At 32.7% G+C, this 144,179-nt stretch overlaps 1 long non-coding RNA gene across 1 annotated transcript; it reads left to right on the top strand.

The window, feature by feature from the left end:
- Nucleotides 1-17,329: 17,329 nt before the first annotated feature.
- On the top strand, nucleotides 17,330-19,459 carry LOC115891257. The gene is made up of 2 exons (XR_004051785.1): nucleotides 17,330-17,543; nucleotides 19,403-19,459. It is a non-coding gene; the product is annotated as an uncharacterized LOC115891257 (long non-coding RNA).
- The last annotated feature ends 124,720 nt before the right edge of the window (nucleotides 19,460-144,179 follow it).

The raw sequence follows: 144,179 nt of genomic DNA, 5'->3' as shown, positions 1-144,179 counted from the left end.
GAACATAGAAGTGGAAGTAATTGCAACATGTTGATTCTTTAAGTAGATGCTATCAAAATTTTTTAGTACTAGAAGAGGCACCTTTTGAAACAAATCTTAGCATTAGACAATATCAAGATTCAAAAATTAACAAAATTAGAGAGGCATTAGAGAAAACTGAAAGTAAAGATTTTGAAATCAATAACAGTCTTGTTTATAAAAAAAAAATAAACGTTTACTATTTTATGTACCTAACACTATGGAATTAAATGTAATTAGAAGTTGCCACGATGATTTAGGACATGTAGGTATTGATAAATGTGTTAATGCTATAAAAGAGAACTCTATTGGTTTCCAAACATGAGAATTAAAGTTGATGAATATATAAAAAACTGTTTAAAATGTATTAATTATTCTCCTGTAAGTGGAAGAAAGAGGGTTTTTTACATAATATGCCTAAGGGCCTAACCATTCCTTACATTACATTTAGATCATTGCGGACCTTTAGCAAAAACCAGCAAAAAGAAAATCGATTTATTTTTGCTGTAATTGATGGGTTTACAAAATTTGTAAAAATATACGCATGTAAAAGTACCAATTCAACTGAGGTAATAAAATACTTAAGGAAATATTTTGCTGATTATAGTAAACCACTTAGAATAATCATAGACAGAGGTTCTGCCTTCACCTCTAAGAATTTTTCAGAATTTCTTCAAAATTATAATGTAAAACATGTATTAATTGCGACTGGTGTTCCACGTGCAAATGGTCAGGTAGAAAGATTAAATAAATGTATTATTCCTATGATTGCCAAATTAACAGAAACTCCAGAGAAATGGGCTGATAATATCTTAAATGACGTTGAATTTGCTGTACATAATAGTGTTTATAGTACCACTGGAGAAACCCCTGCGAAGCTATTATTCGGAGTTCCACAGGAAGGGTTAATGAATGACGATTTAAAACAATTTCTTTTATCACCTAAGGAAAAAGAAACAAACCCTGATGATCTAGAGATAAGGCAAATAGGAATATTGAAAAAATCCAATCATATAATAAAAACTATTACGACAAAAAGCATAAAGAAGGTAAAACTTATAGTAAAGGTGATTATGTGATGATACCTAATGTAGATGTAATCCAGGTATCAATAAAAGTTATTACCAAAGTATAAAGGTCCTTATGTAATAAAAAAATGTCTGCCAAATGACAGATATTTAATAACTGATATTGAAGGATTCCAGGTAACTCAAAGACCTTTTGAAGGTATTTTTGATTCAAATAGTTTGAAATTATGGTTAAAATTATCTGACACTATTGACAAAGCCATTGACCAAAATCTTGACCAATGTTAATATTTTGAATCTGCCCAAATTGATTTTACTTAACTTATTTTTCTGAAAGAGTCATATAATATTGGATTGACTTATTTTATTTTGACTTATGAAAAATAATTTAAAATTTAATCACATGAGATAATTTATGAAACATTATGATTATATAATGCAAAAATTTATGATTTTGGTTATGAAAATTATGTTATGATGTACTGAATTAGTTTTATTAGTAATATGTACTAGTTTCTAGTTTAGTCATAAAGATTATGTTATGCAATTAGTTTATGAATTACTTATGATATGATGTTATGAAATCATAAAATAGCCATAACTCAAGAACCACTTTAGATATTGAAACTTTTTTTATTTTCAAGATCGGATATTTTACAATATGTTTATATAAGAAAAATTCGATAAGGTTGATTTTTCCATTCAAAAATTGTAAGCAATCCATCCATTTACTTTTAGAGCATAGGAATTTTCAGCAATCGTGTAATTTTTTTATTGATTGTAAGAATTATTTAAATATAGCGCCAAAAACTAGGCTGACAACTCCTTCCTGGAAGCATAGAATTATGGGTAGCTTGTTGTTATGGTGTTGTTAGTTGTTATGTATTGAGAAAAAAAAAAGAAAATTGGAGAATAAAGTATAAAAATTACATGAAGTCATTTTTATTGTAAATACAATAAAAATTAAGGCTCCCCCTTTTATATGATAAAGATTTTCACATACTGTCTACAAAGAAAATACAGCAGAAATATTAACAAAATTCTTGAAAAAACTACAATCTATTATTTCTAATAGATTTCAAGATATCGATTTTTGAATTCAGAGTTCTAATAGCGCGACCACTAGTGGGGGGGTGTTCAGTGGGTGTTCGACCCACTGAATTCCACTTATTTTTACCAAAAATGCAAGTGTTTCTAGCTTGCACTTAAAAAAATTCAAGCTAAAGGGAAAATTACAACGACTGGTTAATAAATAAACAAATACGCATGACGTACACCCTACCCTAGAACTTTAAGTACTGACAGAGGTATTGATTGGGTCGACCGGTCAACTGCGACAAATCTGCTTATCCCCTTCCACATCTCTTAGCGATGTGCACAGTTTCTCGGTTTATTTCATACGTTTGGCAACGTGTTTACTGTCCTCTCTTTGTTCAGTACATTATAAAAGCATTGTACTCTTCTTACATACGGAAATCTCGACCCCAGACTAACCTTTGCCAGCCCTTAGTATATCTTCAAATTACAATTAAGGTTGCCTACCTTTTAAACAACGATTTTCCTAGATATTTTCATTTTTATGATTTTGCATCAGTAGATCTTTATTATTTGATAAATCTAGGTGGCTGTGATATATCTTTTGTTAATTTAACAAAAATTAATGTATGTAGGAGAGTAAAATATTCAACGGTAATAAAAAAATACACATTTAAAATATACTTTAATTGTTATTACAGAATTGAAACTAGATATAAACGAATAATTATGAAACAAAAATTAGCTACATAAAATCAAATGCTCAAAATTCTTCCATTCCTGTTCGTTGTATAAAATGATATTCTTTTCAAAAGATATTTTTATGTTAAGAGGCATATGTGAAGTTGTACTTCGAAATGCAGCCACAATTATTTCTTTCATGTTGTCAACAATAGTTGGTCGAGTTTTGAGAAAACTGTCTTTAAAAAAAGTTAAGACTAGATAAATCGAGAGCCATAGAGAGTATTCTATTAATTGGTGAATGCACACTGCAGTCCCCAACTAATAGAATCATATCAATTTCCTCTGATGTAGGATAAGCTTCCATTTTCGGAAAATTTCTGAGAATTCTTTTTGTTTTAACTGACACAATTTGATAACTAGTTGTTAAAGTTAAACTAATTTGACATCTGACGTTACTTTAACATTTGACATATGTTAAAGTAACGTCAGACATATCACAGCCACCTAGATTTTACCAAATAATAAAGATCTACTGTCACTAAATCATAAAAATTAAAATATCCAGGAAAATCTTTGTTTGAGAGGTAGGCAACCTTAATAGTATTTTAGACAGACATGAATTCCCCATTGAATAAGGGAATAATATACTAGGTGTTCCATTTAAAATAAAAGAGTAACTTGCTGTTAAATGTGACCAATATTCAATATCAATTTTGTCTCACCCTGTATAACTTTTTGTGTCTGTTATTTTAACTACATATTAAGGCTAAACCGGGTAAATTCCAATTTAGTTAGCTTTCATAGACATTTTAAATTTGTTCTTCATTTTTATAAAATGTTAAATATTCATGTCAAAAACCTTACATATTAGCACACTTCTCTAACGAAACTAACCTTTATTTTCCTCCTAGAATCCAAAAATCAATTAATATATAGGGTGTTCCATTATAAAAAACACAAATTTGATGTAGTAACTTTTTTTGGGGATACCCTGTAGAACTAATAATAACAATATCTCCCGTATATAGCGTTTGACGCCTTGGGAGTAAGGTACAGCTTGCCATGCTAGAGCCGTTCGGTACACAAGGAAGGTAATGTGGCTAGCACTACGCTTCAACCGCCTATTATTACCTCAGGATTGTGAATCCCAAGTACTCATTTAAGGCTCAGTCGACCTAGGTACCCAAACTATTTTTATTTTAATAAAAATAGTCGGCTGATAAAATGCCGGTTGTGGGATTCGAACCCACACCTTGAGATTGGTAGACGAGAGCCTGTACCTCTACGCCACCGGGCACCTCCTGTAGAACTATATTTTATATGTTAAATATGTCATAAACCGTATATTTTAGCCATATACTTCTCTAATAAAACTCACCTTTATTTTCCTCCTAGAATCCGAAAATCAATTAATATATAGGGTGTTCTATTAAAAAAAAACACAACTTTGATGTGTAACTTTTTTGGGGACACAACTCACTATATTTTAAAAAAATGCTCTAAATCAATCTACATATGCTCATAAAATTTCATTTCAATACAAACTGTCGTTCTCCTTGGAGCCTCCGCGTTGTATGAGAGGCACCACCCTGTATAAGAGAGAATAATTTATAAGCATGAAATTCTTTATTTGCTAAGCTACATATCGAATGTCAAAGTTTACGTGAAGGATGGCCGGAAGGGAAAAATTATTGAGGCGTATATAGATTTGCCAACTGACTTCTAACAGTACACAACTCTGGCAAGATACAATAGAATAAAGGTAAATTATGACGATTCAAAGGCGTTTCCTTTCACCAGCAGGTATAACTTCAGTTTAAACGTCTAGAGAATATTATTGTAGGTCGATTTGCATAATTCTGACTAAAACAGATGGGGATATAGTTTTTGTTGATTTGTAAGTGATTTTAGGCTATTAAAATAATGCTGTATTTTAGTGACTCAGTGCTGACATTTAGTATATAAATCATCATTTTAGTTTTAATATATAAATCATGTTTAAGTGTAAATAACTATAGGTTAAAAATCAAAGCTGTGTGTTAAACAATTTAACTAAAAATGAAATATTAAGGTGCACATAAAGTATGGATTTACAAAAAATATTAATTAAGTTATTGATAAAACTACTCGTCTCAGTAAATGGCGCCAAAATATTAAGTTCATTTCATAAACCTTACTACTGTGCTTTTTGTTATCGATTTAAATATCTAATGTTCAAAGTTTTGGGGATGAATAGTCAGAAAGTTAGTTGAAGCGTATATAACTTCGAGAACTTAAATCTTGCAGTAAAAAACAGAGAATATACAGTGGAATAAAAAAGACAAATAATAATGATGGCCCAAACGCATAATTTAGATTTTATTTACATAATTTCTTTGAGAAAACATTTAACGCGATATATTTTCCATAATGTTGTGACGCAATATATCGCTATTGAAACAAATAATTTCAGACTTCCACTGTCTTTATTTATTTTGATTAACACGACTTTTCGGTCAGAATGATCACTGACCATTACCAAGTGTAAACTAATTCCTAAAACTACTGCCGGCCAGGCATTTATCACAAAACTTCCTCTAGAGATTCGAAACCTTGTCATTAGTGGGAAAGCTCCTAGTCAGGTTCTAGGGGGAATTCTCTCTGGCACTTTTTCTGGCTTGGCCTAAAGAGCATCTCATTAACTTGTCCTTGGCTGAATTGCACGAAGACGTATAACGATGCCAGATGGGATTATCCTATCCATCACACGGGGTGGAGGTCTTGGCATAACCGCCTGGACCAAGAGAAGACCTCACCAAAAACCTAAATCCTACGATGACGGAACCGCAGGTGAAAGAGACGCGTGGCTAGATAGAAGACTAGGCTCTACTAGTCTCCACTACACTCGTATACTCGCTGTTTAAACCCATGTAAGTACGAGTTGTTTACAGTACTCAGCGATTGTGGCAGCACCGGCGGAGAATGTACCAAGCCTATTATAGTGTTGCGGACCCGTGTGGACTCGACCTAACCTAACTATATGTTCCGCCCTCAGATGACCTAAACATCGCATTAAAGAATAGACACCGTAATGATTCATTCGTTCGAGAAGAATCGAGTCCTACTGGAATGGACTAGTACATACGAGAACATTCGAAAACCTTCTCTATGCACCTAACGATCTATGGACTATTCTAGATTTCTTTTGCTGTAGGTATAAAAGCCGGCGGCTGTGGCCTACAGGGGGCAGTTATAAATATACCAGTGCAGTTGACGCGCTAAAATTCAAAATAAATTCTTAGTTATAAATCGTTTGTAAATAGTTCTATAAGTCTTTTATCGTTATTGTTTTTGTTAATTAGTGTTAAATAAATAGTGTTTAAATAAATTGTGACTTTCTATCCACACGGAACCGACGAAAAACGTAACAATTGGTGTCAAGTGTGGCGTGTGTGATAGACTAGGAAAATAAAAAGACAGACAATGGCTCCGAAAAAATTGTTTCTGTCGGGAATCTACCTCTAGACCCAACAAGCTACACAAGGTACCGTTTCGTCTATTCGGCCTGGGCCAACCAATCGCATGCTCCTAATTATTGTGTATCTCGAGAATCGGCGGATTGGTTGGTGGAAACGGCACCTAAGCTTAAAAATTGGCAAGGGCCAGAGCTGGTTGTAGTGAAGGGAAAACATCCCAAAAGGGGCGACCATTACGGAGCAGGGGGAAAGACACCACCTACCTGGTGAGCCTTATCCAGGCTCCAGGCTAACTCCAATGTAAGGACATCGAGTTGACAAGTCATCATGTATCAAAAAACTTCTTTTCTTCATCATTACGATCTAAGTTTGTCTGCGCGATTCTGATGCTGTTTCGAAATCGCTGATTTATCAAAATAAAGGTAACCTGTGGTTTTGTGCTTCCTGCGGCGTCTTCCATGTATATAAACGTTTTTCTGGAAGCTGAAACCAAGTATTCATAAGAACAAAAATTAGTGTCTTGGGAGAATTCAGTTAGTCATTGATTTCTTTCTCCCAAACCGAAACTTCTAGTAATGTTACCCGTGATTTCCCGCTGTTGCGTTAAAATCTCCTATAAGTACCTATTATTTACCACATTTTCATTAATTGTTTTGTTACATCTTCTATTTAATGGTAGAATTCTTAAATTTGATGTTCCTTCTTAACTGCAGCGGTAGCATACACTTGGATGATATTTATGTTTAGCATTTAATCCTACTATTATTATCCTGTCTGACAGTGGAATGAAGTTAGTGGCATATTAATTTAAGAGTATTCTCTTTCATGATTATTAATACTCCATTTATGTGCATATAAAATCAATTTTTCTAGTTTGTGGCCAACTAGACCAACAACCTACCACCACACAACTTTAATATTCTATAATTTAGATAAAAATATTTCTGTTATCTATGTATGCATTCTAGAAATCACATTCATATACACATGATATTGTTTATTAATTATTTATTAAAATATATTTTCTTTCATTTCAAAATGCGCCTTTAATCTAGTAAACCTTAGTGAAATACCAAGCTACAAATCGAATCTTCAAGTTTTCGAGATGGCTAGTCTGCAAGTTACTGGAGCGTATATCAGTTTGAAAACTTAATTCTAGCGGCACTGTAAGACATAATAAAGGAAAATAATGACGTTTGAAATGCGTTTAATAACAAACAATATGTTTAAGGTCAGTTCAAATATTTAGAAATTGCTATTTTGGATAGATTTCCATATTTTCTGTATCAACAATGTTAATTCAAACCTATTTCAAATATACAACATTGCCTTTATTTTGATCTTAAATAAAATAAAGATGAAAATGGTTATTTATATAGCCGAATTTTTAGAATTCCTTGAATTTTATTTATATCTGAATATATTTTTAATATTTATATAGATATTAGGTACAGGACCGTGAGGGGTGGAACAGAGGAGCAGTTGCTCCAGGCGGCCAAATTTGAGGGCGGCCGTTTCGATAAAATTGTACTGAATTGACCAAATACATTTTATTACACAGGTACATTTTGACCAAATTCGGTACGTCAGTACTACATTTTGGAAAAATGGTCATTTTCGTTACGAAATTTCCAACAGTATAAATGCAACTAGTAAACTGCTTCAGAATGAGAAACTCGACATCATTGGGTCCACAAAAGCTCTAAAAGCTATCGACGACTATTTTGTCAAAATAAGGACTGACGACCATTTTTGAGAAATATTAGTGGATGCTGCAGAGCTGGTAGAAGAGTTGGAAATTGAAGCAGTTTTTACTAATGACATTAGAGCTCGTTCCAGAAAAAAAAACTAGACAGTTTTTGTATGAATCAGTGGATGAGCCAATTTTTGATCCATAGGAAAAGTTTAAAATCGAATTTTTCTTTGTTGTCCTGGATACAATCCATGAGGCTCTCCAGGAAAGGTTTGACCTGTTAAAAGCTCACTCGGGCAATTTTTCGTGTTTATACGACTTCACAGTTCTCAGGAATATCAACCGAGAGGAAATAACAAAGCATTGTATGAATCTTCATCTCGGAGGGAGACAAACATGATATTAATGACCTAGAGCTTCGGGACGAGATTTTAGCTCTAATTGCTCTAATACCACCAGATAATGCCGAAAATTTCATTTGCCCAAAACAAACACTAAAATATTTAAAAATTCACGATCTGACTGGAAGCTTTCTAAATATTTACATCTCCATAAGAATCTTATTAACGCTGCCGGTCTCAGTGGCAACCAGAGAGAGAAGTTTTTCTAAACTCAAAATAATTGATGATTACCTGAGATCAAGTATGACACAAGAACGATTAAGCGGATTATCTTTAATATCTATTGAACACGAAATAGCGAACAGTCTAAACGATTTTATTTCAGAGTTTGCTGAAAAAAAAGCAAGAAAAAAGTTTTAGTTTTGTCCATGTTAAGAATTTTGTTTCTCAGAATTATGTCTATGTATTTAATACAAATTTTGTTTTATTATAATAATAATTTATATTACCTAGTTTTAGGTGTTAGTTAGGCTAATGTACCTTATGGTTGTTTTTATTCTTGTTAGGTATCATGTGACGCTCCTTTTAAATACAAAATTTAAATGCTAATTCTGAAAATCTTGCAATATTTATTTTCTTTTTTCGGAAAGCGTTTGATAATATTTCTTACCATCTGTGGCGCAACATTCATAATTTTTTTTTCACACCTGATTCTTCGGATCAAACTACGCACTAATAAAAAAAAAACGATTGTCTGTAGGGGGGGCGCATTTTTTCGGGCTTGCTCCAGGCGCTGTTAGGTATAATTATGAAGCCCCAAAAGTTTAAAATATAAGTTCGGTTCTCATTAAAATAAGCAAATTGCAGCAAATTTCGATTAAACAGAAAGTGCCACAAAATGGAAAATATCTATACTGATATATAAAATCATTAAATGACATACTGATTAATCACGATCCTGCTCAAATCACTCAACGCAAGAAGCTCAATTTTGGCATACAGGTTGATTCTAGGGTGTAGAGGTTCGATAAGAAGGGATTTTTCGAAATTCCAGTTCCAAGAGGGTGAAACCGCCCCTTAAATATTACAATATTTCTTATTTTAAAAACGGTAAAGTTTCCGAAAAAAACGCTTAAACACGTATATTTTATTTTGTTTTTTACATATTTTAAGATTTTTTAAAAATGTATACAGGGTGTTTCGAAAAATCTGGTCATTGATTAGTCACGATCCTGCTTAAAGCGCTTAACGTAAAAAGCTGATTTTTGGAAATCGGATTGACTTTAGGGTGTAGAGGTTCGATAAGTTGTGATTTTTCGAAACTCGAATTCTAAGGGGATGAAACTATCAAAAAAATCTTAAAAACCGGTGAGTTTTTCGGAAAAAGTCTTAAACACGTATATTTTATTTTGTTGTTTTACATATTTTAAGATTTTATATAAATTTATACAGGGTGTTTCATAAAATATGACCATTGAGTAATCACGATTCTGCTTAAACTGCTTGACGTTTAAAGCTGATTTTGGGCAAACGGATTGACTGTGGGGTGTAGAGGTTCGATAAGGAGGGGTTTCTCGAATCTCAAATTCCAAGAGGGTGAAAACGCCCCTCAAATATTACAATATTTGTTATTTAAAAAACGGTTAGTCTTTCGGGAAAACGCTTGGACAAGCATAATTTATTTGTTTTTTTTACATATTTTGACATTTTTTAAAAAATTATACAGGGTGTTCCCAAAAAGTTGGGTAATGTCTTAACCACGATTATGCTTAAACTGCTTGACATAAAAAGCTTATTTTTGGCAAACGGATTTTTCGAAAGTCAAATTCCAACGAGATAAAACTACCCCTCAAATATTACCAAGTTATATAATAATATCGCCATATTGTTTTTCCTCATGCTGACATAAATGTGAGAACATTTTATCCAGTTTGTATTTTAATGGCAATTCTTGCTTTGCTTTATCATCACCATTACAAATGATTAATTCGACGCGAACGAAGTCGCTGCTACACGCCAGTTTTTAAATAAAGTTGACTCAGAAATATCCTTAAAATATTCAGATTTGTATGTAAATTAGATCCTATTTTTTTAACAAACATTTGCTGTGAAAGCCCTTTCTAACAATATCATAATATTTTAGTATAATTTACGACAAAGAAAATTATTTCAAATTAAATCCAAGCTCTTTGAATAGAATACCTGGATATAAACTAATACTAAACGGCGTATCGCAAACGTCTTTATTTACCTTTGTTCCTTTGCTTATTGCAAATGTTCCGTGCCGCTAGAAATCAAGTTTCCGAAACTCATACACGCTCGAATAAGTTTACTGCTATAGTGGATCGTTGTGAGAACTTGAAAGATTCGATATTTAAGTAGATACGACAAAGGGTTTCCGCTAGGCTTGTCAAATTAAATGCGCAATCAGCCGTTTGTAAACATTAAACGGCCGATTTACTGTTCTGTTGATTTGTATTGCCTGGCTTCGTCAAATATATGACGATAACATGCGACAATATAACATTACGAACCAATTTGTGCTAAAAACAATATTTTACAATTGTATTGGTAAGACTCACTGAATTAGTTTTCAAAATTCATTTTAAATTATAATAGATTTTGATCAGTAAATCAGTTCTGAAACTTCTCCATAGTTTGTCCCCGGATTGTCTTTACAAGGGAAAAACTTTTTTATTATTGACATTTATGAAGAAAAATGCATTCTTCATAAAATTTTTTGCTTGTTCTAAAATGGTTTAATCCCGTTTATACTTTTCCAAATTTCCATACCGTTTTAGAGAAAATTGAAAAAACACATAAAATTATGCTTGATTTTCTTTCATTTTCAAAGTCCTAAAAAATGTAGTTTCTATGGTAATATAATTTAGATTTCATTCTTTGATAGATGGTTATTATTAATTTTGATTAACGTCATATTTTTTGCTGTTATTAAAGTATCAAATTTTCGGATATATATTATCACCCTTTCCGTAGCATTGAACTAAATAAATTTCGTACTTCTTTAACACTTTAAAAAAAGCTAAAACTATGACGCTAATTAAACGTCTATCAATAAAAATTTATTAAAGAATGAAAACGAAATTATATTACCACAGAAACGCGTTTTGATTTTTTATTTTTTCTTAACTGGAACAAATATTAAGTATAAAGGGAATTTTATTACACCATTGCCATTTTAGAACAAGCAAACATTTTTATGAAGAATACATTTTTCTCAAAATATCAATAATAAAAAAGTTTTTCCTTTTGTAAAGACAATCCGGGGACATACTGTATATCAGGTTTCTAGTTTACGATTATCACTATTTTTATAAAGAAATGTGCAGGCGATAGCTGCTCACTCAAAACAAATATTTTTGTCAATATACAGGGTGACTTAAATATATTTTGAAACAATAGCGTTAAAATTTTAAATGAAATGCTACATATACAGGGTGTCCCAGGCTGAGCGTCAGTTAGAAGCTTCTAGAGAACTACAACATCTAGGTCGGAGATTTTTTCTACATCACTGTTTCACAACTATTCAACAAGATCGACTAAAAATATTTTCAATATGGCGGCACTTCCGGAAATACAGGAAGTTGGCAGCAACTTTATTGTAATGGTTTATAACTTATTATTTTAAATGGTTATCTTCATTTTTTATTACATACTTAAATCCTCTGTAAAATTTTATGAATTTTGATATCAAACACTCTACCGGGGGCGTCTCAAAAGTGGCTCACCCCTATAACTTTTTATATTTTTAGATAAAAAATCGAGATTTGGTATATTAGTATATGACATAAATTAGGATTGATTGACTGATTGTATTCAATTGTTTTCGGTCACTTCCTGTTTCACCGGAAATGATTACAACTTTTGATTTTTAAATCGCACCCTCGACATTTTGTTACTCTATTCGATAGAAAATTACATTTTGAATACAATGACATATCATATGTCAACAATTGACATTTTCAAATATGGTTTATTTGAAATTGGAACATGCGATTTATAACGACAATTTAACTCGAAATATCAAGTGTTTGGTTTGGTTGTTCGTAAAAAATGCTTTTTCCAAATATGCTAATGAGCCACCCCCGTTCCAGTTAAAAAATGAGATATGATTGAAAATACGATTTGGGCATCTTTTAACCGGCCAGGACAAAACACTAAAAACATTAGACGACCAAATCTATTTTTGCCAGGCTCCTTGATTAAAAATTAGTGTTTTTAACACAACCATGGCACTCTAGATTGAAATTTAAAATACAATTTTGTTTTAAGGGAAAATGTCAAAAGTTGACATATGATATGTCATTCTATTCAGATTGTCATTTTCTGTCAAATAAAGTAAAAAAATACAGAAGGTACTATTTAAAAATCAAGTTAAAAGTTGTAGTTATTTCCGGTGAAACAGGAAGTGGGCTAGGAATAGGAATTTCTATAGGGGTGAGCCACTTTTGAGACACACCCGGTATACCTAACATTCGCCGTTTACGAGAAAAAAAAATAAAATTTTTGGAGGAGAAAAACAGCCTGTCAAAAAAAATGTGTATATAGCCTAAACTATAAATTTAGTGATTACTACAGCTAGTGTGAAGTGTGACATAAAGACTAGACATGATGTTATCTATTTCAGAAATTAAATTGTTCGAATGCCTTATAGTCCAGTCATCTTAGTCGAAATAGGGTAGGAATCTCGGAATTCAAGATAACCGGCTGTAAACTCGTATAAACCTTTATTTTAACATCCTAAAACATAGTTAAATTTATACTAATTACATTTTAAGTAAATAAAAAGACAAGAAATACATTTTTAATTTATATGTCTATTAAAAAATACGATTTCATACATTTCTCATTGTTGAAATTAAAAAAATTGAATAAAAATAAAAAGAACTCCCATGTTCTTATTTTTAGTTTTCTTCTTCTTCTTCGTCATCATCGTCGTCTGGTCGTTGTGGAATTTCAAATTCTTCTTCAATTTCATCTTCAACGACATTTGTTTCCAAGTCTTCTAGGATTTCGGGGTCAAATGTACCATCTTCATTGACATCACTCTGATAGGGTGAAGCACTGAGACAATCTTGCCCATTACACTGGCCACAAGCTAAAGAGCACGGCAACCCTGACTTCCTGCATCCACATCGCGAACCACAACCATTCTTGCAGTTGCAGAATATTGTGTTCAGCAAATTTTCTGGAGCTGGAGGTAGAATAGTAGTGCTAGGTTCCAGGAATCCATTACGCATTATCCAACCGTAGTCCTGGGATTCTAAATCATGTTCTAACCAAGTCTAATTGTACAAAGATTATTAATTGTACCGGGTGGCCAACTAAGAATGGACGCCGGCTGTATCTCAGAAACTACTTATCGTATAACTTTGGGAAAAAAATTCTATCAAGTAAATCGACCAAGAGAAATCGCTGAAAAGTATTTTCAAGTTCGAAAAATGCCCGCTAGGGACGTTTCTCTAATAACCAATCAGAAAACAGGGTTTTTCTCAAAAATATGCAGGTGAACAGGTATTTTAAATATTACTATTGTAATTACAGTTGAGGGTTGGAACCTTTGGTGTTACACAGCAAAATATAATTACACTAAATCACCGCAATACACCAAAACACTTTTACTTTTACACTGGACGCGCGTTTCGCTAACCATGTTAGCATCATCAGCAGATGATTATAAACTAAAGTACAATCTACAAGTTGGGCGTTTATATACTCGCCCAGTAGGTACCGAGTGGGCGTGGCAAAATCTAGCCAACCGAGTCAGAGCCCACTGAGCGTAACAGTTAATTTCCGCCACTAGAGTAGTAGGAACAAAGAACTTGAAGGAATTGGGCCGTTGACTCTGTTCATACTATCTTTACATTTATTAATTCTGATGCTTTCATATGCATCTATTGAGACTTGTTTAATTAATTTTAAATTATTAAGATCTATACAATGTTCTTTATCAACAATATGTTCGGCAACGCAAGATTTATCCGGTCTACCATATCTTATCTGAGCTAAATGTTCTTTAAATCTAGTTAATATTGATCTTCTAGTTTGCCCAACATATTTCTGATTACAATCTTTACAAGAAATTTCATAAATAAAAGAATTAATAAATTTAAAGATAGTATGAACAGAGTCAACGGTCCAATTCCTTTAAGTTCTTTGTTCCTACTACTCTAGTGGCGGAAATTAACTGTTACGCTCAGTGGGCTCTGACTCGGTTGGCTAGATTTTGCCACGCCCACTCGGTACCTACTGGGCGAGTATATAAACGCTCAACTTGTAGATTGTACTTTAGTTTATAATCATCTGCTGATAATGCTAACATGGTTAGCGAAACGCGCGTCCAGTGTAAAAGTGTTTTGGTGTATTGTGGTGATTTAGTGTAATTTTATTTTACTATTGTAATCATCGAGAAATCTGTATTTTTTTTGATACAAAGTATTTTGCTCTATCTCATAAAATAAAGTGGTGGGGGAAGGTTAAACTTGCATTTATTAAAATATGGATAACTCTGGCTTAGGTTATGCGATTTAAACAAACTGGGGCTGGTTTAAAACAGCTTTTCTTCCTTAATGATCTCCAGTATAAATTTTGTTTCCACAATTTTTTTGTGGTAGCTAGAGGGCGCTGTTTGACATCATAACAGATATTGCGCTTTTGCGTAAAAAAATTAAAAAGGAGGCTATACTTCTCTTTGCAGTTAAATAGATCACAAAATTTCCAAAATATCACCGCAAACCGCAACTTTCTATCTTCTCTCTAACCGAAGATATTAAGAGAACAAATCATGTTAGGCTGCCGCTTAGGATTATATTGTCTAAAAATGATAGTTAGTAGGCTAGGAAACAAAAAAAGGTAAATTGGTTACGTCATATCGAAACGTTTAAGTTCAGTTTTCATGCATCCGAATTTCGGGCGTTTTCTTAAAAAAAATGACGTCATAATTATTTAAACGTGTTTATGTAACATTATCATCCATCCATATAATTTTTACGAATTTCTTGATAATTATACTTAAGTAGTTCTCAGATTAAAATGTCCGAAAGTCGGACAATCAATAATTTTGTTAAAATTTCTAGGAATTTTGTGCCGCCATATTGCTTTTAACAGAAAACGGCCGAATTTCGTATGGCCGGAAACTATTTCATGTAACGTTATTAATCCAAGTTCGTCCTTGATTTCACTTGTTTTCGTGTTTTACCTGTTGTTTGCGTTATTTATTATTATATTATAAAGTTTATGTCGTTTGGATCACTTTTCATAGAGCACCGAACGAAGGTGCGAATCTAGAAAGAAGATAGAAAGTTGCGGTTTGCGCTGATATTTTGGAAATTTTATGCTCTCTTTAACTGTGCAAAGGGAAATATAGCCTCTTATTTAAAATTTTTACGCAAAAGCGCAATATCTGTTGTGATGTCAAACAGCGCCCTCTAGCTACCACGAAAAAAATTGTGGAAACAAAATTTATACTGGAGATTATTAAGGAAGAAAAGCTCTTTTAAACGAGCCCTAGTTTGTTTAAATCGCATAACCCAATCCAGAGTTATCTTTATTTTAATAAAAGCAAATTTAACCTTCCCCCACCACTTTATTTTATGAGATAGAGCAAAATACTCTATATAAAAAAAAATACAAATTTCTCGATTATTACAATAGTAATATTTAAAATACCTGTTCACCTGCATATTTTTGAGAAAAACCCTGTTTTCTGATTGGTTATTAGAGAAACGCACCCTAGCGGGCATTTTTCAAACTTGAAAATAATTTCCAGCGATTTCTCTTGGTCGATTTACTTATTATTATTTTTTTCCTAAAGTTATACGGTAAGTAGTTTCTGAGATACAGCCGGCGTCCATTCTTAGTTGGCCACCCGGTAAGTGTTATTAAATGATATACTTAATTTATGAAAAAAAATATTATATTCAATATGATCTTTTATGAAAAAATGTAAATTATTTACAATTATATATTTTTCAATAATTAACGGACTTTATACGGCGTGTTTTTGACCGAGACTACAGGTTAAACTTGAATGATACCATACATAATGAAAGACTGCGCGCTCACCGCCCTCTATCTCAAAAACGGTTTGAGGTACAAAAATATTTTTCAAACAAAAGTTGTAGAGAATTTTATCCTCTACAATATTTATGATAAATACAAATAGCATAAATGTGAAAGTGAACGAGATATTTGCAAAAAATGCACAAAAAATCGATTTTTTGACCTTTGACCTCAGTTATCTACAAGTCGCGCACACGCTATCATATGTAGGTTTTGAGACATGTTCCTAGGATGTTAAAATAAAGGTTTATACGAGTTTACAGCCGGTTATCTCGAATTCCGAGGTGAAACCCCTAAGATGACTGGACTATTATAATATTGGCCGTAGCTGTCTTTATATAGATTTTTTTCAAATGGTAACCCACTTTTTTTTTATTTCACTAGTGAAAACGTTTTTCAATTTGTTACTTTTTCATTATACATGTTCCTATACCTAAAATAAATCGTTTTTAAGTTATTTAAGATTTAGCGTTAAAACATATATTTTTCTTGATTTTAACCAGTAGACTTTAAACGTCAAACGACGTCAATCAATATGCAATGCGATATGCAAAAAAAATCCTATCTAGATATTGTATTTCTCTAGAAACTGCTAATGCACCACGCTCACCTGGTATATGTATATTTATTTATCTTGCACGATTTGCCATTAAACTCGCATTGAAAAAATACCTTAACGTATAGTATATAGTACAAAAATAGCTAAAACCAAAATTGAGCACATTCTATTCTATGTCTCTATAAACAACAATAATTTTTAAATAATTATTGTTATTTATGTTATTTGCCACAATAATAATTGAATCACTGAACGCAGTAAGGATTTTGAGTGACTTTACGATATTGATTAAAATCTCATAAATTAAACCTGTTATAATATTTTGTTTTGGATCTGATTTTCAAACGTAAATGTTAACAACGAAGTATTTAATATGTAACACCATAGTTGTTAGATACTGTAAGAGTCTTGTTTTCCGTTAAAAAATTGTTTATATTAAATTGTGTTATTTTAAGAAATAATATTTTATTTGAATCTCTAATTGACTTTTCTTGACCGCATGTATACAATGTCGTTTCCTAGACGATGCGGTTTGCATTGTTGATTATTTTGACTGACGTCGCCATTTATCAAAAAATATTAAATTCAGATTATAATTGTGTGGAAAATATTTCTGGGACTGAATAGAAGGAATGAAGTATTATACAGGTGAGTGTATTTTGTTCACTCACGGGCATTACTGGGATTTGTATGAGAGTAGTTTAATATTATTTAGTTAACAGTTGTTGAGCTTTAGTAGTAGATAGAGAAGGGTATTTTAGTATTACTTTTGTGTGTGTGTGTGTTTTATAGTAGACAAGTATTTATCAAAGGGCATTTTAATATAGTTTAGTTAAAAACTAGATGTTTATCAAAGAGTGTTTTAGCGTTATTTATTATAGATACGTAATGGACAGCTATTTATCAAAGAGTATTTTAGTAATATTTATTGGGTGTGATTTATAATACCTGGCAAATTATCAAATGGTATTTAGTATTATTATTTTGGAGTGTTTTATATTTTTACGTATGACTCAAATTGTTTAACAACAATAATAAGCTATGTCGCTTTGTGGCCATCCCTTTTGAGCGTGGGAAAGACGCCTTGTCGCTTAGCTGCGGAACAACAATATTATGCTATGTCGCTTTGTGGCCATCCCTTTTGAGCGTGGGAAAGACGCCTTGTCGCTTAGCTGCGGAACAACAATAATAAGCTATGTCGCTTTGTGGCCATCCCTTTTGAGCGTGGGAAAGACGCCTTGTCGCTTAGCTGCGGAACAACAATAATAAGCTATGTCGCTTTGTGGCCATCCCTTTTGAGCGTGGGAAAGACGCCTTGTCGCTTAGCTGCGGAACAACAATATTATGCTATGTCGCTTTGTGGCCATCCCTTTTGAGCGTGGGAAAGACGCCTTGTCGCTTAGCTGCGGAACAACAATAATAAGCTATGTCGCTTTGTGGCCATCCCTTTTGAGCGTGGGAAAGATGCCTTGTCGCTTAGCTGCGGAACAACAATATTATGCTATGTCGCTTTGTGGCCATCCCTTTTGAGCGTGGGAAAGACGCCTTGTCGCTTAGCTGCGGAGCAACAATAATAAGCTATGTCGCTTTGTGGCCATCCCTTTTGTGCGTGGGAAAGACGCCTTGTCGCTTAGCTGCAGAACAACAATATTATGCTATGTCGCTTTGTGGCCATCCCTTTTGAGCGTGGGAAAGACGCCTTGTCGCTTAGCTGCGGAACAACAATAATAAGCTATGTCGCTTTGTGGCCATCCCTTTTGAGCGTGGGAAAGACGCCTTGTCGCTTAGCTGCGGAACAACAATAATAAGCTATGTCGCTTTGTGGCCATCCCTTTTGAGCGTGGGAAAGATGCCTTGTCGCTTAGCTGCGGAACAACAATATTATGCTATGTCGCTTTGTGGCCATCCCTTTTGAGCGTGGGAAAGACGCCTTGTCGCTTAGCTGCGGAACAACAATAATAAGCTATGTCGCTTTGTGGCCATCCCTTTTGAGCGTGGGAAAGACGCCTTGTCGCTTAGCTGCGGAACAACAATAATAAGCTATGTCGCTTTGTGGCCATCCCTTTTGATTGTGGGAAAGACGCCTTGTCGCTTAGCTGCGGAACAACAATAATAAGCTATGTCGTTTTGTGGCCATCCCTTTTGAGCGTGGGAAAGACGCCTTGTCGCTTAGCTGCGGAACAACAATAATAAGCTATGTCGCTTTGTGGCCATCCCTTTTGTGCGTGGGAAAGACGCCTTGTCGCTTAGCTGCGGAACAACAATATTATGCTATGTCACTTTGTGGCCATCCCTTTTGAGCGTGGGAAAGACGCCTTGTCGCTTAGCTGCGGAACAACAATAATAAGCTATGTCGCTTTGTGGCCATCCCTTTTGTGCGTGGGACAGACGCCTTGACGCTTAGCTACGAAACAATATTAAAATATTTAACTATTTTATATACTCGATTATGGTGATGTGATCATGTGCGTTTTCCAGTGATGCTCAAGTATATTTTATTTTTATAGATTGCAAATTGCGTGATCATAGAGTGAGAGCATTACACAAGTGTCCCGGCATCTAAGGTGAGTTTAGCTTCTTTTGTTTATGTTGTTTGAATATTAAATTGATATTAACACCATTCATATATTATGCATATAAAAAATATTATATTTTTCTTACTCGCTCTTACAATACTAATTAAAATAAATTATAAGAATTAACCAAAAATAGAAAAAATAGGGTTGATTTAGTAATATTTGAGGAACATTACAATAAAACAGAAGTTATAAGAATATACAAGGCAGAGTACACATAAAACAAAATAAACGAGGAAATGTCAGGTAGACAAAAGGTGTAAATAAAGATATCACACTGAAGCTTTCTATATAACAAGAGCCAGTGTGGCGAAAATAGAATATACAGACTAAAATATGATATGTTCAAAGTATGAACAGTACGTTACGAGCGAGAAGTTACTAGAGCATAAACCAGTTTTAGTAATTTGATTTCAGTGCGACACTCTCTGTTACAACTAACATTTGATGTACGTAGTTTATCAAATCATATGCTCAAATTACACCGAAGTTAAACTAAGTTAAAGTGCCGTAAAACTTTAAAATATAAACCTGTTTTAATATATTCAAAAGCACTTGTCTAAATTAAATGTTTGGGAATAATGTCTATATAGCTTGTGGCGGGATCATTATTTCTTCAAAAAGCGCCACTGATATTTGGCTACTGAAAAATATTTCCCCATCATATCCCACATATATTTGCGGGAATAATGTGTGGAATAATACACTCACCAGCGCGAAAAACGAACACCTTTAAATTTTGATGTATTTTAAAGTTTAATATATTTTGTTCATTTAGGCCAATTTTGATGATTTTTTAAGCAATTTGTAGCTAAATGATTTGATTTTTAGTGTCTCTTTCTAAAATAAAAATGAAAGTTCTCATCTGTCAATTATACGAGGGAAAAGAAAACTTTGATATTTTAATGAAAGTTTGAAACACCCTGTGGAATATGTTAACAATGCAAGGAATTTAAAAATTATTTTATCATCTAGGTACATCTTTTCTCGATAGTTTTCTCTAGTGTTTTGATTCGTCCGAATCAGTGGCGGATACAGAGGGGGCCCATGGGGACCGGGCTCCACCTAAAATCTATAAATTTGGTTAAATATTAGGCTGTTGGGTTAAAAATAGCGCCCTAAAAAGCATATTCTACATTATTTTTGATTTGCCCCCCTCCTAAAATAAATTCCTGTATCCGTCTCTGGTTTCAATGTCTTTATTTTTATTGGATATTCGCTTTTAAATAAGACAGTAACGATCTACAGCAATTTTAGCATTGATTTTGGGTCCTCATCAACGCACTTATAAAATAGTGTTTACTGTTTTTGTAATGTCACTGTCATTAAAAAGTCATATTTTTATTGTTTGTTGACGTTTACTCTAGTAGAGATAGTTTTAAGTAGGTACTGAATCGGCTATTGTCGCTTTAATTGACCATGAAAGTGTAAAGTTTTTAGTTCGTTACATGTCTTTTTTATATATGATATATATGATGTCTGGCGTATCGTCATCGGATTCCGTATCGTTCAGGCCTGATAATTTATTTGGCACGCTTGGCGTAGTTTTTACGTTCCCTAGTCGCCAACCCTGTTATCGTTTGACACGACCCTGTTATCGCTCTGAGGAGGCGCTGTCAACATCGCTTCTGTCAACTCTCTCCGTGCTTAACTTCACTTGGCTTTGACCGTCCTACTGTACACCATCAAAAAATCCTTGCTTCCAGAAACTGCAATTATAAAAATCTTGCTGTATAATTTGAATCAGCTGCTATTTCGAAGTTACAGGTAAAAATGAGATATTATCTTTTTTGATTCGTTATTAATACTGCGTATTTTTAGGGTAGAGTTTTGGATGTCCCAACCTAACTTGTATTTGTATTTTGCTGGCACGTTGGCGTCCCTTTCCTTTTGTCCTCCAGAATGTCACATGGAAGAAAGGACATGTTCTTTATTATTTAGTGAGCCCTCGGAAGTAATTCGAGGGTCCAAGGTACGGACTATTTACAAGGTACGGGCATTATCCAAGCTCCTAGTAGTATCCAAGGTACGGGTAGTGTTCCCCTGTACCGTTATCTTATGGACGGACTGTGTCCAAGGGTATGGTTCAAGTTACGGACATTATCCAAGGTCCTAGTAGTGTTCCAAGGTACGGGTAGTGTTCCCATATTGCCACAGTATGGATACAGCATAAGCCCCATGCTGCTTCGCTCCCACATTTCTAAGCCTAGTCAGTAGCTACGGCTGTAGTGATTCATGGTGTCCTCATTCTGGCCCCTTTTGTTGTTTTGGCCAACAGGATCGCCGACAGAGAGTGCAGAGATATGAGCCCACCTCACGCTGCTACTCTTCGAAACAGGATTGCCTCAAGAACAGCTAAGTGTAGATTTAGGTTCTGGTTTTCAGTCGATTTTCAGTCTTAACTTAACGTACATTTTAAATAATATCGTACAGACTATATTTAGTGGTTAGATTATTAAGAACATTTATGTCGATTTAATTGTTACAATATGATTTAGATTTTAGGTTTCATTACATTACGCCTTGTAATAGTATTACTTTCTATAGATATTATTATTACGCTATATTAACAGATGAATAACCAGACATAGATTCTAGAATCTACAGGTTGCAACACATCAGATTTAACACCGCATAAAATTTAACAATTTAAATAAAGTAATACTACCTTTCTTATATTTTCTATAACGTTACACGCATTGTATTTTTTCATAGTCTTTTCATAGAACATATTTAATATTATTTACATATACATAGCTTTACTCGACATATAACCACTATAATAAAATTATTAAAATTGTACAATGCTATTTACCATCAGGATACATGAATATAGTCACTAGTTTTAAGTAATAAACAACTGTGTTTTCTTTCTCTGTTCATGCCTGGCGCCCAATATTTATAATTTCGAGTTATTATTGTTAATTAGTTCTTTCCAGTGAAATACCTTATCCACGACTGCTCTACCAACGAAAAGCTGCCGTTCGCAGTGGTAATGTTTATAAAAAACGCTACAAAAGTTATCAACTTTTGCACTTAAAATAATCTGCTAGAATAACTGCACAATAAACAATAATATGATTTTTCAAAGACAGTGACATTACATAAATCATAAACATTATTTTATAGGTCTGTTGACTAGGACCAAAAACAAAGGCATGGTTTAAATGTAAAAAATATGAAAAAATGTTAGTTCCGTCTTCAAAAGCGAATATCTCCAAAATAAATACAGCTATTGAGATGAATCAAAAAACAAACTATGGAGAAAAGCCATATCTAGATGTTATTGTTTTTACATTCCTTGCTTTGTTAACGTACTCCACAGGGTATTCCAAACTTTCACCAAAATATCAACATTTTGTTTTCCCTCGTATAAATGATAGATGGGAATTTTTAATTAGTTAGATATACTAAAAAGTCAAATAATTTAGCTACAAATTGCTTAAAAATTCATTAAAATTGGTCCACTAAAACATAATACCGGGTGCGTCTCAAAAGTGGTCACCCCTAAAACTTTTTTATTTTTTGAGTTAAAAAAACGAGATTTGGTATGTGAGATATATAACGAGATATGACATAAATTAGGATTGATCGACGTATTCAATTGTTTTTGGTAACTTCCTGTTCCACCGGAAATGACTATAACTTTTGATTTTTAAAGGGCATTCTCGGTATTTTTTTCCTTTATTCGATAGAAAATGACATTCTGAATAGAATGATATATCATATGTCAACTTTTGACATTTTCGCATATGGTTTATTTGAAATTATAACTTGCGGTTCGTAACGAAAATTTAACTCGATATACCAAGTGTGTAGTATCAAATTATTCGTAAAAAATATATTTTTCCGTATATGCTAATGAATCACCATCGTTCCATTTGAAAAAACTGAGATATGATTAAAAATACGGGTATTTTCTAAGTAGCCAGGACAAGACACTAAAAACATTAGACGATCAAATCTATTTTTCCGAGGCTTCTTGATTAACAATTAATGTTTTTAACATAGCCATGGCACTCTAGATTAAATTTTAAAATACAATTTTTTATTAAGCGAGAAAACTTTAAAATATATGAAAATTTTAAGGTGCCCGTTTTCGTGCCGGTGAGTGTATTAAGCATGTGTGCATTTTTTTACTTTGTGAAACATTTGCTTTCATAATTTGATTGACGTTTTCCGGCATACTATAATGATTTTCCGGGATCCGGGACAATTTACCTATCCGAGATTTTCCCAGAAATCCCGGACAGCTGGCAACTCTAAAGCCAACAGATGAACCACACTTAGAAAAAGGGGATCATTGTAGCCACTGTAATCGAAAAATAAACCGTGCAACGAGTACTCCTTTATTAAGTAGATGTAGGATATTATTCATCTGTTTCGTATATTGCTCTTAAATCTGTATAGAATGAGTTTTAAATGAAACTGACTAAATAAAAATCATTCAATAAAATTAGTCTTTTATTTACCACATTCTTTGGCACTTTAATTTTTAATAAAATGTTGTCTTGTTAAAAATTAGAGCGCGTGTAACTGTAACGTAAGTAAGTGTGAGGTTATTATGTGTGTTGTATTGGTATGTATCGAAAAGCTTTTATACAAATATAGCTTATTCTTGACAGCTACCAAGTCCTACCCTGGTCGGTCCTGGCTTTGGTTTTGCAGATCAAAAGCTAGTCTTGGTTTGATTTTTATGCAAGACCAAGACTATATATTATGTATATTTTTTTTAAATTACTTGAAAAAACAACTGACTAACATTTTCTGCCTAACCTATATAGAGTCTGCTGCTGCTCATTTCATAATATTTGAATAAGAAAAATAGGATACTAAATCAAAAATATCTCTATATCTGTACTAATACACCACAAAAAAAATTTCTGTGCAGCAAAGAATTTCTAAAATGCCAACGATAAAATGCGGGCACATAAATACGTCTTCCTTTATAGAGAGCAGCTATAAATATTTTTATTATATTTATAGAGGATATGGAAGGAAGAACGAACATTTTTAAAGGAAATATATTTGAATTATTAGAACTTTTAGATTTTTTATTTTTTTATGTTTATTTTTCACTATTTTATGGTAAAAATATATTTTTAAAATTTTACTTTTATTCAATTGAAAACTGATATAAAAAGGTTTAATTTAATAATCTATATACCGGGTGGTGCGTCGTCGTAGGAAACGTAGAAAATCCCATGCAAATGTGGTGGGATATGATATTTGTTACGATTTATTTTCTTACCGACCTTGCCAATTTGATTTTACTTAAAAATCCATACCTCAGTATTAAGATTAGTAATTTATTCCAAATTATTGCGTTTCCTTATCCAGAGCGTTTAAAAAAGAACATGTTCCATCTCTCCTGGGAAAATTCCTCAAATAAAAATAAGATTATTTCTTATATGAACATAGGTCCGAATCTGCTTTGTGTCATAGCTACAGGGTGTAATTCTTAATTTTCTTACGATTTATTCCAGGATTTATTATAATTTTCTGTCAAGCGATTTTAGTGATTGGAATAAAAATTTGAAGGTAAAAGTTAATATAAGTGCGACATATTTTAATGCTAAAAAATTGGCGCCGGGAGGCACGTATAGCCGCCCATACTGAACCAATGTTAATAAAAAGTTGGTAGGCAGTTCTTTTAGTTTCAAAGTAAAAGAATTTTTCCAATTTCGGTTAGAGGTTATTTCCCCTATCCGCCACATGGGGTCGCGTCCGATGGGAGTTTGGAGTTCTCCACACGGATTTTCTCAAAAACGGACTACGGAAACACGGAATATCTCAAAAACTGCGACTTTGACTGATTTTGATATTATTACAAATTTTGTTGCAAATATTATTCCTAATCTTAAATTGAAAACCGCGTTTCGCTAGCTACTGTAATTTTGGAGTTACGATTTTTTTAAATTTTTAACCCCCTCCCATACCCCCTTACCAACCCCCCACCTCCACCAAAAACTAATGGCCAGATTCGCGGGTGCCACAGTACTTTGTGCCAAATTTGGTTAAAATTGGTTTAGCGGGTTTTGAGTTATCGTGTTACAGACGGACAGACAGACAGACACCATGAAAATATTTTGCATTTAGGTCATTTATAACCCAAATAACTCATTTTGAGTGAAATTAAAAAAACATTTTTTTGCCGATCTTAATAGCCTACCATACCTGTTGGTATGGTCTGCTAAAAAGTGTTGACAGATTCACCATGGACGTGCATATGGGTTATCACTTGAATATTTAAAAGACTATGAACCACTGACTTTTTTCTAGTTAGCGCTGTTGTGTAGTCCGTTTAATGTTTAATTAAAAGTTGTCTCTTAATATCTTGTCGATTTCAGTCTCCTTGATGAGATAGACACAACTTTATTAATCTACCATAATCCAAGACTAATATGAGCAAAACTGCGATTCTCCGATTGCAACTTTTAAATCGCTGCGACTGTAACCTGCGATTGCAATTTTAATATTTAAATATTGGACTAGGTATATAATTGTCTGTGTACAGGGTGGCTCGAAAATCGGAAACTGGGATTTCGAAAACCGTAAGAGATACAGGATCGGTTAAATGGAGGCAAAGTTGCGCAATCTGATGCTCAATAAAATGCCGTATTTTTTTTGCATAACATATTCTGGTGATGGAATTTCTGTACGAAACGTCGGTAAATATCAAAGTGACTATAGTGTTTTAAGAGTGATGAAAGGATTTAATTAAATTGAAAAAAAAATTAGGTCCGTATTTAAAAAAATTAAGTTGATGATGGTCGCCAGAAGCCGAAACGTCAGAGTCAATATTTAATCACACAGAGTTATAGAGCAGAAAAAGAGTCCACAAAAATGTGTTTTTTATTTTAAGTTATCTTAACAAATAAAGCCAGGAAACAATAGAAAACAAAATTGAAAATTCCGTTTTTTTTTAAATATATTCGGAAGTATTCGGAATTTTTCAAAATGCAATACGGCATTTTATTGAGCATCAAATTGAGCAACTTTGCCTCCATTTAACCGATCCTGTATCTCTTACTGTTTCCGAAATCCCAATGATGAGTGTCGAATTCGAGCCATACCATGCATACATACCTATATCAGAATCATCAGTTGTTTAGTTTTTAAGTTTTATTTCTTATAGGTATTAAAACTTTATATATGCTGAAATTGCTGCAACTACACATACCACTCTTTTTCTACGGTTCTCAATAATTATCAAATTCTTTACCCAATTCTTATTTATTCAATCAATTGATCTTGATCTTGGCTCTAGAAAATAATATCTTCTCTATAAACAAATAACATCAGAGAAAGATTCAATCACAGTTACTATAAAATGGTTTTAAAACTTTACCATGGAAGTCCTCAAGTCTTAAAACCCAGATAAATCAAACATTTTTCTTGATTTAAGTAAAAACAATCTTCGGGTTGTGACGGGGTTTCTAACAGGACACTGTTTCCTCAACGAACACCTCAGTAGATTGAAGCTGAGAAACAACACAGAACACCTTATCACTATCGAGACGCCTATCACTATCCTATCACTATCGAGACACAACACAGAACACCAGAACACCTTATCACTGAGTGGACCGAGACGACGACTGTTCGTACCATGAATTTTGGTATGGCTGATGTCGAGGATGGAGAGCTGGCCTCTGCAGAGCCGTCTTAGATAATGGCTTTTGTTAAAGCCCTGATACTGTATGATTTGTTATAGCTCGTTATAACTCAGCAAAGGGGAACACAATAGATCTGTAAGGTCGCAGTGATTAACTCCCCTTCTAAACATTCTAAACTCTACCATAAAATGCTTCAATACAGCACAAAATTACAATCGCAGCAAAATCGCAAATCGCAACGTTTGCGATTTTTGCTCACCTCTAATAGCCTAAAGGTGACTATTAGAAGAATTTAATGTCATTAACTGGCCAAAGTGTTAAATGAGTATTTATTGATTCGTCATCAAAAAACATGAAAAAATGTTCTTATAAACATGGGTGGCTTGGTTTGGAAATGCATATTTACACAGTTACAGGATGTTAAACTTGGTAAAATGGTAAACAGATGGTAAAATAGGTCTTTTGTAATTCTCTTAAATACCATTATTTTTTTCTTGAATTTGCAGTAGGTAGTACTGAATACATATTTTAATAAAATTTATTAATAAAAAAGATCAGACAAATAATTTATTAATTTTATTATATATATATATATATATATATTATTAATTTTATTATATATATATATATATATAATTTTATTATATATATTGTGATTAATAAAATTGCGTTTACCTCAACAAAGAGAAATCGACAAAATATCAAAATACAACTTTTAATCGCCATTAAACGATCTACAGAAAACGGCCAATAATATAAAAAAGTCAATGACGCACATGTTTTTTCTATGAAATTCCAATTAACATGCACGCCCCTGGTAAATCTGTCGACACTTTTGTATCATTAAAATATAAGACTTATAGTAACTTTTACCGACAAAATTTCATTCAAATCACTAAAATCACTTAGAATAGGATTATAATAAATCGAAAAAAAATAAGACTTTAACCCATTGCGCATTGTAGCTACGAAAGTAGAATCGAACCTATGTTCATATAGAAAACAAATCTTACTTTTACGTGAAGAATTTCCCCACAACAGATGGTACATGTTTATTGAAACACCCTGTATAAATCTAATGATTTATATGTATATTAATAATAGAAAGTTTTATATTATTTTCAGCACAATTTTCTCAAAATCGCGTTGCACTACAGTCGTGATTTGCCCTTCTTATTTTGAATTATTTTTGGTTAGTAAGAAGCTTTTTGAAGAGGCAAAAAGTAAGCAGCTTGCTTTCTTAATAGGGTACAGAAGAGCTGCAATGTATTCAACCGGTAAGACCTGCTTTATCAATGGAATAGCATATTGCACGATGCACTTCGTTTGCATCCCTCCACTTCGGTGGGCCAGTACTTTGATGCACTTTAAAACAAGCGATCTTATTTTCTGCTTCGAAGCAGCAAGTTGCATGAGATTCCAACTTTGGCACAAAATACGTCTTGGAATATTTAGAAGTAATTTATTCACATTGCGCGTTGACTTTTACCCCTAATCAATTCTTAATTAGTATAGTATCTTGCTCTTCAAGAGTCAAAATTACTCTAGTATATTATTAATTATGGTTTTCAAAATTGTTACCTTTACACTTTTACAATTCGATACATTAATTATGTTTGTTTATAATTATCTTTGTTTCCCAATAAATAAATAAACATATCTCAAACACTACTTCGCAACTTAAGGTTTTCTTGTAAATAGAAACAATCGAGCCTTTCAATGATAGTTTTGTTTTGTGGTTACCCTCTAGGAGCGAGGTGAGATCCTCTAAGAAGTGAGAGAAGAGTCAAATAGTAGGTACCTCCAGTTTGGGTTCCTCCACTAAGCACTAAGTACTTTGTACTTTGTAAGGCACTGTGTACAATTTCCTCCTTTTGCTAAAAATGTCGGCGTTTTATATCCCTAGTCTTTTTGCAAAAAGCAGAATTATTGGATACGCCTCGCCTGTAACATGCGACATCGATTATGAATACCAGGTGCGTCTCGAAAGTGCGCGAAATATTTTTTCAGATAAAAAACGATATTTGGTATGTTAGTATATGACATAAATTATAATTGATTCACGTATTCAATTGATTTTGGTCACTTCCTGTTTCACCGGAAATGACTACAACTTTTGATTTTTAAATGGCACCTTCGGTATATTTCTACTTTATTCGTTAGAAAATGACACTCTGAATAGAATGACATAACAACTTTTGGTATTTTCGTTTGAATAGTATTTTAAATTTTAATCTAGAGTGCCATGGCTGTGTTAAAACACTAATCTTAATCAAGGAGCCTTGGAAAAATAGTTTTGATCGTCTAACGTTTTTTGTGCCGATTAAAAAATGCCCAACTCGTATTTTTAATCGTATCTCAATTTTTTCAAATGGAACAAGGGTGGCTCATTAACAAATTAGGACATAGTAATTTTTATGAATAATTTGGTACCACACACTTAGTACTTCGAATCAAATTGTCGTTATGAACCGCATGTTACAATTTCAAATAAACCATAGCCGAAAATGTAAAAAGTTGACATATTATACAGGGTTGTTCACCACATACGACACGGAATATTGTAGCGAAACGATTAGATTTTTACAAATTGTAAGTTTTGGGTACATTGAAGGACTATTAGAGCTACAATTTAAAACTATTTTTACAAGGTACAGAGTGTCCCAAATAAATAACAAATATTAAAGTTGTATTTTTTTAAACGGAACACCCTGTATATTATTACATTTTTAGTTTTTACTATTAAAATTAAGGTAAATTTGATTAAGGTTTATTACACTTAAACCTTACCGTTTTTGAAATATTTTCAATTTTGTGAAATTGCAGTATAAATTTTAAGGCTTCATTTCTCCCAGGGTATCAAAGTTTTTAGTACTAAATATTTATTGAAGTTTATTTATTGATCAGTTATTGTGTTGCAATAATAAAAAATTTACTAACTTATACAGAGTGTCTAAATATTTATTTTAAATAATTATTAGCTTTAAACGCCAATAACTTGTTTAATTTAAATGGAACACCCTGTATATTTTATGAGAATCAGATGCACAATTTAATTGTCTATCAAATTGTATTATACCATTTTTTACCTATCTCTCCAAGTTTCCGTAGAAAATGCATTTTCTTGTAATTTAGAATTCATTTATCAATATGATAATAATAGTAATAGCTCCCGTATATAGCGTTTAACGCCTTGGGAGTAGCAAGGTACAGCTTGCTATACTAGAGCCGTTCGGTATATAAGGAAGGTAATGTGGCTAGCACTACGCTTCAACCGCCTATTATTACCTCAGGATTGTGAATCCCAAGTACTCATTTAAGGCTGAGTCGACCTAGGTACCCAAACTATTTTTATTTTAATAAAAATAGTCGGCTGATGAAATGCCGGGTGTGGGAATCGAACCCACACCTTGAGATTGAGACACGAGAGCCTGTACCTCTACGCCACCGGGCACCCGTTTCATCAGGCATCATTTATCAATATACCCATCGAATACTGACATTTTAGATTATTTTTAAAGATGTACCAAATTTTTAAAGAGTACAGATACTAATATTGTCGATATAAAAATATCGACAACAGAGACGTTCATTTTCATAACTTATTATTATATTGATTTCTGATTCAAATCCACATTTATTTAGAATAATTTATTAAGGAACACAATTAAGTATGTAATTAATTAGTATTTGGGCGGAAATACTAGTGGTATATTTAATTAATGGTATACTCTTTTATAAAGATTTCAATAGTTTTTTTGGATACAAATGGGCTAGTAATATTATCATTTTACTAAAAGCGATAATATTACTAGCCTGTACATTTTGTACATTTGTTATTTTAAAAACAATCTAAAATGTCAATATTCCATGGGTATATTGATAAATCAGGTCTAAATTATAAGAAAATGCATTTTCTACGAAAACTTGAAGGGATAGGTAAAAATTGGTACAATACAATTTGATAGACAATTAAATTATTATGCATCTCATTCTAATAAAATATACAGGGTGTTCCATTTAAATTAATCTTTAATTAATTTAAATTAATAAGTTATTGCCGTTTAAAACTAGTAATTGTTTAAAATAATTTTTTAGACACTCTGTATAAGGTAGTATAATTTTTATTATTGCAAGACAATAACTGATCAATAAATAAACTTCAGTAAATAGTATTAAAAACTTTGATACCCTCGGAGAAACGAAGCCTTACAATTTATACTGCAATTTCACAAAATTGAAAATATTTCAAAAACGGTAAGGTTAATTGTAATAAACCTTAATCAAATTTACCTTTATTTTAATCGCAGAAACTAAAAATGCAATAATATACAGGTTGTTACATTTAAAAAAATACAACTTTGATATTTTTTATTTATTTGGGACACTCTGTATCTTGTAAAAATATTTTTAAATTGTAGCTCTAATAAAACTTACAATTTGTAAAAATCTAATCGTTTAGCTACAATACTCCGTGTCGTATGTGGTGAACAACCCTGTATATCATTCTATCCAGAGGGTCATTTTCTATCGAATAAAGTAAACATATACTGAGGGTGCTATTTATTAGTACTATTTAAAAATCAAAAGTTGTAGTCGTTTCCGTTAAAACAGGAAGTGATCTAAAACAATTGAATGCGTCTTCTTTTTCTTCTTCCTTCTCAGCCTAGTTCGATCCAGTGTTCCTCTTCTAGGTTTTTCCATAGGATAGCTTCGCGATCTCTAGTCAATCTTATCCATTGTCTTCCTGCCACTGTTCTGACGTCATCGACCAATCTCGTTTTTGGTCGGCCTACACTTCTTGTTGTTCCCCTATGTCTCCATAGAATGACTTTTTGGGGACATGGGTCTGGATACTGTCTTCCCACATGTCCGATCCATTGCCATTTCAGACTTGCCAGTCTTTTAACAACATCTAAACATCTATTAGTTTTGCTTTTTGACGTATGTGGGCGTTCCGCATTTTTTCCCTCATGGTGGCTCCTAACTTGATTCTTTCCATGGCTCTTTATGCAACTCGCAGTTGTTCTGCTGTTTTCGGGTAACTGCCATAGTCTCTGTAAGCAATACGTAAGCACAGGTAGGATGCAGCTGTCGTAAGCCTTTTTCTTTAGGTTGATCGGCACCTTTTTATCCTGTCGTGTAAAATGTCGCTCTTATTTCCAAATGCTACCCATGCTAAATGGATCCTACGTTTAATCTCCGTTTCTGGTTCTCTTTACTCAGCTTGAGTTTTATGACCTAAATACAGCATGAGTTTCCTACGATGTTCTCTATAGGTATCTCGGAAACTACTGGAGAGAGAGAGTTGGTTAAATGGGAAAAAAATTGCAGTTTTGTGGGGTCATAAAGACGCCTCTTTCAGATTTTTGAAAAAGTTCATGGCTTACTAGATATTTCGAAAAAAACAAATTTCGGTTATTTTAAAAATTGTCCCTAATTCCATTATAATCTGTTCTAGACAAAAAGTTTTCAGATAAAATTTGTAGATAATCACATCCTTAACGAGATTGTGTCCTTCGTTTTTTTCTAAAGCCTGTTAATTTTGAGATATGACACAAATATATTTTTTTTTAAATATAAGCCATAGTTTGCCATGACTTCATAAAAAGCGCGATTTTTTAAGCTTTTTAGAGATATAAGCTATAATGTTTTCTTCGAAAAATTACTGAGTTGTATCCAATTCTTATCATTTTTAAACAATTTCACTTAGTTAGCCATGGAAACAAGTTCAATAGCCGTTGCTCTCAGAAATGTGAAGCTGTCACATCCAAACTTTGTAAATTAAAATAAACAAAAATTGTAAATATTTTCAAGTGAAGAAGGGCATGTAGATACTCGCGCATCAAGAGAGTTGTTACAACATGTCTTTCATTATAACCCCCCCCATAATAAAAGAAATGTTAAAAAAAATTATATCATAATAATGCAAACTCAGGGATAGGAAGAGGTGGATCAATTGCATGGGCCTATCCATTTTAGATTGTTTATGCGGTATGGTTAGCAATACCAATAAGGTTTACAAAAAAAACTTATGAATTAAGAGGGGCACTCTTGGCGCTACGAGAGAATTTTAATTAAGTTGACCGGTCCTTCTGTGACAATAGGTAGTAATTCACTTTTAAAAGATGCTACTCAAAACAATGACGGTTTTTTTGAACATTTTCTAAAATAACTTAAAATGTATGTAGTGATATTATTTTTATATTATTTTAAGTTTTAGTTTGTATAATGTAAATTGTAAAGAACCGTTAAATAATATATTCTGACTTTTTATAAGTTATAAATCATAACAGAAGAAGAATACCATGCAATCTAAGTGAAATTAGTCTAGAAAGATAAGAATTGGCTATAAATAAATTTAGCTTTTCAAACATGTATTAAAACCCGTTCTCTAAAAAACGTAACATTCACCGGTCAACGTATCCTCGAAAATGTATGGCCAAGAAAAGTTGAACCAATAATCCTACACGCTTTTCTTCATTTGAAAAATTCATAGTTACAATTTTTGTTTATTTTAATTTACAAAGTTTGTGTGTGACAGTTAGGCATTTCTGAGAGCAACGACCATTGAACTTGTTTCCATGGCTAACTAAGTGAAATTGTTTAAAAATGATAAGAATTCGCTATAACTCAGTAATTTTTGGAAGAAAACATATTATAGCTTATATCGCTGAAAATCTTAAAAAATGGCGCTTTTTATGAAGTCATGGCCAGCTATGGTTTCCATTTAAAAAAAACATATGTTTGTGTCATATATCAAAAATGACAGGTTTTAGAAAAAAAAAACAGTGGACACGGTCTCATTAAGGATGTGATTATCTACAACTTTTATCTGAAAACTTTTTGTCTAAAATAGCTTATAATGGAATTAGGGACAATTTTTAAAATAGCCAAAACTAGTTTTTTTCGAAATATCTAGTAAGCCATGAACTTTTTCAAAAATCTGAAAGGCGCATATTTATGACCTTACAAAACTGCAATTCTTTCCCCATTTAACCGACTCTCTATATTCAGTAGTTTCCGAGATACCCATAGAGAACATCGTAGGAAGCTAACCCTGTATATATAATGGTCTACGTTTTCTACGTTATCTACGGTAATCATATCTACGGTCAACGTTGTCTACGGTAATGTTATGGCTATTTTTGCCCATTATCTTGATCTTCTTGAAGTTCATATTAATTAATGCCAATAATGCAAAATAATGCCAATTTTCTCGGATAGGTCATTTAACTCCTTTAGCTTGGTGGTGTTTAGTTCTTGAATGTCGGTGCTCAGCAAGACAATATCGTCTGCGAACCTAAGATGGCTAAGGTGTATCCCATCGATGTTTTGACCTCTATTTTCCCATTCTAATTTCATTTTCCAGTGCCAGTGTAAATAACTTGGGAGAGATGGTACCTCCTTGGCTCACGCCCTGGCTGACTAGTATTGTTTCTGTTTTCATGTCATCATCTAATTTAACTTGGAAGATTGCACTATCATAGATTTTTAATAATGGAATGGAACGAATTTGAATACGCCAATCAATCCTCATTTATGTCATATACTAATATAATAAAAAAGTTGTAGAGGTGAGCCACTTTTGAGACGCATCCGGTATACCTAAGACATAATAATATTTTGTCTATTTTATTAATTAAAATTTTTTACTCTATTTTTCGCCCGTGACGTAAAATAATGTTGTGCTATAAAAGCGCTTTTGTGCTTTTAGTAAAAATTAACAGTAAAAAAATATACCTATCTTCTTTTAAAAATAGATTTTTGTGTTTGACATCAAGATAATAGAAGTGGAAGAAAGCAGCGAACGTAAACATGCCCACCTCCGAGACTCCATTAAATCAAAACAAAGTGAACATCATATTATTTTAAAGCTTTTATTATTTATTATAAAAACAGATTATTTTAAGTTTCATTCTTTTTAAAATATTCCAAGGCACAGAATTTCTAATGTAGTTCTTTCTTGAAAATTCAATCTAGTACCTATGTTGCCATATTATCAAGAAATTATATTTTTTAACTAAAAACTAAAAAAAATTCTCGGCATCTACCTACTTGATCAATTTAAAATTTAACTTATACGTTAAAATACAATTTGATGCTTTATACCTTTAGTTCCATTTTTTCTAACTAGACTGATGTTTTCCATGTGATGAACAATTCATTGTCACTTTAATGCATTTTCAACAAAGTGGGTAAATATCACCAATTTTCAACTGTCCATTTTAGCCATACTACTATACAAATTGAACGAATATAGTACTCATCGACGCAGAATTTAATTATCTTTACTTTGTCTAATGGTGAAATTATTCGCAAGAATGCAACGTGAACTATAGACGAAAATCTGAAAAAAATCCATGAATTTTACCATCTTTTAGGCCTCCGAGCCTCCGAGTCGAGCGGCGGTTGAGCAACCGTGCAAACCAAGGAAACTTCTCTTTTACGTCAAATGAACCAATCAAATCACTAATTAGCTTTTCAACACTTTTTTTCAAGTGGCCTCTCTAATTTGATTGGTATATGAATATTAATTAAACTTAAATAAATTTAAGCAAAAGTATTAAACAAAACAGAATCATGTAAGCATAACATTTAATTAGAATTTATCTAGTGCATTCTGTAGCTTTTGTTAGTTGCCCTTAATTAATTTGAAAACAAAGCTTAGAGAACATAGAACATCAAACATAAAAAAGAAAATAACTGTTTACGCGGTAGTATAAATATCTGTTGTACTGAAATAATGAATATTATGGCATATTAAAATAACATTATAATATGTATTCAAACGTTTGTTGTTTTTTTTTCATTCGTTTATATTACAAAATTGTGTTTTGTTTGAAATAGGTATATAACAATAGTTTAAAAAAATGCAAAATATAGTTTTTTCCTCATTTTATTAATGAAGATTCTTTATGCTTTTGTTAAAATTTATGATAGAAAGATATCAGATTTTACAAAATAGAATTTTGCTTTTCAGGTTTAGAATATATAAAAGAAATTGAGTAAACCAAAAATACGACCACGAACGAAATTGCGAATATAATCCCAATGAATTAATTATCGCATTTTGAAGTCTTTATTATTTTAAAGAATCTGTTTCAATATTATTTTTCATTAGAATCTTTTTGAGAGAGATTTTTTTCAATATACCTTTTTGGTCATTTAATATAATGTGAAGAAAGTAAATATCTTAGGATTCCATATTTTCAAAAGAAATTCTAAAAGAAATAATTTTTAAGAAATTAAATTTATATGTTAATTAATACCATTTTAGTAGGATGAAGCTATACTCAGCTAATTCGCCCATGTAACTTTTAGTGTTTATTTATTGCAATATTTTTGTAAAAAAATAAAACAACATATAATATAATAACACAACAATAATTTTATGCCCAAATTTTAAAGCAGTAGTTTTTAGGTTTTTATCACCCGAACCCGCTATTTTCCAGAAACGCCTGAACTGACGATCCTGAGCAAACTTGGACAGTCATGAAAGGCTGGATAAAGAAAGCCGTTGAACAACTAAAAACCCCGTAAATATTGGATGACCGTCACCACGATTCAATAAAGGATGATATTGAAAGGTTATATCATAGATAAAAGAGCAACAGCTACGCCAAATAAATCGAAAAATAAATACTCATATCGGCACGACAAGAACATACAAATAAACGACCTATGCGGTGATATAGAACAGCATGCAAACTATAGCAAATCTCGAGAGTTTTTTTAACAAAATCAAATATTTATCAAGGAGTTTCAGCTTCGAACGCAAATTATTTAAGATGAATTTGGAAACCCTAGAACGGACCTTCTGAAAATTATTGTCTGGAAGAAATACTGCTTAGAGTTGTTTGGCGAAAACGCCAGCCCTTCCGGCAATAGTGCTGACCTCGAGATGGATCAGAAAACCTGCCATACTTAGAACAGAAATACAAACAGCTATAACTAGACTTTAGAACAAGGCTCCGAGAGTTGACGATATTACCTCTTCGGTACTTAAGGCAATGGGACCAATAGCAATAGACCCAATACATAGACCTAAAACAAATTTGAAATACCGGCAAATGGCCCGATAAGCGGTGTAATTCCGTGTTTGTACCTATCTTTAAGAAAGGATCTACTAAACTGTAGTAATTACAGAACGATTGCCCTAATTCCCCACGCCAGTAAAATATTCTTAACCATCATCAACGAGCGTCTCAAACCTTTTCTCCTTCAGCAGATATCAGATGAGCAAACAGGTTTTATCCCCGGAAAAGCCACTAGAGAACAGGTCTTAAATCTTCGACAGAGCATAGAAAAAGCGAGAGAAACAACATCGAAATGTACCATTGCGATAAAAAAAAGTTGTACAACAAAATATGATTTAATCTGCTGGTCTATATTCTTGTGTCAGTGTCACGTAATTTTTAAAAAATTCCTTTAACTTCAGAGCAAAAATCGATTATATTTACGCGATTAATAGTCTAAGAGCTAGCAACGTTTTCAAGAAAGTATTTTAAGAGGTCTGGCTCTTTGATATATCTTTTACTATGCTCTCTGGAACAACATGCGGCACGTCTGGCTGCCGATACCCGTTGCGTTCACTACTGCGGATCGGAAGAAGATCCTATATTTTTGTTAATTTAATCCTATAAATTCTAGTATTGAATATAAATTGGACATGTCTCCATAGCGCAGTGCGTAGAGTGTCCTACTACAAACCGATGATTCAGAGTTCGAATCCGGGTCAGGGCAAAGACTTTTTTAATTTATTTTCGTTTATATTCTGCTAGTAAAGTATTAAATAATTCTGGTGACTCAAAAAAAAACAAATGTTTAATATAATTCAAAACATTCTGGTGACTAAAAAAACAAATATTTAATACTTTACTATCAGAATATAAACGAAAATAAAATAAAAAAGTCTTTGTCCTGACCAGGATTCGAACTCTGAATCCTCGGTTCGTGGTCGGAAACTCTACGCACTGTGCTATGGAGACATGTTCGATTTATATTCAATACTAGAATTTAAAAAACTAATAAAAATATAGGATCTTCTTTCAATGCGCAGTAGGGAACGCAAAGTTTACCGGCGCCAGACGGGCCGCATGCTGTTCAAGAGAGCATAGTAAATGTTTTTTCGCAATGGTACCTTTGCTTCGTGGACTAGTCCAAGACATTTGTAAAACGGAATGAACTCTGATTGACTATTCTACTAGAAATGGGCATTCAACCTCACCTCATTCATTTTGTACAATAGCAATATGAGCACAATGCTAAAATCTGAGCTAATAACACGTTATCGAGTAGTTTCAAAAGTAACGATGTGAGACAGGGATGTGTAATCTCACCAATCGTGTTTAATACCTACACTGAATATCCGAGTGGTCAGGAGGATAAATAACCTAAGATAACGCAGATGATACTGTGATTATATTCGCAAGCAAAGAAGAGTTGCAGGAAGTCATGGCTGCACTATGCTTTATTAGTGAAGAATATGGCTTGGAACTAACAAAACCAAAACGATGATTATGGACCGCCTCCGCAACAATCAGCCTGATGTCCGAACCGTCGCTGGATACGAGGTTGTGAGCCAGTTCAATTAGTTATGTTTCATGATAGCAAACTCTGGAGGATGCGAGACTAAAATCAGGTGCAGAGTGACAATAGCGAGGAATGCAACAACAGAGCTGACTAAAATATGGAAGGCTATAGTAATCAGACGAAACACGAAACTGCGCATTGCGAACTCCCTTATTTTCCCCATAGCTTTGTATGGCTCAGAAACCTGGAGACTACAGAAAAGCGATAACAAAAAAATAAACGTCTTAGGGTGGCTACAATTACGACCCGTAATCCTGCTGTTGAAACTTGAAACATAACAATTGTTTCTTTATATATAAAAACCAGCTATTATATTCCTCCCACCCAACCCAACCCAACCCTTAGAGATGTGGGCCCACGAATACCATGGACGGATCATCGAACAAACATTTTCATTATTGAAGAACTAAAAATAGAGAAACAGCTGGTCACAACATTTAATCGGTCAATCAATCAACATACTTCGCCCATATTGCTAGGGTCCATCTCAATGGAGAAACTGATGGTGGCGGGAAAAATAGAGGGGAGGGTAGAGAAAAGACGATCACGTGGAAGGTCACCTAATAAATGGGCAGAGTAAGTCAAAACCCTAGTGAGCCCCAACCTGTCGAACATACGGCGCCAGAACAACCAGAACATATGGCGCAGTGTCGAACAACTTGGTCCGAGGAAGTACCTAAAGGGAATCAACACATGATGTCACCATACCCTCACTTAGGGTGAAGGACTAAAGAGAGAGAGAGAGTTTTAAAAGGTATTCAAATGTCAAGGATAAACAAGTCTGAAGGATAAACGAAATACGAGAGAGGTCCCAAAATGCAAGATTATCGACCTCACTCTTATCTTATTAACAAAGCGAAATACGACAATTTTTACTATGGGATCGCACTTTGCACACTTTATCTTCAACAAGGACAACGAAAATGGAACATACTCTATACGCAGATAATTAATCTAAACATTTCTAAATTTATTCTATAGTCATCTACAAATTATTAGATAATTATCTTATTAAAAATAATTAAACTCGCAGCATTCTCACTCCATGTAAATACTAAAAATTATGAGTAGTATAATTTCCATACTAATATGTTGGTGGTATTTCATTTCTTAGTTTCAATTGAAGAAAATTGTAGTAGTCCTTTTAATTATACCCTTGTTAAGGCGGTGCAATATACTTAACAGCAGATGTTCTCTTTAATTGGGTGTTTCATTTACACCATTCATTAGCTTCTCCGAATTAACTAAATATTATCAGGTTCAAGGCTAGCATTATCATTTCATAACAATAAAGAGTTGCATAAAAATTACGAAGCTATTAATGAAAACAAAAGAAGAAATAATGATATATTTTATAAAATATAATGCAATAATGATATATTTCATAAAATATAGTATCCGGATTGTCTGTACAAGAGAAAACCTTTTTTATGTCGTGAAAAACGCATTCTTTATAAAAAGTTTTGCTTGTTCTATAATAAATCTCAATTTTTGCTTAGAATTGAAGGAAGAATTGAAATATACAATAATATACAAGGATTCCATTTAAAAAAATGAAACATTGATTGATGAATTACTCGTCATAAGCATTTAAAAATCCTATAACTTTTATGTTGAACTTTCTGCAGTACCTATCGTCTATTTTACCCTCGATTTTACCTAATACTCAATCGTGTGTGTGTTCCCATACAAATCAGCAATCCTGTATAAATCCTTTATAGAAGACATTAAGAATGGATTAAATTAAAGGAGAAATCTATATACATATAAAGAAATACATAATACACAGTTTATAAAAATACATCCTATTTAAAAAAATACAATTAGGTAAAAATAGTAGTTGTTCAATTCAATCCAGTTCCTTTTAACATAACAGGCGGCCGATATTAAAGACCTCCATACTTTAACCTATTTCATAAATAGGAAAACTTAATTGTATGTTTCATCACGCAATATCTCGATTTAGACACAATGTGTAATGTGTATGTGTATGTATATGAGATTTAGCAGACATAAAACGATAAAATATTGTTCTATTCAGAGAATTTACAAAACAACATATCTAAGAACCGTAAACTCTTAATTTCGAATTGTAAATAAATTCTTGGGAATTTATGAGAGATTTTAATTGGACTTAATTAAAATTCTTTAGTAATATTATTTCATTGCGTTAAAACGCCAACAATTTGTGTTTTATCTTATTACAGCTCAGAAAGCATTTAACATAATTAGCTAATAAAAAAAAGTAAAGACAAATATAAATGCGCCTAAAGAATATGGGCCAAGAGAAAATCTTATTAAATAAATTCTCTCCTTATTTTCAAATGATGAAAATAAATTTTGTTTTTAATTAATAACAACCATTTATAAATCTCTTCGATCCTATTTTTATAGAACGCAAAATTCATTTCTTACAGTATGTATACGCCTAAGGAAAAATATGTTATCTATACTCTATTTTACGACTCAGGAATGATTTCGATAGACGATAACAGAAGAAGACAAATGACGTCTATACCAATCGATTTATTTCACTAAAAAAGTTTCTAATATACAGGATAGTTCGAACGGTATCCCGGAAACTTCGGCAGAATATTCTGCACATAAAAATAAGTAAAAAAAGTTCGTATAAACTTATACCCTAAAATGCTTCGTTTCGGAGATACAGGGTATAGAAGTTTCATTTTTATTTAGATTTTTTCCTAATAATTTCTGAACTAAATTCGGTCTTTGGATGAAAATTAGTATCTGGTTTTTTTAACATGAGGAATTTGATTTCCATCTTTTTTAAGTGCTTTGAAAAGTAATAACTTTTCGTCTGTCCCTGTATAACACTACTGAGTGAAAAAATATATATTTGATTAGCCTTTTTCTTCGTCAAAAATGTCTCTTAATAAAAATCGCTGCGAACAACTGTTCTCAAGATATTTGGATTCTTAGTAAGCAATACACATGTCATTAATGACAAAAATTAAAGATTTTCTTTAGAGAGATGTTTGACTGAACTAATAATTTTCTCGAGACATTTTAGTATCATAGATTCAACTGAAACCGTTTTAAAACTTGTAAGTTTTCTAGAAATTCTGCGATTTTAAAACATTAATTAACTTAAAAACAAAAAAAGATATACATACATACATACATACCGCCATTACTCGCTGACGAGTATTTGACACGTATCAGAAGATGGTCACGCAAGGCGTTTTCTTTCATGAGCTTTTCTTTGACTGAAAAGCCCAATACGTGATGTTATCTGTCTACCGCACTCCAGACTTTGTTGCCTCTTTACTGTTTGGTTGTCGCTCTTAACTGACTTTACAATTTTTCTCCATTACGTTCTATTGTGAGCTGCCTCTTCCCACTCATTCTGCTTGTTAATTCCCTTTAAGTTTTCGTGGAAAATATCCTTGAACCTTTTGAGTTGTCCACGTGGCCTCCTCTTACCGTCTACAAGCTCACCGTAAAGCAGAGATTTTGGTATGCTGCATACGTGACCAGCCCATCTTAAGCGGGACTTTGTAATCATGACTTCAATACTCTCGCAGTTAGCTTTTTCAAGGATCGATACGTTTGAGACGTGATGGAACCATTTTATTCTTAAGAGCTGTTTAAGATGTCTCTGTTGCAACTTGTTTAATGCGTTCATGTGTCGGCGGTACGGCACCCAAGTTTCGCTTCCATATAACATGGTGGGAATTATTATCGCTCGGTACACCGCAAGTTTCGTTTTTGTGCTCAAGTCATAATTGTAGAAAACCCTGTCTTTTAATTTCCAGAATGCTCTTGAGGCGCTGCTAATCCTGTGCTGAATTTCAGAGTCGATATTGGCCCTTTCCGAAATCAAACTGCTGAGGTAATTGAATTCCGCTACATATTCCAACAGTTCATCTCCGATTTTTATAGCATTGTGATATTCCGGGGGAGTGCACATGATTTTAGTTTTATCGATATTCAGCTTAAGTCCCAAGGCCTCGTATGCCCATGTATATGTGTTCAATATTTCTTGCAATTGCTGTAACGTATTAGCAACTAGAGCACAGTCATCAGCGTATTGAAGTTCTGTGATGAATTTTGTACGTGTTTTTGCCCTGAGTCTTTTTATGTTGAAAAGACCGCCATCGTATCTGTATCTAATGCCCAAACCTCTCTCCTGCAGTTTGCTGTCCACTATAATGGAGAGCGCTGCCATGAATATAAAAAAAGATATGCAAGGCAAGGCACCAACTATAGTTAATATTAAATTTATTTAAGTACAGAGTGTCCCACTAAGAATAACTCTCGGCTGTATCTCGGAAAATATTAGCCGTAGGGCTTACGGAAAAAAATTATAACTAAAGGGGCCATGAGAAATTGCTGGAAATTATTTTCAAGTTTGTAAGACGGCCCCTAGGGGGCGCAACTGCTATAGAAAATAAGAAAATCGATTTTTTACAGAATTTTGCCTAGATAATGGGTATTATAAATAATAGCTTCATAATCTTCAGTAAATTTTGGATTTTTTTTGTTAGAACCACTTTCCCCTATCTGCTAAAATAAAGTGGTGGGGGAAGGTTAGATCTATCTTTATTTAAATGTTAATAACTTCGGACTAGATGATCAGAATCCAACCAGCGAGGGCTCGTTTAAAAGAACGTTTATTACTCTATATTATACCATAAAAATTATAATAATAAGATTTTGAACGTAGACGCTAGGGGGCGCTTTCATAAAATTTAACAAACATAGCGCGTTTTTTCAAAAAAAATTAATACGATAGTATATGTAATTTTAGCTGATAGTAAAGAGTAGTAAAAGCTTAAAAGTCAGGGAAAACCGCATCTTGATATCTTCTTTCAAATCGAAGATATTAAAAAATTATAGTCCCTTAGTTATCCCTTTAGTTATAAATATTTTTTTCCGTATACCCTACGGCTAATACTCTCCAAGATACAGCCGAAAGCTGTTCTTAGTGGGACACCCTATACAAATATAGTTTTTCTAATCATGTTTAATTTTTGTTATTGATAGCATGTAATGATTATTAAGAATACAAATATTTTGAAAATGTTATTCTTGAGAACGGTTGCTCGCAGCGATTTTTACCAAGAGGCATTAACGTAGAATAAGGCGTAAATGTATATATTTTCACTCAGTATTAATACAAGGACGGACGAAAAGTTATTACTCTTCAAAACAGTAAAGACATGCAGGTGCGCCACCTACAAGTAGGAGTATTGACGTCGAAATCAAATTTCTCATGTTAAAAAACCCCAGATACCAATTTTCATCCAAATATCGACATTTGTTCAAAAATTATTTCGAAAAAATCAAAATAAAAATGAAACTTCTACATCCTGTCTATCAGAAACGAAGCATTTTAGTACATAGGCTTATACGAACTTTTTTACTTATTTTTATGTGCAGAATATGCTCCCGAAGTTTCCGGAATACAGTTCGGACCACCCTGTATTATAAGTTAACGATGAGTTTATAGGTATACCGACCTGGTCATTTTAGCAGTGAGGTCAGGATTTGAACGTGTAAGATAGTGATGTAGATAGCTTAATGACCAGTCAAATACAAACAACCAAACTTATATAGAATCATTCTTTATTTCTGACTCAATTTCTTGCATGAAAAAAAAATGTTATACAACTTTAAGATAAGGCTTTTTGTTGTAAATAAACATGATAATAAAGAAAGACGATTGCTGCAATTTATTTTCTTGTGAATTTTGTATTGAGTAGTAAAATCAAGTTTGTCCGGTAATTTTTATTCGATCCAAAAAAAATGCCTTATATTGAATATTGCTCTCATTGAACAAGGAATGCCCCAAAGAGACGTAGCAGAGATAGTAGGCGTTACCCAGGGTGTTGTATCGAAAACATATGCAAGGTACTTCGAACCAGCAACACACAAGAACAGGCCCAGATAAAGTCGTCAAAGAGTCATAACTGACCAACAAGACTGCCTTGTGCGCCAAACTGCTCCCCATGTTTCTCATCCAGAGCTACAAAGACAACTTCTGGCAGCTACAGGTGTGAACGTTACTTGAAACCATAAGAAAAAGGCTTCGTGCTTGAGGGTTGTACAGCAGGAGAAAATTACGGGTCCCATAGTTATCTCGACAAAATAAAATTGACCGGCTAAATTGGTGCCTTAAACAGCAAAACTGCACAACTGAGAATTGGCAAAATGTTTTTTTTATGAGACCAGGATTGGCCATCATCAGGTGACCATTGAATTCGGGTTCTCAGAACTCCAGGAAGGCGAGCGAGGCTCCAAGCTGCCAAATCTGTACCAAGATATAAAGGAGGAACTGTCATGTTCTGGAGAGGTATTATGCTGGGAGCAAAAACTCCATTGTTACCACTTCAACAAACTTTAACGGGTCGGAGGTATGTTGATTTAATGCTAGAACCAATCGTTACTCTTTGGAGAGCTGCAATTTGGGATAATTTTAACTTCATGTACAATAGTGCACCTTCCCATACATAGCAAAGCGACTAGAGAATGTTTTGAAACGGAAGGTGTCATAGTTTTGGACTGGCCTGCGTGTTCATCAGATCTACACCCTATCGAACACTTGTGGGACCAGCTCAAAAGAAGGGTTAGAGCTGGTCGAAACAATCCAGGAAATCCCGCACACCTTCTTGATGCAGCATTATCAGAATGGGAAAACATACCTCAAGACAACGTTAATAATTTAATAAGATGCTTGCCAGCGCGGATAGAAGCTTGCATAAGGGCTAGAGGTGGCAACAATGATTATTAAAATTATCAATTTTCTTTTTGTTTTTGCTTTTTGACCTTTAAAAATTTAAATCTTATTTCCTTTCAGAAGCAAATAAATACCAATGTGTTTATTTTGGAACCTGATTAATTTTGTTTATTGTTATGAGGATTATTTTTCATTAAAAGTCATTGGTATGGACTGAGTTTTATTCATAAACACAATACATTCATACGTCTCAAAAATTATGAAAAATAATAGGTGAATCCATATAAGTTTGGTAGTGTGTATATAGAGAGATAAAAGTTGGGTTGATACATTCATTCTATGTGGTATTGCCGGATTTTGCATCAAAATTTCAAACCGCACAAGTAAGCGTTTCTGGGAAATGTTGCATCTAATAGTATTGGAACTTTATTTTTCACAATTAGTTCCTCATTTTACTACAGCTGTAATGGATTATATTATTAGCTTAGGAGCTTAGATATATTATCTTCATTTCAGTAGTATACCATGAATGTTTTAAAATAATTTATTTTCTTCTACACATATTTTCCAACAAACGTAAAAACCGGCAACACTGTATGCCGCTTTTTTATTTTGTCTCCCTGTCTATCAACCGGTCATTTATAGTATTCTATATCTTACACGGTACAATCCAGATCACACTTCTAAAATGACCAGCAGTGTATAAATCCATTATACGTTATCTCTTGTTTTAACTAGTCTTATTCGTTCATTTCAAAAATGACAGATCATATTTCAATATGATTGGAGAGACAGAACGATGAACGATGCACGGATGCAGATGCCGTATAAACTCGATTAAATTTGACTCTATATTATGTCTAAATTTTCATTTTATTAAACTGCATTAACAATTTTGACGCGTTTCGCTATAGATATAGGTTTTTCACCAACACTTTTACAAAATGTGCACTATTAAAAGGCATATTATAAGGAACCCTTTGCTTTAAAATTAATTTGAAATGAATTCTCATCAACTACAAGCCACAACAGTCCAGAATTAATTTCGACTGCAGGCTTAAAATAAGGTTTTCCTTTTTAATATTATTAAACTACTTACATGATTTGATAAAAATTGCCCCAAAGTGTACTGACCTGCAAAAAAAACAATCATTATTAGAAAAATAGAATATTGAAAGGATATAATAACACGACAAAATACTGAAAACGAGTAAATAACAAGCGCCCAAATGAGGCATTATTTGTCACTCCGGTATCCAATACCGATTGTCGTATCCTGTTTCTTACATTATCTCTTGCTAAAAACACCGGTTTAAAATGACAATTGATCGATATATCTTTCTAAAAGACAAATGGTGTTGGATTAAATATCAGTGTAGATTACAGTATACATATCAATCAGTATATTCAGATAAAAAAGCTTCCAGTTTCTTAACATTTTGTATTATTATTTCTTTACGATGCCTTACCCAATAAAATTTATAGATTTAAAAACTCAAATTTAAAATGTTATAAAATACCTATTATAAATCACGCATAAATGCAGAATATACAGGGTGTCCCAATATTCCGTGGACATAGAACTGCTATGTATTTTTCAAATCAAAATAAGTTCATTAGACACAATTTACCTCTATACAAAAGTGTTTTGTTCCCAATGACTAAAGAATCCAAGGACATGTAACGGCCATATACGGGCTGCAGCAGAATTTGTGACCTTAGACGCCATTTTTTTGGACATAACGAATGAGTCATCAGCTGGCCATCAGCAACAATTTTAGCGATTTTTAATAGTTGGTTGTGTGTAGTGAACTTTGTATAAACTGTATTACAATGGTACTTTGTTCAGCTTTCAAGTGTAAAAGGCGCAATGATAAGAAAGAGCCAGGAGTTACGTTTTATAGGGAAATAAACAGTTCAATACACCTTTATAGCGTTTTTTTTATTGAATTCGATAATTATTCTTCTGGTATTATATGTACTTGATATGTGATATACGTCGATACTAGTTTTGTACCTTTTGTTAATATTTTAATACGTTTTTTTCGTAATTAATTAGTATGATACCACCAGATACACCATAGGCGTAGTGAAAACATTTATCAAAAATATGAGTATCGCTTCAAGTGGCTATGTTAAGAAAAATATGTGATACGGCACCGTTTGGAAGAATGGTCACAGTTTGGTCTCGTGTGCTATTTGTCCTTGTATTCTTTAGTCATTGGTTGGGCATCCAACTTTAAAAAAATAAACACTTTTTTTTGAATATTTTAAGAACCGTTATTCCGATTGAATGAGATTTTGGGTGTCTATGTTTTCCTAAGTGCTTTAACATTTTACTTTTACAAAAATTAATAAAAAGTACGGGAAGGGAAGTATCTACATAAATTTTAGTATAAATATTGTCCAACTCCAACGACAACAGATTTTCTTTTCGTAAAATGACCCCTCTAGTATTTACTACATTTTTCATCTCATGCATAGTTTTGATGCATAGTTTTTGAGAAAAAAAATGATAGAGAATTTATTTCTTTAAAGCAGACTTACAAAATATACTTTATAAATATACAAACCTATACAGACCTATACAGGGTGAGTTTCCTACGATGTTCTCTATGGGTATCTCGGAAACTACTGGAGATAGAGAGTCGGTTAAATGGGGAAAGAATTGCAGTTTTATGGGGTGATAAATATGCGCCTTTCAAATTTTTTAAAAAGTTCATGGCCTACTAGATATTTCAAAAAAAAACAAATTTTGGCTATTTTAAAAATTGTCCCTAATTCCATTATAATCTATTTTAGACAAAAAGTTTTCAGATAAAAGTTGTAGATAATCACATCCCTAATGATTTTGTGTTCTCTGATTTTTTCTAAAGCCTGTCATTTTTGACATATGACACAAACATATGTTTTTTAAAATGGAAACCATAGTTGGCCATGACTTCATAAAAAGCGCCATTTTTTTAGCTTTTCAGCGATATAAGCTATAATATGTTTTTTTTCACAAAATTACTGAATTATAGTCAATTCTTATCTTTTTTGACTAATTTCACTTAGTTGGCTTGGTGTTCTTATTTTGTTTTAAACGGCTATTTACAATTTACATTTCACAAACTAAAACTTAAAAAAATAATATCATTACATACACTTTAAGTTATTTTAAAAAATGTTCAAAAACTCCGCCATTGTTTCGAGTACATATATATGTAGTATCTTTTTAAAACTGAATTTCTAGCCATTCTCACAGAATGATTGGTCATCTTAATTAAACTTCCCCTGTATCGCCTCTTCGAGTACCTCTCTTAATTCATAAGCTCTTTTGTAAACCTTGGTGTTAACCATACCGCATAAAACATCTTAAATTGGTGTTCGAGGAGGGCCATGCAATTGGTCCTTTTTTGGTTAACTTTTCTAACGTGTCTTGAAAACCATTCTCTAAAAAACGTAAGTAACGTTCACCGGTCAACGTATCCTCGAAACCGTATGGCCAAGAAAAGTTGAACCAATAATCCTACATGCTTTTCTTCATTTGAAAAATTCATATTTACAATTTGTGTTTATTTTAATTTACAAAGTTTGGATGTGACAGTTTCACATTTCTGAAAGCAACGACGATTGAACTTGTTTCCATGGCTAACTAAGTGAAATTAGTCAAGAAACATAAGAATTGGCTATAACTCAGTAATTTTGTGAAAAAAAAACATATAATTCCTTATATCGCTGAAAAGCTTAAAAAATGGCGCTTTTTATAAAGCCATGGCCAACTATGGTTTCCATGTAAAAAAACATATGTTTGTGTCATATGTCAAAAATGACAAGCTTTAGAAAAAATCGCAGAACATAAACTCATTAGGGATGTGATTATCTACAACTTTTATCTGAAAACTTTTTGTCTAAAATAGATTATATTGGAATTAGGGACAATTTTTAAAATAGCTAAAATTTGTTTTTTTTGAAATATCTAGTAAGCCATGACCTTTTCAAAAATCTGAAAGGAGCATATTTATGACTACACAAAACTGCAATTCTTTCCCCATTTAACCGACTCTCTATATCCAGTAGTTTCCGAGATACCCATAGAGAACATCGTAGGAAACTCAACCTGTATAATATTGTTAAAAAATGCCACTCGCATAGTTTTTGAAAAAAAATTATAAAGAATTTATATCTCTCTAAAGCAGACCTACAAAATATATAAAAAGTGCCAATATTCTGCTGACATAGCATTAGTTAACATTTTTTGGAAATCAGCTTCGTAAAAATATTTTTTCCTCAAAAAGTATGCGCGGTGGACTTTTTTTTACAAGAGACAAGAAATGTAGTAAATACTAGAAGGACCATTTTACGAAAATCGGTCGTCGGTTGAGACGAAAAATATTTATACTAAAATTTATGCACGGATGGGGGTAGTTTTCACCTTTCCCGTACTTCTTATTGATTTTTGTAGAAGTCAAAAGTCTATGACATACTTAGCAAAATATAGACACCCAAAATCTCATTTAAATCCAAATAATGATTGTTAAAATATCTGAAAAACTGTGATTGTGTTTTTAAAGTTAACCCTCTAATGGACAAACGAAGCACTTTTGTATAGAAGTAAATTTTGTCCAATAAAGTTATTTTGATTCCAAAAATACGTAGTAGTTCTATGTCTACGGAATATTGGGACACCCTGTATAATCTAATAAAATTATGTACATACTATTACAAAGTCAATCATTATGTATCATTATCATACAAATCAAGATGTTCGACATAACTTACAAACTACATTATTTATTAAATAATTAGGGTTACCCAACTAAGATGGAGAACCCTTCAGAGGACAAAGGAATATTATAGGTGCGTCTTCTAAGTATGGGACATATGGAATGTCACACTGAAATTTTAATAATGTTGATAATAAATAAAGGGATCCTTACTCGTTCAAATAATCTGTTCTAAAATGTCAATCATCTATGACATAATTCAGACAAATTTTCTATAAATATATGTGATATTACATATCTCATAAATATAAACACGTATCTCCCACCATCTCTATAAAATCAGTATAAGTTTAATATTAAAAGTTCTACAGGGAAGATACGAAAAGGCGCATAAATAATTTGGAATCAAAAATAATATAAATTGTATTTTTATCAATCTTATGTGTCTTTAGTAATTAGATAAATTAGATATTGTTTTATTCAATGACTAAAGATTACAAGGACGCGTAACGCCCATATACGGGCTGGAGCAAAATTTGTGCTGTTAAACGCCATCATTTTGGAGACTACGGATGAGTCACCAGCTCGTCAACAGCGACAATTTTAGTGATTTTTAATAGGTCTTTGTCTGTAGTGAACTTTGTAGAAACTTTATTACACTGGTGATGTGTTCAGCTTTCGAGTGTAAAAGATAAGAAAGAGCCAGGAGTTACGTTTTATAGATAAAGAAACAGTCCACTCCACCATTTTAGCGTTTTCTTATTGAATTCGATAATACTTTTTTAATTTGGAAAATTTTTCTACAACTAAATTTTTCTACGACGAATTTTTCTGGCAAATAGTGAAAAACAATACTGCAAAATAATATCAACTTGTTCTATACATATCGATGAAACTAACATTTTAAGATATATGCAATTATTTGAAAACATCTAGGGTGGTGTTATTGAGTGCGTTCCAAAGACCTCAAACGTAGAATTCTTAGCTGTTAAATCGGAAATAAAATTCAGTTCTCTATGGGTATCTCGGAAACTACTGGATATAAACATTTTGAAATAACTAAACTATAAACATTTTGAAATACTTTAAATACAAAAAATGTTAATTTTTTAATTTTCCATCAAATAAAAAAATAATATACAGGGTGTTCCGTTTAAAAAAACGAAGAAAGATTAATTTATATTTTTGAAAGTTTGGCGTAAACATCCTGTATGATTTACGATTACCAATTTACGATTTTTTAATATTTTTTTAAGAAGGGTTGAAAAATATATATTTTTGATTTATTTTTTAATATCTCTGAAACTATAGAAATATATTTACTCATATCTTAGGATTATGTAAAGTGATCTGAAAGGAACCCAAAAATGCAATAATATACAGGGTGTTCCATTTAAAAACAAATCATCCCGATCCACTAACGCTTTTTTGCGCCACTCTATAGAAGTTAAATTTTTTTCCTGAAATACATCCTAGTACATACTTTAGGTTTGCACTTGAACAAACCTCCCAAGTTTTTTATTCTAGGAGCTACAGATGCCCGACGCACTATTGCCGGACCCTGTATATCATTATAAAAAGTACTTGCTTAAAACGAAATATACCCAAATACTGTTCAAATAATCAATTATAAATTTTCTAAATACAGTAACAGAATAAATAGATTATCAAATTAAATTTCAGTCCAACATACATTCATCTAAAAAAGTGTTTTCAAACCCAGACATTACATCGAAATCAATTTAGATCGAGAGGCCGAAATAGACCAGAGAAAGAAGATAAAAAACAGAGTAAAATGTAATAAATTTGTAGATTGACAATTAAATCCTACTTTCGCTCGATAAGAGCGTCGATTGGTATGTATGTCTTATTCGTTTTCGTTTTATTGGAAAACGGGAGAGGCGTTACATTACTGCTAAAATTGATTTTCGATGTGAAGATAAATCCTTTGTATGGCACCATTAAGCCTCCGCTAACGAATGCAGATTAAAATATTGTGTATCCCTAAAGGAATTTATCCATTTACTCATTTCTTCTAGTTAAACTAGGGAAAAATTATCAAAGGGGTGCCAGGATAATAAAAGGCTTAAACAAGGATTTTGTTTCTCATCATTATTGTTTAAAATTTATCTTGAACAAGCATTAAAACCATGGAAGCAAAAATACAAAAACATGCGATAAAATAAACTGACGATTCCACCCTTAAGGTGCGTTTGAGCAGGCACGAGCTGAGCGTACGCGCACGGCATGCGTTCTCGGCTTCCTTTAAATGAAAAACTTAGTTTCCGACGAATGAAGTAAATCTACTTGTACGCGCACAGCAGAGTTGTGTTGGTGAAATCAATGGACGACCAAGAGATAGTTGCGGCTACATTCATTGTTATGCACAGTTTAATTATATAAAAAGAGAAAAAATCGAAAACATCGTCGCTGGTTGCAAACCCAAATTTTAGAAATCGATATATCTTATTAAACAACTTAGTGTCTGAGGAGGACTATGATTAGTTCAAAAACTTTACGAGAATGATCAGACCCGACTTTGAATATTTACTAAATTTAATTACACCAAAAATTACGAAAAAAAGAGTTTAGAAGAGCAATATTGCCAAGAGAACGCTGAGCCTTGACTTTAGGTTTCTTAGCAAGTGGAGACTCTTATAGCAGCCTACAGTATCTTTTTAAAATTTCTAAATCTTCCATCGCCTATATTATTTCCGAAATAGCGACTGTAGGTAAATTTCTGGGGTTTATATCGGATGAAAGTAGAAGCAGATGAGAGATGATGGGGTATTAGTAGATCTATATTCTAAAATATTCATATCAAACTGGGGCTTTTGTAGAGGAGAGACTGTGAAAATATTATTACATGGAGAAAACGACTCTTCATTTTTTGTGTTTCATTAATATCGATATGTTCAATAATAAATTTTATTTGCAAAGACTTGCCATGCGTCATTTTTTTTTTTGGTTTTTGAATACGTAGAATGTTTTACATCTCACAAAAAAAATTAAAAAAGTTTTCATATTCTTGTATTAACAATAACAAAGATTCGTTGGTCTACTCCATAATTTTATAGAAGAAAACGAAAGATAAAAATCACACACGCACGCACGCAGGCAAAACAAATTGCCGGTGCAAACTGAGCGTTAGCGCACACATAAAATCCCTTTGAGCACGGACCAAAAACCGACACCAAACGGCTCGCGTTCGCGGCTGCTCGCGCACAGACAGATTCAAAGTGAGCGTGCGCATATAGCCGTTTACACTTGAGCATTCGCGAAGGACCAGAGAGTGCGTGCTCATAATACGTTATGCTTCGCAGACCAGCAAATAATGTTAGCCCAGAATTATCTACAATATATGTCAAAAAACTCATTAAAGAATACAAACATTGGGGTCTAGAAGTAAACATAACTAAAATGGAATACATTGTATTGGTGGTACACAACACGATCTAGTACTCGAAGAACAACATCAAATATTAAAGCAATGTAACCAATATGAATATCTAGGTATCTATATAATATATATATATATATCACACAGGACGGTACAAGGGAGCAAGCAATCCAGGAAAGAAATACTCAAGGACGAAGAATTATTAGCCTACTTAAGAATTCGATGGGACCAAAACATATCCAAGAACAATACAAAATGTACAGGGTCGCTGATATGTATGGAAACTGTCAATTATTGAGCAAAGTATACGAGGTCCCGCAAAAAGTTAAATACAAAAGTTATAGGATTTTTAACCTAGGGGCCTAACATCTTGTAATATAATATAACGGGTCGATCATAAAGTGACACCTCAAAGATTCATTTTTTTTAAATGGAACCCCCTGTATTGAATCTTATTGGCCAAACGAATTCTGAATTGGACACCCACTAGTAGTGCAAAAGAGGAAGGACAAGAAAAAAACTGGAGAGAGGGAATATATTGAGAAATAGAAGACAACGACTAGCCGAAAACTTCTGGCAAGATACGCAACAATGGAAACTAGAAATCGGAAGACGTCGTAGAATGTTATAACTCCGATATATACCTACATATAGGGCAAGAGCCTAGCTACGTCGAAACACCGGTTCCCATTAGAACACCGAAGTTAAGCGACGTAAGGGGATACTAATGTATGGACGGGTAACCGGTTCGAAACTATGTATCGTGCTGTTGTTCAAACAAAGGCAAAAGTGTAAAATCTATTGACACACACTGCTCATTCACACCGCGCCGCCGCGCCGCAGAGTGGGTAAAATGAATAATCTAGCAATTAAAAATTAACAATCAATAAAAATTCTTGATTTATCATTAGTTTCTAACAATTTATATACGTTATTGCCTAAGGAAGCATATCTTTGATTGAATACTTTAAAATGACGATCGATGACATTTCCCATATAATTTTACATATAAAATGACAGAGATCTTCATTTTATAACCATCGCTGATGCCGTTTTTATTCGATCAACGGTATTACGTTATGTACAGAGTGATTTAAAATATAATGCCAACATGGAGAGACTCGTATAAAATTAGTATGTGTATATTTTTGTGCTGAATTTGTTAGATATGATAAATAAAAATGTCTAATTCATTTAAAAAACATTTTTACAAGTGCAATTTAAAGTATATACCGGGTGCGCCCCAAAAGTGGCTCACCCCCTATATCTTTTTTATTTTTTCAGAAAAAGAAGCGAGATTTTGTATGTTAGTATATGACATAAATTAGGATTATTACGTATTAGGATTATTAGGACGTATTCAATTATTTTTTGTAACTTCCTGTTTCACCGGAAATGACTACAACTTTTGATTTTTAAATGGCACCTTCGGTATATTTCTACTTTATTCGATAGAAAATGACACTCTGAATAGAATGACATATTTGCACCACATTGGCTAGGAAGAATATCTATTTCCTCATCAAGCCACTGATAAGAGCGCGCAACGAACACTTTTAAAGTGTGATGACGTTATTTGTGTTATGCCACTTTTTATTTAATTTGCCTGTAAAATTCTTAATTTTTTTGGATAATTTCAGTATATATGTGTTTATCAGGATCTTTTATATTTAATTTTTTAACAACATACTGAATGACAGCCAAGTTTTTTGTTTTGGCGTCTTTTCGTGGCACCAGGCCTAAAAAGCTTTCTTTTGTAAAGACATGGCACCTCAAAAATCCCGGTATATTAGCTACTGGCAGTTCTTGGCAGTTAAATTTTAATGGAAAACAATGCAGAGGGACTGTTTAATAAGAAAAAAAAAAGTCAATCCGAATCCGGTCGAATCTCAGTTTTTAGCTACTACAGTGTTGAAAAGAAAATTAAAAGTCGCGCACCAGAATGTCAAGATTATATTTGACTGGAAAAAATGTCAAAGCTACAAATAAGTTTATGCTAAAATACATCTTATATCTTGTACTAAGATGTCCACATACTTGAAATATATATATATATATATATATATATATATATATATATATATATATATATATATATATATATATATATATATATATATATATATATATATATATATATATATATATATATATATATATATATATATATATATATATATATATATTACTACTATAGTATATAAATATTACTACGGCACTTTTAATAATAACAGATTGATGGTATGATTCTGTGACTTGTATTGACAAATTTGGGCGCTGACTATGAAACAATTCATACCAATTTTATTGCTATAACCTTCCCAACAAAGATTCAGTTAAATTAAAGTAATCTATAAAGGTTGATTTTTCTAATTATTATTTCGTAGATATGAAAAATACTCCACTGTGCGTCGGTTCGAGGACGGATGAGATCGGATATCTCGTGAGTATAAGGGTCGATTTAGACCTTTGCCAAGTCGGTAGGCCATTGACCTTGATAGGCCGAGGACCGCGGTTCGGATTCCGCGTAAACAAAGTAGGCCCCGTCCAGATTAGGCCTGGCAGCAAAAAGAAGACGTTAAATGAGAAGACGTTAGATAATCTTCGATTTCTGAATAAATCAGGACAAAGTCGAAATCGCATTACAACACCAAATCAAGATAGATTTTCAAGAATGTGAATATGTGCCGAAGAACACGTAAGTTAGTTAGAGGCTGATGGGGATTGTGTGCTATTTACAGACATGTGCGTTTTTCGACCCAGTGTACGTTATACTTAATGCAACTTCTCACAAGTTACATTATTTGGAGGAGGATCCATTATGATGTGGGGAGGGATTTCTATGACGACTCGTACGGATCTAGTGATCATAAACAATGGAAGTTTAACCGTGCGCATACAAAACGTCCTACAACATGCACTTTTGCACCATATATCGGTGAAAATGTCTTGTTAATTCTCTTGTAATAATCTTGTAAAAGCAAATAGGACGGTCCACACTTGCTATATAACACTGCTATACATATAACATGTTACATATTTTTAGTCATATTTAGCAATTTTCGCTGCTATATAATTTGCTAGATGTTATCCATTTGTAGTCGGTAAAGATCAAAAGATGTTGCTCAACACTGTTATTGTAACATGAAACAATGCGTCCAGGCCAGACTTGCTAAATTTCTAGTTTAGCCATTCATATTTTCAGGGACGTGCGCGACGGAATCTTAGTATGGTGGGCTGATATTGGGTTTGTTTATTTACTGGTCATTAATACCGAATGATCGATGTATGATCGAAAAAAAACTGCATCCAGTCGGCTTCCCGTCCAGTTGGCTTGGACACGACGATCCATGACATTCCCAATATAATTTCTCATATAAAATGCCAGCGATCTTCATTTCATAGCCATCGCTGACGCCATTTTTTTTCGATCGTATATATACATCGATACATCTCGCTTATACATAGAGAAAGATAGTAAAAAGCTTGAACTTATAGTAAAGCAAAACTTTTTATTACTTTCTCTATGTTTTATATTGTTAATAGAGTAGAGCCAAGAGCAGACTTGTTAACTAATTAAGTTGTATAGAGATCATACAGTGTTATGGAATATCCGTAGTCCCTCATTTAAAGTGAAATAAATAAAGCATGAGGCATGGTTAAAAATTGCAAAAAGTATGTATTTGGAAAGAGAAAAACTTGAGAAAAAACTGCGTTGTCTAATAGGTCAGTTCCAGAGGGAACAAAAGAAATGCAAATCAGGTACTGGTTTAGATGAAGTGGATAATTCAAAATGGTTTGCTTTTAAGTTATTAATGTTTTTAAAGACAGAAACACACCACGAGAAACAGCCGAGGCAGGTATTGAAAAGGTAAGCTAATTGAGTTCAATTGCATTTAGATCTTGCTTGTAGGCTATGGCGGACTCAAACCCGTTTTTTTCTCGACTTTCTTTCTCTTCACAAATAATTACGCACGCCGCTGCTGCGAGCTGAACCTCTTTCTCGCCAAAACGATTCATGATTACGAAAACTATAATGTGGACGGCTACCGGTAGGTCCAAATCAACATCCTGACATGGCCGGCTCATAGTCCAAACCAAAATCCTATTGAAAACTTGAGGGATATCTTAAATAAGGTTAAGATCAGAATCAAAGGCGGTTAAGATCAGAATCACCGGATCTAAACAATCTGGAAGCGAAGGAAATATGAAATAAGGCAGCTTATTTGAAGTATGACTCAACAATGCCAAGAGGTTATTCGTACCAAAGGTGGAAACACTCGCTTTTTCTAATATCAATATACCTGATTTAATAATTAATAATGTGGTGCGTTAATTTATTGGAGTGTATTTTATAATCTTAAACATTTCTTTTTATCTTATAAGAATCGAATAGATTATTTAGTTTAATTAAATGGGAAAAACTAGAAGACTACTGTATTAGCTCTTCTAGGTTTCCCTAAAGCATTTGATACTATTGATCATACACTGTTGCTAGTAGTAGCTATACTACTAGCAACAGTATACTAGTACAACTATTATATAAGCATTTCGAGATTGTTAATCGGGCCCTATCCTTCTTTCAAATATTTATGGAAGGTCGGCAACAGTTTCTCGGAATTGGTTTTATAAGGTAGGGATAGACGAATGCACACATTTCATATAATAATATTCAATGTAATTTTAGAACCCCTTACATAAGTCAAAAAGTATTAAAACAACCACAACGAAACACACATTATTAAAAAATATACAGTGACAATTTTGAATGTTATAAAACACGATATTGCAAATATAAACCGTGATATATCGTTCTTTATCGCTTTTTTATTATACTTCTGCCATGCAAAATATATTTTTTATGAATAATTAATTTTAATTGTTACATTGTTAAAACAATTCTGCCCATGCATAACAGCAATTGTGGAAATATTACCAAACAAATATCAAAGTGTAAATGAAAGAGTGGATAAACAAAAGCGTAATGTGTTCTAATAATTCAAATTTTAATTTCTTTTTTATACAAATTTTATATAGCTAGAGATTTATCAGTGTACTAATAATAATCTACATTATTAGTACACTGCCGAAATAAATATAATGCTGATTCTTCTCGCTGACATTAATTTTATTATTGTTACGTTAAAAATTATGTACCGGTGTTAATTATTATTATTTAAATATTAATATAGTTATTACACTAAATCATTTGAATTATTTAACGCATTCGCCGTTATATTATAAATTAAACTTAATAATGTGAATTATGCCGTATGTATATTACTAATTAGATGTACTAAAATCTATTACTATGGCACAATAAAAAACATGGTTTAATAATAGCACCAATTATTGTTAACAAATAATAAACCTAAATCACTGACCAGAGAAACAATGGTTCTATGATGATTCTTATAAATGGTTCAACAATTTGTTGGAATATATTTATGTAGTACTCTGAGAAGCACTAATTTTTTATACATACACTTACCAGCCGAAAAACGAGCACCTTAAAATTTTTATGTCTTTTAAAGTTTTATATATTGTGTGCTAGAGGACCGATTTTGATAATTTTTTAAGCAATTTGTAACAAAATTGATTGAAAAACCTCTAACGAGAGATAGGGGACTCAATTGACTCTCAATAGCCTTATTTTTTTGGAGATATTCCCTTTTGAAGAAGACATTAACATTTTTTTACATTAAAAGCACGCCTTTGCTTTTGGTCCTAGGCAACAGACCTACAAAATAGTGTTTATGATTTACGCAACTTTACGTACTGTCTTGGAAAAATATTATTATTATCTGTTGGGCAGTTACTTTAGCTGATAAGTATGGTTTTAAGTCCAAAAGTTGATCTCTATCCATGATCAATTAAAGCAGCAACAGCCGATACTTCAGAACTTAAAATTATCTCTACTTGAGTAAACGTCAATACAGAACAATGACTTTTTAACAACAGTGACATTAAAAAACAATAAACACTATTTTATAAGTGTGTTGATGAGGACCCAAAATAAATGCTAAAATTGTTGTAAAGTGTTACTGTCTTATTCAAAAGCGAATATCTCCAACAAAAATAAAGCTATTGAGATGAATCGAAAAACAAACTATCCAGAAAATAGGTACCTAGATGACAAAATTATTTCTAGATTCCTCACTTTGTTAATATATTCCACAAAGTGATTGAAACTTTCACCAAAATATGAACATTTTGTTTTCCCTCGCATAATTGACAGATGGAACCTTTCATTTTACTTAGAAAGAGATACTAAAAAGTCAAATAATTTAGCTACAAATTGTTAAAAAAATCATCAAAATCGGCCCACTAGAACAAAATATATTATTAAACCTTAAAATACATCAAAATTTTAAGGTGCCCTTTTTTCGTGCCGGTGAGTGTATATCGAGAATAGATTACTTATTATTGACCAACTGAATTGATGTACAATTTAATTTCAAAGTTTCACAAATGCTGGCAACTGTTACTTTTGGGTCGGTATTTACATGTGTGGAATTAAATCGCATAGGGATCTTATTAAGTCGGAGTGAGAGAAATGCGACGGTGTGCTGTTACGGCGTTGCCGGTACGCCTTTCCCTATCAAGTAAAATCACGATCGCAAACCGCTTATTTTTAAAAGACTTTTTTTTCGAAAAAATAACTAGATAAAATCATTAGATATGTTTCTGAGCATCTGAAATGGAATTATAAGGATCTCATTAAGGTGTCCATTTTTTTATAACGGGAAAACGTCAGTAATCGCGATAATTTATCAACTCAATTTTAACACATAACACGCCATTACTTAAGAACCACTTTAGATATTAAAACTTTTTTTTTATTTTAAAGATCGGATTTTTTACAATATGTTTAAATAAGAAAAATTCGATAAGAGGGGTTGTTTTTTTTACATTCAAAAATTTTCAACAACCCGTCCATTTACTTTTAGCGCATAGCAATTTTCAGCAATCGTGTAGCTCTTTATTTATAAAGATTTTCACATACTGTCTGCGAAGAAAATATAGCAGAAATAATAAGAGAGTTTTTGAAAAAACTACAGTCAATTATTTATAATAGATTTTGAGGTATCGATTTTTGTATTCCTTGTTCTAATAGCGCAACCACTGTCGAACACCAACTCAGTTCCACATGTTTTTACCAAAAATGCAAGTGTTTCTAACTTGCACTTAACAATTTTCAAGCTATAGGGAAAATTACAACGATTAGTTAATAAATAAATCCCACTTACACTTTTTCGAGCCACCCTGAAAAAGTTAAAATATTTTCCTGAAATATATCCTATCACATAGGTACTTTAGGTTGGCACTTATACAAAATCCTAAGTTTAGGGTCCGTAGGAAAAACTTTGAACCGCGGCAACCCCTATTTGCGGCAACTTTTTAATAGACACCCATGACAACATCATGCACAGAATAAAAATAGCTTTAATTTGGCATAATATAAATGATCAAAAAATTTTATTAGCGTAATGTCGTCTCCAAAATAAGTTATTATTATTATTAATTAAACATATGTAAAAAGTTTATTCTACTATTCATAAATATACGTAAAAATTAGGCTATGATTAAAAATACGATGAGCGTAATAATCCTGTAGCCGGATCCTGTATTCAATATACAGGGTGGCGCCTCTCATACGACGCGGAGGCTCCAAGAACGGGAGTTGGTCATATCGAAATGAAATTTTGGGAGCATTTGTACATTTGTAGGTTAATTGAATGCATGCTATAAAAATACAGTTCTACAGGGTGTTCCTAAAAAAAGTTACGCATCAAAGTTGTTTTTTTTTTTGTATATTAATTGTATACCCTATATATTAATTAATTTTTGGATTCTAGAAAAAAAATAAAGGTGAGTTTCATCAAAGAAGTGTTTGACTAAAATGTAAGGTTTTTGACATATTTAACATTTTGTAAAAATGTAGAATAAATTTTAAATTCCAATAACAATTACCTAAACTGTAATTTTCACTGTATAGCCTGACATTTAATTACAACAACCATTGTATGTGAAACCAAATTAAAATTTGTCCCGAAAAGTTATACTCGGTGAGACAAAATTAATATTTAACACTGGCCACTTTTAAAAGCAAGTTATTTCTTTATTTTAAATTCAAAGAAAGAATTAAAGATAATTCATATATCTTTAAAATACTATTAAGGTTGCCTACCCCTCAGACAAAGATTTTCCTAGATATTTTAATTTTACCTCGGTAGATCATTATTATTTGATAAAATCAAATAGCTGTGATATACCTCTTGATAATTTAACAAAAATTAAACGACTTAGAGTAAAATACTCAACGGTACTAAAAAGATACACGTTTAAAACATATTTTAATTATTACAGAATTAAAACTAAATATAAGCGTATAATTATGACACAAAAATTAGCTAGATCAAATAAAATGCAAATATATCTCCTTTCCTATTCACTACATAAAATATTTATCTTTTCAAAAGACCTTTCCATGTTAAAAGGCATATGTGAAGTTCTACTTCCAGGGGCGGATACAGGAATTTATTTTAGGGGGGCCCAAAACAAAAAGTAATGTAGAATGTGCTTTTTAGGGCACCATTTTTAACCCAAAAGCTTAAGATTTAACCCAATTTACAGATTTTAGGGGGGGCCCGGACCCCATGCCCCCCCCCCCTCTGTATCCGCCACTGTCTACTTCACATACGAAAAGCTACGAAAAACAGTCACAATCATTTCTCTCATGTTGTCGACAATAGTTGGTCGAGTTTTGAAAACACTGTCTTTAACATACCCCAATAAAAAATCCAAGACTACATAAATTAGGAACATTTAAGTATTCTATTAAATGGCGAATGCACACTGCAGTCACCAACTACTAATAGAATCATTTCAATTCTCTCTGATGTAAGATCAGTTTCCATTTTTGACATTTTTTTTATTTTAACTCACACAAAATGATAGTGGTTAAAGTAGTTGTTAAAGTTAAACTAACAGCTATGTTGAAGTAACGGCAGACGTATCACAGTCATCTAGATTTTATCAAATATAATAATAATCTGCTGACACTAAATTACAAAAATGAAAATATCTGTGTTACTGTATCACTATAATCTGCTGACACTAAATTACAAAAATGAAAATATCTGTGTTACTGTATCACTTTTTAGGCCATGTTTTAATTTGATTTAAAGGACAATCTATATTTTAGCTGCAATATTAATTTTTAGAACAATTATGTTAAATATGTCAGAATCTACAATTCTCAATACATTCAATATACAAATGCTCATAAAATTTCATTTCAATACAAACTGTCGTTCACCTTGAAGCCTCCGCGTCGTATGAGAGGCGCCAACCTGTGTATTTTACTAAATTATTGAGTATTACCATAGTATAAGAAAACTAGTAGGTTTACTCCTTGTCAAATCCTTTGTTCTTTTTCTGCCACTTCATATGACCTTGTTCTCGCCTCCCGTGACCACTGACGTAGCTGTATAGTCGTGGTCTATTAACTAGGCAAAGTATAGTCGTGGCACTCGCCATAGTTTCACAGATATGTATTTAGGAAAATATGAGTTCACAATAAAATAAAATAAAAAAAATTGAACATCGAGTAAAAACTTGCTTGACAACAGAATATTTTCAAATTACGTGTAGGTAACGATTCTTCTGTATCTGAAAATCTTCTGATGGTAAGAAATGCGGAAAAAAATATATAATGACATATTTTTATATTATTATCTATTTCAGAGATTTTCTACAACTTTTTTTTTATTTAAAACAAGTTTAATTTTCTGTAGATAACTGCATTCGGCATAAAATTCTGCATATAGTACACTGTCTTTATTTAAAGCACACTGCGGTGTTGTCATTCTATTTCTTATTTACTAAAATTTTGGTTAAAAATATTATATACGAAAAATGGTAAAAAACTAGAGTGAATATAACTTTATTAATACTGAGCTATGTTATCTTAAACATGAAGGATACCAGAATAAATTCCTGTAGAAAAATTTACTTTATCGTATACAGGGTATTTTTTATGGCGTCACCAAAATCGTAATATTTAAAATGTTGTATCTCATTTTTTTTTAAATGCAACACCTTGTATATTATTTTTCTTTCAGATGTAGAATTAAAAGGTGAACATTTTTTGTATTTAAAGTGTTTTGCAAATATTTTCTGTATTTCATTACATATGGGATTTTCAACGATAAAATATCAGACAAAGACCATATTAGGTGGCTTTGATAAAAATTTATTGTTGAAAGAGCCATATGTAATATAATACTGCGAATATCTGCGAAACCGTTAAAAATTTAGAAACGCTAAATAAAAAAATGTTCTCTTTTTAATTCTGCATCTGACAGAAAAAAATATACAGAATGTTGCTCAAAAAAATTGAGATATACCATTTTAAATATTCCGATTTTGGTGACGCCATAAAAAATACCCTATATAGAATAATATACATTTTTCTACGCGGATTTGCTATCCTTGCTTAGGAAAATATAGCTAATAAAACTAACATTACCATAACTTTTTTGTGACACCCTGTATATAACAAAATATTTTAGGATACGCCCCTTTATAAACCTTGAAACATATGAATAAAACTTTTTTCACATCTTCGACAACGACGACGATATTGGACTTCCTCGCACTAATGGGCCACCCTGTATATTTACGGTGGTTTAAAGCTAGGTGTAGCACTTTTCTTCCCTCAAATATAAACTCAATATTTTGTCTATAATATTTTGAATATTGTTATATTACGACCACTTATAATAAAAATTAAATAAAATAAAAAAAAAACATAAAAATATACAGTCCACTAAATTTATAAGAGATTATGCCATTATAAAATTCTTTCAATTAAAAAATATGAATAATTTGCGGAAACTTTAGATGTACAAAATATTTACTCTAAAATTGTTTCAAAAACCAATCTATATAAATTATCTCGTAAATTATTATTGGAATGAAAATTTTATGGCAAATCCCCTGACCAAAAAATATTTTCATGCGCATATTTGAGACAACCTGTATATCTAAAAAACTCTTTTTAAAATCTGCCCTCATGCTAAAAAAAATAACATTTAATTAATTACATAATATCTCAGCTTCTAAAATAAACAAATATAATTCAATGTTTATTGAAAATTACTATCAGCTTGCCAATTTACATCCGATGGAAATCTAAAAAACTCAAAGAACATTTTTTTGAATTATTACTACAATTAATTAATAGCAGCACACAGTAAGGCACTCATTTTTTGTCAATGCTGGGACGCAACGCTCGAACCTCGCAGCTCGACGGACGGAATTCAACTGAAACGCTTTGCAAAAACTGACAGAAAATATTTGCGAAAGTGCAACTCCTCTTTTCCTTAAACTATGGTATTACGTTTGAGTATTACGTATTACGTTTTAGATAGAAAACTCTCGTTGAAGAAAAATATATTTACTTTGCCTCTTTCAACTTCAAAACCATGTCGATTATCGATATTTATATGAGGTGTCGAAGTGCGCTGGAAAAGATAAAACAACACACACGTTTTCGAAAAGAACAAAGGAAAACCGTAAAAAGTTTTTTGGTATAGATAAAGATACTCGAGGCGGAGAAAATGTAATTTGATGGCATCCGAGCGCTCACAATAGGTTTCCGGTACCGGATAATGTACTATTGAATTGTACAGCGAGTACGCTCGATCGAACATTGATTCATACGGTATTTCGAAAATAAGGTAATGATAAAAGCGAACATGTGCCCAGATTTGTAGGCCGGCAACGAGCTGTTTTTAAATAATAGTTTTTCATTCTGTTTTGCGCTACGTGCCTATATTTATGCAAATGGATTATCCAAATGGCGTAACAATTAGGTTGGTGCAGAAATAATGACCGTTTCAATATGTCAATGTATTCGTGAAGTATCATTTAAATAAAACGATCTCAAATTTATTAACCAACTATTATGTTTCGATGATAATGTCAAAAGTATTATGAAGAGCTTTCCTGCAGTATTCTGAGAAGCACTAATTTGTTATACATACAGGGTCCGGCAATAATGCGTCGGACATCTGTAGCTCGTAGAATAAAAAACTTGGGAATTTTGTTTAAGTGTAAACCTACAACCGTAAGTGTATACCGTACAAGGATGTATTTCAGGAAAATATTTTAACTTCTATAGGATGGCTGAGGAAAATGTGAGTGGATGGAGATGATTTTTTTGAAAGGAACACCCTGTATATTATTACATTTTTGGCCTCCTTTCAGATCACATTACATGATCCTAAGATATGAATAAATATATTTCTAATTTGGGAGATATTAACAAATAAATAAAAAAATATATTTTCAACATTTATTAAAAAAATTATTACAAATACAAGAACTGTTGTCCTGAAATCAAAACTATATTAGGTATTAAATTTAGATGGTCCACCAACTCCCACCACAAACCAAACCAAACTTTCTTTGCTATAAATATCGTAATCTTAAATCATACAGGATGTTCAAAATTCTGCGCCAAACTTTCTAAAATATAAAGTAATATTTCTTTGTTTTTTTTAATGGAACGCGAGGTATATTATTTTTCTATTAGATCGAAAATTAAAAAATGAACATTTTTTGTATTTGAAGTATTTCCAAATTTTTAATGGTTTTGCAGATACACGCAGTATTATCTCCTTGGTCTCTTTCAACGGTAAAATACGAGAGAAAAATCATTGGGTAGCTTTGATAAAAATTTTCTCTGGAAAATGCCATATGAAATGCCATATACGAATATCTGCGAAACCTTTAAACATTTTGAATTACTATAAATACAAAAAATATTAATTTTTTAATTCTCCATCTATTGAAAAAAAAATATATCCATTTAAAAAAAAACGAAGAAAATTTATTTTTTATTTTAGAAAGTTTGGCGTAAATTTTTAAGAAAGGCTGAAAAAAATATATTTTTTATTTGTCTATTAATATCTCTGAACCTATCGAAATATATTTACTCAAAAGCAAAAATGCAATAACATACCGGGTGTTCCATTTAAAAAATCATCCCAATCTACTTTTTTAAGCCACCCTTCTTCCAGTTCCATACTCTTACAGCAATGTATTAAATTTTTTTCTTCTAGGAGCTACAGATGCCCGGCGCACTTTTACCGAACCTTGTATATCGAGAAATTATTGAAATTGATGTAAAATTTTTCTCAAAAAAAAGTTTCTCAAAGTAACCTTAAAGGTGTAATAAAATATATGAGTAAATACAGTTTAAGTGCAAACCTAAAATATGTATTGCCTAGGATGTATGTAGTATATAGGAAAACATTTTACTTCTACAGGGTGGCTCAAAAATATATATTTATGAGCTATATATATTTTGTTTTAGATATTTTGTTTTAGATATATATATTTTTTTTTAATGAAACATCCGATATATGGTTGCATTTTTGGCTTTCTTTCTGACCATTTTACATAATCCTAAGATATTAAATATATTTTGTTAGTTTTAGTGATGTCAATAAAGAAAAAAAAATCAGCCTTTATTAAAGAAATTAATAAAAATACAAAGTGTCCTGGAATCAAATTTGTACTAGGTGGGTACTTACTATAATTCGTCTGTACTTACTGTACTATAAATATCGTAATCTTAAACCATACAGGGTGTTATAATAATGTTAGATAATTATACTACTTCAAAATTTTTAACGGTTTTGTAAATACTCGCGGTTTTATTTTTCATATGGTATTTTCCATAGTAAACTTTTATCAAATCCATCCATTGATTTTTCTCTCTTATTTTACCGTTGAAGGAGAAATAATTCCGCGAGCAAAGTCGTTAAAATTTTTGAAATACTCCCATTCATTCATTAGAGAACAACGGCATACGGTCGAGTCGGCCGCTGCTGGCACGTAGACGTAGACGTGAAGACTCTTTTACGTGTATAAAAAATAAAATATAAGAAATGCGCATGCGTACGTAAACGTTTACGTGTTTGTAGGCCGACTCGACCGTATGCCGTTGTTCTCTATTTTGTCCTTTACTTCTACGTGGAGCATAGGACTTCAATAAACGCTCTCTAGCGGGTTCGGTTGTTGGCAATTGATTTGGCATCTCGCCATGATCGGCTTACTGCTTCGATCCTCTTTTGCCATATATGTCTTGGACGACCAGTTCTTCTACTGCCTTGGATTCCATTCAATAGCTTTGCTAGCGATGTAGTTGCCACTTCGTCTTAGAGTGTGACCAATCCACCTCCATTTCCTAAGTTTGATCTCGTAATACACCTTACTCTGGTTGGTCAAGCTCCATAAATCCTCATTTTTGATAGTATTTGGCCAGAATATTCCTACAATTTTTCGCAGACAGTGGTTGATGAAAACTTGGAGTTTGTTAATTAATGCCAATGTAATTTTCCAGGTCTCCATACACCATATAGCACCATACAGCAATACTGACTTGACATTCGAATTGAAAATTTTAGTAAGTTAACTCAACTTACTAAACTTGAAATACTCTAAATACAAAAAATGTTCATTTTATGCATATTGTAAAAGCATAAAAGTAAGCATATTATAAAATCCCATTAGAATCCTAGTCTTTAATTATCCCCCTCCCCACAAACCTCCTATTCATAAATAATAATTAAACGTTATTTAATGAAAATAAACTAAATGTGCGCTAGAATGTAGAATGTTTGGTTAATCACCGCGACCTTACAGATCTATTGTGTGTTCCCCTTTTTTGAGTTATAACGTGTTATAACTCATCATAGTCTCAGGCATTTAACAAAAGCCAGTATTTGAGACAGCTCCACAGAGGCCAGCGCTCCGTCCTCGACATCAGCCGTACCATAGTTCATGGCACGAATGGTCGTCGTCTCGACGCACTCAATGATAAGTTCTGGTGTTTCCCCATTTTCCCCACAGAATCTACATTCGCCGTTGTTTCTCAGCTTCAGCCTACTGAGATGTTCGTTGAGGAGACAGCGTCCTGGTAGAAACCCTGTGACAATCCGAAGATTCTTTTTACTTAAATTAGGGAAAACCTTTGATTTTTCTCGGTCGTAAGTTCTGAGGAACTTTTCGAGTGTCTTAGACTGTTGGAGGACACCCATTCCAGGTTACGGATGGAGTCTTCCAGATTATTCAGTTCCGCTTTCAGTTGGTTCCCGCTTGGAAAACAGAACGGTTTTGGTCCAGTTAGTAAAGTGATCGCTCCTTTTCTAGCTAGATCATTTGCTTTTTCATTGCCTTCTATCCCTTGGTGAGCAATCCACCTTGAGCTTGTCTAGGCTATCCCTTGAGCTTCTCTAGGCATTCTTTGACCAACTAGGAATTGATGGTTACTGAATTGATCGCATTTAGTGCTGCTTGACTATCGGATAGGATGGCAATTTCCTGTTTTCGATAGTTCCTATCTAGGATAAATTGTACGCATCTTTCGATAGCGTAAATTTCTGCTTGAAGGATGCTGGGGTAGGTGTCTATTGGTTCAGAGTATTTAGTTTTCGACCCAAATACTCCTATCCCTGCTTTGGTTTTGGAAGCATCAGTAACCACGTTATAGTATGGTCTTTTACATGCTGAGCAAGCGTTTCTTACTTCCAATCCTTTTTATTACTCAATACTACAGTGAGGTGTTTCTCAAAGTTGCAAATTCTTAGTATGTCATCCACTGGGATTTGGGGAAGTGGGTTTTTCTTTTTGAGGCTGTTTCAAGCCCCTGACCTGAAAATTCTCCCAGTACTGTTTCCGTCAATACCCATTCTAATCATTGTCGCATTGGCATAACGATTAGAATGGTCATTCTAAATAAGTTCATAAAAAAAATATCCTAAAAAATATGCGCTAATATAGTTATTAAATCCTCTGCTAAAAGATTAGTCATCTAGCGTTTGTTTAATCAACCGGTAGTTTAACATGATCGTTATTTACCGAATTTATCCGCTAGGATTTGAAGAGCCAAATAAATTGGTCCTCTAAATCAAACGGAAAAGATACAAAAGACAGTAATCGCAGAAAAAAGCAATTTCTTGCAAAGGCGGACAGATTCGCAAAATATTTCCGTTTATTTATTGCAGCCGTGATGTCATTTGTCATTGTTTAGAAACGACGAACTTTATGGAGTTTCTTATTGGCCTGGGATTTTAAACAGATGGTCCCTCCGGGCCTCAGGGGCGACAGTCGGAACGGAGTGTAAACAGATTATTGTGTAAATAAATCAATGACCTATTACTTAAGTTAATAAAGTTGGATCTTTTGTTTGAAATTTAGAATTCATTCCATTTTAGCATTTAGAAATAAAATTTTTGAAACCACTCTGCCGATATTTAAGTGCTCTTTTATTTAGTTTTCTAAATAAATCTTTACACCGAGTTGTAAACATTTACCCTTTTGTTCAAATGTTTTATTACTTTAAACTTTAAGCTGCATCTTCAGAGAGTATAGGCGATATGTACTTGTGATGTGTAGATCAATTTTCACAAGTACACAGGACCTGCAATTTGACGCCGAATCCGAATATATGTATTCTTTACAAAGTGAGTCTCAAATAAGTGCAAATATTTTTAGGGCCGGTAGATCTCGATAAAAGAAACATATTTTCTCTTTCCCGTTTTTCTCCAAAGTCCAAAATAACTAAATTAAAAACATGTGAGTTAAAAATTTTGAGAGCCACCGGTTTTTTTCTGTAATTTATACTAACGATGTTGTTACGTTTTTAAGTTATTATATTTTTTAACTAAAAATTTCAAAAAAAAGTTTCACCCTAAATGATATTTATTACACGCCACCCCAAGGATATTGCGCGTTTCTTGTTTAATGGTGTTCGCCAGTAGCACTGTTATCCCACACAATAACTAATCGTTATATCTTCGTTAAAGCGATTTTTTTCTTTAAATTATAAATAAACATGAATTGTATAAACTTAAAAACACTTTGAAACTAGTTAAGACATTCACTCTAAATTTCAAAATATTTTGTGGTTTCAGCTGTTTAACAGGATTTATTTGCTCTATAGTAGGGGCGCTGTAGGCGGTAGAGCCGGCTGGGACGAATTTATTAAATTAAAAAATTCGTGTGGATAACCCTTTATTATTTGAAAATGTGTAAATGAAATAACGTGACTTGATACAGATTGTTTATACATTCATTTTTTCTATTGTTAGATGCTGTTTAAATGTACCTTTTATAATATTGTACGCAATAATCATAAATATTGATCTCTAATAAAAATGTTCTTCTCTAATAACATATTACATATTACATCAAAACGCAAAGTCAAACCTATTCTAATTTTAAAATAAAGTAAAAATAGTTTTTAGTTATGGTAAGCTCAAGGAGATGTACCTATAAGTAAGAAATTTTGAATTCCAACGACATTATTTTAATAGAATGTGTTTTATTCGAAAGTTATTTATTTTGCGAACGCTGAAATAGATAAATTAATAATAATGGCACAACTAGTATTTCTGCACTTTATAATACAGGATATTTTGTTCACACCTTTTCTGAACTGTTCACCCCTTTTCAGATATTTTTACTTGTTAATTGCATTTTCTCAGATGAATAAAGCTTGATTTTCATGGTTTGAAACGGTTAACCAATCGAAACCTTAAAATTCAACCAATACAATTAATATCGTATCATCGTATCGTCGGATAACTGATGCATGAAAATCAAGCTTAATTAGAAATGTAGGTCATTTAGGAAATAGCAATGTTGCATCCCTTTTAGTGCCGTAACCATTGTAATATCAGAGATTAAGAAATTAGATCATAAGAAAATTTGCGGTGACCAGGCAGTTCTAAATAGGTTTCGACAAATATACAGGGAAATTTAAAAGAAAATCAAGATTTTCAACATCTTTTTTTGCGAAAAACACCTCATAGACGTGTTCCTGGGGTCGAAATATACCACCCCTGAAAATATTTGCACTTATTTAAGACTCACCCTGTATAGGTACAAGATGATGCATATAACAGCATTTATCTCTTACATTAGGAGGACTGTGGGTTTCAAGTACATATATTATTGAATAGTAACGGATGTAGTTTGTAGGATAACCAGCACTGCCGTGTTAAGAAAAAATCCCTATCTGTCTGAAAAAGTTAAATTTATTTGTAAATAATAAAAGCGTCGTGTTAATTTAGCTGGAAAATACTTTTATCTTTTTGATTACGTACTTTAATATCAATTATAGTTAAGGCATTTTTCCTTAACATGGCAACAGCGCCAATCTACTAAGGAAGCAAGCAGAGCCGCTGAACAACTTTGCTATAAGATACTCTCTATTTGTATCTTGAAATACAAATTGAGCAATGATTGGATGAAACGGCCAGCTAAACAGTAGAATATACAGAGTGTCATAGAAATAAATGCAAGTATTTTAACTGGTAGTACAGTTCGACCCCTAAAACACGCCCATAAGTTTTTTTTGCAAAAAAAATGTTGAAAATTTTACATTCTTGACGGTTTTCGGAAAATGTTGAAAAACTTTTGATTGCCACTGTTCATTCTCGGGAAATTCGTTTACGGTGCATAGAGAGAATCTCGGAAAAAATACAATGTTGCCACCTCATATATTATCCACATTCTGCATATTTATAAATTCACAATAATTTTAAGTTCCTACCCAAAAAAAATACGAAAATTAATTTTATTTATAGTATAGATACTATACTAATCTAAAAAAACGCGCATTGTTTTAAATACTTTCTACAGTTAAGTAAACTGAAAAAATATCATTCTTAAAAAATTATTACAGCTTTTTTTTCTATATTAGCAAATATATAATTTCTATTTAAATATTTAGGTAGTTCATACACTTTGGATAAAAATTTAACAGTATTTCAATTCAGCATAGGTATACGCAAACACAAACACCCAGGTATTTATTACACTGAAAACACAACTATCTAAATAATTTACAGCAAAAAGTGTTAAAATACAACAAAAAGTGTTAAAAAACTTATTTTACAAAAATTGAAGCTCAACATTACTTTTTTAGAATAATCATCAATATCCATTCACTTGTAACAAACTCGGTATATTACAGTCTACAACAGAATTATTTAGATAAATCTAAAATACTCGCTTTCCTTAATGCATAATCCAAATTTTAACTTTACAAACTTTGAAGTTACGATTCAAACCATGTTTTTATCGAGTCTATTATATTATCAAACATCTTAAATTATTAGCAAACAAAGGGACAGTAAATTAAAGCTAAAATATTTGCCTAAATTTGGTCTGAATTTATTGGCGACATTGTGCCACCCGACGGTACAAAACGTCTGAAAGTTTTACAAACACTATTAAAGTTAGTTTGAAAACTGTAGCTTGTTTTGCCTAACTTGCAAGCAACGCTAGATTTAGTTTTCGAGACAATACAAAACATTGTAAGCGTGGACTATCCACCATTCGCGTTAAACGAACTAGTATATTAATTTAGAAGTAACTTGAAAACAATATACAAAGTGTGCAAAAAAAGTCCGTAGGTTTTTTTATTATTGAGTTTGATTAATTATTTATTAAAATTTTGCATGCAAAAGAAAAAATTTATCGGAATTCGATTTCACGTCTATACACTACATTTTCCGAAATATACAAAAATATAAATTTTAGAAGTATACCTGCATATATTTCTTCCCCTAGAATTACAAAATTGTGATAAATAAATAATATAATTTGTCTCTGGTCTTGTAACCTCTCTTGTAACTCTTCGTAAAAAACTATTTTTTTACTATAAAATATATAATACGAGCTCTAACAACTACCTAACTACATATAATAGACAAAACTGGCCCTAAGAACCTAAGTTCGGACAAACAAAAATTTATTGAAACCCTTTTTATTTTCATAATACTGAATATTTTCATAAACTGAATTATTACATTTAAGAACTACATTAAAAATATATTAAAATGTAACATTTCTGATGAGCATTCAAGTAGTTTGGTTTCTAGAGACATTAAAATAAACTAACCTAACCTAAAGCGGCCCATACATTTTCAAACAAATTGCGCAACGCAGGCTGTTGCGCAACGAGTTGCCAATGTATGATAGTGTTTGATGCGTTACGCAATTGTTTGATGAGTTTCAAGAATATTTGAATTCTTTTGTGCAACAAGACTGTTTGCGCAACGCGTTGTGTAGTGTATGTGTGTGTTGCACTTCGTTGTGCAATATTTTAGTTCTTTCATCCAAATTCTTTGTTTTCTTTTTCGTTTTTTGGTATCATCGACATCATCTAGGGTATATACGAAAATAATTGACGCAATGGCAATTGAGGACATGATTGTTTCTCAAACAATGCACAACTTTTAATAAAAAGTTTGATCAAAATTTTACTAAGTGCATGGATGAGGCAGTTGTGCAACGGAACGTTGCGCATCGCTTTGTTGCGCAACTTGTTTGATAGTATATGGACCGCTGAATCAGTTGTGCAACGCAACGTTGCGCATCGCTTCGTTGCGCAATTTGTTTGATAATGTATGGGCCGCTTAAGCGAATAAATAACCAAAAACATTGCATAATATCGTGACAACTAAACGTTCGAACACTTTAAAAAATAACTGTTTTAATATGGCGTTACATCGGCATGCGCTTTTACAACCACTGCAAGCCTGTCTGGCATTTTTTTTATTAATGATTGACATACGTCAGAGTAAAAATTTTGCCATAAATCAGTTAATATCATCGTCAAATGGGCAACGGTTCGTTGGGAATCGCAAATTTTGTTTTATTTTATACCACAATGTCTTGGTAATATTAATGTCCGGACTATTGAGGCCATGAGAGGACCTTGATGTTATTATCTCTAAGCAATTTTTTGCATATGCACATGAGCCAGCATAATATCGATTAATAAATATATTCGAACAGCGCTAGAGTGTCTTATTTGATAGATTGCCTCAAATGGATAGTGAATTTTCTTAAAGGCATTATGATTTGATGATATATGGATACCAGAGCATGAGGGTCGCAAGGGTAACGAAAAGGGCCAAGCAAGACTCATCAATGCCATTCAGAGGGCCAGAACCCTTCTGTGGCGTTGTAAAAGCAGTCACGTGAATGGTCACGGAACGATGGGTGGTCAACAACTCTCTAGAATGGTGGAGAAACTCAATAGGGCAGAAACAGGCGAAAAAGTTCATAGTAGAACATTCGCCAAAATTCACGGTAGACCTGATAAGTAAGGACAGAAAAATACAGTCAAAGCTGTAGTGGGTAAAAAAACAGGGCATTGTAAGCTGAATAGGCACCTAAAGCTAATGGGGTTGATAGTCGAAACCATGTGAAGGTCCTGCCAATCTGAAGAGGAAACGGCAGAACAAATTCTATGTCGCGTCGGTGCGACAGCCTGGCAAATGTGTGGTTCTCGGTAATGGGCAATGCTAGACCATTGTCAGGGAGCTACATAGAGGGTTCAGTCTCCAAGTTGCTAGACTTTGTGAAAAGGATAGGACTGGAGAATGCATTCTAGAGATCAGAAGAGGACCACAATAGATCTGAGAAGGTCGCTGGATGAGTCCGATAACCACCTCTAGGAATATAATCTAATCTAATCTATATTTCAACAGGATGGTGGTGCATGCCATATGGCTAAAACTGCTAAAAAATGGTTTAGGGACAATAACATCAAGGTCCTCTCATGGGCTTCGAAAAGTCCGGATATTAATGTTATCGAGACATTGTGGCATAAAACAAAACAAAAATTGCGTGACGATCCCCACCAAACCATTGTCCACTTGACGATAATATTATGTGAATTATGGCAAAATTTGGCATACTACAAGCAGAATTTTTCCAATCTGATGCCAGGCAGAAAAAATATTCGTTAAGATATATCTTTATTGCATTGGCTTTGATTTATATATGATATATAAATATAAAATAATATATTTGTCCACGACCACTAATAATAAATCAATATTCTACTTCCTAGCAGAACGAATATGATGCCCATATTTGTAATAGAGTGAAATATAACAGCTGCTCACAGTGAATTATGATAAATCACACTTTGCATTTACTTACGGCGTTGCTATGTCAACGTGACTCTCACAACATTCCGATACGCGGCGTGGATGATTTGACATTTTTCTTATCTTTTCTTTTTTTATAATTTCGACGTTTAAAATTATCAAATGTTAAGTAGGTAGTGATTATTAAGTGGCAGATCAAGAACTCATTTAAAATCAAAAAATGAATTATGAGAGTGATAATGCGCCCTGTACACCACCAGAGATAGCAGAGGCGGTCAAATTAACAAGTCTTGGATTGCTGCCACAAAAGTCTAAAAACTGGAGCCTTGCTAAAAACATAAATTCGTTTTCCGAATCCGTGTTATTAGTATATTTAGTTGTCATTGGAACGGGGCAAAAATCAATCTCGTGATTGACTAAAGAATGTTGGTACGATATTCTCATGCAAGGAACTTGAAATAATATCAATGAAATTCAAATACATATATAACTTTAAGTAAAACACAAATTACCAACTTTAGTTACACAAAACAACAAAAAGTCAGATGCTGGTACTCCAATTTATTCTTCTCCAACAACTGTACTCAACTAAAGTTGGTAGAAATATGTTTTATTGCAAAAAATTTGAAGCAGCATCAATAAAATTCAAATACATATATAACGATAAATAAAACACAAATTACCAACTTTAGTTACACAAAACAACAAAAAGTCAGCTGGTGGTGGTACGATCTATCATTCTTCAACAAATTTATGGTGAAAAAAGTACTAATATACAGGTATGTCGTAAAACACATCTAATAATAAACTTTACAAATATTTGAAAATAGAATAGTTCCACATGACTGTAACTCTCGATGTATAGCAACTGATGATGTTGACGTTTTTATTATCTTTTAGTTAATTTTGACGTTTGAAATTGCCAAATTTTAAGTAGGTAGTGACATTTTTGAGTGAGGGGAGTGCGACAGAGCTGTATATTGTCGCCTCTGCTATTCAATGTGTACTCGGAACATCTATTTAGAGAGGTACTGGATGGCACAGAGGAGGGGCTGATAATAAACGGAGAAATAATAAACAATTTGTTGGCCGATACCGCTGAAGGTCTCCAAAGGCTTATAGATCGTGTGGCGAATACATGCAGCAGATACGGAATGAAGATGAACTGCAAGAAAACTCAAACGTTGATCATTAGCAATAACTACATCAACAACTTTCAGTTCGCTGCTAACAACATCGTTCTCCCAGCGGCCGAGACAGTTGCATACCTGGGCTGCACCCTGACTAAAGACTGGGATCACGCGCGCGAAATAAAACACCGAATCGAAATCGCGAGAGGGACATTTAACAAAATGCGAAATATACTATGCAACCTGTCCCTCAACGTCCGCACTAGAATCAGAATCCTGAGATGCTACGTGCTCTCAACCCTTCTGTATGGAGAAGAGGCATAAACCCTTACCGACGCATCATGCAAGCGTGTGGAGGCTTTTGAGATGTGGTGCTATCGGCGCATGCTTAGGATTTCGTGGGTGCATCGCGTGTCAAATGAGACAGTACTACCCGCATCAACAAGGACTTCGAGTTTCTGGTGAATGTCAAACGCAGAAAACTGGAATACTTCGGACACATCAAGCGGAACGAGAAATACCGCCTACTCCAACTCATACTGCAGGGGAAAATAGAAGGCAGAAGATCAGCAGGACGCAGACGAATATCGTGGCTGCAAAATCTACGAATATGGATCGGAATGACGTCAACCGTCAACAGCAGTAAACAAAGTAATATGGACCAATGTGATAGCCAACATCCAAAGAGGATAGGCACTTTAAGAAGAAGAAGTGACATTTTTCCCTAAAACATGAATACAATAATTAATAGTAAGATTAACATTAAAAATACAAATTCAAACACTCTTCATAATTATTATAATGGCCGCGGACAAAGTACAGTATTCAACTCGGTATTCAACTCGCAATTTATAGCCATTATTCACTGGGACGACTTGCGCCCCTCCCTACGGCTCGTGACGCAAACGTCACCCTGCGTGAATAATGGCTAGTATAAATTGCTCGTTCAATAATATACTATTATACAGGGTGATTCCTGTAAGTCGGTCATGCTTTCGAGGAATGATAGGGGACGTCGAAATATTAATTTTGATATAGCACTCTATGGGTCAGAAACGTCTCTTACGCAAGATACAGGGTGTTAAACTTTTTGAAAAATTAAAGATATTCTTTAATAGTTTTTTAACAGTTGAAGGTATCGTTATAAAATTTCATTATACGAATCTACCTAACAGAGACACTTTAAATGTAAAAAGAAGAGTTTTTAGTTTCAACCAGTGGCGTAGCTGTGATACGCATAGGGTAATTTTTTCAAAAAAAATAGTACGTCACTGAAAAAAATAAAAATTTCGGAGTTGTTTTATTTACTCGTTTTATTTCCAAGAAAAAATGTCTCTCGCAACTTTCTCCTATCTAACACCATTTTGTCACAATTTAAAAATAAATAGATTTTTTAATGAGAATCTTAAATACAGCGAATTATTATAACTATAGGGCAGAAACACATGTGCATCGTTAGCTCCCTTCATATTGGGTAACTTTAGTACTTTTTACTATTAGCACTAAATAAATTCTTAAAAAATTTTAAATTTAAACTAGAATTTTTTTTTATTGTTAATAATAAAATTCGTAGTTTTATGGTAGTTGTAATAATTCGGCATATTTAAGGTTCTCGTTAAAAAAATATTTATTTTCAAATTGTGACAAAATGGTGTTAGATAGAAGAAAGTTGCAAGAGACATTTTTTCTTGGAAATAAACCAAGCAAATAAAAAAACTCCCAAAAAAAAGCTGCTAGGAAAAAAGCATAATAAAAAAGCTTTGGGCTACACTCAAATCTTAATTGAAAATAAAATTTTAAAAAAGTAACAGGTAAAAATTATTAATCTTAGGGAATAACCTGGTCTTAAGGATAAACTGGTCTTTTCCCTGGAAAAACGATTGACTACCTCTTCGATATCGATATTTATTTCTCTATGTCCGCTTAATAGAGCAAGTCCTGTCAATCGCTCTTGACCTGTAGAGTTACGTAGGAAGTCCTTCAATCGTCTTATGCCGCAACCGCACATGCGGCATTTAGCGAACTCCTAGCGCTCGTCAACTACCGAACGCTCGTGATCGGACTTCGCCTTTCCATCCACACATGCGGGCTCTGATAGCAACAACATAGAAATAAGCGCTCGTTCTCGTAGCCGATCGAGTCGCCGAACTCCGACTTCCTCATCCATACACATAGGAAATCGGCGAAGCCCCGATTGGAGATCGCCGAATACCGAATGCCGCTTGAAAAAGACCTTTCTGGTGTAGCTGTTGACGCTGGTAGAGTTGCTAGGATCATTAATAAAATGTATATATTTGGAAATATACACTGGTTACAGTCCGATTATCGTTTCGATTACGTTTTTAGGTCGGTCGACTGCAGGTAGCTGCTTCCATTTTTGCCGTCACAAGTCTAGTTGTGCCGCTAAAGCAGTAGTTCCCAAACTTATTTTTCTCGTGGACCACTTTCAAAATTTTACTGGTTTCGGTGGACCCCCTGCTGCTACATTTCTACCACATTCTTAAAGTCGCCAAAAAATAAAAATTGTGTCACTTCTGAGTTCTGTCCCTATATTCCGATATGTAAAATAAAAACGAAAAATGGTACATTTTATATCACTTTATTTATTAAAAGAATAGAATTACAAGAAAAAAATATTAAGGTAATATAGGTTCAGGTCATAATTTTAATTAATGGGAAGGATGTATCTGATGGAGTGTCAGCAAACGATCAATGTTTGGCTTTATTTTGTGAGCAATAACCGCAAATCCCCCGCTCTGTGATGTTTAATTTGCTCCTTTTTTTTGTTGTTAAGAGGTTTGTAACGGCACTAAAACTCCTTTCGACAAGGTATGACGAGGGAAAAGCTATTAAAAATTTCCTTGCGATTTCCCACAGTCCAGGATATTTTTCGGGTATTTCTGCTTGCAGCCAAAATGTTGGGTAGCCTTTTCTAAATTTCACCTTCAGCTCCTCATTAGTGCTTAGCTCGAGCAGCTCCTCTTGTAATACAACATTGGCCACTTCCGTTTCATCAAATGGATTTATGATCCATGGTGGTATATCCATCGTCAGTATATCTTCAAACCTGGTTTTGAAGTCATCATGCAGAGCACTTAAATGTTGACTGTAGGTATGGATATCCTCATCAATACATTCTACCTGCGACAAGTTTGGAAATTGAGAGAATTCGCGCCGACTAATGTTTTGCTTCATAAATTTCAATTTCCCAAGAAAAGCCGAAATTATCCCCTTTGTTTTTATTAAATTCAGGCTGTCCCCTTGTAACTGCAAGTTAATATCATTAAATTTTTTAAACAAATCTGTCAAATACGCAATGTCTGCTTTGAATTTGATCAAGTTTTCTTTTAAATCTGGATCTCTACTTTCTAAGAACTCTAATATGGAATCGAAAACAGAGTAAAATCTCGTTAAGCATGCACCTTTCGACAACCAGCGTACTTCAGTATGTAAGAGCAGTCGTTGGAAGTCTTCATCATTTTCGTCGCACAATTGAGCAAATAAACGCGTATTCAATGCATTGCTTCTGATTTTGTTGACAGCTTTTATTACAAAATGAAGAGATTGGTTCAACCTGTCACTTAAATGTTTTGCCACAAGATGTTGTCGGTGGATTACGCAATGAATAGCTGTAAGTCCTGGTATAATTCTTTTGAGATGACTTATAAACCCACGATATCGCCCGACCATTGCAGGAGCTCCGTCTGTTGCCACTGAAATAATGTTTGTAAATGGGATCGATTTTTCCGTAAAAAAATTACTCAGGACATTAAATATTGATTCGCCTTTAGTGTCAGTCTCCAAAGTTCTGGCAAATAGCAATTCTTCGTGAATTTCTTCCTCAACAATAAATCGGACATATGCCAATAGTAATGCTTCATTACTGGGTAACGTTGACTCGTCCAGTTGTATAGAAAAATGAGTTTTTTGCAGATGATTGCACAAAAAGCTTTCGATATCAGAGCTCATTTCATCAATGCGTCTTTGTACAGTATTGTTACTTAATGGAATTCTTTTTAGTACGTCAAATGGAGATTTGTGCAAAACAGTTTTTAAAACCTCTTCAACAGCGGGTAAAATTAATTGTTCTCCGATAGTGTGCGGTTTTCCAGATTTTGCTATAAGTAATGAGATATTGTAAGATGCCCGCAAGCCATCATCGTTACTTTGAGATGTTGAAGCGAACATACTGTGCATGGTGGGTCTCTTTCCATATTTTTCTTTCAATGTTTGAAAATATTTTAAATCTTTACCTATTTTATCAGTATGACACCTTTTTAGATGATCTTCGAGCTTTGATGGTTTCATAGAGTCATTGCTCAAAACTTTGTTGCATAATAGGCACATGGGCAATTGTTTGTCTGCCTCTGATGGAACAAAACCATATTTCAAATAATCGATACTATATTGTCGACATTTTTTCTTTGCTGTAGCCATGTTTCGTGTCAGTTACCTTACCTGTAAAAAAAATGTTTTAGTAACAAGTTTTTTTCTGAATATAGGTATCACACCGCAGCCTTTGTCAGCACGCGGAAATAGAATTACGGCTTGTAAAGGGACCAACTAATAAACCGCTGAGACAAATACAGACGTTTTCACAAAACGGTATCAATTTTAAAGTACATAATTTACCACTAATTTTTAATAGTATAAATAAAAATTGGTGTACTCAGTATCGAATACTGATCATATTTGTGTAGGAAAAATAAAAGTCGAAATCCCAAAATTGTCCATAAAAACGATAACTAACATTTTATTAAATCAATGAGTTCACGCGCTCCGTGTATTTGCGTATTTTTTGTCTGCGGCTTCATTGTTAAAACGTGACAAACTGGCATCGAAGTCAAGCCCCGCCCTTTTCCCGTCGCCCGCGCACCGCTCGCTCTTTCCGAAAAGGAATAGTTTTGATAAAATAGTTACTTCAAAACCAATTTAAAATGATTATGAAATTACTGTTTTATAAAATTAGTAGTTATTTGCAAGAAAAATTACAAAATTAATTGCTCTGCAATATTGCTTATTCGGCCTTTTAGAGAGGCAGTGTTTCTCTCGTGAAAAAACAATTGAATAAAACGTGCTGTGTTTGTCTTCAAATCGAAAGAGGACAATTAAAATATCTGTAAGTTACTAAGTTACCTATCTATACAGGCCGTTGTGATCAACCGACTAGTACACGTAAACAAAATACTTAAGTACTATAAAAAAAAAGGTAGGTTACTTACTTTTCTCCGGCACTAGCAAACACAGATATAAATTTTCTCACAACTTTTTTTTCCAAATTCCGCCTTTTTCGAAATTCCGGAAACAAATGAATGCGTTTGCCTTTGGCATCAAGTATTTATAGTGGTGATCAAGTTCATGTCTGAACAAGCATTAAGCATTGTCGGGCGGATAGCGCTTTGCAAGTCTGTACACGAAATTGTACGTAATATCGAATACGCAAGTTTGGACAAGTAACAGTCGCTTGCCTTATTAAAATATTATCTGCTTAGATAGGTACTTAAAACAATGTAGGTAGGCCCTTATAAAAACTATGCTTACATTTTTGCTCTTTACTATCAAAAGCAGATAAATTTTCGTGGACCCCCATTAACATCTTATGGACCCCCATTTTTTGTTCACGCCTACGTAGACCCCCAGCAAGTCTCCCGTGGACCCCTGGGGGTCCACCTGGACCACTTTGGGAATCACTGCGCTAAAGTGTCATAGCCCAAGAATTCTTTGTCTAATAGCAGAACAATAACAAACGTTAATCACGTTAATGACCAGCAAAACTCACAACATTCAAAATCTTGTCCTTGTCTTTTGCTGTTTTAAACACTTGAATGTTGAAAGTCGAAAATCGAAAATAACATTTGCTTTCAAAGTGGAAAACTGAGGTTAGGGTGTATAATGTATATTCATCAATGACTAAAGAATACAAGGACAAATAGCACCCGAGACCAAACTGTGACCATTCTTCCAAACAGTGCCGTGGCACATATTTTACTTAACATTGCCGCTTGAAGGGATATTTATATATTTGATATTATATGTTTTCACTACGCCTATGGTGTATCGGGTAGTATCATACTAATTAATTACGAAAAAAACGTATTAAAATGTTGACAAAAGGTACATAACTAGTATCGACGTATAGTACATATCAAGTACATATAATATCAGAAAAATAATTATCGAATTCAATAAAAAAAACGCTAAAAAGGTGTAGGGGACTATTTATTTCCCTATAAAACGTAACTTCTGGCTCTTTCTTATCATTGCGCCTTTTACACTTGAAAGCTGAACAAATTACCATTGTAATAAAGTTTATACAAAGTTCACTACACACAACCAACTATTAAAAATCGCTAAAATTGTCGCTGATGACCAGCTGATATTCATTCGTTATGTCTAAAAAGTTGGCGTCTAAGGTCACAAATTCTGCTGCAGCCCGTATATGGGCGTTCATGTCCTTGTATTCTTTAGTCATTGATATTCATCCATCTTCTTCTTCTTCTTTTTTGTTTCGTTCTTACTTACTTAATGATCATTACTTTTTAAAAATTTTCGGCCATAATTTCGGGGGGGGTTTGAACCCCCAAAACACCCCCCCAGATACGGCCCTGGGCGTACTATTTTTTTTTGAAAATATTAGCCGATGCGTATCACAGCTACGCCACTGGTTGAAACTAAAACCTCTTCTTTTTACATTTAAAGTGTCTCTGTTAGGCAGACTCCTACAATAAAATTTTATAACGATACTTTCAACTGTTAAAAAACTACTAAAGAATATCTTTAATTTTTCAAAAACTTCAATACCCTGTATCTTGCGTAAGGGGCATTTCCGACCCATAGTGTGCTATATCAAAATTAATATTTCGATGTCCCATATCATTCCTCGAAAGCATGACCGACTTACAGGAATCACCCTGTATATACAGATATTAATATATAATATTAATATTAATAATATACATATACAGATTCATAAATAATAAAATATCAGTTAGATAAATGCAAATGACGCGATAATGTCGATACCTTTTAGTATCAGCAGCATAATTCTGTAAACCTGAATAGATGCTATTGATATAAAAGAATGACACATACTTTTATATCAATAATAAAATAAATATTAATACTACATGAATAAAAATATTAATTGAGTAAAATATCGAGAGAAAAGCATCAAATAACATGAATTTGGTTAAATAGCCATATAGCTAAACTATACAAATATGAAATATTTTTTTTATAAAAAAGGAACAAATTTCAAGCATATACATTAATTTATAAAAGAATTTATTAACAAAAGCGTACAACAACTGGATTAAATACTTTGCGTCATTATAAATTCCATATTACTAAAATATTTCATTTTGCATCTAAATAATCCTGCCTGTGGTAGCAACGAATGGCCATTCTATAATATATTTATATATTTTATTACGAAACAAGGTAAAATAATAAACCGTGGTATGTTGTGTTATTAACAAAGTTTTATATAACTAATTGATAAAAGCCAATATATTTTACTGAAACGGCTTTGACAAATGCTAATAATTCGACTAAAATAAAACTGAATTATAAATTTATTTTAAATTTTATTACAAATAGTCAGATAAAGCAAAACCGAAAATTGATAATACAAAAAAAAATAATAACATGCAACTTTATTTATAAGATGATGGCTTAATTACTATGTAATTAAATTAACTGGGAGAAATGAAGTAAACAAGTAATTGAATTTCTACATTTAAAAACATTTTTTTTTCTTGAAATTATTGATACGCTTGGTACACTAAAAAAAATAATTTCTCAATTTAATAACAATATTAGGGGTTATTTCTTGCCACATATTATTGTAGTAAATTTACCATCCGTTCTTTAGTTTTACATCTCATTTGTAAAATCGCTGTATGGCTAATTTGTTTGGCATGTATGTAAATATGTTATAATATAACGGGTGCGTCTCAAAAGTGGCTCACCCCTATAACTTTTTATTTATTCAGATAAAAAAACGAGATTTGGTATGTTAGTATATGACATAAACCGGGACTGATTTGACGTATTTAATTGTTTTTGGTCACTTCTTTTTTCACCAAAAATTACTACAGCTTTTGATTTTTAAATGGCGTCCTCGGTATTTTTTTACTTTATTCGATAGAAAATGTCATTCTGAATATAATAATATATCATATGTCAACTTTTGACATTCTCACTTAATAAAAAATCGTATTTTCAATTTCAATCTAGAGTGCCATGGCTATGTTAAAAAACTAATTCTTAATCCAGGAGCCTTGATTAAGAATTAGTTTTAATAGATTTAGATATATAGTTTTAATAGATTTAGACATATAAATAGATTTGATCGTCTAATATTTTTACTGTCTTGTCTTGGCCAGTTAGAAAATGCTCAAATCGCATTTTTAATCATATCTCAATTTTTTCAAATGGAACGAGGGTGGCCTCATTAGCGTATTTGGAAAAAGCATTTTTTCACGAATAATTTGATACCAGACACTTGGTATTTCGAGTCAAATTTTCGTTACGAACCGCAAGTTATAATTTCAGATAAACCATACGCAAAAATGTCAATAGTTGACATATATGTCACTCTATTCAGAGTGTTATTTTCTATCGAACAAAGTAAAAAAATACCGAGGGTCCCATTTAAAAATCAAAAGTTGTAGTAATTTCCGTTGAAACAGGAAATGACCGAAAACAATTGAATACGTCAATCAATCTTAATTTATGTCATATACTAACATACCAAATCTCGTTTTTTTTAACTGAAAAAATAAAAAAGTTATACGGGTGAGCCACTTTTGAGACGCACAGCCAGGTAACTATATATTCACCAATATTCTTTGTGAATTTATTTCAAAAATGTGTATCTCATAGTAGATTTACTTATTCATTGTAAATTTATCTTGAGCATTTCATTTTGTGGAAACGACCCAAGCTCACCTGATGATGGGGTAGGGCCCCGAAACCGGTAGTGAGAGCAGGTTGATCCACATTATGTCGAACACAGCGTGGAATTAATTTCTATATTAGCAGTTCAAGGCAAGAAACTCTTATATAATTTTATTATATACCTAAAAACTGCAAGAAATTTATTTTCCATTATATAATTTGGGCTAGCCGAGAAAAGCCTTTATTTACTATCGATAGTTGTGCCTCGGTGGTACGAAAGTACTACCATTGCACGCAGGCCGCTATCTCGCGATGCGGGACTTTATATCTTACCGCTACTTTACGATAAGTCGTATTTATATACTCTGTGCTGTGCTCGACATTTTGTGGAAACGACCCAAGCTCACCTGATGATGGGGTAGGGCTCCGAAACCGGTAGTGAGAGCAGGTTGATCCACATTATGTGGAACACAGCGTGGAATTAATTTTTATATCAGCAGTTCAAGGCAAGAAACTCTTATATAATTATAATATTTATTATAAAGGTTAATAAAGTCACAAAACAGAACTTATGTATGTAAGATATTCATTGTCATATTTTCTTTAGAAGAACTTTACTGGAATTCTGCACCTAACCAAAATCGGAACAAAATTACCATTAGATAGGTTAGGTTAAAGTCCTCTACTCCGGTCCTCTATTAAATTTGTCGTTATTTTTTACTAAATATATTATGGTAAATTCACACAAGGGGGGTTTAGTGAGTGTGTCTAGAGAGATGCAATTTAACTACAAGATTGTATTTCTGATTTAATTTTAATTTTGAAACTCACAAAACTCATTGTGAAAATAATACTGTTTAGTAATAATCATATAATATTAATAAACCGGTATTGCAAAGTCACATTTTTTGTGAAACTATGCAAAAATATCTTAATTTTACAAGTTTCTTATCAAAAATACTCTAATGTATGAATATTCTTTTTTTTTTTGTAAAATTAGGTACTTATATTTTTTTCAGTGTAATATTCGTCTCGATATTCGTTAAATTCAAAATACTTGAGATGGCATTGTATTGTTCCTACCTAAAAGATACCGGGGCTGAAACTCTAATGCATTATCGTTCCACCTCTGGCAAGCTCAATCTGTGCCGATAAAGGAAATGGCAAACCTGCACAAAGCTATCCAAACGGCGGAATTCCCATTAATTTAATGAAGTTGCTGACTGCAAACCTGCGAGTCATCAAGCAAATCTTGATGGGCTAAAGTGGTCCGTTTTTGTGGAAATTTGAAAGTAACATTCTTCTCAATTCTATTAGAATTATGAGTGTTTCAAAATAAAAGATTTTTATTAAAAAAATATATTTTTTAGAAATGTTTTTCAGAATTATTTTTTGATACTATAATTTTAAATATGTAAAGTACATTTGTACAGGGTGTGCCATTTTCGAGTATTTTATGGGGTTTCTCGTTTGTAGACAGAGACACAAAGATGTGGCTTTCACGTCACTGGGCTACTTTTTTTTATGAAACTAGCCCTCTTAGTTCCTGAAATACAAGGCGAATTTGAATTTTTGATTTTTTTTTGAATTTTGCATTTTTCGACTCCTCTTGTATCTCGGTTATCCTATATAAAGGTGAAAACTGAGTTCCGTAGAGTTTTCCAAGTAGAATCTAGTGGCGTAACTAGTTTTTGGACAAGAGCTGCCATTTTCGAAATACGACTCAACCATATATGTATTTCTTAAATGGGACACCCTATATATATATATATTTTTTTTTATTTCACTTCCTCTCTAAAAATATACTATACTCTATACTTATTTTCGTAAATAAAGTGTGAAGGCAACAATAAGCACGTTATTTTACTTTTCAACATAAATCAGCGTAGTTTAAAAGAGTAAGGTAAGAAAGTATTATTATTATTACAACCTGGCTCATATCGACGAATAAGCCTTACATCCTTTCTGCTGAAAACCCTGGAGAAGATATTGGATGGGCATATAAGGGGGAGGATTCTTACGTCTAATCCCCTGAATATCCGGCAATATGATTATCAAGAGGGAAAATCAACAAAACTGACCCTCAACAATTTGGAAGGGTCAATTAAGAGTACCTCTGATCGCAAAGAAATTGCGGTAGGGATATTCTTAGACATTGAGAGAGCATTTAACAATATTGCCCCTCAATCGCACCTAGGCGCTGTAAAAGCCCAATGAGTCGAAGCAACCATAACTGAATGGATTGAGCAAATGTTCAAAAATCGAATAGCGGCAGGGAATGCCCGCAAAGAGGCGTTCTCCCTCCTCTTCTGTGGACCCTGTTAGCGGACGACCTGATGGCAATCATCGCCGATGCATACGAGGTTGAAGCACAAGCATATGCGGACGACCTGGTAATTCTAGTAAAAGGACACAAAGAGGAGGAAATCTCAAAAATACAGGAAGTCTTAGATGCAATTCACGGCTGGTGTACACTGGAACAATTAAATGTAAACCCACAGAAAACCGTGATCAAAATTCATCAGAAGAAGGAAAATAGATAAACTGAAACCGCCCACTCTTCTTGGTGAGACAATGCCGTTTGCGGAGGAAGTTAAGTATCTAGGATTAAACCTGGACAAAATACTTAGCTGGACCTCTCATCTGGAAAAAACATCAAAAAAGGATTGTTATGCTCTATGGACATGCCGCCGAATTTATGATAGAAACTGGGGATTAAACCCCAAAAATATGAACTGGCTAGACGTGACAGCCATCAGACCTACTATCACGTATGGTGCAGTTTCCTGGTGGCAGAAAGCAAACCAAACAACGGCAAAGAATAAATTCGGATAAGCCGAGAAACGGTTTATTACATGCGGAAATATGTTGGTACACGGACGGATCCAAAAACGAAAAAGCATCTGGCGCAGGAATTTACTGCAGCAGTCCAAAGACTGAAATCTACCAGTCTTGGAAAACAAACCACAATTTTCTAAGATGAGCAATATGCTATTGAAACATGTGTGCAACTGCTGGTAGAACAGCAATACACCGGCAAAACAATAAGCATATTTTCGGATAGCAGCGTCGAAAGCACTTGAGGCGACGAAAAGCACGTCTATGACGATTCTTCATTGTAAGAAACTACTCAATATATTAGGAGATAGGAACAAAGTGTCGCTAATATGGATACCGGGACATATCGGCCTAGAGGGAAATGAACGTGCTCATTCCCTCGCCAAAATTGGTGCAGGCTCGCCATTCATGGGCCCAGAACCGACACTTAGCGTTCCAAAAAATCTCGCAAGTGACAGGCTCTGTGAATGGGTTAGGGGTGCGACTTTTCAGGACTGGAATGACAATCCCGGAATGGAACATGCCAAGAAAATCCTAGCAGGGCGATCCAAACGTAGAACAAGATAACTCTAGGCTGGAATGGGGCGCGTATGCTCACTGCAGTAGGTATACACGGGCCACTGCCGGCTGATATCACACCTACAAAGGATGGGACTGGTAGAAGACGCCAAATGCCGACTCTGAAAAATGACGAAAAAATGAAGCACGTTATGTGTACCTGCCCCGCTGGCAAACCTATGCTAGACTTATCCGACCTAGGAGACATATCACCCTCGGACATAACGACCTATGTTAAAAGGTTGGGTCTTGAGGGTGAACTTTAACGCTCTTTTTCTATAAAAGAGCTTGTAGAAACTGAGCCACAATAGGCCCTCGTGGCCGCAGTGGAGTGTCCTACCGGTCCCACCTATGACCCACTCTTAGTCAATGCAAGTATTATTATTTTATTTTTGTCAAATTAACCACATAATTTTTACTTTCCGTGGTGTTTTCTTCATAAACTGCACCGAAAATAAACTTATGCAGCTTTTAGCTAACACCCTATCAATCAGAGATATTGATATTTTTGATGAACTTATACAATAATTCTGCACACAGAAACTAGCATGAAATAGTCAATAACCAAAATTTGAAGCCGAATAAAGAATTTGATTGTTTTAACAACCTAATTTAAACAGGTCGCCTATGTTAAAAAGTTAAATAATGCTTTTTTTACATTATGTATGAAAACAATGTATAGAATATACATTTCATAACCGTGCATACAAGGCAAATAAAATAAAAGAATACTATACAGTGTATTCCATTAAAAAAAATAAATTTTTGGTCATATTTCAAGAATCACAGCTCCCAGCAAAAATTTAGTAACGCCACTGTGTTCTACGTGAAAAACACTATGGAACTCAGTTTTCAGACAGCCCTACATTATGCTCGGTACTAAAAAAAATCATAATATAGGAATAAAACACTAATTCACCACATAAATATAGTAAGAACGATAAGGAAAAAAAGAATAAGCTTAAGTAAATTTAAAGTACATTAGTGATGTTATATTATTATGGATCATTAAATGTTTATTAACTCAGATATAATAATAGAGAATCGTACTTTTATAATCACAACTCTTAACCAAATATTGTTTTAATATTTCACATAGGTCTTGAACGGATTCCGAAATCCAATTTAGAAACCTAATATTTCAAAGATAAATGAAAATCTCACATCAAATTTTGATGACCACGAAATACCCAGTTATGATTAATGGAAGGAAAATGGAAATTGAAATAGACTGAGCATCGGAATTTTTAATATGTTGCCTTTCCAGATAAAGGGAAAATCAATTAATGTGTCTATATAGTTTAGTTAATTATTTTCAATTTATAAGTGCCAATTACTTTTAATTATAAAAATTGAGACTTATATTCAATTTTAATTTTATATAACAAATATAAAGCTGGGTTACTGTCGTTGAAACAGATTAAACTGAATTTATTTTTATTCTATTCTTTGCAAGGCCTTAAAAAGTTATAAATAATCTATTACTTTAAGACTTCTAGGTTTTTCGCCACTAGGAGAAAATCTACAAAATAAAAAAGTTATTTTTATAAACATCACTGCGTTGATTCAACAGAGATGTACCAGTAGTATATTATACTAATAAAAAAATTACCTCGCTGACAAAAAATGGTTAATGTTTCAGGAGATATATCTTTCCAAAAAAGTCCCATATGGGTATTTCGCCACTGCAAGAAAATCTACAAAACGAAATAGTTATCTTTTGTAAACACTGCTTTGTTAATCCAACGGAGACTAAATGTCAGCAGTGGTCGCCAATAAACAAATTTGCATAACGGATAAAAAATGCTTAACGTTTCGGAAAGTTTATCTCTTTCCGTCGTCGGAAGCAAAAAAATACAAAGAACAAAAAAAACTATTTAAAATATTTAAATAGCAACTATTCTAGAACACTTTATTTTTTTTTTTAAACAGATGCGTCTACAAAAACCGTTGACGTTCTGTTAAAATGGCATTATGTCCAAGTTAAACTTCAAAATTAACAATTACTACCTGATAACTATTATTTAATAAGTTAAAACCAAAAAGCCTCAAATTTCTGTATGATTATTTTTAATTTTTACGTATGTTATGTTTATTAATGTTATGTTCTTTAAAATCAATGAAGGCGATTGCCATACATTACTAATATCTGGATTACAGAAGCATGGGTATGGGCAATACATTTATTTCAAAAAGCCTCTTTTATTTCTCTTTTAGAGGCTATCGTTCTGTCATTATAATTTTGGCGTTGTTAAAATCTATTCTGTGCCCTGTGTACCATGAATGCTGACAAATCTTAGATTTATGAAGGTCGCCCTTTCTCAAAATAATCTTTATGTTTTTTAATGCGAACATTTAAGAGTCTAGATGTTTAACCAATATTAAAATTTATCGCATTCACATGGTATTTTGTATTTTATATTTTTTGTTTGTTGTTCAGTATTCATTGGTTTAGTGTGTGTTAAAATGGATCTAAGTGTATTTTGTTTTTTGAAATATGTTCGTACTGTTGCGGACCCGTGTGGACTCGGCATAACCTAATTAGATAAAATGTTCCGCCCCCATATAACCTTAATATCGCATTAAAAAATAGACACCGTAATGATTCATTCGAACATTCGAGAACCATCGAGCCCACTGGAATGGAGTAGTACATACGAGAACATTCGAAACCTTCTCTATGCACCTAATGGTCTATGGATTATTCGGGAACTTTTTAGTTGTGGGTATAAAAGCCGACGGCATTGGCCTGAAGAGGACAGAAATAAATAGACGAGTACAATTGTTGCGCTAAATTAAAAAAATATATTCTTTCTAGATGAATAGTTATAAATAGTTTGTATATAGTTCTTTAATACTTTTAATCGTTATTGTTTGTTACTTAGTGTAAATAAATTGGGTTTAAATAAATTGTGACTTTCTATCCACACGAAACCGACGAAAGACGTAACAGTATGTATTGTAAAACAGTACAATATTGTTTTCCTATCCTTCTTATTTTTTTCCGAAACGCCTCGTAGGTGTGGAATTGTAAGTTACATATATTGTGTATTGTTATCATTGTGTGTATTCTATCTATGATTTAGGTTTTGTATTTCGTTGTGTAATGTTTTGTTAATAAAAGATGGTGGATAGTCGTTTTTTATTAATGTATTTTTATGTGGTTTATATCTCTATTTAGTGAATTGTCGTCTGAACATATTATTTTTGCCCTATCATATAACACATAAATACTAAGAAATGTATAGACGTTGTAGTACGAGAGCTAGCAACGTCGGAAAAATAAGTATTTTAAGACGTCTGGCTCTTTGATATATCTTTTACTATGCTCTCTAGAACGGCCCGTCTGGCTGCCGGTAAACGTTGCATTCTCTACTGCGCATTGAAAGAAGATCCTATATTTTTATTAGTCCTTTAAATTCTAGTATTGAATATTAATCGAACATGTCTCCATAGCGCAGTGCGTAGAGTTTCCGATCACGAACCGATGATTCAGAGTTCGAATCCGGGTCAGGGCAAATACGTTTTTATTTTATTTTCGTTTATATTCTGATAGTAAAGTATTTAATATTTGTTTTTTTTAATTACCAGAATTATTTAATACTTTACTATCAGAAAATAAACTAAAATAAAATAAAAAAGTCTTTGACCTGACCCGGATTCGAACTCTGAATCAACGGTTCGTGGTCGGAAACTCTACGCACTGCGCTACGGAGACATGTTCGGTTTATATTCAATACTAGAATTTTTAGCACTAAATTAATAAAAAAATACAGGATCTTCTTTCGATGCGCAGTAGTGAACACAACGGGTATCGGCTGCCAGACGGGCCGCATGCTGTTCCAGAGAGCATAGTAAAATATATATCAAAGAGCCAGACTTCTTAAAATACTTTCTCGAAAACGTTGCTAGCTCTTAAACTATTATTTAAATAACACCATACGATCGAAGAAAAAAGGCGTCAAAGACGGCTGAGCAATGACAATAATTTTGGCGAGTTCAAGTTCTAAACTTGGCTCGTGCATTTTTAATGGCGCTTACGCTAGTTGGCCTTAAGAGAGTTGTAATATATTTTTAAATTGAGTAAAAATGATATTTAAAATGTGTATTTTAAAATTGGAAAAACATAACATTTTGGAAATAGATTTGTGTGTCCGAAAAATTTATATCTTTTTTATCTTTCTATAACTAGTGTTTGGTTATTATTGTTGGCATGTATATATTGGTATTATTGACAAGTTTTATTGCTGGCATTATATTACTACTGGCAATTTCTAATAAATGATCTCTAAAGATTGGCCTCGCCAACATTATCATCGATTGTCATTCCCCAGTCGTCTATGACGCCGTTTTTTTCAATCGTACAGTATATTATTAGGAAATAAATTAATTAGAAACATTCTTAGTTTATCTCGCGTACTGTAAGTAAATAATGTGTTTAGATTCTACGGTTATGAATTTATAGAAATTCTTGAAGTATTAAAACACATTTCCATAAAGTTTTAAAATAAGTAAAATATGAAACTCTTTTTCTAATTTAACTGACTTTGTATCATATCGCATGTCTTCGAATATATTTATACTATCTTCGTAATTAGGCTAAAATTAATATAAAATTAAATTGTCGAAAGAAATTGTGTGTGTAATTTACAATATAACGTTAAACAATAAATTGTTTAACGAACTAAATCAGAAGACGGTCTCGCCATAGCGCTATTGTTCTTTAACATGAAACGGTTACGACGTTAATAAAGACACATTTTCCACCAAATTTCTTCGTGTAGTATATAGTCACATTAATTAGAAATTATAGCGCAGAGATAGAGATAAAGGAGCGGGTGATTTACCGTTCCTCTATATTCTCGAAAATGGCAACTCCTTGGAGATACTTTCATGGCAATTCTTTATTTCTGCTCTGGCAGATAATAGAGTTTTGATAACTATGTTGCACCTCGAAGTAATGGAGAAGTGCGAATCGTGTAAAGTCGAATTATGTTTCGTTTAAGTTTATTTGATATTATCGTGATGTAGTTTTGTAAGAGGCATACATTGTTACATTTAGATGTTGAATGAACAATTGCGTCAAAAAAGTAGCTCACCACTATAACTTTTTTATTTTTTTATATAAAAAACGAGGTTTGGTATGCTAGTATATGACATAAATTAGGATTGATTGACGTATTCAATTCTTTTCGGTCACTTCTTGTTTCACCGGAAATTTCTACAACTTTTGATCTTTAAATGGCACCTTCGGTATTTTTTTACTTTATTCGATAGAAAATAAAATTCTGAATAGAATAAGATATCATATGTCAACTTTTGACATTTTCGCTTAAAATAAAATTGTGTTTTAAATCAATCTAAAGTACCATGGCTGTGGTAAAACACTATTTTTTAATGAAAAAGCCTTGGAAAAATAGATTTGATAGTCTAATCTTTTTAGTGTCTTGTACTGACCAATTAAAAGATGCCCAAATCCTATTTTTAATCATATCTCGAACGAGGGTAGTCATTAGCATATTTGGAAAAACATTTTTTACGAATAATTTGGTGCCACACACTTGGTGTTCCGAGTCGGTGAAACAGGAAGTGACCGAAAACAACTGAATACGTCAATCAATCCGAATTTATGTCATATACATACAAAATATCGTTTTTTTATCTGAAAAAATAAAAATTTATAGACGTAAGCCACTTTTGAGATGCACCCGGTATAACTTAAGTGTGGAACAACCATGACAACATGACTACATGTAACTACTTCAGTGACGAAATACTGAAACTTCGACCTTAACTAAAGGTATGTTTACCATATAAAATATTAATATAATTTGATTTTTTTCTTTAATCTTAAATCCTTGCTGTAACTCGTTTAATAAAATTTATTCACCTGTGATAGCTATGATAAGCACGTATTTAATTTAACTCGTTAAATTTTATAATTATCCTATCCACATACCAGCAGAAAATATATTAGCACACTAAAAACCTGTTACGAATCTCCAATTATAAGTTCGTATCCTCCAGCATAATATCTTCGGTAGGAAGTGAAATTTATCGCTACATTTTTCAGAAGATTAAATACCACCGCCAAAAGCCTAAGGCACGGCGGTCGCCTACTCTTACACCTCATATTAAAATTCATCCGTCGGTGTAAAAATGTTTAAGTTGAATTCCTCTAAAATATTCATTAATATATACTGAAATTTTCAAGCCGTAGTCCATCGTCTCCAGTTTTCTGTATACGTGGCTACATCTCATCTTAAGCAGGGATTTAGTAATCATGACTTCAGCGCTCTCGCAGCTTGCTTTTTCAAGGACTGATACGTTTGAGACACGGTGGTACCATTTGATTCTTAACAGTTGTCTAAGGTGTCTCTGTTGCAACTTGTTTAATGCGTGTCCCGGCGGGGCCGGCGCGACGCCAGCGGTACGGCATCGGCACCCGGGTTTCGCTTCCATATAACATGGTGGGGATTATTACACGGCAAGTTTCGGTTTTTTGCTCAAGTCAGGATTGTAGAAAACCCTCTCTTTTCATTTCCAGAATGCTCTTGAGGCGCTGCTAATTCTGTTCTGAATTTCAGAGTCGATATTGGCCTTTTCCGAAATCAAACTGCCGAGGTAGTTGAATTCCGCTACAGTTCTTCTTTCAGTTCTAGTTCTGCTCCGACTTTTATAGCGCTGTTATAATTTTCCGGGGGAATGCACATGATTTTAGTTTTATCTATGTTTAGTTTAAAGCCCAAAGTCTCGTATGTCCAAGTATATGTGCTCAGCATTTCCTGTAATTGCTGTAACATTTTTGCAACTAGAGCGCAGTCATCAGCGTATTGAAGTTCTGTGATGAATTATACACGGATTTTTACCCTGAGTCTTTTTGTGTTAAACAGACTACAGTCATGCCTTTATCTTACACCGATTCTTCTTTCCTGAAGTTTGCTGCCCACTATAAAAGAGGGCGCTGCCATGAATATGTTGACTAAGAGAGGAGCTAGGACACATCCCTGCCTAACTCTTGCATTTGTCAGGAAGGGATCACCCAGTGATCCATGATGTGACACTCTCGACTTGTTGTTATGGAGGCTTTTACACACTGTGAAAAAATTTGTTGTTTACTCCGAACTTTTGCATAATTGCCCAACGTGTATTTCTGTTTACAGAGTCGCAGGCTTTCGTTAGGTCGATAAATACAACATAAAGTTTACTCTGCTGCTCCTTTACTTTTTCCTGTAGTTGGCGGACGGGGAATATAGAATCAACGGTACCGCGGTTGATGCGAAAGCCCGTTTGCGATTCTGGGATGATTTTAATATTGGAAATGTTTATGTTCGTATATGGGGGCCAAATTTCGAGTTTTCTTTCAAGGTCATCAGCACCGGTGTCGTCCTAGCCGCACAGTCAACCAAATTAAAGCACCAAAACTTTCTCGCGTGATGTCTAATTTAGGTGAGCTGGCTTGACAGCACGAAACTCTCGGCGATATACGAGGTTTAATTTTGTTAGTCGTTAGTCCCGACGATATTACTTGACGACTATGCTACGAGGGGCGATTATAAAATTGAATAGATTGATATTGATATTTACAAAAGTTACAAAACAGTACTATTTTCGTAATTTTGGATTTGAGTTTTGACAATTATTTATGTTGTTTGTAATGAAACGATATTTTTATTTAAGTATTGACATATTTCAGAAAGGGTTTAAGGATTAACAGATATAATATATTTACTTAATTTCAAGGTATCTGTCTCAAAAATCATAACGTTAATTATGTTGTGTATGTGGTGTTATCATTTCCAATGTCTCTGATGGTTGCAGCGATTGCGCAATCTGTGAGTTTTTTTCTATATATGTGGGTAAAGGCGGTTTGACATTTTTTTTTCTCTAATAGCCAGTAGTGAAATTCCCCGGTAGTTTTCGCAATCTGATACACTTCCTTTGTCCTTAAATAAATTTACTATATTCGCGTTGCGAAAGTCCTGAGGTACCTCTCCGCTTTCCCATATGATATCGAAGAGAGCCTTCAGGTGACCAATAAGTTCTTTACTAGCACACTTATAGATTTCCGCTGGAATCACGCCACAGCCAGCCGATTTTTTATGAAAGCCTTTATATCCTGTTACATTGGGATATCTAATACATCGATGCTGTTATACTGAGATATTGTGTTTAGTGCTTGCATATTGGGGGTATCGTCTTGGTTAAGGATATGGCTTAATATAGCCGGCGAAGAACTTTTATAAAATAACTATAATTAATATATAGTATTAATATATTATATTTTTGTAATTTCTTAACAAAAATTGTTTTGTATCCTATCTACTTTAGAACAATCAACTGACTCCAAATAATAAGAATACCTGACATCTTTTTTAACAAAAGATAAATAGAATTAGAACTAAAATTTTTCAACAAGGGTCTATTTTACTTCACGATTGATAAAAAAGTTCATCAAATTAAAAAATTGTTTCTGGTGGGAATATTGGACAATAAATTTAAAACTTTAATATACTATGTTTTCTTATGAACATGAAGTAACTAAATAATTAGTAAAAATTACAAAAAGAAGTCATAGAAAAGACGACTTCTGTTGAATTCTAAACCCAGAACGATTTTAGAAAAACAGCTATTTTATATTTACTTTTCTGTTTTAATGACGAAATACGCAGCGGTATTCGAGTTATAAAAATTTTAGTAATAAAATGCTTATTTTTAAATTAAACAAAGTAGAAATCTCTGTAATCCAACTATTTCAATGATAAAATATTACGGAAATATATTTCAAAGTTTACAAGGCGAAATCTACGAGAAATTTGCCACATAAAAACAATCTAACCATAAAAATACCGTATCGCCCTCTCCGCCATAAAATTTTCACTTTATACTTCCGCAGAAGCTTTTACGGGACTTTGGGCGAACTTTTGATAAATTGGGACCGGAGGCGACTAGGTGTGTAGATGTATAACAAGGACGCCGTTTTTTTAAACTTTAATGAAGGTACTTTAAACTTGGGATCCGTTTGTGTATTTCGTGTAAATTAAAAATGAAATGGCTCGAATGAAGTATCCATCTAAGAGCTTAAATACATTTGTGTTTATAATTAAGATTTAAAGAGATACGTACTTGAACAACGGAGAGAAGATATTTAAAAAATGTAGATTTTATGTTAAACAATCTCTAATGTGTTTATTTTAACAATAGCTGAATATATTTGCTTGAATTTAAAACTACCTTTTGCTCTTATACCGGGTGCGTCTCAAAAGTGGTTCACCCCTATAACTTTTTTATTTTTGTCAGATAAAAAAAGATATTTGGTATGTTAGTATATGGCCGAAAATTAGGATTGATTTAATCAATTATTTTTGGTCACTTCCTGTTTCACTGGAAATGACTATAACTTTTGATTTTTAAATGGCACCCTTGTTTTTTTTACTTGTTACTTACTTTATTAGAAAATGACACTCTGAATAGAATGACATATGATATGTCAACTTTTAACATTTTCTCATACAGTTTGTTTGAAATTATAATTTGCGGTTCGTAAGAAAAATTTGTCTCGAAATACCAAGTGTATAGTATCAAATTATTCGTAAAAAATGCTTTTTCTAAATATACTAATGAGCCACCGTTCTATTTAAAATTGAGATATGATTAAACATACGATTTGAGCATTTTCCAACTGGTCAGGACAAGACACTAAAAACATTAGACGATGATGTTTTTAACATAGCCATGGCACTCTAGATTAAAATTTAACGTACCATTTTTTATTAAGCGAGAATGTCAAAAGCTGACATGATATCAGAATGTCATTTTCTATCAAATAAAATAAAAAAATACCGAGGGTGCCATTTTAAAAAGTTGTAGCCATTTCCGGTGAAACAGGAAGTGACCAAAAATAATTGAATACGTCAATCATCCTAATTTATGTCATATACGTCTTCATATTGGAAGTTGGCTATCATCATTGCTATTTTGACCTTCGAAGCTGCGGCCCTAAATAGGTCAGATGACGTGACATTAAACCATTTTCGCAGGTTCTTTCGCGGGGTATAAGGGGCGAGGCCGAGGAAAAGGTCAGCCCAAATGTCAACCTCACCTGCTCGCGTGATAATCTCGGTTATCCGGTGCACCCTGCTAGATAACCAACGAGGCTCTGCCGACCGAACGGCTGCCGGAATAAACAGCCTCCACTTTCTGGCCAACAGCTTCGGGTGGAAGAGCCAGAAAGTGCAAGGGCACTCTTTTGTCCTTGGGCTGAGAATTCAACTCAAAAGACGGATGAACTGCAGCAAGTAGTGAACGGCATCAGGATGCAGAAGGCAAATTGGAAAACCACTGCATTAAAGATCACATAGCGATATTCCCTGCATTATTATCGTGGCTGAAGTCAGGCCTAAATATAAATCCGGAGTAAGTCCTCCGATCGGATCTCCGGGGAGGATAGTTGTGACTGATATGAGTAATGCAACCGATATGAAAAATACCCTACTACGAAAACCAATAAAGATAGGAACATGGAATGTTCAGAGCATGTTCACTCGAGGGAAAACACACAATGTAATTCTGGAAATGAATAGATTGAACATCAAAATAATGGGAATCAGTGAATCTCGCTGGATAAACTGGCGGGCAGAGTAGACTTCAGGACAAAATTATTTATTACTACGGAGGCATTACTACATTACTATTACTCCGTGACAGGCAACATCGTCACGGAGTTGCGGTCTTGATACATTCTTGATGAGAGCCTTCAGAGATCGGTGAGGAACTTCGTACCTTTTTCTCCTCGCGTTTTGCTTTTACAACTTGAGTCATACTGTGGTACACTCAATCTGATTCAGGTCTACGCTCCAACAGCGGATACAGCGGACAGTGACGACAAGGAGGTGGAATCGTTCTACAAAGAGATTGATGACGTCATGAAATTAACTAAAAACAAAGACGTCACTTTGCTCCTGGGCGACATGAATGCCAGATTGGCAAGGTTCATGTGGAAAATGGATTGGGCGATATGGACTGGGCGAACGTAATAGGCGAGGAGATCGCCTTCTACAATATTGCCAAGAAAACTCCATGATAATAACTAATACGTTCTTCAAACTACCAAAACGTCGCCTATACACATGGAAATCACCACGAGACAGTGAGAACCGCATAATCCGAAACCAAATTGATTATATTATCCTCAATCAGAGATACAGGAATGCAATGAAAAGTGTCAAACCATACCCAGGAGCAGATGTAGGCTCGGACCACAACCTTCTGGTGACGGAAATTATGGTGAAGCTCAAGAAGCTGAAAGTTTTGTCGAACCAAAGATCTATTGATACCAGCCTACTAAGAAGTAATAACGCGAAAGTGAAGGTGTACCAAGGAATAAATGAAAACCTAAGTAAATTGATAAATTGCTGTTCGGCAACACAGAGCCAACATGAAGACATGTGGCAAAGTTTAAATACGGCTATTATAGAACCCTGCAAGAAATGTCTGAAACCTGAGAAAAGAACAATGCGAAACGATGGATGACTGATGAAATTTTGATGCTTATGGGAGAAAGAAGGAACCTGAAAAATACAGACAGACAGGAATATAAAAAAAATACAGAAAGTCATCAAATATAAATGTGGTCACGCTAGGAAGGAGTGGATAAAAGAGGAATGTACTGAAATAGAAAATCTGCAAAGACTTCACGACTCACACAGTATGCATAAAAAAATTAAAGAGTTTACTGGAACTGTTCGGGAGCAAAAATCGTACATTCTTACAAATGAAGATGGAGACATTGTGTTGGATATTAAAGATCAATTGACTCTATGGGAACAATACATCGAAACCCTTTTCAACGACCAAAGAGAAGAAATCACTACCAGCACTAACAATGAAATGGGGCCGTCTATTTTAAAGAAAGAAGTGCAAGCGGCAATAAAAGCAGCTAAAGATGGGAAAGCGCCTGGTCCTGACCATCAACCTGCAGATGCGCTCAAGTTGATTAAAGAAAAACACTTAGATGCTATAACTTGGGATGATACCAAAGGAATGGCTCCAGTCGACGTTTGTCACAATTCCAAAGAAGCATAATGCTAAAAAATGTGAAGAACACCGCACGATCAGCCTTATGAGTCACACACTTAATGTGATGAGTCACACACTTAACAATCTTTCTCAAAGTCATCCACCGCAGGGTTTACAGAAAATTAGAAGAAGATACTTATATGATAAGATATAGCAGATACTCAGTTTGGCTTTAGAAATGGTTTCGGTACTAGTGAGGCTTTGTTTGCCTACAATGTCTTAATGCAACGATGCCTTGATGTCAATCAAAATGTATATGCCTGCTTTATTGACTATAATAAAGCATTTGATAAAGTAAGACACAAGCAACTAATAGAAGCGTTAGAACGAAAAAATCTCGATACAAGATATATACAAATAATAGTAAAACTGTACCTCAATCAAAGTGCGTCTGTTCGCGTCCAATCTGAACTGACGAGAGCAGTGGATATGAAACGAGGAGTTAGACAGGGATGTGTTCTTTCACCACTCCTTTTTAATGTCCACTCAGAGGAAATCTTTAACAAAGCCCTCGAAAATGGTGCTGGTGGAATACTAGTTAACGGCATACCACTGAACAATTTGCGCTACGCGGACGATACAGTCCTTCTCGCTGAGAACATGCAAGACCTTCAGAATATGTTAAATAACGTCATCACAACTAGTCGAGAATATGGTCTGACACTCAAAGTTAAGAAGACCAAATACATGATTGTCACTAAAACTGGAGTGCCCAATGAATATCTGTACGCCGAAGGCGAGGAGCTCGAAAGAGTAGAGAGGTATGACTACCTGGGTACAAGTGTCGACTGCACCGCGGATTATTGTTCAGAAATAAAGATTCGCATTGAAAAGGCCCGTGCATCCTTTGTGAAGATTAAGAAGCTGCTCTGTAGCCGCGATTTGACCCTAGATCTGAGAACTCGTATGCTCAAATGTTATATATTCCCAGTCCTTTTGTATGATATGGAAGCTTGGACCCTCAACAAGCTTTACGAGCGGAAACGCGGAGGCCTTCGAGATGTGGGCATACCGTAGGATGTTGAGAATACCATGGACAGAACAGGTCGCCAACAACGTGGAGGTTCTGAGAAGAATGAGGAAGGGCGTAGAGATCCTCAAGGTCAATCCTCAATGTCATATACTAACATACCAAATCTCGTTTTTTTATCTGAAAAAATTAAAAAAAAAAGTTATAGGGGTGAGCCACTTTTGAGAACCCGGTATATCGCATGTAATTGTTATAAATGATATGTTTTCCCCATTTTATTAAATACAGAAAAATGTATTTGCAACTTTTTAAAGAAATCCTAAGAATAAAGCAAATTGTTCATTTTGAATAATTTATGCGAACTCGTTTTTGAGTTATGAGAGATACAAAACTACAAAATTAGGAAAAAATTAAAATAATCTGGTCCTGGTCAAACAAACATAACAATCACAAGTTATGTCCGAAAATGACAAATCCATTATGATTCTCTTCTACAGAGATCTATCAAAAATATCCTAAGTTATATTTCCTTTGAAAAGTTACAAAAATTATACTATAAAAATAGAATATTTAAAAATCAAATCTATTTTGTAGATAAGTAAAGACACTGCTTCAAATTCATGAATAAATAAAATACAAACTTCATAAAAATTAAATTCGACAAAGATAATATAAAGATATTAATTAACATAAGAATAATCAAGTTTATATTTTAAAGGAATGCTACAAACCATAGAATCGCGGACTTTAAATTATGTTTTTTAGCGTTACCCATCAATAAAGAACAAAACTAAATTTAAAGAGCCGATGTAGACAGTATTTTTATTTTGATAGTACGCAATTTTCATGTGAAGCCGACGATATATAAAGTAATGTTATCATCTAACATGCTAATGTCAGAACTAACTTATGCATAATTATAACACTATTAAAAAACAAAAGAATAACTGGATAAACTAGTTAACTTAGTATTTAAAACAAAAATAAAAGTGCATAAATATAAATATATGCTGCTGAATTATAAGCTGACATATTTTAGATAAGCAACCTTGTATTTATACTTGAATTTTAGCGTGCATGTCTAAATGAAAAAATGGCTATATAGAGTAAAAGTCAAGTTGTATCAAAGCAAAGTAAATTTTGCTTAAACATAGTGCTTATAAAAACAATAAAATTTCTTAATATACCTTATACCTTAATTAAAAATACTTAGAACAAACTAATCCCACACGCAAAATACTTCACATGTGACCATGAACTTACTTACATTTTAATATCATAAATTCCACAAACTATTCTGAATAAAATTATAATATCCACAAACATCTTATCACAAATGTCACGTAAACTAAAAACTTCAAAACCATTAGTGAAAATTTATTCTTCCAAACTGTTGAATCAAATAATCGTAATATTGCGAGATAGTGCTTTCGTGCAAAACTGTTTTTAAATTGCAGTTTAACTGTAATATATGAAAGCGGTAAGGTTGTCCAGAAACTTTCCTACAGCCAGTTATATACCACGCAGCAAACTTTAATGCAGAAGCATGCCGGAAATTCAAAACATATCAGTGTTTAACTCCATATTATACTTTAAATGAATTCTACCAACGTAATTCACTTCCAGATAAGTTTAATATATTTTTGCTTTCAGAATAACAATAAACACGTTGCATCGAAATTTATTTTTACTTTACACTCAACCATCTTCGATACATTACGCATAAAACCATGTAATTGATTGTTTCTTTATCTTAAATATCTACGCACTTATAGAATTAAACATTCTACACATGACACCAATTAAATTTTAAGTTACGTAATCGAGGGCGCAATTTTTAAATTCATTGTTGCCAACCATAGACATATTCGGCGCCGGACTGACTAACTGGAATTTAAATTTCCCGCTGGCGATTCAGGTGGTAGCTCTGCTGTAAAAAACGTCAAGTTGCTACATTTATTTATTTATTTTCTGACATTGTCATTCGTTTTGAAATTTTAGTTTTGTATTACGAGTTTTTGGTTTAAATAAATTGTTATGTGATACCTTAAGCTTAAACATTTTTACTAGCAGCTTGCAGTCGAACATTGTTCTTTTTAGAATCTCTTTTAGTGCGAAGTGTACAAGATAGCTTAATAGGCGCCGCAAAAAAATCATCGCAACCTATTAGAATATTTTGAACGGGAAAGCGGTAGTAATGGCCCTTTATGTCCCTTAAGTGCTGTTGAGGAGGTGAGTTTTGTTGATGTAAATAATAACTGTTTATATATTAATAATTAATTTAGTTTTGTTTCCTAAAATATTTTGATTAAAAGAAAATATGTAAAAGTGGACAACGCTGTGCCAGTCGAGCTTAATCACGTGACTAAAAGTTTAAACCATATAAAGGGATCTGTAGGCCTATATAAACTCAGGTATTGAAATTTAAAAGTACTGTATGATCTAAAAAAACAGCGTAAAGTTGGTCTAAAAATGGCAATCAGTGATATTTACCATATAATTTTAAATATAAAATGGGCCTCAATCGTCATTTCTAAGTCAGAATCAGAATAACACATATGCTATAAATTACTGTATTAAGTTCGATAGTTTGGTACTTTGGTAAGGTAGTTCGTAGTTTGGTACTTCGTTAGTTGGTTAGTTAGGTGGCTGGTTAGTTCAGAGTATATTTTTAAATGGACGTTTACTGTCAGTTCACGTTTTAACCTATATTTTTATTTCAATCTAGATTAATAATATAAATTAATTAATAATTTCACTGTATTGAATAGTTTACTGTAATATAATTTAACGTATACCTTAGCCACTCCATTGTATCTCAAACTTCGAATTTTGAATTTTAGGTAGCTTTAAGCTTATAACGGAAGAAAAACATTAAAAATCTCGAAATATACTTATGGATTTAAAATTCGCTGTCTAGCCACTACCGGTAACTGACTTTCCAGTCGACAAAAAGAAAACTATCAAATTGATATTGTCTGATTTTATTTGTATATGAATGTAACAACAATAATAGGGTCCTTGCACGTGTCGGGTATAATTTAATATATTTATACATTTTTATCTAAAACATATATATGTAAAATCAGTTTGTACAAATTCCATCTGGAAAGTACTTAAATTAATGATTGAAATTCATTGAAATTCGCTTGGCGCGAAAACGAGGCGTGACGTCAAAGATCTAAAAATTTTCGGCTCACAGCGAACGCATTCCATTTAAATAAAGAGTTACAATTTGTTTAGAATTATGACAGAACCAGTGTTGCCAGAATTGCACGAGTTCCTTCAATATGAACAATACAGTCAAATTTCGTCGATTAAAGGGCCATTTTTGAATGATTTTTATCCAAAAAGAAGACAATATGAAGGTTTCTGGCAGCTCTACACAATAAAAATTGTTAAAATATGTAGTAGGAGTATTTATTGTTATATCCTACATCTATTTTTTCACTTTAACGGTGTTTAATTAGGGATGAAGTTTTCAAAAAGTCCACAGTTCGAAAGATTTTAACATATAACAAAAAAAATAATAGACACATTTTTATCTTTCAACACGTTTTATTACACACATACTAAACCAAAGTTCTTGACGTTGAAAAGAAATAAATAGGTAAACGGAAAACATAAATATCTAATAAGTCAGCTGATCATGGCGTCTTGATTAATTATTTTAGATTGAAGCAGCCATTGTAAGAAATGAATTTTTTGAGACATACTTTATAATACTGCTGTCGAGTATCTATCACAGCATTTTTGATCATGTTAATTTTTAATAAAAAAATGATATAAATACATCAGTGTATGAAAATTACCAGAAATAAGTTTTTAAAAATTTTCTCCTTATTATAAAATAAGTAAAATACACGAAATTTGGTGATTTTTTGCAAGATTTGGATTTTTTTGTGAAGTTGAAGCAATATGAAAGGTTTTTAACGCTCCGTTGAAGAAATTCCCTCGAAAATATCTGACAACACTGCTCTTCTCTATTTGACGCATACATCAAGTATATTCTGTGGCATACACAGGGGGGTGACAGTAAACCGGAAAATTGGAAACAGTTGTGGCGCGGTTCTACCCAGGCAGAAAGCATGGCCTTCTAGACTGTCCTAGACAAAAATCTGAATATTTCTATATGATTTCTGTCAATTTCTGCTACGGAACATTTTTATGCACGTCGGCGTCCTGTTCTTTTGTCTTTTGTCTGTGTGTCAGCGGCAGCTCCCGAGGCCTCTGGCAAGGTCGGGCGCCATTTTAATTTTTGCCGTTTAGATTTGATTGGAAGTTTGTTTCTGATATTTCGGCTGAAATTTATAAGTACAAAGATGTTTTTTGATATAAAGTTCCTTGTTAACACTTTAATAAAGTATATATGATATTAATTACATGAAGAAAATGATGAAATCGACGTTTCGGCGTGTAGCAGGTATGGGCCATATTATAGGTAAAAATAGGTAATATATTAACTGTTTTTATATTTTTTTAGCTTTAAACCCAAGGATCTTGGGATATTCTTTCAAGGATTTTTCCGTATCTCTACTTTAAAGACTGATCGGTGATTTTGAGCAATTGAAAGCAAGTTATACAAGGTAAATTATGATTATTGAACTATTATTAGCCTACGTTAAATTTCTACAAGATGAACAGAAATGCGTAATTACATATCACATAGGTACCTATTATGTATTTTCATAGCAATAATGCTATAAATCTATGTATGTAGATTATTTTTAAAATACAAATGAGGTATTAGATGTATATGTATCATATTTTTTATTCATTTTATTTTCATTCAAGTCCTGTTTGATTTAATTCACAAAAGTCTTATGTAGGTACCTATATTTATATTTTTTACATATTTTTTTTGATTCCAGGTTTTGTGTGGGTTCCGGTTGCCTTTTTCCTGCTTCCAGTTATTTATCCGTGAAGCTGTGAAAACATTTATTTATCTTCAAGTTTCTGTAAGTCAATGCACTGTTACTTTACTAATTCGCTTTAACACAGCATCTCTGATATTATTTAAATATTTAATATTGATACAGTAGTTTATTGGTTTATAGCTCTTTAATTGTGTTGATTTGCATATTTACATTGTTCTAAATTCCAAATAAATATTTTTGAGTAATTTTGTTGTATTATTTACTACTAGAAAGAGTAAAAAGTATATTAACCCTCATTTAAACCTCCTGAACAGCCCGCCATTAAAAACCGGAAACGGAAATAAATTTCATAAAATTGAAATTGTCATGTCTATGTCATGTCAAATGTCCCAACCGCCATATCTGAAAATTAGTTACCCAGGCAGCCACGCTGTTTCCATAATTTAACATTGACTTGACACTTCTTCTTGTATTTATTATTTTATAGGCATACATGCTCGTGCGTCAAACGAACGTCAATCTCATCAATCTGCAATTTGTAAATCGTCGAGATCTAAATAAAAGTCGATAAAATTCGATAAAAATAATCCATAAAGGCAAATAACAGTTCAAATAGGTAAAAAATGTTTTAACGATGGTATTGATATAATATTAATGGTATTTTATTACAGGTTATGGAACGTGCAAAACTGTTTTTAAATTGCAGTTTAACTGTAATATATGAAAGCGGTAAGGTTGTCCAGAAACTTTCCTACAGCCAGTTATATACCACGCAGCAAACTTTAATGCAGAAGCATGCCGGAAATTCAAAACATATCAGTGTTTAACTCCGTATTATACTTTAAATGAATTCTACCAACGTAATTCACTTCCAGATAAGTTTAATATATTTTTGCTTTCAGAATAACAACAAACACGTTGCATCGAAATTTATTTTTACTTTACCCTCAACCATCTTCGATACATTACGCATAAAACCATGTAATTGATTGTTTCTTTATCTTAAATATCTACGCACTTATAGAATTAAACATTCTACATATGACACCAATTAAATTTTAAGTTACGTAATCGAAGGCGCAATTTTTAAATTCATTGTTGCCAACCATAGACATATTCGGCGCCGGACTGACTAACTGGAGTTTAAATTTCCCGCTGGCGATTCAGGTGGTAGCTCTGCAGTAAAAAACGTCAACTTGCTACATTTATTTATTTATTTTCTGACATTGTCATTCGTTTTGACATTTTAGTTTTGTATTACGAGTTTTTGGTTTAAATAAATTGTTATGTGATACCTTAAACTTAAACATTTTTACTAGCAGATCTTGCAGTCCAACATTGTTCTTTTTAGAACCTCTTTTAGTGCGAAGTGTACAAGATAGCTTAATAGGCGCCGCAAAAAAATCATCGCAACCTATTAGAATATTTTGAACGGGAAAGCGGTAGTAATGGCCCTTTATGTCCTTGAAGTGCCGTTGAGGAGGTGAGTTTTGTTGATGTAAATAATAACTGTTTATATATTAATAATTAATTTAGTTTTGTTTCCTAAAATATTTTGATTAAAAGAAAATATGTAAAAGTAGACAACGCTGTGCCAGCCGAGCTTAATCACGTGACTAAAAGTTTAACCCATATAAAGGAATCTGTATGCCTATATAAACTCGGGTATTGAAATTTAAAAGTACTGTATGATCTAAAAAACAGCGTAAAGTTGGTATGAAAATGGCAATCAATGATATTTACCATATAATTTTAAATATAAAATGGGCCTCGATCGTCATTTCTAAGTCAGAATCGTTGGTACGGTAGTTCGTAGTTTGGTACTTCGTTAGTTGGTTAGTTAAGTGGCTGGTTAGTTCAGAGTATATTTTTAAATGGACGTTTACTGCCAGGTCACGTTTTCTAACTATATTTTTATTTCAATCTAGATTAATAATATATATTACTTAATAATTTCACTGTATTGAATAGTTTACTGTAATATAATTTAACGTATATCTTAGCCACTCCATTGTGTCACAAACTTCGAATTTTGAATTTTAGGTAGCTTTAAGCTTATAAAGGAAGAAAAACATTAAAAATCTCGAAATATACTTATGGATTTAAAATTCGCTGTCTAGCCACTAACGGTAACTGACTTTCCAGTCGACAAAAAAAAACTATCGAATTGATATTGTCTGATTTTATTTGTATATGAATGTAACAACAATAATTCAAAGATTATGAATTTTTGCTAACCGTTATCAAAATTCTTGATTACATTTTCATTTCTGTAATAATTATAATGACTTGGCAATTGCCACAATTCTATACTAACTAAAAAACTTTATTCTTAAGTGCACTCTTTATATTTACTTAGTAATCGAAATGGTATTCTTTTATAACTATGGTGGCCGTGCAATCGTCAAGTCATTATAATTATTACAGCAATAAAGATGTCTAATATTGATACTAAAAAATTATAACAAAAATAGGTGCTTAAATAGAAGGCTAAATAATGACTTGGTTTTATATGACATCTCACAACATTTTATAATTGGCTTGTTTTGGCATTCTAGGCTTTTGACAGGATATATCTTTATTTACTGTACAGACGTGGAATTTTATTTTAAACAAGTCTCCTTTAATCATATAGCGCAATATAATAAACTCAATATTTTATATCAACTTCATCTTATTTTTGTCAGCCAGTAAAATGTATCTATACTTTCTGACGTTTTCAAGATGGATAGGTATTTATAAAGAACAAAAACATCTTCTCTTCTGAATTTATATAAGATATATAAGGGACCTATAACAAATATCAATCCAAAAAATTAAGGTGTAGAAAATAACTTATATTTTTATATTTGCAAATATAAAAATAAACAAATCGAGATATATTGTTACATTATTCACAGTAATAACAACGAGATAAAAAAGGTATATTTAAAGGCATATGACCAAACTTTTGTTTTCTAAATTTAATGTTAATGTTTTACTCAACACTATTAGATTTATAAACTGTAGTGATAAAAAAGAAATTTTAATAAAGTGTTAACAGAAACTGTATTTTTCTACTTATGGCAATTTTTCATAAATCTTGGTGATACTTCATATAACTCTGTGCTTTGCTGTAAATAAACAGACTTCTAAATACCTTATCAGCTTGGTGTATTTCAGTTGATTTTAAAAATTCCTATTGTAGCGCTCGATACAGCAGAAATCAGAAATTTTCGGCTCTGTGTTTCACGCCGTCCCGGTTACAGTTCATGCTGATTGAATTAAAATAATATTGAAATAATTACTTTGTCATCATATTTGTATAATATGCAGTTATTGAAACTATAAAACAGCCTCTACACTACATCAATATTTCTGGAAATATTTCGTAAAACATTTCGCAAAACATTTCTGGAAATAGTACGATAATAAGCCCGTGTTATAAAAATTAGTTCCCACGTGTCCTGAAATAGATCGAGACGCGTCGTGATTGGTTGTTTGTTTTTTATTGTTAATCTGGTTTAACAATAAAAAACAAACAACCAATCACGGCGGATCTCGATCTATTTAAGAAGGACACGTGGGAACTAATTTTTATAACACGGGCTTATATTTATCGTACCATTTCCAGAAATGTTTTGCAAAATGTTTTAAGGTTAGAACTTTAAGTATTTTGTATAATATGCAGTTATTGAAACTATAAAACAGCCGCTACACTATCCCCGAAATGTTTTGATCAGTAGTAACGTTTCGGTCAGAAGTATCACTGACCGTTGCGTAAGTAAAAAGTTAATAATGACAATGGAAGTCCGAAACTCTTTTAGTTTTAAAACTAAATCATTGTCTAGCACATTCAAAGTAACGTTATAAAACGAGATGTAATTACCGAAATATCATCGTAATGACAGCTATTTTAGAAACGACTAGCTTTACTTATTTCACTGAGATTTATAAAAAATCCTTTGCCTCCGGTACAGATACTGCCACGTTTTGAAAATAGCTCAAAACAAAACAAAATTGAACGAGGCAACAAAAAACGCCGAAAAAAAATCCCTCCTCACGAGTAGTTTTCAGGCGATTTTATGAATCGAAAGTAGGTCGAGGCAAACCGAAGTGGGTCAAGACTACTGGAAATAAATCGAAATGCGTTTATATAATACATTTTTCATATACTTGCCATTTAAATTCGTGTATTTGTATATCCGGTTGTTTACGATATTCTCCGATAGTTGCAGCACCGACGGAAAATGCACCAAGCCTATATATAACGATTCTATTATCACCTCAACAAAAACATTGTAAGTGTAGCATTTTTTAAAGTTCAAAGTTGAAATATAGTTTATACTGTAAGGCTATTTCTTTGGTTCTGTGAAAAATAGCCTTATTGACGCCCAGTGGTAAATTTAGATCTCTCGGGCGCCACCTCTGTTATTTATAGTGGTCCACTTTTGCCAGTACGGGTAGCCTTTAAACAGTGAAGACTCCAGGTATGAAGGGGTGCAGGTAAAGACAAAATAAAATAATCAGTTTAAATTAAAATAATATATACAATCTTTATTAAACTCAAATTGGTTGAGAAGCAGCTGTAAAGTCTTGGCTCAGGAGTTTCGCGCAAAATGGCGCGGAGTAAGATCCTACGAAAGCGCGAGACTTTCTATTTTCTAACCAAGGGTGCATGCGCGGCCCTGCAATGTAGGCGATAGGTGGTTGGCTCACCCCAGTATTTGCGGTCGGAGAATGCACTGCGCATGTGATAACTTGCGAAAGTTAGGATGACTTTGGAAAGACGTCTGGTCCCAAAACAGCGCTTCAGTCAGCTACGCAGTGTCTTGTTAATTTCTAAAAGAAAATCGGGCACCGCATGCGCACCGGGACGAAGACGGCAGGCGGCCTCTTGACGTTTGTCGGGTAGCGCAGACGTGGCAAGATCACGAAATCGAAAAAAAGTTACTAGTTAAACCCTATCTTAACCCGGAGAAGAAACTTGTCTTTCGATTGTTCACTAACCCACAATCCAACCGTACGTGAAAACAGCACCCCACGGTCAAAATTGTAGGTTTTTCACGCTTTCTCTTCAATCACGGATGGATTAGGCACAGGAAACGCCTCCGGACAGTACTTGTGAAAATACTGACCAGAGGACGCTACCTACTGCTCTTCATAGTCAGCCACCGTTTGAAAGACAGAGAACGGCCTTTCACAATTTAATGTAAAGCCTCTCACTGCTTTTCCGAAGACGTTGACTAGGACACACGTTTTTAAACGACAAGATTCACTTGATAAACAACGTGGCGTAGCACTACACTAGAGCAGACACTGCGCAAGACAAGATGGCAGGATTTTACGGAGGGTGCGGGAAGTAGTCGGGTGAGCACTTTCTAGAAAGCGAGGCTTTCTATCAAATTTTACCTTCGGAGGAGCAGATTTCAGCTGTCGTCCAATCGCCAACCCAAGTTGGTACCTGCGTTGCTTGGTAGCAACAACGACTTTTGATTTTCTTATGGTGCAAGTACACACTCGGCGAGGCGACCCGAGGCGCCACAAAAAATTAATTTATTATTTGAACATTGTCATTGGTTAAGACAATGGAAGTCCGAAATTATTTTAGTTTTAATAAAAAAATACTTCTTGCTATGCACGTGTTCATGGACATTGTCGACAAACTCAAAAATGTTAAACCAACTTTTTCCCCTTCAGAAGTAATTTAGTTAAATTAAAAGAAAGCGAGCAGAAAGACTAGGGCATGAAAGTTAAAGTAATGAAATTCGATTCCTACAAAATTCAGGAATTCTGTCGCGGAACAGTGTGTTCAGTTTATTCTGTTTCAGAACATTAAATATAGATAATTCTTGATAGACGGCTGGAAGCTGTACTGAATAAGGAAAGTGTTATATTTCTGTATAAAATCGATATATATATATATATATATATATATATATATATATATATATATATATATATATATATATATATTTAGAAATAGAAGGAAGGTTTGTATGTATTATATTTTAATATTCAGTCAATTTCACCTTATAAAAATATTAAAACTAGATAAAACTTCAAAAAATTAATTAATTTTTTTAAACGTCACAAAAGTACTAATTTTTGCAACGTGATTGACAATATAAAACAGTCATCTCAAAGTCAATCATAATAGTACGAAAATATATTATTAAACCTCTAATTAAACCGACATAAAGTGTCAACAAAGAGCGTAACCTCGATATATAATTACTTAGAAGGTATTGCTGGTAAATATTTTTATATTATTTGGAACGTAAAAATGACTTTTTGTTTTCGGCTGTATGTCCAAATAAAATCAAGTCAAACGTATAGCCTCGCCACAAAAAGTATCATTTTTACCCCTACTAAAACAATATAGTATTAAATACCTACTTTTTCTTAGTAATTTAATTAATTAAAATTATATGAGATATTTGATAGTTTACTTAGTTAGAGTTTTTCAGTTTACAACGTTTTCGTAATTTTGCAAACTACGATGCTCAATTAATTATGATCCTGAGTTAATACTTAAAAAATCAAATAAACCTTTAGTTACGTGATTAAGCTCGACTTATACATATTTTCTTTTAATCAAAATATTTTACAAAAATAAATTACAGTTATCAAATCTCAAAAAAAAAATACAATTATAAATACATAAATAAACAGTTTACATAACAAATTACCGAAAATCAACAAAACTCACTTCCTTAACAGCACTTAAGGGACATAAAGGGTCATTACAACCGCTTTTCTGTTCAAAATATCCCAATACAGTTGTGATGAGTTTTTTACGGCGATTAAGCTTGTACACTTCGCACTAAAAGAAGTTCTAAAAAGAACAATGATCCACTGCAAGGTTTACTAGTAAGAATTTTTAAACTTAAAGTATCACAACAACAATTGGTTTAAACCAAAAACTAGTAATACAGTCAAAACAAATGACAATGTCAGAAAATAAATAAATAAATGTGGTATTTTTTACAGCAGAGCTACCACCTGCATCCCCAGCGAGAAATTTAAATTCCAGTTAGTCAGGTCGGCGCCGAATATGTCCATGGTTGGTAACAATGATTTAAAAATCGCGCCCTCGATTATGTTTTAAACTTTGGTATGTATCGAATATATACATTATACGCCATTGTATATGGCAAATATGGCAGATATATTTGATATCAATTAAACTTTTAGTTACGTAATTCCGGGCGCGATTTTTAAATTCATTGTTGCCAACCATGGACATGTTCGGCGCCCTGCTGACTAACTGAAATTTATATTTCGCGCTGGGGATTCAGGTGGTAGCTTTGCTGTAAAAAATGTCAAGTTGCCGTATTTATATATTTATATAAATATTCTTTAGAATTATATACATTATTTCCTGACATTGTCATTTGTTTTGACACTTTTTTTTGGTTTAAATAATGTTGTGATACTTTAAGCTTGAAAATGTTTACTAGCAGACCTTGCAGTCGAACATTGTTCTTTTTAGAACCTCTTTAAGTGCGAAGTGTACAAGATAACTAAATAGCCGTAAAAAAACTCATCGCAAGAGTTTATTAGATTATTCTGAACGGGAAAGCGGTAGTAATGACCCTTTATGTCCCTTAAGTGCTGTTAAGAAGGTGAGTTTTGTTGATGTAAATAATAAATGTTTATATATTTATAATTAATTTATTTTTGTTTCCTAAAATATTTTGATTAAAAGAAAATATGTAAAAGTGGGCAACGCTGTGCCGGTCAAGCTTAATCACGCGACTAAACGTTTATTTGGTATGAACTGTAGCAACCTATTTTTGTTTGTTTTTTTAAATCCTTATCTCTATAAATCCCTCGTTTTTAACAATATCTATAAACATAAGTAGTTTATTTAAAAATAGGATAGAATGTGTTGATTATTGTAGTTTTCAATTCCAAGCTAAAATAGGTAAATTTAACATAAACTATAGAATAATTACTTTATTCTCATACATGAATTAAATAATTTCTATTAAGCATTGAGTCTACCAAAACTTCTAAAGATTTAAATGTTTAAATATTTTTTTTTCTCTTTTTAGCAGAAAACATTTAGCACCTTCGAGACTAGTATATCATTTTAAATAGTAATGCTACAGATTATAAAAGATTTATGCATTAATTTAACAATTACATAAATAAAATTTACTAATAGGTCTATATTAATCGAGGAGTATCTGACTTGGGTTAAAAATTTACATGTACTGCCAAATTATCATTTTACTGCCAAATGATTACCAAAAAGACTGCCTATGGCTACCTATAATTATAATAGACCAATGCCAACGACTGCCAAGAACATGTACCTATATGTAATTCCAACAGTGAGACACCCCCGATTATAATACACTATTTTTGAAAATAATTTCAAAATTAATCATAATAATATACATTAATCTACGTAATTTACAGTAACTACGAGTATATAGAACGGTTTTCATTCGTAATCATCATAACTTTTTTAAACTACTTGAAAATTTCGCTACTTATTTCAATTTTCATACTCCCGTAAATAAAACTGGCAGAAACTGTTTTATGTTTAGTACTTTTTCGCTATTTAAGAGCAAACTAAAAATTCCAATTGAACGATCTCATTTCTTAAACAAGAAACATGGTGGTTTTCCTAGGACTACGAAACAAATAGAAAACTCTTTTGTCACTTGAGACTTGCATTTAGGAACCATGGAAAGGCAAATAAAACAAAACTTCACTCGTAAATCACAGACTGTTTTATTTATTTCGCCAACGCGAAATAAAATCGAATTCTTTTTCTATTTTACTGCCTTTCAACAAATGATAATATTAGGGAAAATGTTGGCCTATTTTAAGTAAAATATATAAGTAACCGTATTTTAAGATGCAAAATATCTTTAAGTCGATCCAGAAAAATATATCTGTGGTACTAAAGCAGAACCCGATATGTCATATGAGAAATAATGCTGAAAATATTCAAATACCTGTTGTATTATTAACTTAATAAATGTTGATTATCAATTTTCAACTTATATTTCAAATATATTCATAATTTCGCAAAACAGGATACACACTTTATTAACAAGCTTAAAAATGATATGATAGGTATGCACCTTAACAAACGAAGAAACAAATTACTGTGAAATCAAAATTTAATAGTTTTTTGACGGGTATATTTAGCGAAATAACACAACTTTTTCTCAAATGTAATAGTTGTTGTAAATGCAAATTCATTAGAAGAACTTATAGAAACTATAAAAAATATAAACTACAAAAATGCGAATTAAAAAAGGTCACAAAATTAAAAGGACAACAATATTTTTCACCTCATTTTCTAAAAATGTAACTGTAAAAAAAGCAACTACACGATTAAAATTTGTACCTCAAAGATTTGTCAGGCTTGGTTTAAAACACATACATATGCCAATAATTTTAGATAATAAAAATATTTTAATTTAACAGAATAATAAATCCTAAAATAATATTAATGTACCAACTACTATCAAAATAAATAATACAATTATATAAGGATTCTTACCACTTAACTGCTGATATAGAAATTTAATTCTACGCTGTGTTTGTCATAATGTGAATCAACCTGCTCTCTCTATCGGTTTCGGAGCCCTACTCCATCATCAGGTGAGCTTGGGCAGATCCACAAAATGGCAACCACAACGCTGATATAGGTACGAAAGTAGTACCATTGCACGCAGACCGCTATCTCCCGTTCGGGACTTAATATCTAACCGACACTTTCCGACAAGTCGGAATTATCTCTGCGCTCTGGTTGTCATTTTGTGGATCTGCCCAAGCTCACCTGATGATGGAGTAGGGCTCCGAAACCGGTAGTGAGAGCAGGTTGATCCACATTATGACAAACACAGCGTAGAATTAAATTTCTATATCAGCAGTTAAGTGGTAAGAATCCTTATATAATTTTATCAAATACCTATACTGAAAGAAATTTGTTTTCTATTTAATAAATAGTACTATATCGTCCCATTGCTGCCAAAAGTCACTAACTAACATTTTTCCGAACAGCCAAATTCAATCACTAACTATGTTTTGAAGCGGAGAATCGATTGCAAAAGTTATTAACTACGATTTCTGGCTATTTATGTTTTATTTTAATACCGAATAGTTACTAACTATAACATCTTTATGCAATGCAATTCATCTTTAGACGCATTTTTCTCGGAAGTAATAAAAAGTAAGTTAGTGACTTTTGGTAGCAAAGGGACGATATATATTAATATACTTATAATAATGGCAATAATTTAGCAATTGAAATGTGCTCGAATATTTCGCAATTATTTCCAATGTTTTAATTATAAATCAGGCGGTGTAATCGCCCCATGTCAATAACCAATTCTTAATGTGGTTGACTGGTCAGTAATGATTTTACTGTGAAGCCTTCAATGTATCCGTTAAGCCTATTTTTTAATGTAGTTTTTAGAGGAGGTTTTTTACCACGTTGATGTCCTGTGGGTGGAATAAATAAATTCCGAAAGCTTGACCATTAACAAAGTGTATTAATTTTAGTCCAAACCTGCAACCCCACTAGTTCCTAGATTTTCTTATAATTAAATATATAAATTACTTACAATTTTGACTTAATTGCAATTATTTATTACAGTTGGGGAGACCTTACCTGAAACAAAACATAAAAATGAGATATTAAGCGACACATTATTCGAATTATACGTTTAATAATTTCAAACTGAAACTCGTTTGAAGTGAATACGTTTTTACTGGATCTAAAATACCCCAAAATTTTGAAAACTATTATTTTAATCAAAATGTATTCTTTCATTAATTAATATGAAAAAAAGTAGTGCAATGTATAAAATTCAAGAGAAAAAAAATACATCTGTCAAGTATGGTAGTTTTTTCTTATTTTTTTCACATTATTGGTATTTATAAGCGGCTTAGTAACATTAATAAAAATAAAATTCCATTATTTATTATATTAATATAATTTAAATAATTTCGTTGCCATTACAGTTTTAGAAATTGAACAAAAGTAAAGTCTAATTGATATCTTTTGATACATATAGAATTTCAATTAATATTTGTCATGGTAAAGATTTTCTTTAAACGAAACAACTATAATAGAATAGGTAATTATTATCTTTTAAATAGCTTTACTTAAAAAAGCAAAAGGTGTAGGTATAGCAGCATGATATATCGATGAAAAGCAGGTTTATTATATGTTAAAATAATGATTTCAGTGACTTTATAACAAACGAAAATAAATATTTTTATGATCTCCCTATTTCATATCCAATCAGATGATTTAGAGAGATCGAATATGTCGACTTTCCGTAACCTATAAACCAAATTTCAGCTTTCAATATGCCAAATTTATGATTTAACCAATAATTTTTGTGAATTTTATACATGTTTAATTTTTTATCTGAAAAACTATTAGAGTTAGGTATATAGATAGTATATATTAAAAAATATGAGATAAATGTAATAATATACCGGGCGTTCCATTTAAAATAACAAAGCTGCTACCACTTTTAATTTGAAGCGACAACACATTTATGCTGAAAATAATTTAGATAGATGGAGCTGGTGCCTTTATGCCTAAATCCAAAAGTAAAAAAAATATCACAGGCACCAATTCTACATAAACGTCTAACGTGGCATGACCGTGGATCACCCTGTATATTGTAGTATTTTGTATACACTACCCAGTCTGCTAGTTCCAAAGTGTGTAAGTGGTATATAGAATCCTATTAAAATTTTATTTCTGTTATAAACATATTTTGTTTTTTTGGTTTTAAGAATGGCTGGAAATATCATTTCTACATATCCAGAAAAATTTGTATTTTTTAATTATACTTCAGTGTTGATAAAATATTATAAATCAAATATTTAACTGTCTTTTACCATGCGATTTTCTAATATATACAAATATGTTATTGCGTCAAAAATATATAGAGCATGCTCCATTTTCCTAGCTTTGTAGAGGACTAGACGATTTTCTTCCTCCGATTTTAAGCTTCGAGCTTTTCAAAGATAAAAGAAATTTATCTCATGAAATGTAAAATCATAAAAGATTTTGTCGCAAAGGCGTATTATTTCCAAGTCATTTTCCAGCAGTTCCTTGAATATATCTATATGCTTGCAGCATTATCATGGTCCATCGTTTTTCTTAAAGGAAATATAAAACTCTATTTCTAAAAATACTTAACATAATTTAATTTCAAGTTTATACATATATTTTGTATACAAGTACAATACAATAATCCTATAATAAAAATGTGCACTATGTGCGCATATTTGAAGTGAAACTTCTTACAAACAGTTATTAAAGAATTGAAGGATTTGAAGGAGATGTTTGGAAAAGTGTAGTTTGAAATGTTGAAAAAGTAATAAATTAAAAAAATACACGTAAAAAATTGTTTTGCGTGTAACAATTAGTTTTTTACGCGTAACAAATAGTTTTATACGCGTAAAAAACAGTGTTTTCATGCGTAATAACAAATAGCTTTTCATGCCTAAAAAATTGTTTTTTTTTGTGTAACAATTTTTGCATATGTTATAAGAGGCCCTAAATACCAACTGGTCCAGAATATTATGGAAGGAAAAATGCAAGGAAGATGTAGTCGGAACAGAAGACAAACGTTCTGACTGATGAACCTTGAGAATGGTATGGAATGACGTCGAATTGATTATTTAGAGCAGCCGCAAATAAAATCAAAATAGGTATGATGATACAAAAACTTGAAATATTCATATACCAACAAAAGCAAAATGGTAAATAAACTTTGTATTCCGTTTCATTTGATAAATTTGATTTGAGTATTACCAATATCGCAAATGGCATAAATGAACTTAATAAAATATTAATTTTTTTTTCAAACGTCACAAAAGTATTAATTTTTGCGAGGTGATTGACAATATAAAAAAGCCAAAAATATATTATTTAATTGACAAAGTGTCAAATTCAACGAGCGTAACTGTACTTTCTCGATAAATGATAACATGGAAGGTTATTTGGAAGGTTTGAAATTGTTTAAAAAATTATTTGTGACGTTTGAAAAAAAATAGCATGTTCTATTCGGAGTCAAAATAACTTGTTGTGCCTCGGCTGTATGTCTGTCAAACGTACAGTCTCGCCGCAAAAGTGTCATTTTTACTCCTCTAATAAAACAATATACTATTTTTACACCTGTTTAATCAAAGGCCTATCTCATATTAAAAATTAAAACAAGTAGAAGAAAGAAGATGAAATGTAAAATTTATAGATCATATAAAAATAATTAGAAATGCGTTACTTTAGACCTGACAGAATAATCATTAATTAAAAATATTGTTAGATATGTAATCTACTACTAATCTTGTAAATCTAAACAACATTTTCAACAACATTGTGCATCAATTCCGTTTAGATTATTTTGCATCAGTAGTTTAAAAATCATAGGTACAATCCATTTTCACATTTTACATTTTTTATAAAAAAACACAATGCTATTGCTGTAAGCCGCATGAATTCAGCATGAAAATTAGAAATTTAAATTACTCCTAACGATACGTGCATGATCTACTGACAAGCCTTTAATTTATGCACTTTTCGTACGCAAGTGTAAGTGTTTTTTCTTTAGTTTTTATTACTGTGTATGCAATCTCAAAACGCAACAAATGAACTGTAGATTTACATAAAAGCTACCTACTGCCTTTATTTGAATATTTTATTTTACGGGTAGAAGCAATGCATTTTTATTATAAAATATTCAAAGTATAGTTTTTATACTTTATAAAGGCTTTAAAAGTCAATGAAAGAACAATTAATAGTATACTAAAATTTTGCAAGTATTACTTGCTATACGAATACAAAAGTAATTGTAAATGCACTATAATAAAATGTTTTAATTTGTTGTTACTCTATAGTAGTAGTACAAGAAGTTTGCAATTTTAAAAGATAAATTTACAGTGAAAAAATAAATATACTACGAGGTACACATTTTTTACATAAATTCGCAAATAATATAAAGATATACCGGGTGCGTCTCAAAAGTGGCTCACCCTTATAACTTTTTTATTTTTTCAGATAAAAAAACGAGATTTGGTATGTTTTTTTTAGAATTTAGAATGAGTGGGAGGGGGGTTAATCACTGCGACCTTACAGATCTATTGTGTCCCCCTTTCTTGAGTTATAACTTATCATACAGTCCCAGGGCTTTGACAAAAGCCAGTATGTGGGACGGTTTTATAGAGGGTAGTTCTCCATCTCCAATATCACTCGTACCAAAGTTCATGGCACGAATGGTTGTCGTCTCGGCGCACTCAGTGATGAGGTGTACTGTGTTTCCTCATTTTCCCCACAGAATCTGCATTCGCCGTTTCTTCTTAGTTTCAATCTACTGAGGTGTTAATTGAGGAGACAGTGTCCTGTTAAAAACCCCGTGACAATCCGAAGATTGTTCTTACTTAAACCCAGGAAGATCTGTGATTTTTCTTAATCATAAGCCCTCAGAAACTTCTTCGAGTGTCTTAGACCGTTGCAAGATTCCCACTCCAGGTTGCGGACGGAATCTTCCAAGTTTTTGAGTTCCGCCTTGAGTTGATTACCACTTGGAAAGCAGAACGGTTCTGGTCCAGTTAGTGGAGTGTTCGCTCCTTTTCTAGCTAGATCATTTGCTTTTTCATTGCCTTCTATCCCTTGGTGAGCAGGCACCCAGAGTAGGAGGACTTTGTTTTCTTTGCCTAATTTATTCAGCTTCTCTATGCATTCTTTGACCAATTTCGAATTGATTGATACTGAGTTGATCGCTTTTAACGCTGCTTGACTATCAGATAAGATGGCTATTTATTGTTTTCGATAGTTCCTATCTAAGATAAGTTGTACGCGTACTTTCGATAGCGTAGATTTCTGCCTGTAGGATACTAGGGTAAGTTCCTATTGGTTCGGAGTATTTACTTCTCGACCCAAATACTCCCATCCCTGTTCCCGTATTGGTTTTGGAAGCATCAGTATACCAAGTTATGGTATGGTCTTTTAACTGCTGGGCAGACGTTTCGCTCTTCCAATCCTTTTTATTGCTCAATACTACATTGAGATATTTCTCAAAGTTTTACGTTCTTGGCATATCGTCCACTGGGAGTTGCAGGAGTGGTATTTCCTTTTTGAGGGTGTTCCAAGCCCGTGATGTGACAATTCACCCAGTACTAATTCCGTTAGTGACCATTCTAATCATTGTCGCATTGGCATATCTACCAATGACAATGTGCAGTGGTGTTAGATCTAGAATGACCTCCATTGCTGCTGTTGGACAGGTTCTCATGGCTCCTGTGATGCAAACGCATGCTAGTCTCTGGACTTTGCACAGGTTTAGCCTTGCCGTCCGTTGCTCTAGTTTTGTGTACCAGGCAACTGCTCCATAAGTAATCATCTGCCAACACAGGAAGTTAAACTGCCAACACAGGAAGTTAAATATCTGGGAAGAACCCTGGACAGTAAACTCCTGTGGAACAGGCATATTAAAAACACTACCAGCAAAGCCACAAAGGCTCTCATGATATGCAGAAGACTGGCCGGAAATAGATGGGGCTGCTCCCCTAACATTTTGCGCTGCATGTATACCATGATGGTAAGACCCATTTGGTATGTTAGAATATGACATAAATTAAGATTGACTGACTTATTCAATTGTTTTTGGCCACTTCCTGTTTCACTGGGAATGACTACAACTTTTGATTTTTAAATGGTACCCTCGGTATGTTTTTACTTTATTTGATATAAAATGACATTCTGAATAGAATCATATATCATATATGTCAGCTTTTGACGTTTTCGCTTAATAAAAAATCGTATTTTAAAATTCAATCTAGAGTGCCATGGCTATGTTAAAATCAGTAATTCTTAATCAAGGAGCCTTGGAAAAATAGATTTGATCGTCCAATGTTTTTCATATCTTGTCCTGGCCAGTTAGAAAATGCTCAAATCGTATTTTTAATCATATCTCGATTTTTTCAAATGGAACGAGGGTGGCTCATTGACATATTTGGAAAAAGTATTTTTTACGAATAATTTGATACCACACACTTGGTATTTCGAGTCAAAAATTTTCGTTACGAACCGCAAGTTATAATGTCAAATAAACCATATGCAAAAATGTCAAAAGTTGACAGGTGATATGTCATTCTATTCGGAATGTTATTTTCTATCGAGTAAAACAAAAAAATACTGAAGGTGCTATTTAAAAATCAAAAGTTGTAGTCATTTCCGGTGAAACAGGAAGTGACCGAAAAAAATTGAATATGTCAATCAATCCTAATTTATGTCATATACTAACATAGCAAATCTCGTTTTTTTAACTGAAAAAATAAAAAAGTTATAGGGGTAAGCTACTTTTGAGACGCACTCGGTATTATAATATATTTACATACATACCACATATTTGCCATACAGCGATTTTACAAACGAGTTGTAAAACTTAAAAAAGATGGTAAATTTACTACAATAACCTATGGCAAGAAATAACCCTCAATATTGTTATTAAATTCAAAAATTAATTTTTTCACTGCATTTAACTTTAGAAAATATTATAAATTGAGAAGTATTAAAAAAGGGGATAAAACCATATTCCGTCTCTAGATACACTTTTTCATGCAACTTTTTTTTTCAAAAAAGATCCTTTAATATATACACTGGCTATACGTTCCTTTGCATAAGTTTCTCTCTGGCTGAAATATTTTTCTCAATTTCTGGAAAACATCAAAGTGAAACAAGTCCTACGTGGGCGGTTTATAATTTTATTTCTGGATAATTTAATTCGAAATTTTCAAGGTGGAATGCGGTCCAACGAACGAACACAATTAGTTTATCCCCCAAGGTCTACACGACCATTCTGTAATTTTTTCATGCATGGGAAACTCAATTGCGAATAAGCTAATAACCCTCTTTAGTAATATTTCTTTATCCGTTGTTTTCATGCAATTTATTTTTAACATTTTGCTCTTTTAACCCAAAAATTCAATATATTACAAATTTTATAGTTGAAAAATATTTTTTTAAAGCAATATAGAGTTAAATGCAAATACACGTAAAAAAATACGCATAATGTTAATGACTATACTAACTATACTACGCTTTTGTTGTACACTGCAATTTTAAATTTTCATAATTCCTTTTATATATTTAGAATAGTATTTTTTTTTCTCTATTATATTCTTCATTCTTTATTGTTTAATCAATTTTATAAATTAATACATAATGTTAAGATTTCGGAGACAGGTAGCTATTTATAATATAATATGTTTATGTATATTCAAAATAATATTTTGAATGTGTCAAAACCGGGGTCAAAACCCAAAACCCCTTAAATATTATGTTGATGAACATAAAGGGCATTTGATTTTACAGATTATTTATTGTAATACCCAGTTTAGAAGAAAATTGTAAATATTTTCAGGTTAAATTTCTTTTGTGATTTTAATTTTACAATAAATATAATGGTTACACTAAAAGCATTAGTTTTCGTGTAAATTCACAAAATCCTTTTTTGAGTGTAAGATAAGATTTAACTCATATGAAGAGATATCTTTAATATACATATATTTAAAAAATACATACCGACTGCATTTTCTTATTATAAAAATTGAAACAATAGTTATTTACAGTACAAGTGTGTTTATGAATATGATTACAACAACGAGTGTGAATGATTGGAAATTCTAATCACACGACTGTTGTAGTCATGTTTAAACGCACGTGCCATGTACAACGTTTTACCTACAACCGAAAAATAAGAAAATGCTGTTTTAATTTTCGTTTATTAGTCGCCCACCTTTAACACCTTTATCTATGACATTGGTCACATTTTTTTAATTATTATTGTGACAGACAGACCTTAGACCTTTCAGTTAGACCTTCACTATTATCATCGTCATCATCATCAGCAGCAGGAATTGTTTTAAAGAAGTGTAAAAAATGTGTTATTAATATTTATAATAATTAGTAGTAGGAACTTGTATCAAAAATTAATATATTTAGATGTTCGTAGTTGTTTTTCATTATTATAAAAACTAGTTGTGTTATTGATTCATAACACCATTAGTTATGTTATGAATCCCATAACGTAACTGAAATACTAAAAAAATAGTGATGTAAAAACGTTATAACTAAACGGTTGTAGATAAAATATGTAATAGCTCTTGTAACAGAAAAAATATAAAATTAGTTTTAATTTATAAAATCAGAGATAGTTATTTATATCTAGGAGCATCAGAAATAACAACACAATATAAATGATGCAGGGCTAAAAACATTTTGGAAAATGATTCTCAATTTTAATAATTTGATTTTGTTTTGTAGAAGTTACAATAGAAACAGTTTCTTTTTTCTTAGATCCCTTATAGATAAAGGTCCGAGATTCGAAATGTCTAACCCACATCCTTTGTATAACAAAAGCCACATATATTCCATTTAAATGCACGTTGTTCCTGTATTTTAAGATATTTTATAGACAAAATAATACGAAAGCATACTATACATTAGATGAATTTTTCACAGACTTAGAGAAAGCATACTATACATTTTTCTTTTCACTGAGTTAGATTAGATTTTTTTTATAATATCTCTTCTCCCGTTTTTATTGCTTGCAAAATGTTGTGCTCTCTGCTTTCATTGTTTTTTAAATAATTATAGTTATAGATAACGTTTATAGGCATTATTGGTTTTTAGGCTTAAGTTGCCTAACGATTATGCTTTGTAACAATACTTTGTTATAATAACGAATCAAATATTATCTATCTATGACTATCAAAGCAGATTCTACTATATAGGTTATAGAATATATTCGATACTGTCATTATTGAGTTTCCAGTAAATTTATTACTCAAACGCCTATAGCAATAATGTGCTTTAACCCACATATAATAATGAGATTCAACAGCTCTTGTGTCTATATTTTTAAACAGAACTAATGTGAAAGGACAAATTTGAGCGCCCACTAAAATTTAACACTATGATTTATTATGTTTTTTTTTCAAAGATATACAGGGTGGGTCTTAAATAAGTGCAAATATTTTCAGGGCTGGTTTCAGGGTGATCTCGATAAAAAAACATATTTTCTCTTTATACCGTTTTCAAATAAATCTAAAATAACCGAGATATTTTACTTCTAAAAATTCGAAAAAAAATATTTTTTGTTAAAACTTTGAGAACCACTGTTTTTTTCTGGATTTTCTTTCTTCTAAATTTAATCTACTACCTATTGTCTAATATTATCAACAAATTTTATTTTTTAACTAAAAACTAAAAATATTGCCAAAAAATTCCAATTTTTTTTTTCGCGAAAAAACCTCATAATCGTGTTTCTAGAGTCGAAATATACTACCCCTAAAAATATTTGCACTGATTTAAGACTCATCCTGTATAATTATTTGAATTTCATAAAAGGTCAAACTGATAAATTAACACATCGATACAAAACATTTCTAAATCCGTTGAAAAAAAAATGCTGCTGTCTAATCTATACTAAAAATGATTATTTTTGCTTTCATTCTTTTTTTCTGGCTCTATTGTTCGAGAAAATCCAAGGAAAGCAATATTTTTATCGACAGTTTCCACAATAGCGCGCCTGGCGGTATATTAAATCGAATCGTATTCCAGATTGACGCCTTTTTTCCAACTTCATCTACTCGGAAGCCTAAAAATAATTTACATAAAAATGTAACTAGAAAGTTTACATTCTACAGCATAAAATATATTTGTAACTGACGCATAACGTCAATTTTTGTGATAGAAACGGTCTTTACCGTTTTATTAGTAGGTATATATTTTATTACATGTTATGTTCAGTAAAAGTTGGAAATCAGTGATTGTGAACAATTATTACTAGTAAAAGCTCACATTCACATCATTAGTTTGCTAAAACTACGACAGTAAAAGTTCAACAGCTATTTCTGAAACCAACTTTTACTAGTGAATGCTAGAAATCCCTGGACGATAGCAGTGAGTTTGAAAGATTCAGTTAGCGCGGTTGCCACATGTTGTAAAATATAAGGATAAATAAGTATAAGTTGAATAATAGGCATTATAAGGATAACATTAAACTGGGGCTAAACGTTAGCAACCTTGACAGACATCTGGCGTAAGTTCGCTTTGTTTTTTGTGGTTATGTTGGGTTATGTATAACTGTTTAGTTATCGTTGTAAAAAGTGCTGTGCGATATTTTCCTTATGGAATAAATTTTCTGTGAAAAATTAAGATAAGCTAGGCACTCACAAGAATGTAATATGTAATAGTGCTTGTTTTTCATTTTTGCAATATAATGAAGTCATAGCAAAAGTTAAGCGTGCAAGATAAAAAGATATTAAAGAACCTAGTGACTATGAATTTATTAAACGTTTTGATATGCTAGAAGTAGCGGATTTGAAAAACGAATAACTCCCGTTGAAGAAAATTTGAGCATACTTTATTTTATACACGATGAAGAACTTTATTTAAAAAAACCTTGTACCAATAAGTTTTATGTTTATGAATGTTTTTTTTTAATTGTTTTGTACGCTTTAAAATGTTTACGATGATTTATTTTAATATTTAGAAGGTTATGTCGTTATTTTCTCTAAGTTTTAATAAATATACCATTAAAGTAAATCGTAATTTTAAGATATGTGGATCAGCTTGAATATTGAGGTGATCCAATATACTTAAATTTTTATTTGTTCTAATTAAATTCCACCGACATTCTTCCTCACCACACTCTCCCTGTACAATAGAATAACTTTTAGTTGCAATCTTTAGTAAATGTTACTTTCACTAGTGAATGTTAGAAATTACTAGGAAAAGTTGGAACAGTTGAAAAATCTCTAAAATACCACATTCACTGGTCCAATCCCTAATTGCTAGCATTTCCTAGTGAATGTTAACAATCACTGAATTTCCGACTTTCACTGAAACATATATATTTTTTAATAAAACAGAGGAACAAAAACTGGTCAATAAGCACCCTACAACAAGATAGGAGAACAGAGCAAAGCAATGGATTTAAGCACCAATATCAAGAAAACAAAACAACCAACACGCAACGTCGCAAACATCCATTAATGGATTTGCTTTAGAAGAACAAAAAATACAAAAACAACAAAAACCCAGCAAAATCCAGTGGTTCTCAAAAGAAAAAATAAGTAAAGTAACTCAACTATTTTGGACTTAGTTCAAAAACGCCAAACAGAAAATATATTTCTTTGATCGAAATCTACCAGCCCAAGCAATGAAAATATTTGAACTTAAAACCCTGTATTTTCCATAAAATTCAACTATTTGTCTAGTTCAAAGTAGTTATATGGTCTTAGTACAACAGTACAACTAGCGGAGCTTTGAAGCATAGTAGTGTATGACAGTGATGCTACAAAAATAGCAGTCAGTCATGTTAAGAAAAAAAGACACAGAATTTAAAAATGGGCTAGAATCGCTACAAAATCTAAAATCAGCACGTTACAACAATGGCTATAATAATAAACTATTTAAGCTTACTACAATTTTCAGTTTTATCTCTAGTAATACATTCCAAACATATTTAAAAAGTAACAAGTTCGACAAAAGATTTTTTAACTCAAATTTTAATACACAAATAAACAAAAAAGAAATCCATGTATATTTCGCTAATAACATTTTGAATCAGGTAAATAAAGGTTCTTTAATCCAGTTTAAAATAGACCATAGTTTTGGAAAACTTAACCAGGAAGAATGTTTTAAAAGAGAAACCCTTTCCCAAATCGCATTGTTCCCTTTCGACCTAAAATAATCTTAGAAGCCATTAAGGCCCTGTCACAATAATATACGTCCTAACATAACATTTTCAAACTGGCCCGGTCGCGCAAAGCAGTTTAAAAGGTAAATTGTTCCGAGAAACTTAGAACCAAGAGATGAAATAATAGACCTTTTAGAAAATAAAGGGTATTATTACCTACCGGGTCATTACAGTTTATTTAGTTGCTTTTAAACCGTTTGTTTTTACTACAACTCGCTCCAATAAATCAAATGATCTTTACTATTGCTTCAACGGTTGTTAATCTCAGTTATGTTAAGCCTTAAACGTTTCCTCTAATGTTAGTTACAATGAACAATGTGACTATAATTTTCTATGATAACAATATAGGTTTAGACCCAATTTTACATCTTCCTTAATATAAAGATTATTACCACCGTTAACGACAAATTAATTATTCAATTTTCCACCGAATAGAATTATCATGGCAACGGTATTTTTTTGCATACAAAACCGCCGCACAGTAGGCAATATTGCCTGCAGTATTGCAAAAAATAACATCCACAGTTAGCATTTATGGCAATAACATTAGATTGGAAAAATATTAGTTAAGAGGAAACCACATAAAACTAACAAAAAAAACATATTCGGAGCAATTCGGAATCTCTTTCAAGGGGCTGTAATACGAACTTTGCGCAAAACCTACATTTTCAGTTAATTTGTGTCCAATAACTTTTTTCTACAATTTTTTAAATAGTAGGCATTGCATTCAAATGACACAGTATTATAACAAATGAATCGGACGACCTTAGCTTGGTGTCAATAATTATTATTGTGAAATTGTCATAACGTGTTTTACGTAGATACCCGGTTGCGGTAAATTTAATGTCAAGGTAAGTAAAAAATTTTGTTTTGTTTGAAACTTTTATTTTGATTTTTTGGATAAAAAAAAATAGGTAAAGGCCAAAGTAGAACATAATCATTTAAGTTTTTTTGGATAGTGGCATATATTCTATCTTAGAAAAGTTAAGTCAAAAAAATCGCAAAAAATCGCAACATTAAATTTATTGGAAGCGTAAGCCTCCATGCGTATGTGTATAGTAAGATCCATTACGTGGATACTTCTCATAAATTAATTGTTATAGTAGCTAGAGCTAGAGAAGAACTTGAAATATAAAGTTAAGTAATTTTTCTCAAGATTTCCGGTTCTCAAGATTTCTCAATGTATATCATAAATGTCAAATGACATTTTTTGACAAATTGACAAATTTTGACAGTACCTAATTTTATAAATTAAATGAAATGGATTTTTCTTTCAGATATAAAAATGTGCACTTCGTGATCATTGCTTTCAGCTGTTATAAAACAAAATATCAGTAAATAGTAAGTAGGTGGTAAAATAAAATTTAGATATTTTTAATATGTATAAGTTCTGTTATTTTCTAAATCCTCATTGTTTAATTCTCAGAATATTGTTACTTATTTAAAATATAATAATAAAAATATTGTTCACATATTGTCTGATATTATTAGAGACCCAACTTATTCAAATGACAAACAATCTTGAATAAAAGTTCAATTGGATTAGTATACTTAGGGTTTTCTTTTATACATTGACACCCCCTTTATCTTTTTTATTTGACGTTTCCGAAAACTGTCTCAAATGAAAGTTGTTTTGAATAAATTTGCCAAAAAAGTCTATTTGGCATATACAAAGTGCTTCAAAAAGTCTGGGCGTGGTTCAACTATCTTATTTCAAATTAGGTATAGGCTATGCTACATAAAAGTAGTTAGGATTTTTAGAAGAAAATAAAAATCAAATAAAAAATTGGGTACTAATTTGAAATAAGAAATTTGGGCCACGCACAGGATTTCTAAGGCACCATGTATATGCAAAGAAGACTGTTTTGAAAAATGTATTCGAGACCATTAAACTTTTATTCAAGACACTTTTTTCGAAAACGTCGAATAAAAAAGATACAGAGGATGTCAATATATAAAACAAACCCTGTATATGCCGGAGGAGTAATAATTGCACAATATTTGTCTGTTTCATCTTGGCTCTGCCAAAAATCGTAAAATTTAGTGAAATGTAAAATATTCTTACAGCATTTTGGTAGCTGTATTAGTCAAAAGATGAGTTTTCCATTTTATGAATTAATTTAGTATTCTTATAGTGTACTTCAAATTATTTTAGAAATGTTCTAAAAGGGTTTGATTTTTCCATTTAGGCTAATTAAATTGAAATAAAAGAAATTATATTTAGAGATTCCCACAAATAATTGCACGTACAAAAAATTCTCTGTACACTCGAGTGAATACAACTGGAAGATAGCGATCATCGGGTCGACTTAGCGTAATAGGTGGTGTCTTAAATCGTCTGAGGTCATTATCATTATACTAGCATTGTACTGAGAACAAGCTCATTATGTAAACGCAAAGGCATCCAACCAATAAAAATATACTAATATATAATAATAGTTGTATTTAAAGTAACAGACACAACAAATTACTTAATTGAATGTAGAATGAATGTAGAATGTTTAGGAGGGGAGTAAATCACCGCGACCTTACAGGTCTGTTGTGTGTTCCCCTTTCTTGAGTTATAACGAGTTATAACTCATACAGTCTCAAGGCTCTAACAAAAACCAGTATCTGAGACGGCTCCACAGAGGCCAGCTCTCCATCCTCGATATCAGCCGTACCAAAAAATTTACTTAATTACTTAAAACATATATTTTCTTATGTTTATTTTCGGTTCTACTTGCATTGAAACAAAAAAAAGTAACTTATTTCTTTATATAATATACTCCTTCTATTCAGAGTGAGTTTCCTACAATGTTCTCTATGGGTATCTCGGAAACTACTGGAGATAGAGAGTCGGTTAAATGGGGAAAGAATTGCAGTTTTGTGAGGTCATAAATATTTTTTTTTCGTGCCTTTCAGATTTTTGAAAAAGTTCATTGCTTACTAGATATTTCGAAAAAAAAAACAAATTTTGGCTATTTTACAAATTGTCCCTAATTACATTAAAATCTGTTTTAGACAAAAAGTTTTCAGATAAAAGTTGTAGATAATCACATCCCTAATGACTTTTTTGTTCTCCGATTTTTTCTAAAGCCAGTCATTTTTGACATATGACACAGATATATGTTTTTTTAAATGGAAACCACAGTTGGCCATGACTTCATAAAAAGCGCCATTTTTAAGCTTTTCAGCGATATAAACTTGAATATGCTTTATTCACAAAATTACTTATGGCCAATTCTTATCTTTCTGGATTAATTTCACTTAGTTAGCCATGGAAACAAGTTCAATCGTCGTTGCTCTCAGAAATGTTAAACTGTCACATCCAAACTTTGTAAATTTGTAAATTAAAATAAACAAAAATTGTAAATATGAATTTTTAAAATGAAGAAAAGCGTGTAGGAATATTGGTACAACTTTTCTTGGCCATACAGTTTCGAGGATACGTTGACCGGTGAACGTTACTCGCGCATTAATAGAGAAGTTCCAACATGACTTTCACTATGACACACCACCACCACCCCCCCCCTAGAATGAAAGAAATGTTAAAAATTATTTATACCTAAATTGTGTAGACTCAGGGATAGAAAGAGGTGGCAGTAGAAACCAATTGCATGGCCCTTCTCGATCACCTGACCTATCCATTTTAGATTTTTTTTATGCGGTATGGTTAACAACAAGGTTTATAAAAGAACTTATGAATTAAGAGAGGCACTCGAAGAGGCGGTACGTTTACGTACCGCCTACGAAGTTTACGGCGTACGAAGTTTAATTAAGTCGACCAGTCGTTCTGTGAGAATAGCTAGAAATTCAGTTTTAAAAAGATGCATTTATGTACTCAAAACATTGGCGGATTTTTTAAAATAATGTTACGTTTTTCGTCGGTTCCGTATGGATAGAAAGTCACAATTTATTTAAACATAACTTATTGTACACTATGTAACAAAATAATAACGATAAAAGACTTAAAGAACTATTTACAAACTATTTATAACTTATTTATCTAGAAGGACTTTATTTTTGAATTTAGCGCGGCAGCTGTACACGTCGGACATTGGAGCGTCGGCTTATATACCCACAGCTAAACAGTTCTCGAGAACATTAGATCATTAGATGCATAGAGAAGGTTTAGAATGTTCTCGTATGTACTCCTCCATTCCAGTGGAACTCGATTGTTCTCGAACGTTCGAATGAATGATTACGGTGTCTATTCTTTAATGCGATATTAAGGTCATATGGGGGCGGGACATATACGTTAGGTTAGGCCGAGACCACACGGGTCTGCAACAATAACTAAAAGTGTATGTAGTGATATAAAGTTTTAGTTTGTGTAATGGAAATTGTAAAGAACCGCTTAATAATATATTTTGTCTTTTTATAAGTTATAAATCATACAAAATAAGAATACCATACCAACAAAGTGAAATTAGTCAAGAAAGATAAGAATTGGCTATAACTCAGTAATTTTGTGATAAACACATATTATAGCTTATACCGCTGAAAAGCTTAAAAAATGGCGCTTTTTATGAAGTCATGGCCAATTCTGGTTTCCATTTAAAAAAGTATATGTTTGTATCATATATCAAAAATGACAAACTTTAGAAAAAATCGGACACAAACTCATTAGGGATGTGATTATCTACCACTTTTATCTGAAAACTTTTTGTCTAAAATAGATTATAATGGAATTAGGGACAATTTTTAAAATAGCCAAAATTTATTTTTTTCGAAATATTTAGTAAGTCATGAACTTTTTCAAAAATCTGAAAGGCTCATATTTATGACCCCACAAAACTGCATTTCTTTCCCCATTTAGCCGACTATCTATCTCCAGCAATTTCCGAGATACCCATAGAGAACATCGTAGAAAACTCACCCTGTATATCAATTAATAGATTAAGTTTTAAATAGTTTTCATTTTCCTTCTCTCTATAACCTCGTAAATAAATTCTTTTAAAAAACATTTCGGTGGTTTTATGGCAAAAGGTTCTATATCGAAATTTTGGCGTTTTTCTTGTTACAATATGGCAATCATATGATTTTTATAGAATTCTAAATTTTGCCCAAAACACGTTTTTCGTGTTACACTAATATCGCAATAAGATTTCGATATAACACCTTTTACCATAAAACCACCGAATTCAAGAAATATATTTCATTACAATATTATTCACTTACAATTTCTTTTGTAAATTTATGAAATTCTATAGGAAAACTTCGTAGATCGATAGAGAAATTCGATCAGTTATAGTACTGTGAGTTCTATGAAATAAACTGCTCAGGGATATTAGGGATTGCCATTATAATTAAATCCTATCAATATACTTTAACCATCTCAACTAGAATTATGATTCATTTCAAAACTTACCGATTTTTGAGGTAATTATGATTTCATCACTTAAGATAGAATGATAAAATTTAATAATTCAGCTATCAAATGATATTTTGACATGTAGCAAAACATATAGATTGAATTATAAATAAAATAATGACATTTATTGAATATATCACAGACTAAAGGCAGGCGACCACTGCGAGCGAAACTATACTAAGCTAAGAATATAGAAAGAAACGGTAACTAAACGATAATAAGTTTCATCGGCCACTGGGAACGATTTTCGCTTAGTAGTCAGCTAAGTTACCTGCGTTTTCGTATTGTGTCTCTGCTATCATAGAATTAATCTCTGCGAAAAATTCGCTGGAACCTGTCACGAACTAGCGAAGTTAAGAACGAGCGAAACTAAGCTACGATTTGAATCTTCGTTTAAATATTTTCGTTTAGTTTCGCTCAAGTGGCCGCTGATCCATTTAAGAGTATGGGAGCTGTTTTTTCAAAATCTTATCTTCGCTTGGCTTAGTTTAGTTTTGCTCGCAGTGGCCGCCCGCCTTGCTCACTGGGTTGTAGGTAGGTACCTACAACCCAGTGAGCAAAGTTTGGTCACAATTAAGGAACATTAGGGAACAGTTACGTATCTGCGTTTTATTGCTTCATATCAGGCAAAAGATGGGCCTGGGAACGTAACAATGATGTCATCTAAAACAAATTTCCCTTAAATAAAATGTTCACTGGGAATATTATTGAATTATATTTCAATTCAAGCTCCCGCACGCTTTTGCACGCTTTCTGGATTATAGATGTACCTATCGCTTGATCAGATTTTTTAACTGAAAATATTTTTCGATTGTTGGAATAAACAAATATGACGTTGTTACCATTATTAGATTTCATATTTTCGTCAAGACAAAATGAACAACTCGATAAAGCATTACAACTATTCATTTATAAATTATTAAATTAAATTATGCAGTAGAATTTATAAAAAAAATTGCATAGAAACAAATAGACATTTTTTTCTTCAAAAGGTTTCTATAATAAAACTAACCATACACAAAAAATATAAATACAGATACCCAAAATATCGTGTATTATCTACAGTTTGTATAAAATACTCATAGAAATATGATTTTTCCGTTTATAAATATTTTGCTCCAACCATAAACTATCGAAAACGAGACTGTCTAATTTTCCATGTTATACATAAAATACATTGTACCAATCCTATTAGCTAATAAATTCCGGATGTGAATAAATGCTGTTCGTCTAACTCGATACATCAAATTAAAAAGGCATAAGTAATACAAAAATTAATGTGGAGCTTATTGCTGGCGATATTAGCTTTACTTCAGTATTAATGCTTGTTGCTATCCCGCCCCCTGTTATTAAACTGCTATGAATACACCCCCAATCAGTTACTTCCATGTTTAAAATTAGGTACTAAATTAGATACAACTTCAATTAAATCTCAATATGCATATAGAGACGGAAATATAACATATATGCACAAAGCATATATGCCTCATTTTGTGTGCTATATTTGGCGAATTGCCTTTACTGCTATCAATCAGAGCATATGATTGCTAGAAACAAAGGTGTTGATTGGACAATTAACATTTCGCAATTCAAATTTCATATGAATAAATATAAAGTAATAAAATGAAATGTACTTATTATAATTGATACAATATAAATGTTGTTTCTCAAAAAAAACCTATGGGTATTTCGCCACTATAAGAAAATCTACAAAATAAAATAGTTATTTTTTGGATACACTGCTGCGTTAATCCAACGGAGACTAATTGTCAGCAGTGGCTTACTAATAAACAAATTTGCCTAGCGGACAAAAAAATGCTTAACGTTTCGGGAAGTATATCTCTTTCCGTCGTCGGAACCAAAAAAAGTATACAGAGAACAAAGAAAAAAACTATTTAAAATATCTAAATTCAACTATTCGAGAACACTTTTGTTTTTTTTTTAAACAGATACATCTACAAAAACCGTTGACGTTCTGTTAAAATGACATTATATCAAGTTAAACTATTTCTGCTTCTCTAAATTTTTAATCACATATTAGGGCACATATTATTTGCACCACTCTGTAGTACCACTGCAGTACCACTGCATAAGTTTGGTGTTTTGTCTTTCATCTGGGCTTCTACCTAGATAACCTGCTCATTATCAATAATGGTTTAATTCTGCAGATCACGTCTCTTACCTATAGGCCTTATAACTCAAAAGCGGTTAACGTATGAGGTGAATAACCCTGTATACATCCTTGAATACTACTTATTTAAATCAACACGTATTCAAAATAAATTAGCCTGAGCAATACTACCAATTTGTAATAAAAATAAGATTGAAATATGCTATATCCTCTCGTGCCCTGTCCGCAGGATTATTAAACTTACGTCTGTTTACTTTGATTAAATAGCGAATGATCGTCCAAACTGACATAAATTGGTCTGGGATATAGAGACTATTAAAGCAATAGTTAATTTTAGCATCAAGTTTAATATCTAGTCTTAAAGTTACGTAAAGTCGTAAGTCGTACTACCTGTATATCGTGTAATACCTATATGTATATGTACATATAACATTTAGTGGCTAATTTGCATATCCTGCCTTAAAGTCCAAACTTTTTTTATTTCGTTAATTATTTATTACGGTTGGGGGGTTGAAACCTTAGGTATTACCACAACAAAATAAGACACTGATCCACCCTCGAATCCACTAAAATACGCCAAAATACTTTACAGCAGATGATTAAAACATTTAATCGTTGATTGAGGGAAATAAGTTCTTTCCAGTAATCCAGTTCTTTCAATCAACGATTTAATCATCTATGATGAAGTTAAGATGGTTAGCGAAACGCTTGGTGAATTGTGGTGAATTGATGTCAGAGCCAGTATATATTTTTAGGGAACAATTTCTGTTACATTTTTTAGAACAAAGGTAATTTCAGTTTAAGATGCACATGCTTTTCTGGATCCTATTCAAAAGTGAAAGTTTATGGATTTACTGTTGGTGACGGTTGGTCTTGTGAACTCTTGTCTATTAATTTATGACCGAAGACAAGGGTTCCTTCGAGGAATAGTTCAAGTAGGTATTGAGTAAAAACATGTGCCTTATTTTTTAGAAAACTGAATATTTGGGATTTTAGTCTTTAGTATCGTATAGATTTTAAAGGGAAGCGAAAGGCGGAGTCGTACCGGGTTTTGTCTACTTTACGCTTTTCCATTCTCTTTTTAATTAATCATTTTTTCGTGGATTTTGTTTATTATTAGTTGCAAGTAAGCTCAGTAGTTAATAAAGGTTGTATATATGTAAATAAATACGGCTTTTATATCCAAGAAGACGTGTTGTTAAGACGGGTAGTTTTAGTGACGCCACAGTTTTGTTTACATGTTTGTTCATTATTTATAGTGATTTATAGTTTTTTTTTTAAATTGTACAAATATTCTCGTTGATTATTGGTTTGAAATAAATACGACAATGTTCTCCAATGAAAATGCAAGTTACCTAAATGTAATAATTCTAATTCTGAGCTAGCAAATGAACTAGATGCTTTACCTAAACCAGGGACTACTATGACCAGGGGAATGTAGATAAACGTATTATTCGATAGAAAATGTCATTCTGAACAGCATGACATATCATATGTTAACTTTTGGCATTCTCGCTTAATAAAAAATCGTATTTTAAATTTCAATCTAGAGTGCCATGGCTATTTTAAAAACACTAATTTTTAATCAAGGGCCCTTGGAAAAATAGATTACTGAAAAGATGCCCAAATCGTATTTTTAATCATATCTCAATTTTTCCAAATGGAATGGGGGTGACTCAGTGGCATATACACATCGGGACAATTCAAAAGTGTGGTCTGGATTTTAACGTGTAAGACAGAGAATAATATAAATGACCGGTTGACAGACAGAGAGACAGCATCAAAAGGGGCCGGTGCGACCGATACAGTGTTGCCGGTATTTACGGGTGTGGGCAAGGTAAAGCATAAGCATGGTGGGAGTACGCATTGAGAGGGGCGATGCTTTATGTTAAGGTTCGTATTCACTATCCGAAAGAACAAAGGAATGAAATTCGGTATATTTGGACAGCAAACCGAATGCATGCGGCCGTTCGCCATTCGGTTCGCTCCATCATCCGTTTCCAGTCGGTATATCAGAGACCTTCGCAAACGAATGAGAATTATAGAACCGCGCGAACAAGACTGGACGTTCGCTCGTTGAATAGTAGCATTCGTTCGTTTGGATAGTGAATACGCACCTTTATGTAGATGAAATGGTGGGGAAAAGAAATAGATCACCTGGGATCCAAACTATTTTTGCATCATTCTTTTCGCCTAGCTGTTTCGGTGTGTATGTTAAGTGTTTCAAAAATGGCTAATTATACGACCGAACAGAAAGTGCATATCGTTAAATGGTTTTACATTTCCTCAAGTGTGGAAGAGGTCATTAGGCGTTTTGTGTTCACCTTTCAAGATCGCCCTGTGCCTTGTGCCACAACTGTACGCAACATTGTCCGAGCAAACAGGCTGCGGCGTGCAGAAATTGTGACAATAAGGAAGGCGCAGAGAAGGAGATTCCCGACAAGGAAATTAATATTTGTGCCGCGGTCGAAACAAGCGAACCTTGTTCAAGCCCAAATATAGCCGAACATGTTGGTTGCAATGCTCGAACGGTGCGCAGGGTTTTAAAAAAGCATAGATTTAAGTCCTACAAAATCAGTACCACGCCAGAGATTTTTCCCGCAGATTGTAACAGACGTCTGGAGTTTTTCGAGGTTGTAAGAGAAAGAGCCGATCGGAATAATTTATTTTTGGAAAATATATTATTCTCAGATGAAAGCTCGTTTCCCTTACATGGCTATCACAATCCTTCGATAGTATGTTATTGGTCTCGAGAAAATAAGCACCTTAGTATGGCACTGCGGACACAATATCCACAAAAACTAAATGTTTGGGCTGGCATGCTGCAAAATCATATTATTGGGCCTTTTTTTATTGATGGTATGTTAACAGCTGCCAAATATTTGGATATGCTACAAAACCAAGTTGTACCAACAGTTCGAAATTGGCCAATCAATTTTGAGGAAGTGTGGTTTCAGCAGGATGGCTGTCCTGCGCATAACGCGCGGAACGTAAATCTGTTCCTTCAAACCACATTTCCCAATCGGCTAATTTCCACACAAGGCACAATTAATTGGTCACCACGTTCTCCGGATTTGTCGCCCAATGACTTCTTTCTGTGGGGATATGTAAAAAAATCCATTTATGGCTATAACCATGAACGACCCATGAATATTGACGAGCTGCGATTAAAAATCGTTCAGTCGTTAAAATATCCCCGCTGTTATGTTAGCTAAAGTTAGGTCAGAGTTAGCAATAGCCAAACCGTCTTGGCTATTGCGAAGCACAACAGGGAGGTATTTTTGAACCTTTGATTAAATTTTTTTATAATTATTTTGCTAATTGTCCTTTTTTAAAGTTGCTTTTTAGTCATTTTTTTAATGCTTGTTTTAACTTATGCTGAAACAGCAACAAAAACATGAGCAGTGGTGATACAACCGGACGTTTAATTATTTTTATTGTTAAAAGATTAAACGTCTCGAGATGTATGGATAAACTTCAAAATCGTAAATATATTGTAGAATGATGTACACCCAACCCCTTTCAAAATCCGACTGATTTGATAAATGTGTCAAAGTATGTCTACGGTTCTACGACTTCGATACTGTCAGTGGTGCCAGATGAAGTTTTGAAATTTTCTTGAAGCCTGGTTGGCACGGTCAATCTACCAACAAAAAATATTCTTTTAAAATATTTATCTGGTGATACTTTTAGAAATGCCAAGTTTAAGAAAACACATTAAATACACACACTAAATTGTGTCCAAAAATATGCTTTCTAAAAATGTATTTCCTCGATAGAACCCTTAATGTTAGGGAATATTTCCTAGACCTGGCATTTATGGCCATATTCTTTCCCACCGCTTGATTTGTCTTAGCTGATTGGTCTCATCCCTCCTCTCTAAAATATGGAAGCCATGCATTTCTGTTTCGCCACGTGTGACCCATCAAACTCTTGAGTCATAGGCGTACTAATATTTTATTTCCATTTAGATTTAGTATTACAGCCAATTTTAGTTTAAAAGTTTTGCTTATGAATTCTGTAAAATTTAAGCCATACATATTTTTGAGAAAAACCCTGTTTTCTGATTGGCTATCAGCGAAACGCCCCTTAGCGGACATTTTTCGAACTTGAAAATAATTTCCAGCGATTTCTCTTGATCGATTTACTTATAAGAATTTTTTTCCCAAAATTATACAATAAGTAGTTTCTGGGATGCAGCCGGCGTCCATTCTTAGTTGGCCACCCGGTACGTAACTACGTAATAGAGCATATTTTTTGGTTAGTTTATTTAATGAAGCGTACACACGGCTTTGGTTGCTGATTCTCGTGTGTCAACGTGTTCAGTACAATACGATATACTGAGAGATGCTGATGCTCTATTACGTAGACACGTACATCCCTAGTTGCATAATAAGACAGATAATCTATTAATTACATAAACTAAAAGTACTAAAAGCGCAAATTCTGTTGTCGAACGCTGTAATCAGTATAATGTATTATATATTAAATAATTATGGAGGTGCATATGAAATATTAAACGATTCATCATTGTGTTAAGTCATACCACATAATTTAACAAAAAGATCAATCATATAATGTCTCAGTTCACACTGTCTCACTCCATTATTATTTAATACTGATTAGAATGGTCGACAATAGTATTTGCGCTATTTACTACATTATGTAATTAATTGATTATTTGTCTCATTATGTAACTGCGGATGTACGTGACTACGTAATACAGCATATTTTTTGGTTAGTTTATTTAATGATATAACCGATAATGTACACACGGCTTTGGGTGCCGATTGTCGTGCACAGAGTCTATACACTCTGTGATTGTATAAATGAATAAAGGGAAAAGAGCAAGAATTTTCCTAAGCGCAAGAAGTTGAGCTCCGGATTAAGTGGATAGGTAATAATTTTCTCTCCTCGACTTACAAGATTGCCATAGCGATTCACTTCTAGACATGTAGGTAAATGACGACTAAAATAAACGATCAAAGATTTTCTCTTGCCGACCAGTATTGTCGTAGTCTTAAAGAAATTAGAATAAAATAAACTATGTTAAAAATTTTCATGTATACTACTGAAATAAAGATAATATATCTAAACTAAATGTAATCTATTACAGTTGTAGTAAAATGAGTAACTAATTGTCGAAAATCCAGATCCAACCCTAGATGCAACATTTTTTTGAAACGTCTACTTATGCGGTTAGAAATTTTGATGCAAAATCCGGCAATACTGCTCAGAAGAAATGTACCCCCCCATACCCACCCAACTTTTTTCTCTTTTTAATACATTTGATTTGCCATTAAGCTGTCTACATCACTGTCTTACACGTTAAAATCCTATACACGGTAATAGAATGACCAGGTCGGTATATGGAAAAAGCCTTTTTTTACGAACAATTTGGTACCACACACTTGCTATTTCGAGGCAAATTGTCGTTGCGAATCGCATGTTGCAATTTCAAATAAACCATATTCGAAAATGTTTAAAAGTTATATATGTCAACTTTTGACAAAACTTGACATATGATATGCCATTCAAATCAGAGTGCCATTTTCTATCAAATAAAGTAACAAAATACCGAGGGTGCTATTTAAAAATTCAAAATTGTAATCATTTCTGGTGAAACAGGAAATAACCGAAAAATTGAATACTTACGTCAATCAATCCCAATTTATGTAATATACTAACATACCAAATCTCGTTTTTTTTATCTAAAAAAATAAAAAAGTTATAGAGGTGAGCCATTTTTGAGACGCACGCGCACCCTGAGACGCACCATAAAGTAAAAAGTTCCATATTTTACATTTTTACAGTTTTACATATATAACACAAGTATTTATATTACACAAGTAGGATGAATATTTTAAAAAGGTTAATTTGAAACGTATTTATTGGCAACAGGATGTAGTTAACCTTAATAAAAATAATATCTTATTATTGTCACTCTCAAACAAGTTTCAACAGAGTAATTTAATAAATTACTAATTTTGTAACAATTATTCATTAATTAGAAATAAATTTCAGTTATAACAGAAGGCTGGCATGAGGAATTTCGTTGCCGACATGTATGTCCCCGTATGTAGCTGGTATTGTCATGTAATTAATTTAATCGGTTGAACAGACTAACATTTATTACACCGAACTATGTCAGTAGGCCTTACTATAGGAAGACAACTTGGAATTGTGTTGATACATTATCTACTGACAGCAAAGTATGTAACCAAATATGACATAATATGCAAATTAAGTTTTCACCAATATTGGATTGATTATTGACGTATGCGTAGTTCAAACCTTTTGAAATATTAATACTAATAGGTAGTTGTGATGAGGTAGTAATTGCTGGCAATGAAGTTTGATATCATATAGATAATATCATTTTAAATTTGTTCTTACGGGTAAAGCCACTGAAAAGTATATATTTACAAGATTTTTTCTTATTTTTTCGACTTTTTCTTACATTGGCAAAATACCCAGTTTTTTTGAAGAAATTTGTACAGTTCCGATAGGTGTTAAAATTGGTAAGATACCTTCGATACATTTTTACTGTAGATCATATACCGAGTGCGTCTCAAAAGTGGCTCACCTCTATAAAACTTTTTTATTTTTTCAGATGAAAAAACGAGATTTGGTATATTAGTTTTTATGCCATAAATTAGTATCTGTTGATTGACGCATTCAATTGTTTCTGGTAACTTCCTGTTTCACCGGAAATACAAATTTTGATTTTTAAATGACACCCTCGGTATTTATTTACTTTATTCGATAGAAAATGACACTCTGAATAGAAGGACATATCATATATGACAATTTTTGACATTTTCGCATATGGTTTATTTGAAATTGTAATATGGAGTTCACAACGACAATTTGACTCGTAATACCAAGTGTGTGGTACCAAATTATTCGTAAAAAATGCCGTTTCTAAATATGTTAATGAGCCACCCATGTTCCATTTGAAAAAGTTGAGATATTATTAAAATTGTATTTAAACATCTATTAACCGACAAGGGCAATACGCGAAAAACATTAGACAATCAAATCTATTTTTCCAGGGCTCCTTGATTAAAAATTAGTGTCTTGAATATATACAGCCATGGATGGCACTCTAGATTTAAATTTAAAATACGATTTTTTAAGCCACAATGCCAAAAATTGGCATATGATATGTCATTCTATTCAGAGTGCCCATTTTCTATCGAATAAAGTAAAAATATAAAGAGGGTGTAAGAAAAAACAAAAGTTATTATTTGTAGTAATTTCCGGTGAAACAGGAAGTGACCAAAAACAATAATTGAATACGTCAATCAATCCTAATTTATGTCATATATTCACATACCAAATCTCGATTTTTTTATCTAAAAAAATAAAAAAGTTATAGGGGTGAGCCCTCGGGTGAGCAACACTTTTGATACGAACCTGGTATACCTACGAGTATATCAAAGCAATGAATAAAAAAACACTTAATTATTTATTTTATGTAAAAATGAATGATTAATTAGAGCAATATAAAACTAGAACCAGAAATGTGCCTATAACCAGTCTAAGTCACTTAGCTTTTCAAATGGCGTACTTACTTAATAATATCTTTATTCATCCATGGAGTATACAAAGAGATAAAACATATAGTACAGAATATGCAGAACATAGAAAAGAATGCCATACGTACGAAAAAAATGGTGTACTAAAGGCTTTTGGAATGATTCTTTATTGGCTATAGTTATTTATTAAAAATTGACATAAAATTAGTCAGTGTTAATAAAAAAAATAAAAAGTTTTCAAACACGTCAGTTATTAACAGGAAAATAAGATTTTTTAGAAAACTACAATCAATTATTTCTAATAGATTTCCAGATATCGATTTTTGAATTCAGTGTTCTAATAACGCCGACCACTGTCGAACACCAACTCAATTCCACTTATTTTTACCAAAAATGCAAGTGTTTCTAACTTGCGCTTAAAAATTTTGAAGTTATAGGGAAAATTACAACGACTCGTTAATAAATAAACAAATAAAGTATCACAAGACGTAATTAAATCGTGAATCGTGAAGCTGAACGCATAATGCACACATTTCCCTAAAAGTTTAAGTATTGACAGAGATACATACAGAGGTA

This window comes from Sitophilus oryzae, unplaced genomic scaffold (genome assembly GCF_002938485.1).
Source record: "Sitophilus oryzae breed Bouriz unplaced genomic scaffold, Soryzae_2.0 scaffold_1179_pilon_pilon, whole genome shotgun sequence".
Lineage (NCBI taxonomy): Eukaryota > Metazoa > Arthropoda > Insecta > Coleoptera > Curculionidae > Sitophilus > Sitophilus oryzae.
Note: the sequence above shows the minus strand (reverse complement) of the source record. Positions and strands in the feature narration are given on the sequence as shown.